Here is a 141,246-nt window from a genome sequence, read left to right as displayed (position 1 = left end):
ACTGGTCTACATTCTGTATCTATGAGTTTGATTACTTTAGATACTTCATATAAGTGGAATCATGCATATTTGTTATTTTATAATAAACTTATTTCACTTAGCATAATGTCACAGTATTTTTAAAACTATATTGTAAAAAGAATTCAAATAAAAAATATACCAAAATATGTTATTGACTTTGGGTGGTGGGTCTAAATGTGGCTTTAAAAATTATTTCTATATTTCCCTTTTCCCAAATTGTTTAGATGTGTGTTACCCTTTTAATAATAAAACTTTTTTCTTTTTTTTAAAGATTTTATTTATTTTTTAGAGAGAAAGGAAGGGTGGGAGAAAGAGAGGGAGAGAAAAATCCATGTGTGAGAGAAACATCTATCAATCAGTTGCCTTTCATATGCCCCCAACTAGGGACCTGGCCCACAACCCAGGTATGTATCCTGACCGGGAATCGAACCAGAGATCTTTCAGTTCACAGGTCAGCACTCAAACCACTAAGCTACACCTGCCAGGGCAGACTTGTTTCTTCTTAAGGGAGAAAGAAAAAATAAGTGGGCTCAAGGGGGCTGGGCATTAGCACATTCTCAAATTTGTCACATCCTATAGAGATGATAACCTGGGACAAACGAGACCCTAGACTCAAGAAAAGACTCCAATATGAGGTCAAAATCATCCCGTCTTCTAATCTGACATCTTGCCTTTCCAGAACACCAGGGACCTCTGGGTAGGGCCTAAGAGCCAGGGATGCAGAGGCTGCCCTGCTCTCTTCTCCAAGAGGCTACCCTTCCTGGGTATTGGTTAGAGACAGGGCCAGTTGGCATTTGTTGGCCAAGACAAACTGTGATTCATTCATCCCTCTTCCAGGGAATGTTAAATAGCTGTCTGCTCTTGGCTCTCTTCAAACCCACCCAGCAAGACAGCCCTTGGGGACTAAAAGAAGCCGAACTCCACCCAGTGCGTGCAGAGTTAAACGGAGGGACTGACACAGATTTAATAAGAACCTTAGTGTGTGTAAGCCAGGAAGTAGGTGGAGGGGACAGAAATATATCCACCCAGTACTGATTCCTGGGTCCACTGCTATATCAGAAGCTCCTTGCGGGCCCAGATCTTTTTTTGTCCAGCACCTCCACCCTCCAGCCCTGATTACAGGGTTGTCTGCCTTGTAGGGACTTCATAAATATTCAGTCCTTGGATGAACCAAGAGCATCCTATCATTTAAGCAAACAGCTTTTTTGAGGTGTGGTGCATTCGTCTTGGGAAATCACCAAGAGACTGGAAATTTACAGGAACAGGTAGAACGCTGGCAGGGAGGAGGCCTTGGGCAGGGGGCTGGAAGGATACAAGGCACATCACAGGGGCTGCCTTTTCCCTTCCCTCCCGCCCTGCTCCACTGCTGCTGCTGCCGCCGAACGCTGGCCTGCTCCCAGCTTGACGTGCACTCTTACCCCTAAGAAGCATGGTGAGAATCCAGGGAAGCTAAAGCACAGCCTCAAACCCTTCTCAGTCCTGTTCAGGTTGGCGGAACCAGGACCAGGAGAACTGAGTGTGAGTCCCAGCTCTGCCTCTTATGAGCTGAGTGACCTTGGGTAAGTCACGTATCCAATGGGCAACAGACAATATCATAATTATGTAAGGCAAATCTAATTTTTAAATACTCTGCGTTTGAGTTATTCCAAATGTGACATATGCCATCTAATTCCCACAACAGCCTATGATGAAGGGACTATTTTTATCCCCATTTTACAGAAAAAGGAGACCCAGACCCAGGGAGGGTTAGTCAATTTCCCCAGGTCATAAGACTAGTAAGTGGTGAAGCTGGGATCTGAACCCAGCCTGATGACTTTACTACTTGGGTTCTGTCACAAGGCCAAGCTGCCTACCATCCACACCTACCTGCAAAGGCTCAAGAATGGGCTCATGTATGTGAAAGTGTGTTGTGAACTCCAACGTATAGTATGATCATTGGGCTGGCTGCGGAGACAGTCACAAGACTAGGAAGGGGAAGGAACTGGAAAATTTCATGACCACCCACCACGCCCGTGTCTGTTCCTATAACCTCCTCAGTCTTAGGAGGGTGTGTGGCCCTCCTCAGGCAGCCCAGCCCTCCCCAGGTGGGCAGGAAGGAATTGTCCCTGCTCTGGCACCAAGATGGTTTCACAACAAGGGCTGTGTCCCGTGGACTCTCTGCATCATCCAGTGGCTCTATCCATCAGCCTACAAGGTGACAGGAGTGCCTACTCTGTGCTCAGCATAGCGCCAAGCCCTCAGCCCCACTGCGGGCCGCGCCAGGCTAGAGGAGGTGGTTTGGCCCCATGAGCACAACCCAACTCCAGGGCCCTAATGAAAGAGAATTTGACTAGGAAAAGGCCCCACTCAGACGCCAGTGGAATTAAGGAAGCATAGGTGACTAATCCCATGCCGCACTGGCTGCTGACTGACTCAGCTGCTCAAGTCATCCCCCATTCATCACGGTTACTGAACAATTTCTCAGCGAGGCTGGAGAGCTGGGCACCACATGGGCTCCAGAGTCAGTCAGACCTGGGTTGGAACCTGGTGCTGCTTCTTCCTTGTTGGGTGACTTAAATCCAATCATTTCACTGCCCTGATTCTCTGTTGTGACATCTGTAAAATGGAGCTAAAGGGACCCACTTACAGAATTTCCATGAGAAGCGGAGCAGTGATGCACACAGTCTCAGCACAGTGTCTGCCACGTACTTGGTGCTCCGTAAGTGTACTGGTGTGTGGCCAGTGCTGCTCGGGTGGGGGTGGGGATAGCTAGGGTGAACGGCAAAAAGTCTTGCCCTTGAGGACTACACAGTCAGTAAAGTACAGGACTATACTGTAACGATGACTGCACTTAATATATAGTCATTTCATTTAATCCTTGTCCAAAATCAGACAACAAAACAGATACAGAAGCAGGATTTGAACCCAGGTCAGGCTTATTAAAAAAAGAGAGTGTGTGCATGTGTGTATGTGTGAGAGAGAGAGAGATGTGTTGTTTCACTTATTTTTTTACATTGATTAGCTGTTTCTTGTATGTGCCCTGACCAGAGGTCAAACTCATGACCTTGGCATATAGATCACTCTATGACACTCCAACCGACTGAGCTACCCAGCCAGGGCCCTTTGCCCATTTTTAAATTGAGTTGTTTCTTTGCTATTTTGAATTGTATGAGTTCCTTATACATTTTTATATCAATCCCTTATCGGACATATGGTTTGCAAATATTTCTCCCAATCCATAGATTGCCTTTTCATTTTGTCATTTCCTTTGCCATGCAGAAACTTTTTAGTTCAATGTAGTCTCACTTATTAATTTTTGCTTTACTGGCCTGTACTGACTTCTAAGACTGTGTTCCACCAGCCTTGAAGGATGAGAAAAACCACAAGTCTGCCAGTGAAGCACCGGCCAATCATTCATTGTTCCTGGCCTCAATCATTCATTTTGAGGAACTGATGGATTTGTTAAGGGTAGTGGTGTCCCCTAAGTGACCCAATCATGACACTAGGCTGCGAAGCAAAGAGACAAGAGAAAATGCTCTCACCAAGCCAGCAATTATGCTAAAGCCTCAGCATACAGATACCATGCCCTTCCTATGCTCCCAGGCTCGCGGGGAGCCAAGGCAAACACCCGTGAAATACTCAGCAACTCAAAAGTTTTACTTTGAACTCTAATAGTTAAGATCTTGGAATCACAGGCCTGAGTTCAAAGCTGGGTTCTGATACTGTCTGTTGTAATTTCTAGCAAGCCCCTTCATCCCTCTGAGCCTAGAAAGGAAGATAAGAGGAATCAACTCAATAATGATGGTTGATACCAATTGTTGTTCGGGTGTGCAAGGCGGGATGGGTTTCAGGACCGTTGAGGGGCAACAGTACAGCCCTGTGGTTAAAAGCAGCAACGGGCGCACACAGACTCCGGACTGAACGCTAACTGTTCCACCCCAGCTGCGCGAGCCTGTGCAAGTTACTCAACTGCTCAGAGCACTCTGCTTAAGAGAACGCCGCGACAGCGAGCTTCCGGCCGCACGTGGGTCTCGGCTTTTCCCACAGGAAAAGACCATGCCAGGGAAGAGGAATAACAAACCTCTAAAAACAAGGCCATCAAAGATTCTGGGGGCGCTGCCAGCCTCGCAACAACCCTGCAGTGGCCTTACACGGGAAGGTGAAGAGAGGGTTAGCGCCCCCTCCTCTAGAGGTCAACACGAAGGCTGCGAAGAGGAACATTGGGACGCAGCGCTGGTGAATTTCCCTTCCCAGGGTGCACCGGCGCAGTTGTACTCCTTACGAGAGACTCTGATTGGTCCACTTGCCACTATCCAACACTGAGCTCTCCTATTGGGCAGAGCTTATGCCATAACACCTCCTCTTGCTGCTCTGACCCAGTCCTGCTTGCCCAGGGGCCAGGTTTCTCCCGGAACGTATGTGAGAAGGAGCTATTTCTTAGGAGGTACTGGACTCCTGGAGTTCACAACTTGATCTGGCTTTCTTCTCTGGGTTAACGTTCTGCCTTCTTAGGGCCTTTCGACCTGCAGGAACTTGAGTCTATTCTTCCCACATTTATGAGGCCCTGCCCACAGTGGTGCCGTCCATGGCCCTGAAACAGAATTTGTGTGCCTGGCAGCGTGGCCCGCTCTAGGACCAAGATGGGAAAATTACTTCCTATTTCGTGAAGTAGAAGCCTAGACAAAACTGTATTGATAGCTACTGTGACTGAAGCACAAAAGGAACGTCAAGACAACGCACATGAGGCCCATGTCTACAAAGAGCAGCTCCTCTTTTTCAAGGAGAAAAAAAGACATTTGCAGAAATAATAATACAACGTAGAAAGGATCTGTGCCTCAAAAGAGACGAAGACAGGGTGCTTTAGTTCTCTGGAAAGGCTACATGGAGTAACACTGGAGCGCGGGAGCAGTAAGAATGGAGCAGATGGCTCCTTAGGATTATGCCACTCCGACATCACTGTGTTGGGGACGAACACCTGGTGCTCACCAGATCTCTCTGCAGAAGCAGGGGAGTGTGATGGTTAGGAGCTCAAGCCTTGGAATCAGTCCACTTGGTTTCAAATTCCAGTTCAGTTTCCTAGCTCTGTGACCTTACCCGTCTACCTCCTCGGATTATGAGGTTTAAAGTGAAAGCAGCGCCGTGCCTGGTCTATAGGTTATTATTGTTAAATGAATAAACATACTTTCAAGTCAACCTACAAACTAGAGCAACCTCAATGACAGGACTGAAACTGTGGACTCTTCCATGGTGATAGGAGGATGAAGCGGGCAGACCGCATACAGGCATTTACTCAACTTCACACCTCCTGGCTGGTGGCCCCAGGTAAGGCAGGGAAGGCACAGGAGACTCCCTGAGGCCAGCCCTCCTCTTCCCTTTTAAATCTGTTGGGTATATGTTGCTTAATGTGCACCTCGCCTTCCTGCAGGCCTTGACTCGGACCGATCTTGCACCTGATGAGATGGACTTCTTCAATGGTTGAGGAAGACAAAGGCTGAGCCCTGCCCTCTGTGGCCTCTTATTTGGAGTCAGTGAGAAGCTTAGAGACATGCAGGGGTCTTCAGCCCTTTAAGGCTTGATTTTCTCAACCCCATCCTCCTAACTCTCCCCCCCGCCACCTCCCCTTGGTCCTCTTAGGAGCAGCGGAGGCCTCTAGTGTGACTTCAGCTCCCTTCACGGTGTCATCACTGATTGGCATTCCCCTTCTGGTTGTTGTTTGTTGCCACGTTATCCATAAGAGACATATTTTAAAGCCCCAGCAGGGAGAGAATTGTTGGGGCTTGCTCTATATTTTGGATTGCCTTCATTTCAATGTTAATCTCAGAGAGTAATTAACTGTTGCCGGGTTGATCAGCCTTCACTCTTGTCCTATGGACTTCTCAAGGACTAGGTCTGTCTGATTCATCTCTGAGTTTCCAGCATTGAGCACAAGACCTGGTGCACAGTAGCTGCCCCGTGAATATTTGAGAAGTGAATGGATAGATGACACAGCTCATTCATTTGGGCCCAGACACTTGAGAGCTCACTTTCCAACAGGAAACAGCCCCAATAATATTTCATCCTCTGACTGGATCTAGGTTATTGCCTAAAATTCCCCCACTTGATAATTCATCTTTTGGGGGCTCATCATTGCTTTCCCTGATGCCCTGGAGTTTGAATTCTCTTTTAAAATCAGTTGGTTGGCAATTTTTAATCTGCAGTCTGGAGGAGTCAAAGGTTCAGAGATCCCTGAAACTGTATGCAAACTTTTCAAAAGTGTGTGAGTACAGTCTTGTGGTGAGAGTTACCGATGGCTTTCACCAGATTTCAAACAGGGCTGTGATGAGGTGAAGAAATACTGTCAAGATTAGAGCTGCACCTGGACACTTTCTGAAGTTCCCAGATCATCAGTATCCCCATAGCATTTATTCCACCAGTCCTGTCATTTACAGAGTAGGGAGAGCAGGACTCACCTCATAAGGTTGTCATAGTTCAGTGTGTTTTTGAGGTCACGGAAATTGGGTCGCATCTCCTACAAATGCCGCTCCACACGCTTAAACTCCTCTGAAGGATTTCCATTGCTCTTAAGACTTCCTCTGGCCCACATGGCTTCCGGGTGTTTTTCAGGGCTCTCTCCTCTCACTTAAGCAAGCCTTGCCTCTTCCCATTATGGGATCTTTGTGCTTCCTGTTTCTTCTTCCTGGAATGCTTTCTCAGGCCTGCCCCCTCACTCTCTTTGCCTAGATAATTCTTACTTGTCCATGAGATCTCTGCTCAATTGTCTGCTCTCCAGAGATGACTTATCTGACCATTCTATTAGATCAAAACCTCTTTCACATACTTTTATAATTTTATGTTGATCCCTGTGATTCCTTAATTGATGTCTGGTGCCACCACTGGATTGTGGACTCCAGCAAGGCAGGAACATCATCTGTTTTCCTCTCCGCTCTATTCCTGCACATGGTGTGCACGTAATAGGTGCTAAACATGTGTGGGACCAAGAAAAAACTGTCTTGTGTTTGCACACTGGAGGGACCCTAGCTGTAATAGTTTCCCTAATGCCTTTTTTGTTGTTTCTGTAGAGTTCACAAGGAGGCCTTGTTCACGTGAATAATGCAGGATGGTCACTCTCGGTGTGGACTCTAGACCCACACTGCTTGAGCTCAGATTCTGACTCTGCTGCTTACTAACTGTATAATGCTGGCCAGGTTATTTAATCACCCTGTGCCTCAGTTGCCCTCATCTATGAAATGGGGGTGAATATAGTACCTTCTTCGTGGGGGTGGTTGTGAGGATTTGTTGAATTCACACACATAAAGCATAGGACACTACCCAGCATGTGGCTGTCCAGAAAGTATCCAGCTCCTTAGTATGAAAAACAGACACATTTATTGAAGAAAATACAAGATAGAAGAAACATAGGACAATGACACCTCCGTCCCCTTCAAAGTAGGCACCATGGGACTTCAAACAGTTCTCCCAGTCGCCATCAGCTGACCCGTTTATTTTCCTGATTCTCATCGATGGCCTAAAATCTCTTTTCCCTCTCAAAGGTGATTTTAGTTTTGGGAAAATCCATAAGTCAAAGGGCACCAAATGTGGCCTGCAGTGGGGCTGAGTCACTTCGGTGATTTGATGTTTCCCCAAAAAACGCTGCATGAGATGTGATGCGTGAGCAGGAATGCTGTCGTGATGAAGCTGCCAATCACCAGTTGCCCATAGCTGTGGCCTTCTGCATCGCCCGAATAATTTCTGAGGAGGATTGTTCAAGCTTAATGCAAAACTTGATGTGGATTCGTTGCTCCACTTGCTCAGTCATTTTGAATGTGACTGCCACACAGTACACAAGCTCACTCAATGGCGTTACCACCCCCACTAACTAGTACAGTGACATCATTGTTCATGCAGGCGCATTCCAGTCCACTCTCCTTCGCTGCCAGGTTTTATCGCTGTCGCACAAGCTGCTCTCGTTATATTAACAATACCTGGACTTTTTCTGGACAGACCTAGTATGTCCATATGTACCTATCTTTATCTGACTACTCTGACAGTTAAAAAATGGCTATTGAATGGGGAGTTGGAGTTGAAGGTGGCCAGCAGACGACGGACTCCTCAGTCTTACTTTAGGTCTCCTGGGCTGGGGTGTCAGGAGAGGGGCAGGGGCTGAGGAAGAGGCAGCCCTGCCCCAATGCCTACCCAGACCCATAGCACTGTTCAGTGGACAACCTTGCAGTGAATGTGATTGACGGTCATGCTCATGAGTGCGGCAGACTGGCCTGATCCAGTGGTGTGCTCAAGCCAGCTTGCCCCAGCTGTCAAGAGCCAGTGTGTGCATTTCTTCCCAGCTCCGCGTTATGTGATGTCAGGTAGCTTGAAACCAGCCATGGAGGGAATCTTTATAACATGCATATATATTTAAATGAACTCAAATTGGATCATAGACCTTAAAGCTTAAAACTATAAAACTCTTGAAGAAAACATAGGGAAAAAAACTTTGTAACCTTGGATTAGTGAAAACTTCCTTAGATACCTGAAATGGAATCCACAGAGGAGAAATTGATCAATTGTACTTCATTAATATTAAAAACTCTTCAAAAGACAACAGTAAGAGAATTAAAAGAAAAGCTACAAAACTAAATAACATGCAAAGAATGAAAATAAATAAAATTTTCAAAAACAAAAGTATGGAATTAATAAAAACAAAAATAAAAATAGTAAGTGTAAAAATATAAAATACAAGCAACAGAATATTTGCAAATCTCATGTCTGATAAGGGACATTCATCCAGAGTTCTTTTATAAAGAACTCTCAAAATTCAATAAGAAAACAATCATCCAAATTTACAAATGGGCAAAGTATTTGAATGAACACTACACCAAATATTATAAACTGCACAGATGAAAAGTAAGCATGAGAAAAGATGTTCAACATAAAATTGTGAACATTAAAAAGACCAGCTATATCAAGTGTTGGTGAAGATGTGGGACAACTGGAATTCTCACTATTGCTGGGTGTGTAAAATAGTGCAACTACTCTGGAAAACAGTTTAGAATTTTCTTAAAAAGCTGAATATATACCAACTATACCAGATCATTCTACTCCTAGGTTTTTACTCAAGAGAAATGAAAACCTATATCCACACAAAGACTTGTACAGAAATGTTCATAGCAGCTTTATTTGCCGTAGCCCCGAACTGGAAACAACCCAAATATCCATTAACAAGTGAAGGAATAAACATATCGTGGTATGTACAGGCAATGGAATACTACTTAGCAACACAAATGAATGTGCTATTGATACACGAAACAACATGGATGAACCTCAAAATAATATTGTTGAGTGAAAGCCAGATGAGAGACTACATACTGTGATTTTATTTTTTTAGAATTTTAGGAAATATAAACTGATCTAATCTACAGTGACAGAAAGCAGATCAGTCGTTGCGTGGGGATTTGGGGTAGAGGGCAGGAAGGAGGTGGAGGGAGGGATCTCAAAGGGGCTTTTGGAGGTGATAGATATGTTCATTTTTTGGTGATGGTTTCATTGTGTGTATTTGTCAAATATTATGAAATTGTGCATTTTAAATAAGTCCAGTTTATTGTATGTCAATTATACCTCAAAAGCTGTTTTTAAAAGATTAAGGGTATCAAAGAGAATTGGTAATGACAGGAAAGACAGTCAAAATATGTTAGGACTGAAACACATTATACTGAAAAACCACCTTAGAAGAGAGCAAACATATAATAATCAATTTTCTAAACAAACGCACAAATCTAACAGAATCTTTCACAACTTAAAACCCAGGCATACCCTTCATTCTAGCAGTCTAGCTTTTAGGGGTCTGTCCTACAGGGGAAAAATAGAGTGTGTAAGCGGAAACCACCACATACAGGTCGTGCAGGTGGACTGCACAAAGGACACTGGGCTGAGAGGCATGCGGGGCCGGGATCCAGCCTACACTCCACTTGCCAAGCCAAGTGCTTCCAGGACCGTGTCTACCTAGGGTGACACCTTTTGCTGATTTACACAAAGGTATTAAGTGGTCTGGGCACTTGCCAGTTAGATACATTAAGATGATTTTGCAACCTTGTCTGTAACATCCACTACAACAATTCAGAAACAACCCTAATGTCTCCCTATAGGGGAAGGGCTGAAGACAGTACCACCCAATAATAGAATGAAAAAGCAGGAAGTTATTTATGAAGAATGAAGTTGACATGAGATAACCTAGACTGATGTCAGAAGGAGCATTAATGAAAGAAGTGAATTGCAGAGAGCTGCGCCCTGAGTAGCCACGAGGTCCCTACCCACCCCGTCCATGGAGGTTGCCCAATAATCACCTTGATCCTCTGCTTATATTTTCTTTTTCCCTTATGTTTCTCAGAACATCTTCCCTGTGATGGTTGAAAGTCATTAAGCCAGCCTTGAATAACAGTATGTATGCCTTCAATGAACAGATAACATAAAACTCAGACACTGAGATTATTCTCTATGTATAAAATAAAGGTCTCTCTTTTTTTTTAAGGCAGAAGGACCATGTTCGTGTAAAGAACATACACATATGCATATGTTTGCAGGGTCTTAGAGGCGGTTGTCATTCATGGGTTGTACAGAGAAATGAAAGCCTGTTAACTTTCTCTTCACACACTTCAGCATTGCTTGACATGTTACAACTAGCCTATAGTATTTTTTTTATAATTAACAAAACAAAACAGCGTGCATAAGAATTCCTTGTACTATTCTGTAAGTTTGAAATTACATCAACATTTTTTAAAATTACTTTTTAAAAACAAAAGAGATTAAGGACAATCATGATTTTTTTTTCCAGCAATGAAATACTAAACCAGTAGAAACCCCCTCCTAAACTGCCAGCTAAACTGACAGACACCGCCCCCCCCCCGCCACACACACACACACACACACACACACACACACACACACACACACGTATTTGGGTGAAAGGCCAGTAAGTGCAGCCGAGATACTGAGTGTGACTTTCCTCTCTGCCTGGGGGAGTCGAAAGCCCTTCACTTGACAAGTCACCAACAACTAGGGGATTTGTGAACTGGGGCCCGGCTCCTGCATGCGGGGGCTTCGGCGAGCCTGTGGCACCCCCGACATTTCAGGATGCCGTTTCCACGCTCCTTTTTGTGCCCATCACTCTTACCAGATCCTCAGAGGGTCTGTGACCTAAAAGAAGTTAAAACCCACAACTGTGTTTTATTTTTAAATTCTGTTTGGTGACATGATTTCAGTAAGCCTACCTGTGAGCTGAAAACCCTAGCAGGCAGGAGCACAGAGGTTTGTATTAATATATTTGCTGTAACATAATTCACTAGAGAAATACAGAAAACCTAGAAAGTCACTCTCCCTGAGATTATCATTTTTGGCTTTCTTCTTTTGTTCATTTCTACTCTCCAAATTTTCTACAGTGACTATGCATTATTTTGGCAATAACAAAATGTTATTATGAATACACTTATTATAAATATAAATATGTATTTAGATAAGTAGACTGGAAGGAATCACACCCAGAAAGCTAACAGTTTTCGCGGGAGGGATGGGACTGTGGGTTTTTTACAGTCGTCTTTGGGCTTATCAGGAGTTCCTAAGTTTTCTTTGTTACTTTTGGAAGAGAGAGATGTTGAAGCACTGAGAAATCACTTCCCTCCTGTTGATGCGTTTTCAGAGCTCTTTATTCCACCCCACACTGGTAGCCCCCTCTCAGCCTCTCTCCCCCAAGTGGCCTCACACTCACCGCCTTGTGTGGGAAAAGGGGGGGAACCGAGACAGGGGGCTTGCCCCAGCATGCCAGGGCTGACTATCTTTTGGGGCCCAGCCTCTGAGTCACTTGGGAAAACCTTAAACACACACTCTGGACACTTCACTCCCTCCCCACGGCTGCGCTCCCTTGGGGGAGAGAAAGGATTGAAAGAGCTCAGACAGACTGAAGGGAGGGTGCTTCCCCGACTCAGGCCTTCTTCTAGTGCAGGAGAAGCAGGGGGAAGATGGAAAGGTTGGGCTCTGCCATCAGGCTTCCTGAGCTCCGAGTCCAGATCCGCTGTTTACCCCAGGCCCGTTCCGTAACTTCTCTCTGGGCCTCAGTTTCCTCATCTGCTAAATGGCATAGTGATAGCACCCAGAAGGGGGTTATGCAATAATAGGCATATTAATAAAACGTCACACAAAATATGAAAGAGTATACATTTCCATTCCCTAAATGAGAAACTTATAGGAACCTACATAATTCACAACAGGCCGAGCAAGCAAATTGTGACACCTTCACGCCATAGCCATATGATTGTACCACTTTGGCTGGTAACCAAAAACACAAGAGGCCTTTGTCAGGATGGGTCTTGGGCCATGTGAGTTTGGAATTATGTAAATTCTTCAGTGAAAGGATTCTCACATGGAACAAATTCATCCAGAATCTCACAGGATTGTAGAATTCCAATGGGATACTTTATGTCCAGTGCCTAGGTTAGTGCCCAGCATAAAAAGAGTGCTCAGTGTGCAAATACCTGTTTCTAAAGGTCCTTGATCTCCTGTCCCGTGGGGCCTGAAGGCCACCCTGAGACCCTATCTGCCACCACTGGCCCCAGCTTCCATGTAGGGGATGGGGCTGCTCATATTCTCCCAGCGGGCATCCCATCTGATTCTTGCTCCAGAAATGGAATGTAAATGGGGATGGGGCTTGCAAGAGAAACCTTGGCACTCCTCTTGGACTACAAGTAGTCGAAAGAGGGAGGAGGGTCACTGGGTGTGTGTCCCTAAGATGCTATTCCTCCAACGGGGGTGCACAACCTCCTTGCTGGGGGCACCCTGACTTGTCTCTAGCTTATATACCACCTCCTCCAGGAAGCCTCCCTTGCCTTCCCTGTCCCCAGTCTGAGTCAGGGGCCTCCTCTGGCTTCCTCCACATCCTGCTCACCCCATCACAGCACCTGCACAATCAATTGTCATTGCCTCTTTGCTTGCTCAACCTACACTCCCCTTGCACCTCCCTGCCAAGTAGACCAAGAGCTGGGAGGAGGACAGGGAACATGTTTTATTGGTCTGTATATTGGGCATCCAGCACAGAGTTCAGAGTAGCCCCTCAGCAGTCTGGTACATTAGTAAATGCCTGACTCTTAGCACAACTTTTAGGGGAGAGGTTACGAGCCCAGACAAACCTAGGTCCAGTCCCAGTGCCAGTCTCCCGGGCTTGGACTGTGGACAAGTTATTTCCTCCTCAGGCTTCGTTGTCGTCATGGATAAAAAGGGGAATAATAACAGTTCCCACAGTGCAGGTTGCTGTGGGGGTTACATGCAACACGCACTGGAAGGAATTAGTTCCGAGCCCGCTGCACACAGCAAGCACTTCACAAATGCCCTCCAGCTCCTGTTTCCTCAGCCCCCGCACAGTGGCAGCTGGAACCCTCCACCCTCTCAGGGGTGTGGGGACTGTGAAGGGCGTGGCCCAGAGGGAGACCCAGGGAGCCAGGCCTCCTGAGTGGCCAGCTTCCTGACCTGGATTCATGACTCTTTCTGAGAAAAGGGGAGATACCCGCCCCAGCCTGGCTCATTCCTCCTGGGCCTCCAAGGCTGAGGCTCCCTCTCTCCCTGCCAAAAATTAGCCTATCACGTCCTGTGAAACTCAGGTGGGTGACTCAGAGACAAGGCGGGCCTCCTCCATTGCTGTTGCTCCCAGGGCCGGGCCCATGGGCAAGGCTGAGGCGTGGGCCCTCCGCACACACCCACACCCCGCTGGGACCCCACAGCAGCCGAGAGCACCCCTTCCTCCCTCCCAGAACTGCCAGGGAAGCCCACCTCCCCCACCCTTTCTCCTCTTTCCTTTTATTCCCACTTGTCTGGCCTGTTGTTTTCTCACCCCAGGTGAAATGGGTGAAACGTGAGATCTGTCATTAGAAATTACCACGATTGTCTCGCAGCTGACAGACACCTGCGGTGAGGAGGAGGGGGCTGGGCGCTTTTCACCAGTTTCTTCCCCCACTGCTCTCCCTCTGGGACAGTGGGGCCAGATGTGCCCACACCCAAAACACAATGATTGTTTCTGGAAATAGTGTCTTCCTACAGCAGTAGTTCCCGAAAGCGGGCCTATGGAATCCTTGGGGTCCCAGAGTCCCTTAAAGAGGGTCCGTCAGGTCAAAGCTATTTTCATAATTGTATGGAGATGTTATCTGTCATTTTCGCTCTCATTCTCTGACAAAACTCATTCTCTGGAGTATTCAAGAAGCTACATGACATGTGATATTGCAAAGATTGAATGAAGTGGTGGATACACAAATCCAGCTTTCTTCTGTGAAACCAGACATCGAAGAGTCTACAAACATTGAAAACAATGCTGCTGTTCTCATTTTTTTAATTTGAAAAATACTGCTATTTTTTATAAAATATATGTCAGCATGTGATGAGGTCATTGTCCTCAGTGTAAAGCAGGGTTTCTCACCTTGGCGCTGTTGGCACGCTGAGCCAGGAGTTCTCTGTGGAGGGACTGTCCTGGGCAGTGAGACATGGGCAGTTTTGCTCACCTCTACCCAGTAGATGCCAATGGCACCTCCCAAACCCCAGCTGTGACAAACAAAAATGTCCCCGACATTGCCAAGATAAAATTCCTAAAATGAACATTAGCAATAGCTATAACCCAGCAAAACCCTTAATAATATTTTAAGAGTGGAAAGTGGTCCCGAGACTAAGAGGTTGAGGACCGCCGCCCTAGCAACACACAAGCCACCCGTGGGCTTGCAGGTCAGGACGAAGGCGTTGCCAGCCCCCGCGTGGTTCTGACCAGTCTGTCCCAGGAGTGATACACAGCCCTTCTCACTGGGTTGCTATGGGAGGCGTGAGTCAGCCTCCAGGGCGAGGGGGCTATTTTTTTCCTTTTAAATATCATTTATTTTTATTTCTCAAAAAGCAGAAATCAGTGCATACACAGAGCAGAAAACCTGTAAAACCACAAGAGGGTGAGGGGAGTCCCCAAGTATCACATCACCCAAGGAATAAGTACACATCATATTTTGGTGTTTTCCTGATATTTAGAGAACTGAGTCCTTTGTTTTTATTGAATTTATTGGGGTCACATTAATTACATAAGTTTTACGTGTACAATTCTATAATACGTCATCTGTATATTGTATTGTGTTCACCACCCCAAGTCTCCTTCCATCACCATTTATCCCCTCATACCTTCTTCTACCTCCCCCTCCTTCCCCAGAGAACTGAGTCTTTATAAAGTTGTGGCTCCAACATTGTAGCAGTGGGCATGGTGGCTCTCTCCCCAAGCTAGGCCAGGAAGCCCCTCCCAAGATTTTCCAAAGTAACTTAAGCGGCTCTCTCATGAACCAGCAGCGGGTGTCTGATCACATGGTGAGACTTGCAGAATACCCACAAAGCCAGCTGCCTCCAAGATTCGTGCCTGTCCTGAAAGCCTTCTGGACCACTGGTTAGTGCCTGAAAGTTCGCCATTTGAGTGGCATTCCTTTACCTTAGAGCTTTGCTCCTAATAGACCTTCTAGAGGTATTTGCAATCTTCCAGCTTAAAACCCTCTTGATTCTACTTTTTCGGCAAGTTGAATTCCCAACACATTTGCTTGAGAAGTAATAGTTTCCAGTTACTGTGTGCTTACTGTGTACCAGGCACTGTGCTAGGTGCTTTACATATCATAACTCAATTAATCTCATGATGTACCATAAGGTGGACATTACTACCTCATTTTATGGCAAAGCATTAAAAGGAAGCAAAGCATAGAAAAGTTAATTAACTTGCCCAAAGCCACAGAGACAATAGTGGCATGTTTGAACCCATTTCCCATGACACCAAAGTCTGTGTTCCTAGATGCTACACTCTACATGCACACAGGTTCCTTACAGATCCCTACCTGCTCCTTCAGCCTCTTCTCCCAGCAGTGTCAACAGCATGGGCTTTGGACACAAATGGATTGCAACCTGAACTTCATCTTAAAATAGCTGTGTGAGCTGGGGGAAGTCACTCAGCCTTTCTGAGCCTCAGCTGCCTCATCTGCAAACTGGGAGTGATAATAACCTCATAAGGTTGTTATGAGGACTCAGTGATATAAAGCGTGCTAAATTCTTAACACTGAGCCTGGACACTGTAAATATTCAATAAAAGAAAAAAAGCTCCCTGACCCTGACTGCACCAAGATCCTCATGGTTTCTCTATGCTCCTTAAGAAAAGTATGTATCTCCCAGATCAGGTGTGACCTCTGCAGGGTTAGAGCCAGTCTGCCTTCACATGCACTGTTCCCTCCATGAGGGATGTCCTCTGCTTCTTCACTTTCAACTCTTATTCATACTTTAAGACCCTGTTCGGGCTCTATCTCTGTTTCAAAGTCTTTCTTCCTTCCTTTCCCCACCCTCTAACGAGCTAAGCATTCCTTCCTCTGACACCTACAGCTACAATCCCAAACCTGGCTGGGTCTTAGAGCCCCAGACCTCCTGTTAAATCTGTGTATGTTCAGGCCCCACCTCCCACCAACTGAGTCAGAACTTCCAGGGTGGGGCCTGGAATCTGTATGGTGATAGGCTTCTCTATTGATGAGGACACAAAAAGCAGCCAGTGTACACCCTCCATGCCTGCAGGACATCATCCTGTGATTATTTGTTTCCAGAACACTCGACATGGTCTCCCACAGAAGGTGCCGAGGGCCTTGAAGAGGCCTTCTTGGTTTTCAGTCTCCAAACTGCTCCTAACATTTGCTGAGTATTTACTCTCTGGCAAGTACTGTTTTAAGTGTCTTACTTGTGATACCTCAATTAATCCTCAAATCCCCCTAGGAAACAGGTATTGTTATCAGGGCGTGTTCTGTGGATTGACTTGCTCAACTTCCATCCCACCCTCTGGGGTAGCTGTGAGAACAAGCCAGGAAGCTTCCTACTACTGGGAGTGTTATTGCCCAAGAGCCCCCAGCAGCCAATCCATCTCCATGGATGTCTCCATCAGTGAATGACTATAATAGGGATACTAACACACACTCCTTCCTTAAAAACAAGGACCCCTTTGTCAAACAGCTTTGGTTCAAGGATTTTCAGATGGCTTTGCTGTAACTTCCTTAGATGTTCTGCCCAACCTTCTCTTCATCTCTCCTTTACTTAGAGCCAACTTGCTTTGCCATCGGACAGCTCTCCCAGCCTTACTCAGTTCCCTATCCATTTCCTCTCACTCAGACATTTCCCTTCCTGTTTAACTCTTGATGTCACTTCTCAGAGGACTCAGTCTATCTCACCTTCGTGAAAAGGTTGGAAAGCTAAAAACTACATTTTTCAGACTCCCTTGCAGCTAGGGTTCTGGCTATGAATTAGATTCTACCAATTAGATACTGTAATGTTTGTAGGTGGAAGAAAGGAAGGGCCCCCTTTTCCTCTCCTTCTAGTTGTTTCTGCTGGCCAGCAAAGTTTAGGGAAATATCAGGTTTTTCTGCTGCAGATTTCAGTGCCCCTTCACATAGGTGCCAAGAGGCAATTGCAATGGTGGCTTTGAAATCAGCCTTCCTGTCCTGTGATTGACAGTAAAGGACATGTCCCTTGAACATTACCACAAAGGTTATAGCTCCCCTGGTGGGTAAGTTCTGGACACAGTTCCCAGAAGCCCAGTCTAGAGCTTTCTCCCTCAGCCTTTCCAATGATTCTATAAGCCCCTAGTTCCATAAGTTAAATCACTCTTGTTTAAATACCTTGAATGGCTTCTGTATCCTGCTTTAACATTGGCATAATTATACATGAGAAAACTGAGCCTCAGGTGAAGAAACCTGCCCATGGTGACAGTGGAAATGGGCAGTAGAACCTGGCAGTCAGGTTCAAAGCAGTGTCCTTGGCTACTCTTGAGCATCTGTACCCTTTTCAGTGTTCCTTGCACTCTGGGAACATCCTCAATAATCAGACTGGAGGAAAACAGATTTGTCAGTTTATAAATATATTCTCCTTTGTATTTTTAATACTTCCTTTTTACCCACTTCATTCCATAAAAGACTTCAGGTAGTTTTTACTTACATGAAAAATCTTTCAAAATACAAATCAAATTTTGTGATGTGTTTAAGAATTGGCTTAAAATATTCGAGGAAAATGTAAAACTCGGAAAAAAATATATACATTTTTAAAACTAAAGTATATTTAGCTTTTTTACTTATTCTAAAACAAATACCTATTCATTGTACCTATAGACAAACATACAAACAACACCAAAAAGTAATGATGTGTTACTCTCCTCCACTTTATTCTTCCCCTTAACACTTATCGCCATGTAACATGTCCTCCATTTGACTTCCTTGCTCATTATTGTCATTGTCTCTCCCCAGATCATCATCTACATGAAGGCAGGGATTCTTGTCTGTTCCGTTCACTGCTGTGCCTAACAGCGCACCCATCCCACATAGTGCTCAACAAATATATATTGAATGAATTAATTCATATCGAGGTGTGTGCTTACCACTGTTTTAAAACTTTCACCATTTAACAGTTTGGAGTAAGACATCTGGCTATTTAAAAGCAGATGTCTTGAAGATCTAGTGTCTGTGGTTACCTTACCCAATGAACAGTTAGAAGTGTCCACCCAGCACTGTGACATGTATATGGAGCCATCCTTGTAGAGGCTGGTGGCATGATTTCAGATTTTCCCCAGATCCCCCCAACTCGAGACCTGAATCAGCTCCTAACCTCGGGGAGGGTGGTGTCTCCTAAGGAATCTGCTGACCGAAACTCATAGCCTCCCAAGGCTAGCAGCAGAGAGAGCGGCTCCACGTCCTTTCTTTGTAGAGTGGCCCTCTCGCTGGTCCCTGCTTTTTTGGGGAGGGAAGTACACTCTCCCTTTGATGATCTGCTTCAAGCTTGGCCTTGGAGTTTTCTCCTTCATTCCCCACCGCATAGCTGAGACCTTTTAAACAAGATGCCACTAAAGCCAGGGGAGATAAGAGGGAAATAAGCACAGACCATGTCACACAGCTGCATTCTCTGTGTCACATGACATCCCCTTCAGCTTTGGGTTCATCATCCTCAGCAAATGTCCAGCTTCCTATCTACCTCCTTGTGCAAGAGACTCCTCTCCCCCTAGCACTAGACTCCAGGTCCAGATCACAGCACGTGAGGCCCAGAGGGAGGCAGAGGCCCAATTCCCTTGTTGAAAGCCTAGCTTCTAAAGTCCTGTCTACCTGGTGCTGGACCTGTCTAGGAGACCAGCTCCCTGTAGGGCACCCCTTTCAGGAAGAACCAGCTCCCTCTAACCCTCGGGCAGGGATGGAGATGGGCTGGCACACTCCTTCCTCCTCATCCCCAGTTTGCTGCTTCTAGTCTGAGGTGGGCTTCAAAACCATCAGATAATCCTTGTTGGATTTGTTTGCAAACCAAGAGTTACTAGGTTAAAAATGAAGACCAGGGGTGCCTCTAGGAGAAAAGCCATAGGTATCGGTGCATGAACTTTATTCTGTTGGTTTCGTGTGTTCAGAGGTCTTTTCTGTTTACTTCCTGGTTCACAGATGAGGCTGCCTGATATGGGGTCTGAAGAGCATAGGTATTGTCATCACCTGAATAAATTCTGTCCGCTTTGTAGGATTTTTTCATTGTGACTAGGAACATCTTCCATAAGTTGGACTCAGAAGAATTATTTTGGCAAATATGTATTAGGTACTTGTCCTTGTGCCAGGCACAGTGGGTACAGAGAGCCAGCCAGCATGGGATCCAGACCTGAGTACACACCTCACTGTGGTAGAGTTATCCAACTTTTCATTCATTCGTTCATCAAGAAATATTTAATAAGCACCAATGTGTGCCAACCATTGTTTTAGGAATTCAGTTACATTAAATCCTTTTAACTTCAAAAGAACCATGCAAGGTAAGTCTAATAATCCCCACTTGACAGATGAAAAAACTGAGTCAGAATGATGAAGTCACTTGTTCAAGATCACACCTCCAGGATGGGGTAGAGCTGGGCCTGAGCTCTAACCTCCCCCTTCCTCCCTCTCTCCCTTCCCTTTTCCTCTCCTCCCTCCCTGCAACCCAGGGCTTCCAACTCCCCCAAGAAAGCTTTGTGTAACTGCTCTCTAAAACCTCGAACAGAGCACTTGACTTTGTCTGGCTCTTGAAGCTGTGAAACGCGTAATTTCATTAAGCTCTTTACAAACGTACATGGTTCCACCCTTGAGAGATACCTAAGCTCCAGCCTCCCATGACAGAAGGGGAAACCCAGCAGTTCTGGGGCCCTGGTGACGCTGGATTAGTGCCAGCTGTCCCCAGCCCCACAGTAAAGCCAGGCCTGGCTGTGAGGACTGAGGGCTGGCAAACAGGAGGTAGGATGAGGAGTGAGCCATCAATCAGAACAGAGGAGAGGTTTGCAAACCTGTGCTGAAAACATTCTTGCCTTGGTTAGTGGGGAAAATGTGCACTTTGGAGCCATAAAACCTACCCTGCTCCCTGTTAGCTGAGTAGCCTTGGGCAAGCTATATAACCTCTCTGTTCCTCAGTCTCCTCATTTATAAAATGGGGATGATCAGCCATACCCGTAAGGACGAAATGAAATCAAGTATTACCATATTCAACATATAATTCTCCAGGAATATGAAAAGTAGACCACAGGTAATCTTCCCAATCTTCCCCCCTGGACCCATGGCAGACATCACTAATAGATCCCAGAACCCTTCCACACCAAGCCCCGTCACAGCTTCAGGCTCCTGCTCAAGGCAGAGTCCGAGGCAGCCGCCTCCAGCAGATTGAATTGACATGTGTCCCAATAACCTCTTACAAAGTTGGTGGTTTGAAACAAGCATTCTATTACATCGCATGAGTTTGTGGGTTAGGAATTCAGGCAGGGGGCCAGCAGGGCAATCATTGGGCCCCACACGGTGTGTTACTGAGGTCGCTCAATTCAGATGACAGTGGGGCCCATCTGAAGGGCCCTTCAGCGTCCCCCACATCCCTGATGGCTCGGTGGAGGCCGCTGAGCGGCTGGGCTCAGCTGGGCTGCTCTCCCTCTCCACGTGGTCTTGGGGCCTCCACGTGTGATTTCACCAGCCAAGGTAGTGAGACCCATCCACGTGGCAGCTCAGGGATCCACATGACAGCAAGTAGAAGCTGCAGTCTCCCCGGGCCTGAGCCAGGACCTGGAAGGTCATCACTTCTGCTGGATTCTATCAGCCAAAGCAGCCACAGGCGCACCTGGGTTCACGGGAAGGGGACGTAGACCTGGCCTCACTTTAGGGGGCATGTCATAGAATCTGTAGCCATCTTTAATCTGCTGCTGCTGCGGAGGTGAAATTTGTCTGCCGAACCCCTGAGACAACCAGCAAACCACAGGGCCTTCCACATCCCTTCCAGGCACCCACCGTCCCCATCGGTATTTACTCAGAACCTTCTTTGTACTGTGCTCTGTCGGGGCATAGAGAAACAAGCGAGCCCTGGTCGCTGGCCACCAAGAGCTCACTTCAGGTCTGGGAAAATGGGCCATGTTTCTTGAGGAACGAAGTCACAGGGCCAAGTGACTCAGCCAAGGAAGAGGTCGAGATACCGTAGAGGCTCAGAGGAGAGACATACAGGGGAAAGGGTGAGGGCAGGTACATCTGAGCTGCATTTTGAAGATGGACAACACTTTGCAACTGGACTCACATGTCCATCGAGCGTGTATTAGACGCCTGCTGCTTTCGGCCCTGAGAATGCAGCAGCGGCCAGAACGGGGCCCCCTCCCAAGTAGCTGACCATTCTGGTTGGGGAAGACTATTAATAGGCAACATTGTGAATAAATAAAGAGCATAGTTTCTGATCATGATAAAGGCTGTGAAGAAAATAAAGTGGGATAAAGGGACCAAGAGAAGCTGGGGTGGGGGAGGATGCTGTAGGCAGGGAGTCAGGCAAGCTCCCCCCACCACAAAGCCGGCGCTGTGGCCAGAGTGGAGGCACCGGCCAGGTGAGCCCCGAGGTCCCATGTGCCAGGCAGGGTGTCTATCAGTGTGAAGCTTGTGAGCTTGGGGTGGTCACAGTTCTGTGTGAGAAATGCAAGAAGTTCGGCGGGAATGGTGCCTGCTGGGCAAGGGGAGGGGCAGGCAGGGCCAGCGCAGTGAGGCGGTCGAAGCCCTAGTAATGGGCTTGGCGACTGGTTCAAGTTCATTGTCAGAAGGCCCCTCTGGCTGCTGTGTGGCTTAAATGGGCAAGTGGAATTGGGGGCCAGTGAGGAGGCTGCCATGGTGTCCACGGGGGAGACGTGGGGTAAGAGAAGTGAGCAGGGAGAAGGGCTGGGCCTTGGGGTGTTTTGGAGGCATCAAAAGTATTCGCTGATGGACAGATGTTGAGGGTCGAAACCATAGAAGTCTCCAGGGTTTGGGGCCTGAGTGAACTGGGAGGAGGGACAGGCGTCATTTCCTGAAATGAGGAAACTGGGAGGAAGAATTTGGTTGGAGTCCTATGATTGCTGTCATTTGAAGTTTAACTTCAAATTTTCAAACACCAGTTATCATTTTAAAATGTCATCTGTGAGACAGGCTTATTGGTGGCCACTTTGAGGCCAAGCAAACTGAGGCTCAAGTAGCTCCTGCCCAGCCTCGCTGTTCCAGGAGCAGAGCCAGGCGTGAACCCCAAGGCCCGGCCAAGTCCTAGTCCTGTGCCATGTATGATACACCCGTGGTTCTCAGCTCCACCCACCCTGGGGGACAGTTTTGGCTGTCACAACCAGGGATGCTGATCACCATCCTGCAACATGCAGGACACTCTCCACAACAGAGGTTTGCTCTGCCTCAAATGTCAGGAGTTGGGGGAGGCTCAGAAATGACGACATAGACCAGTGATTTTCATCCTTTGTCGCCCCATGGCACACATGAACTAGTTACTAAAATGCTGCAGCGCGCCGAAAAATACATTTTTGCCAATCTGAATAAAAAAATAGATATACTTTTGATTCATTCACACTGGGTGGTTATTGTTGTGTTGGCTGTTGTCATATTTTGATTTGGCAATCTAAGGGGTCAGAGGTCAGTGCCCCTGACTCCCTAGTCAGGTATTGCGTGTTTTAAAAATTCTTGCAGCGCACTGGTGGGAAAACGCCGACACGGACCATCTGAAAGAGGCAAAGGACAGTGGGAGTGGGGCAAGGAGAGGGTGTGACTTCGGTGATGGGACTCGAATGAGCAAAGGCACGGGGGCCTGAAAGCACAGCTGTGGATGAGAAGAAGTTCAGGCTGGCCAAGGGGCCGTGCAGGGCAGGGACAGCGAGAGGTCGGCTGGAACCAGATCCTGACGGGGTCGGTGGGCCAGGTCAAGGCACCGCAGGCAACAGGAGACTCTGGGGGTGTAAGGCCAGGGCAGGGGCACGAGGGGAGAGCATGCCTTCCCTTCCTCTGTTCCTCTCAGGGAGACAGCTGATAAACGCCTTCACGCGAAGGGACAGAGACCGAACTGGTGACTCTTTCCTGGGCTACCTGTATTTTAACGACGGCAAAATGTTAAGCCAAAGAAGCGAGGCACTGGCGGGGGAATTTCAGGCATCATTAGGCTGAGTCTGGCAAGGGGTGGTTCTCCGCCTGGGCTGAGGAGGTCGGAGGCCTGCGGACTCCGGGAGCCCAGGTTGAGAAGTGCCCTGCTTTCCCATCCGTCACATCCACAGAGCGCTCAGCACAGTGCTCCGCCCACACGGGCAGGGGCCTCGCCTGCCTCACCCACCGCCACAAGCCCCGCAGCCTTCGAGGGCGGTTCTGCTCTGGGCCAGAGAACGAGGCACCAGGGGTTACGCGTAGGCCTGGAGCTGGTACTGGAACTCGGGCAGCGCCACTCTGGGGCCTGTGTTCTTGGTCTTGACCAAGCCCGGGGGAATCATCATAATTGCCATCGCTTCTTGAGCACTTAGTATTTGCCAGCCACCATTCTAAGCTTCACGGGTGTTATTAACTCGTTCACTCTTCATGACAAACCTGTCTGGTAGTACTATCCCCATCCCCATTTTACAGATTAGGAGACTGGGGCACAGAGAGGAAAGTAACTGCCTAAGTCACGCAGCTGCCGAGCCAGGACTCACAGGCAGGCAGTCGCTCCAGAGCTCACACGCTTTCCCACCGTTACCCAGGAAGTGTGGGAGGGCAGGGGAGGGCCTGGGACAGCTGTGCACCTCCGGGCCATTTCTGAGGTTTCCCACTCTTGCGATGGGAGATTAACGCTCTGGGAATCGCAGACACCAGGGATGGGGTGGGCGGGGGGGAGGGACCAAGGAAAAAAATACTGGACACATTCTTGGCTTCGGGCCAGTTGAGAAAGTTAAAGAAAAGACCAAGAAAAATCTCCTTTGGGGGGCCTGGTGCTGTTTTGCAAGGTGTTGCCTTTCTGCTTGGCTGTATTTGCTTTGCCAAACTGGAACGCTTTTCTGAAATACAGCAGCCTAGAGGCCCGGGGCTGTTTGCCAAGGGAACAAGGGCCAGGGCAGGCGGGGAAAGTGGAGGGCAGGGCTCTGCACCCCCGCAGAGGCCCACCTCATCTACCTGCTGCTGGGAGGACCCGCAAGAGGGCTGAGGGAGCGAGAAAGGGCCTGGCAGGGAGGGGACAGTGGGAAGGGCGCTGGGCTGGGAGTCAGGAGGCAGGTGACCTCCCTCGTTCCTTGTCTATGCTGATGGTTTCCAAAAGTGCATCTCTCCAGTCACCCACCTCAGGCTGGATTCGTATATCCCCCGATTACTCCACTGGGCCACTCAGATGTCTTGCTAAATCTCAAAATTAACATCCCCAAGTCAAACTCCGATTATCATCCCCTACCCCTGCTTATTCCCCAAGCTCCCAGCCCAGTAAAAGGCGCTCAGGTCAAAACCCCAGGAGCTTTCCTAGATTCCCGGTCTTTCCCTCTTGCCCCGCCTCCTCTCCATCAGCACCTCCCAGGGATCTGCTGTCAAAGTATGTTCCACACCTGACCCCCTCTCGCCACCCGCCCCGCCCTCCGCCAGCCTGGCCCAAGTCACCAGCTGCGTTTCATCTGCCACTCTGTCCACCCTTGCCCGTCTGCAGCCCATCTGCACAGGGCCACTAGGGTGGTCTTTAAAGAACGTAAATCAGGTCGTCTGACTCCCTGCTCAGAACTTCCCACTGACTTCCTATCACACTAGGAGCAAAAGCCTCTCTTCTCCCCAGGACCTCAAGATCCTGCCTGATCCGGTCCTTGCCCAACTCTCCTTCCCCCTCAGCCTCTACTGGCGCATTTGCTCACTGTGCCTGCCACATTAACTGTCTCCTCTCCCTGGAATGCCCCCCCCCCCCCCGCACCAACTTCCCGGGGCTCCCTTTTTCCCCATCACGCATGTCTCAGCTCAGGTGTCATTTCCTCAGAGAGGCTCCCTCTCACCACCATCGGCAATCCCTCCCTATGCCTTTTCTCTCTTAAAAAATTTTTCTTTATAAAACGCATTATGTTCTGAAATTATCGGGTTTATTTATTGTCGTTCCCCTGTATAATGTCAGCAATGTGAGATCAAGGGCTGAGCCTGTCTTGTTCCCTGCTGGGTGGTGGGCACTGAGAACAGTGGCCAGCACACAGCAGGTGCTCAATGCGTAGTTGTTCCCTAGGTGATAGACTGTCTTTTGTAGGGGGCGGGGTTTCCTGTGAGGAAGTCGTGGGCACTCTCTGCAAACAGATGTAAAATGAGGCCCCTGAGCCTCACCGGCAAGGCCCTTCCACCTCTGATATTGTCTGAGACTCTCGTATGTTCAGAACCATAAGAGGCCAGATGGAAGATTCAGCGATAGATGCAAGAGAAAAAACTGGTAAAGAGGGAATCTCCTGCAGACAGTCCAAGAAGGAATGGAAGTCCCGGGGGGCATCCAGGTGTGAACTGTTGGTGGGAGAGCTGCAATCCGGAGAGTTGGGTTTAAGCCCTGCTCCCTGGCCTCAGTTTGCTCCTCTGTAAAATGGGCACAACGCTCCAGTCCTGCTTCCTTTACAAGGTCACGGGGAGGTTAGAACAAGACCACATCATATGGATCAGGATTTTATGAACAACTACATGGTAAAAAAACAAAAACAAAAAAAAACTCAACAAATCTTTAGTGAATGTCTGGGAGCCGGACATACATTGCGCTGGGCCTGGGGGTGCCACGAGCGGCCCTTGCCTTCAGGAAGGGAGATAATCCTGTAGAGCGCTCACTCACAGTGAGCACTGTGCTGAAGCAGGGGTGGCTCCCCCTGAGAGCCTAGTGCCGGGGAGGCTCAGGGAGGGCTTCCCTGAGGAAGTGCCATTTGGGCCAAGAGACGAAGGATAAGCAGGAGCTCGCTAGATGAACAGGTGGAATGAGGGCTAGGAAGGGTGTTCCAGGCAGAGGATACAGCTCGTGCAAAGGCCCTGAGGTGGGGAAAACAGAGAATGCAGGGGACTGAAAGAGAACTGGCATGGCTGCATAAATTGAGAGGGAACAAGCGCCGGAAGGAGCTGGCGAGGTGGGCAGGGCCCTGCGGAGCACGGGCAGGACTCTGAGCCCCATGGGCAGTGTGTCTTCACAAGGGCTTCGCAGGGAGAGGGGGTAATGACGTGATCAGAGCTGTATTTTGAAAAGGCAACTCTGGCATAAGGGGCGGGCTATTGGAGGGTAGCCGGGTGAGTGTGGGAAGGCAGTTGGAGCGTTAGCTCACACATCCTAGCAAAAGCTGATGAAGCTGAGAGGGGGGTAGGACGTTGCATGTACTGCGTTCACGGGGTCATAGGCGAGGAGCCAGGTGGTAGTCTGTGGCAAAAAGTAAATGTGTCGACTCCTCAGTCAAGCAGCTCTGTTTCTCCAAATCAATTCTACCGACATGTTGGCACAAAAGTTTGAAGACTAACCAGGTGTACAAACGTTCATTTTATCGCTGCTTAAAATGGTAAGAACTAGAAACAACTCAAATGGACACTAATAGGGGGCTTGTTAAGTAACTTGGACAGAACCACGCAGTGCGATGCTACGCAGCTGCTAAACAGAATGAATTCTCGTCATCGATACTGGTGGAGAAAAATAGGTGCAAGACATTGCTAGGTGAAAAAACAGGTTGCAAAACAGAATATATATTATCGAACCATCTGTTTTTAAAGTTTATATTCTCCTCACGTTTCCATAGTCACCGAAAGGATGGAAGAGCATAATCTCATTAAACCAGAAGCTATCTCTGAAGTAAGAGAACAGGGAGATTTGTTACTTTCTCTGTATTGTTTGAATTATATTTTACAACGAATATGGATTTTTAAGAAAAGCAGGTGTTTCCTTTCAAATACTAGGTGCTATAATGAGAAGGCGTCATCCCTCACCGCCCCGCTACTACCACCATTAGCTCCCCTGCCACTGCCACCAGCACTGCCAGCACCATCGTCACCACCATCGCCATCCCCACCTCCACTCTGGTCACCCCATCACTCCCACCCTTCCCTGACCCCAAAAAACGCAGTTCAGCAGAGTGAGCACAGGCTTTGGAACAGCATTGTCCAGCTGAAATATAATATGAGCCATATATATTACTCAGGAAATAGCCACATCAAGAAATAAAAAGAAAGTGAAATAATTTCAATAATATATTTTATTCAACTCAATGACTCTAAAATATCATATCAGCATGTAATCAATGCAAAAAAATATTTTGCATGGTGGTGTTTTGCTTTCCTTTTTGTTATACCACGTCCTCAAAACCTAGTGTGCAGTATATACTCACAGCACAGTTCAGATCAGACGAGCGATGTTTCCAGGGCAAATGTGGCCGGAGGCTACCCGTGGGACAGCACAGCTCGCAGCCACCCGCCTGGGTTCGTATCCCAGCTCCAGCGCACGCTGGCCTCGTGTCTGGAGGCAGGTTACTCAACCACTCTGGGCCCGCTTTTCCCTTGTGTCAACTGGGAGTCAGAGCAGAGTCGTTGTGAGGAGTAAATAAATGAACGTGCGTACGGGTGTACCCCAGTGACTGTCACACGGACAGGGCTAGGTAGAAACCTGGAAGGAATTCAGAGGTTCTGGCTGTGCACATGGGAACCGTCAGAGAGAGGGAGATGCATAAGGGCAGGTGCAGCCTGAAGGGGCTTCGGACGCCAGGGAGGAGGAATGATCAGCTCCTCTGGCTCAGGGAGTATTTGCACCGGAGAAGACAAGTGGGCAGGGCTTGCTGGGAAGGCAGGGGAGCAGGATCAGGGCTGGTTAAGAGAGAGGGTGTTGGTTGAGGAGCAAAGGGAGGAAGTGGCAAGTGCCAAACAATGGGGGAGGGGCTGAAAGCTGCGGGACCCCCGCAATCACATCCTCCAGCTCCCTCATCTGACCCGTGGGAATGCTGGGGCCAGACAGGCAAGTGACTTGTCCAGGGAGCTTGGCAGGCACAGTGGGGCTCGGCCATACATGCTGCCCCTTGTTCACTGTCCAGGCAGCCAGTCTGCCTGTGCCTCTGCATCTGGAGGAACAGGCCCTTGTTAAATTCTGATTGGCTGAATGCATGTTGTATTGTTATGTCATTGCAATGAACTGTTCCTTCTGAGGCAGCACCTGCTGGTATGCTGCGTTGTTATAAGTCACTGTTAAGCTGGGTCTGTCCTTTTCTAGAACATTGTGCACTCCAGCATCTCCCAAAGGGTGCAGTTACATGCTAGGTTCATGAGATACTCCACTTATATTAAAAAAAAAATCTGAGGTCAAGTACATTTGGGAAAATCCAGATGTCTGGAGACTCACAGTGTGTACTAACCATTAAAGGATCTACGGAGGCCTGCGGTGCAGAAATTGCACTAGGATTGTTTAACTCCTAAATCCCCTGGTCTCAAACCTATCTGACCACAGGCCTCCCTTGTTCTGTTGGGAGAGTCACATGGACAGGTACACACGGATGGGCATCCTTCAGAATTCACTTTGGAAACATCTACTGTTCCTGGCCCCAAACAAGATAGGATGATCAATTAATGATTGTGTGTGTGTGTGTGTGTGTGTGTGTGTGTGTGTGTTTCATCTGAGAGCTGATTCTGAGGGCCTTTTCCAAAGAGGGACCCAACATTTGATTATGGGTTGGAAGAGGAACCGAACCTCCTGCGATGTGTAAGCTCGCCTCTGCAACATCTGAGCTCACGACTGAGTTTACACCATGCCTGATCTTAGTCTCACCTCCTTTGCTCACAGAGAATGAAAAGTGATGCCCGACAGTGTAGGGTGGGTCAACCCAGGAAAGCTTCCTGGAGGAAGGGAGCATTGAGCCAGCTCTTTAGAAGGGGTGGGGCCCAACTGGGCAGGGAAAGGGTGGAGGTGAAAATGCCACACCCCTGGAACATTTGGCACCTTCCAAACCATGCATCGCCCTGTCAAAGCCAGCTGTTGGCTCTCCGCCTTGGCTTGTAGCCCTCCTTCCTGCCCCTCCTCCCATCCCAGTTTCAGAACAGTTCCTGAGTCAGCTCTTTTCTTCCCACTGGGGGCATCAGACCCTCTTCTGTTCAAGGAAGGGACACTAGCTTTAGGGTTCCAGGGCCCCCTCCACCTTTCCTCTGGGGCAAAGACAATGCACAGCCTGAAAGAAATAAACTACAAGGCTCTGTATCTATCTGTTCCTCTCCACCAGGGGAAGCATGGCCTCAGCCCGGGGCTACACCTGAGGCTTGGCCCTTCCACCCCAAGCACCTGCCCCGGGGAAAGGTACAGGAGTCAGGTGGCTGGAGCTGAGGAAGGGAGGCGCAGGAGTGGGAGCCTGATTCAGGCTGGAGGTGGGACCCGAGTTCTCGGGCCCCATCGGAGGCCCCAGCGCCCAGCCACAGTGAGAGGGGAGTGGGGAGAGGGGAGCGGCAAGGGGTGGGAAAGGCCCGCTGAGCACAGGCGCCGGCCAGGCTCCTCCACCCCAGCCCAGGGGAGCGGTCTGGATGCCTCCCTCCCTCCCTCTCAGCTGACAGGGCAGGGCGCTGTGAGCGTGCAGGGACCTGGAACCGAAACTCAGCAGAGAGTACTCAGCAAAGAGTACTCACCCTGGGGACCCTTGCCCTGGCAGAACCCCAGCAAGGCCCGCATTTCCCTGGAGCCATCCCGCCCCAGCCTCGGGCTTCCCCGCAAGGGGGCTAATGAGGAACCACAGGGCAAAGGCAGAGGGAGAGGCTCTGGGTCAGCCCAACAGACATGTTTGCTGAGCACCTGTTATGTTTCTGTTTGGCTCCCCAAGCTTGGTTCTGTGAACACGGTGGGGCCCCAAACCAGACCTGGTTTCTTACAGGCTATGTGGCTTTGGCCGAGTCACCAGTCTCTGAGCCTCAGCTGTCTCAGCTGTAAGATGGGGCTCCTACCTCCCCACTTGCTGGGTTGCTGTGAAGATGAACAGACCTAAACCTTGTGCTGTAAGTGATGGACATCCTGCAAAGAGCAGGTGCTCAATAAAGGCGCTGTGGTGGCTGGAGCTCCCTTCACAGAAGGCCGGCTGTGCAGAAGGCCGGCTGTGCCTGGGCTGCCCCCAGCCTGTCTCTACATCCTAATCGCAGCGCTCTTGGGGTGACCCCAGCAGGACAGTCCCGTCCCTCTGTGGTTTTTAGTTCCCTCCCCTCTGAAACGGGCTCACAGGGCCTGTGCTGGCTGCTTCCTACGATCAAATGAGAAGAGCTTGACCCATTTAATAAAGGTTTCCCTGGGGCAGAGAGGGAAGAGAATGAGAAATGATGTTCAAACTACAGGTCCCAATCTATGTAGAGGCTTGAGAGCAGGATTTCTTTTTTTTTTAATGGACTAGAAGAAGCAATATTAGAGAGTACAGATATGCTTTTAGCTCGTGACAGTTTTATTCCAGTTAATAATTGATATATGTGTGCTTGCTGAGTCAGAGAGTGAAATGTATTTCCTACTGAGGGTGGGGAAGCATCGGAAAGCTGCTGGTAATAGTTAACACAGGCCATGGGACTGGGTGAGTCTGGGCTTGGATCTTGACTCTGTCCCTTACGAATGGACTGACATTGGGCAAGTTACTTTAGCTCTCTGTGCCTCAGTGGGCTAATCTGAAAAGAGGCATGGAAATAACTTACCTTGTTGAGGTTTGGGGGAGGATTGAATGAAGCACTTAGAACAGCCTGGCGTGCGGGACGGTGAGTGCTTAGTGAGCATTGTCGGCCTTGGAGGAGGCGGCGGCCTCTGGAAGCAGGGGAGGGGTCTGCAGCCCCCTTCCCGGTGGAGAAGGTCAGGCTGGCCCAGCCCCCCCATTTCACAGATGAGGGAAGACTGAGTCTCTGAATGAAGGAGAACATGAGATGGAGCCCAGCCCCTCTCTGTCAGGCCAGGGCTCTCTGCCTGTCCCTCGCCACCTCTTAGGGTCAAGAGAACACTCGATCTTGACTTTCTCATCTGTAAAATGGGACAGTAAATCATCAGCCTCATAGGACTGACTACACGAGAACCCACAAGCGAAGTGCTTAGTGCAGTGCTTGGCACAGAGTACGGCTCAGTGAGCATTAGATATTTTTATCCACAATACATTGTTCCATAAAAAAAGGCCGGCTCTGAACCACACACACAGTATGAGTGCTTATTCTGTAAAAGAAAAAAGAAATGTGTGTGGTCTGGTGAACCGTCTTCCCACGGCATTCCCAAGGACTGTCCCTGGGTGGCGGGGTGACAAGCATGCCTTTGCTTTTTGTTTGTTGTATCTAAAATTTCTAGTTCCTCGTTTTTCCCCAGCTAAGGTGTATTGCTTTCTCTGTGGAAAAAAAAATTATTTTTATCAACCTAAATAATAACCACTGCCCACATCACCTGACTCATGTGACATTCCTGAGCCCGTGCGTGGTCTGACCCCATGCCACCGTGCACCGAAAACCACCAGGTATGTCATCGTGGTTTGGGGCACCAGGGCCCTGAGAAGCAGCCTGCTTTTCATTTTCTTTTTCTTGTTTGTCCACGGTGACAGCTGATGACCTCCGGGTGGCATTCTGTTTAACAAACACACGCCAACGATTGCAGATCTCATATACAGGAGGGAGGGATGGTGGGCGGCAAAGGCATGCTGTAGTTTATCAGGCGGTGAGTCCTGGCATCTGCTGAGCACAAGACCGGGGTTGTGACTGGAGAATGATAAAGGTTGGGGACAGGCATTCTCTAGGCTTTGGGTGCCCAGCCAAGAGCGGGGATGAAGGCAAGGCGTCCACGGAAGGGGGTGGGGGGCAGTGGAGCAGGGGGGTGGGAGAGAAAGGAAGTGGTTCAGAGACTGTTTCCCAGCTGAGGCCTCCCCATGAGGTCATCTTATTCTAAGCAGCAGGGGGATGAGGGAGGGGATTGAGTCCGGGGGGGCGGGGGGAGGCAGGGAAGAAGTAATATTTGGCCAAGAAAGGGATATGGAGGCTGAGGAGTCATCCACTTTGGATGTCGGTTGTGGGGAAAGATGGACCGAAGGTGGACCTTTTCTTAAAGGCAAGGGTTTCAGGCATCCCTTGCCTTTAAGAAAGCTGAGAGTTACCACAGGCATCCAGACATAAGCCTCCTGACCAGCGCTCTTGTTACCCGTCCTCCACATTAGCCCTACACCATCAGCACCCATTTGAGCGCTGCCTTGCAAACCCTGCCCCCCGGCCCGGGGTGTGCCCCTTGCAGCCCAGCCCGAGGTCTTCCTCCTTCTCGGTGGAGCCCAGTGCCGGGCCCAGTGCGGGGCCCAGTGCATGGAATATCACAGGTGCTCAACAAACGCCGAATGAAGGCCTGAGTCTGAAGATGGCGGAGGTCTGTGTGGCGGGTGACTTAGCTGTGCCTGAGGCTGGGGAGACCCGGCTTCTAGTTTCACTTAGCGTGCCCGTGCCCTGAGCGTGGGTGCGGGCGCGGGTGCGGGTGCGGGTGCGGAGAGCATGTGCCTTCCTTTGTTCAGTCTGCGCAGTGGGGTTAGTGGAACCCACCTCCGCTCTTTCCTTCTCAGAAGAGGAGGAATTGGGACCAGGGCGTCTACAGAGGGGAGGAGGAAGAGACACGTACTCCCAATGGGCACCGCTTGCAAAGGGAAGGTCGCAGACACGTGCGTGCCCACTTTAGGGGAATTGCCAGTGGCTGGGAGGCTGGACAAGAGGGAGAGATTGGCTGGGAGGTCTGCTCTGCCAGGTTCGGTGGCTTGGCTTGAGTCTATAGCCAGAGGAAGCCGGGAACCATGTCTGAGAAGTAGGACCAGACCCAATGAAGAAAGCTGAGACACTGTGGCTTGGGCGGAGCCACGAGCTCGTTTATTGTACCAGGAAAAAGGGGTCTCGGAGGCTGCCAGCACAGTCATGGGAGGACACTGCTCCAGGGAAAAGCGCTCCCCGCTTCCTGAATCTCTGGGCAATAAAGACGTAGTAATATCAACAGTGCCTCCTGCTGGACCTCCATTCTTGGGCCTCCATCAAGTCAAAGGATGATGGAGAGTTTTTATCTTTGTATCATCTCCACTTGGTTGGTGGTGGCCACCTAGAAGTTTGGAATGAGAAGGACTCTGAGTGCCATGATGAATTAATAGTGTCTCCCAGGGGTGCTGGAAGGTCATTGGCGTGAACGCCTGGCATGTTTTCATCTGTGACCTAGTCCAACCTGCCATCTAGTGTGCGCTCTATGGTGCCCCGAAAAAGAGATTGAGCTCAATCCTCTGACCTCTATCTCCACTCACTCAGTGACCTAAAAGGCACCTCCAGCTTGTCACACCCAAATGTGAACACCCCCCGGGCCATCCCCCTGCCGTCTTCCCCATCTCAGCACAAGGCATCCCTGATCTCAGTTCGCTCAAGCCAAAAGCCAGGGTATCATCCTTGACCCCCTCTTCCTCTCGCATCTCACATGCAATATTTCAGCAAATCTCATTGGTTCTACCTTCAAAATATACCCAGAATCCAGCTACTGCCCATCCGCTCCACAGCTGCCACCACCTAACCAGCCTTGCTTGCGACACACACGCCACCCTCCCAGGGTGTCCAGGCTTTTGGCATCTCTGGGCCACACTGGAAGAAGAGTTGTCTTGGGCCACACATTAGAGACACAAACACTCATGAAAACTGATGAGCAAAAAAAAAAAAAAAGAAAGAAAGAAAGAAAGAAAAGGTTTTAAGTAAGTTTATGGTTTTATGTTCGGCCACATTCACAGCCATCCTGGGCCACACGTACCCTGCCAGCCGCAGGTTGGACTCCCCTGCTTACAGTCTGGTCCCCACACTGCAGGCAGAGCCCATAGATTGGCATGGTTTTCAAAGTACTTTTTTTTTTTTAACTTTATTTTTTTATTGTTCAAGCACAGTTATCTCCATTTTCCTACCACCGCTTTGCCCTGCACCTCCCACCCTTGATCCTTCCCCACTTTGGCTTTGTTCATGGATCCTTTATACATGTTCCTTGATTTGACCTTTCCCCTTCTTTTCCCCATAACTCCTCTCCCTCCTTCCCTCAAAGTACTTTTGCATGTCACACACACACACAGGTAAAGAAGGGCAGGGAATTGTCACCCCCATTTGACAGATACAAAAAACTGAGGCTCAGAACAATGATGTAACCGGCCCAAAAGCACGCCACAGGGAAGCTGCAGTCCAGGGCTCTTACCACCACACTGTGCGCTGCCTTGGGCCTCGCAGACTGCCCCTCCAATTCCCAGAGCTTCCTGGGGGCACATCTGAAGGTTCCTCCACTCCAGCCCCCCACCCCCAGGGGCTGCAAGAGAACAGGTAAGGAAGATGTAAAGGAAGCCAAAAGAGAACATTTTCTCTCTCCCATGGAGTGGCCTGGAAATGTCTTCATCCAATGAAAGGTCTCACAGTCAAGAGCTCCTTTCCTTTGGTGTGTGGTGCCCTCTGGTGTTCACTCTTATGAAATGCAGCTGATAACCTAAAAGATCACCCTTCCGGTGACGGGTGGGTTTTAAGGATGAGCGGGGTCCCTGGGAGCCTTCTGACCACCCTCTTAGAAGGCCTCCCTCTCAGCCTGGGTCTTCCACCCCTTAGAGACCAAAGTGTGTCCAGGTAGGTGAGGGCCATGCTGCTTTCAAAGCATACCTATCCACAACTTGAGGGAAACCAAATTGGTATGGCTTTTCTGAAAGCACTCATTTAAAAGTCAAGATTTCAAAAAAGATTTTAAATGACACATTCATGATATAATGCTAAGTTAAAGATTAGTACAAAAAATGTATATAAAAGTACTGTCTGTACACATCCAGCAAAGACAGATACACAAATAGGCAGCAATGAGTCTCTCGGGGGAACAGATTGTTTTATTTTTGCTTTCTTTATAATTTTCTGCATTTTCCAAATTTCTATACTGAGCACATTTTACTTTTCTAAAGTTTTATAAAAGAAAAAAATATTAAAGTCCTTTTCATCTGGTATCCTGCCCCTCTCTTCCCCCTCCTCCCCCCGCCCCCACCTGCTGTGAGTTGCCAGAATGTCACCTGCGCCCCTGGAAGGCTGTTCAGTGAGCAACGGGTGAGTTGAGTCTGGACACCATGGCTTAGGCCAAGCATTTGAGTCCTGGCAGGGGACGGGGCGAGTGGGAAGAAGGGACTCCTCGGGGACTGAGAAACCTTAGATCTCAGAGACAAGGAAACAGGGGACCCAAAATGACCAAGATTCTCAGGCAGAGAGAAATAGAGGATGCAGAGGGATCATGTATCTAGCGTGCCCAGGACCAGAGAGGTGGCTAGATGTTCCAAGGGTCACACAGCAGCTGGTGACAGAGTGGATTTAGTGTTCAGACCGCCTAACCCCAATTCCTGAGTTCTTCCTCCATACCAGCAACCTAAACTTCCAGAAAACTCCCTGCATATTAGCACAACAGTGAGAAAAATTCTATTGGCAAAAAAATAAAAAATAAATTTAAGTTTGACAAGATCAGAGTTTGCTAAGGATGTTGAGAAAAAGATACTCGCAGGTATAGTACTGGTGGGAATTAGATTGGTTCGGCCACAGTGGGCAGCAATTTGTAATATGTCTTTATTTTTTTATGATAAATGCATTTCATTATTTATTTAGATGTTTAAGTTCTTGCACTACATTTTTTACAAGCTGGTGAACGCTGACAAATTATTTCTTCCACAGAACTATAACTACACATTCCCAGAGAGTATAAATATATGGTTGAACTGACATTAATACACATCATCATTTTATCAATTACATAATAAAACAAATTATCAAGTATCCAAATATGAAATTACACATCTCAAAAGGCATCTAAAATATTAGATGTCTGCTCAATTCATTAGCAGAAACCCAGTTTATCATTTTTTTGCAAGAGAGGGTGGGAAGTAAAAAAATCATACTTCAAACAAAAATAAGTTGGTAACTTTAGAATGTAAGAAAACAAATACAAGAATTTCAGAATTTTATGATTAAGAATTATTTTAGCTGTAACAAAACATCTCTACCTTTACACTTAAAAAAAATTTACTAAAGAGCATATTCTACATGTTCCACACAAGACAAAGGTAATATTTTACTAAAAACAATTTACTTAATAATAGCCCCCTCCCATTTTTTTCTCAGGTGCCCCCTATAATTTGCATGCCACATGCAAACATTAAAATTAACTGTAAGGCTTTTTGTCTGGAGACATTAAAGGCACATGCTTCTATACAAGGTAAATTTTCAAAATGGAGGTTTTTCTAAAACAGCACCAAATGAGATTTATAGAAAGACATTAAACCATCACTAAGACTTGTATAAAAATTAAAAAGTTGAGCAACCCTGATATATACCTGTATGAATGGTGGGGGGGATGTAAACATAAAGTGACCAGGCAAATAACCTCACAGGCCCTACTCTCTATGTCTGAAATGACTGAAGGGATAAACTGCATAAGGTCCAAAGTGTTCCTAGTTCCTGGGATTTTAATTCTGTATGATACTGCAAATATACAAGTATTGCGCTAGACATTCTGGCACCTAATCTTTCTAAAACTGTTATATATTGGTAAGATTCTGGCATGGGAATAAATTTAAAGGTATAACTCAATACTGCATGATTTCAGGAAAAGTCAATTGGTACAAATGATAAGCACATTTTAAAGCTGAGCAGTAGCCCTGGCTGATGTGGCTCAGTGGACTGAGTGTCAGGCTGTGAACAAAGGGGTCACTGGTTTGATTCCCAGTCATGGCAGATGCCTGGGCTGCGGGCCAGGTCCCCAGTGGGCGAGAGCACACGAGATGCAACCACACATTGATGTTTCTCTCTCTCTCTCTTTCTCCCTCCCCACTCTCTAAAAATAAATAAATAAATAAATAAAATTAAAAAGCTGAGCAGTAAGAATCTTTTGCTAAGTGTCCAAATAGGTGGGTCGAAACCCAAGCATAGAGGTTGCAGTTCTGTCAAGCTTGTGGCCAGCTAAAACTGCTTTTTGACACTCCTATGGAAGTTTCATTAGATTTATCCACCAAGCCAATATGTTGGCTAATGTGTATGACAAATTAGGTCCTATCTCAAGTCCCACTTCTGAGGCATTGGCATCAGGCACCGGTGTCATGGAACGCAACATTTGCTTCCATGACCATCGGAGTCTTTGAAGCAGAGCCACATGTTAGGATGCTACTTCTCCAAATACGAAAGTTGCTTGCTGTTAAAAGCTCCATGCCACTTCTATCTTATGAACTGCATGCATCTTCATATTTCATTCCACCTGCAATCAATGCCAGGGCAACAAGCCCCGAGCTCTCCCAAGGCCTGCAATGCAATGAACAGCTACACAACAACCAGGTTCTTCACGAAACTTAATTTTTACAAGACTTACAAGTCATCAACAATCTGATTGGAGGGTGACCACCATCATCAAAAGGCCAGTCGAGAATATGGATGCCTTCTTTCTCCTCAAGAGTAGGGTCATAAGTTGCTTCACATATGACTGTGGTAACTCCGTTCTTCTGACGTGTCTCTGTAAACTTGTTTAAGGCCACATTGGTTGGATTGTGTGCAATAAGAAAAAAATCTCATGTTCTCATATGTGATTTCCACAGGAGCTGGGTGGTTTAGTCGAGCCATGTTAATTTAGTTAAAAGGTACTCAATGGGGTCATGAAATAATTTAAAAATTAAATACAGAAATGGGCAAAGAAACTGAGTCTACTTCAATATACTCCACTTGAAATTCTCGGTGCTTTGAGCATGAGCATGGCGTTGGGAGTAACGGGAAATGAAATGAACCTCGTCACAAGAAGCAGCAATTCTTCAATCCGGTGACACTGAGGCAGCAGAAAGGAAGTGCGCTGAGGTTTACCCATGCAGGTCAGAGCTCTTGTCAAATGCTCTGCAGATTTCAAATCAACACTTCTGTGTCCAGCTTAACCACTCTTACCGGGACTTCTCAATGGAGTAGGAATAAATTCCTACAGTTCACTTGTCTGCATAGAGGTTGTTGTGTGCATGGCAGTAATCTCCACCGCCCTTCAGAAACTCCATAAATGTGTGACCAAGAACGCCACAGAACTGAGAGACATGTTTACTCATTGAAGATTGTGTCTTAAGCATACAGCCGTCCCGGAGGGGGTGGCGCCCCAGGGGTGGCGCCGCAGGGGCGCGGTGGCTGCTGCAGGGCAGGAGCCTGGCCTGTAATGTCTGTTTTTCAATGCACTCACCCTACGACCAGGAGACCCACATCTCTGTGTCGTCTGCCTCAGAAACATCAGGTCCGGTGTACACAGTGTACAAAGGTGACTATTGCGACACTTTGATTATTCTGAAAAATTCAAAACATTCTAAATATCTATCAATGGAGAATGGTTAAATAAAACATGGCACATCTGAACTGTGGACTCCCTCGCGCCATGAGGGGAAAAAAGGGATGAGGAAAGTTTTCCACGAAGTTTTGTTGAGTGGAAAATGCCAGAAGCAAGTTGCAGAGTGATAGCATATGAAACAGCTTATGTAAGAACCACACTCAGAGAGACACAGTATCATGTCTTTCCTATGGGTCTGCCAAAAAAAAAAAAAAAAAAGGAAAAATCACCCCCGAAGGAATGACAATTACAGGGGGAGGGGAGGGAAAAGGAATGGCGGGGGGCGGGGATGACTCTGAGCTATTAGAAAGAATACAAAGAAAGGGGGGGGAGCCCCCCAGGAGGATGTAGCACACAGGCCCGCAGGGGCAAGGGCAGGCAGACAGGAAGGGAGACCCCACTGAGCAGGAGACTCTGGCAGGAACAGCGGCTGGGACGCAGAGGTGCAAGGCTCCCCGTCGCAGATTCGTGCACCGCCCCTTGGCTTTCCCACAAGCAGAGGGCGGGACTTTGGGCCCTGCGCCAGGTGTCTGGGACTTGGCACTCGGCGTTTGTCCCTGCGTGCCCCGCGGCCAGCGCACCTGGGAACCGCAGTCGACTGCCTTCCCAGGCCTCAAAGGAGCAGATAAAGGCACGTCTGGAAAGAGCCTAGCTGTTCTTACTGGGAAGGGAGAGAGGTGGTTCTCAGGGCCTCGTCCCCCCTCCTCTCTGGGCTCCCGCCTCCTTGCTCCCCCACCCCCATCCTAAGAGCAGCGCCACACGTGGAGTCCCCCTCCTCGCCCCCCCGCGGCAGGGCCCAAAGGAGCAGCGGGGGGAAGCTGAGGCCAGAGGGGAAGGACGGGGCTGGGGCAACGTTAGGGTGAAACTAAGGTCGTCACTCTGGGCTCTTGCCAGGCTTCTGTGTCCCTGTGTTCAAGGCCCAGCTCCACCTCTCTCTCTTTGTACCCTTAGGAATTTCCTCCCAACTGCCCATACTTACCATAAAATTTATTATTTTGAAGTGTATGCACAATGTTTAATATATTCACAAAGTCATGCAAATATCATCACTATCTAATTCCAGAATATTTTCATCCCCTGGAAAAGAAAACCCATGCACACTAGGAGTCACATGGAAATTTTTTCCCCTTCCCCCAGCCCCTGGCAACCACAATATACTTAATGTCTATAGATTTGCATATTCTGGACATTTTCTCTAAATGGAATAATACATTATGTGGTCTTTTGTGACTGGCTTCTTTCACTTAACAAAATGTTTTCAAAGTTCATCCATGTTGTAGCATGTATCAGTACTTCATTTCTTTTATTGCTGAATAGTATTCCACCGTGTGCATGTACCGCCTTTGGTTTATCTGTTCGTCAGTTGAAGGAAAGTTGAGCTGCTTCCTCCTTTTTTTAAAATCCTCGCCTCAGGATATGCTTATTATCCTAGGATAGGAAGGAAGAGAGGGACGGAGAGAGGGAGGGGGGAGGGGGCAAGGAGGGGGCAGAAAGAGAGAGGGAGAAAGAGAGAGAGAAACATTGATGTGAGAGAAACATTGATCAGTTGCCTCCCATAGGTGCTTTGACTAGGAATCGAACTCACAACCTATGTATAGGCCCTGACCAGGAAACGAACCTGCAAACTTTTTGGTGTACCGGACAGGCCAACCAAATGAGCCACCCAGCCAAGGCAAACTGCTTCCACTTTTTGACTGTTATAAATACTGCTGTGAGGAACATTCAGGTACAGTTTTGGAGTGGACATGTGTTTAATTCTCTTGGATACATACCTAGAGGGATTGCTGGGTCATATGGTAATGATGTTTAACTTTTTGAGGAGCCACCAAACAGTTTTCTAGAGGAGCTGTACTCCATTTCTTACCCTTCCTGAACCTCAGTTTCCCATTAGCAAAGCATTAGTACTTATACTTCCCTTATAGAATGGCTGTAATGATTAGATAAAGTAGTGAAAGGAGTTAGCACACAGCGGGTGGATTGTTATCATTAGGAAACCTGTAAGACTCAGCCTGTTCCTTTTGGTTCCCTTCAAACCTGACTGAGCCTCTACTGCTCCTCATTATCCCTGTTTGTTTCCCTGCATCTTGAATTTCCCTTGAATTAACTTGACTGTGGAGCAAAACTACACACAACCACACACACCATTTAATAAAGGCCTGAGCCCGAGCTAAATGAAAAGGTAATGTTAGAGCTGGAATCACCTACCACAGTGATTCTCAGTGTGGATCCCAGACCACCAGCACCTGAGAACTTTTAAAAATGCAAATGTATCCTCAGGCCTCACTCTAGAAACACTGAAGCAGGGACTCTGGGAATGAGCCTCAGGAATCTGTGTTTTAACAGGCCTCCAGGTGATTCTAATACAAACTAAAGTTACCAAATTATAGACGGGAAAACTGAGGCCCAGGGGAAGGATATAACTGGTTCAAGGCCTTAGAGCGGTAAGGAAAAAAAGCCTTGGAATTATGTGGTCTTGGATGCAAATTCCAGCTTCCCTGTTTCTAATTGCGTGACCTTGGGCATGTCCCTTTATTTCAGTGTCTATGTTAGTTCAGGCTGCCGTAACGGAATACCATAGACTGGATGATTTAACATTTATGTCTCACAGTTCTGGAGGTTGGGAAGTCCAAGATCAAGGTGTCAGCTGCTTTTGTCCCTACCGAGAACCCACTTCCTGGTCTGCAAATGGCAGATGTCTTCTCCTTGTTCACTACATACCCAAAGGAAAAATGATCTCCCTTGTCTTTTCTTATCAGGGCACTAATCCCATTCATGACAGCTCCATCCTCATGACCTTATTCCCCCCAAAGGGTCCTACCTCAAAATACCATCACTTTGAGAGAGAGGATTTGAACATTTGTATATGGGGGGCATGTACCCTCCGCTGTTGAATGAAAGCAATGTGCACCTGCTCCCAGGGTGGCCATTGTTCCGCAGGAAAAGCAGGGTGAGGGCTGGGACACAGGCCACTTAACTCCCAGCCTGCTGTGTTTATCCTCAAGAAACTGGCTGTTACCCTTAAACCATCTGATAAGAAGTCTCCAGAAACCTTAACATTTGAAAGGTTCACACGGAGAGTAGGGCCTTGTTTTATTCTGTGAGACCCCTAAAGGAAGATCTAAAAGGTTGAGGGAAATTACAAGAAGGTAGGTTCATTTAAGGGAGATGTTTCTAACTAGACTTGCTCAGAAACAGAATTGGGAGCCTCAAAGGGTATTGAGAGCTCATCACTGGAAGATTCCAAGCAGCAGCCGGATGGCCCTCTCTCTAGGATGTTGGAGAGGGGAGACTCTCAGGGTAAGAAGTTGGTGGGGACGATCTCTGAGGGCTCCTCATATGGAACCCTATGTAGTGGATATGTGCTGTTTGTCTCAGAACATCCATTTTTGGGGGAGCCACCCTCTCTCTGCTTCAGAGTTTGGAGGAGTTGTAATCAGGGTGTTCCACTCACCCCTCCCACCCCAGGCAAGGGCATACTACCCAGACTGGCCAATTAGAATATTCCAATCTCCCTAACCACATTGATTGGGTCAAAGAATGGCATGTGACCCAAGGCAGGCCAATCAGAATCTTCATCTGCTGGAACTGACTCATAGCCACACCCACCCTTGAATTCTCCAATCTGGTAAAACTGTAGGGTTCCTTTTTTTATTTTTTTTAAGCCAGTTTGGGGTTTCTGTCCTTGGTAGATATAAAAATGGGCCTTTTTGTTCTTGTGCTGGGACCTGCCTCCCTCCAGCATTGCATTAAAACAACAGGCAAGAAAGACAACAATAGTTCCAAATCACTTAATAATCTTTAGACTCTTGAAAAAAAAGCCAAAGGGGATTCCAGTCCTAATACCAAGCAAAAACGTTTTAAAATCCATTCCTCCCCCCCTTCATATAGCTCATATTCACAGCAGCTGAACTCTAAATTTCCTCTTTTCTTTTTCAAACGCCCAAGCCCCAGTTAGCTCTTAGTTTTTTCCTCCTTTCCTGCCCTTTCCAATGTCCACCCATCTAACTTTCCTGGACCCTTTGCTGACGTAGGCAGGAGAGAAAGAGGCTGTGAATCTTCATACAGTAAGGTGGTTTATACTTGTTATTTTTAGGGTCAATGCAAGCGGCATGACTGTAAAAACCCATTTGTAGAGAGAAGCATGACTGTGAAGTCATACTTTCAGAAGAGATATTGAGGTCTTTTAATCATGAGTCACATGCCAAGTTCAGCTTGGTACACATTTAGTGAGTGGCTGAGTTGTTTTGGGCATCTGGAATTGTGTTCAACTGAGTCCCAGGCATTGAAGGTCTGTTACTCACTCTTCACTGAGTACCTGCTATGTACAAGGCCCTAAGGACATAACCAGGAAAGAGAGATATTAAAGGCACAAAATTGACTTCTATGAAATAGTGATTGAAACAAATCAACGCTGGAGTTAAGGAAGGCTCCCTGAGAAATATTTTACCAGCACCACCATTTCCACCTAACAGTTCTGCCCAGAGAGAAGGCTGGCAGCCCACACACACTTGGCTGCTCATGAGAGTCTCATGCTGTGATCTTTGCAGGACAGGAAGTGAAAGGGGCTGGGGAATTTTATTTTTGCCTGACCTTAACCATCTGGAGGCTGAGTAGCAGAAGTTTTAAAATCACAGATTTTGAGGACAATCACATCGAGACCTGAAACCCAGCCCTGTCACTAATCGGCTGTGACCCCAGGCAAGCAGTGCTCTCTCTCAGTTTCACTTGTCAAAGGGGATATTAAGACCCACTTCATGAGATCGTTAAGAGGATTAAATATTGTAATATAGGTACCCTGTAGGCCTGCTGCAACACAGAGACTCCGTAAGCATTAATGCTGGTGTATGCTGTTTTAGATAAAGAGATCTCACAAGAGATGTGCCCATTTTATCCCAGAATGGACTTATCATCAGTACGTGAGGTACCAGAAGGAGACCGAAGCAGCAGATAAAGAGATCTCACAAGAGATGTGCCCATTTTATCCCAGAATGGACTTATCATCAGTACGTGAGGTACCAGAAGGAGACCGAAGCAGCAGATAAAGAGATCTCACAAGAGATGTGCCCATTTTATCCCAGAATGGACTTATCATCAGTACGTGAGGTACCAGAAGGAGACCGAAGCAGCAGATAAAGAGATCTCACAAGAGATGTGCCCATTTTATCCCAGAATGGACTTATCATCAGTACGTGAGGTACCAGAAGGAGACCGAAGCAGCGCATTGCAAACACATAGCGCCCATGTCCTGATACATCTGTCCCCACTGCGGAACTGCTCCCAGTTCAGAGGGATTCTGGGTCTGAAAGAGCTGCGGTGGGTAAGATGTAGTTGTAATCAAGTGAGAGCTGCAACAGCTTGCTGCACAGACAGCTAGTAAGTCGAGTGACAAGGAGCTGGGGCAAGAAATTGGCTTTATTGGAAAAGCCAACAAGCCAAGAAGATGGCATCCTAAAGAACCATCTTGAGAAAGTACACAATTTAGGCTTCTTTTACATCAGGGGAAGGGGGAATATGGGAGGGGTTTGAGGTTAGGAGGTCAGGCTGCCAACGTCCCAGATACAAGGTTCCTCTAGACTAAATCTTTTAATAAACAATTACCGGTTTTGTTCAGCCTTCCTTTTCTCTTTGGTGAGGCGGTGTCAAGCAGGGAGATTGTCTCAGGAATTCCTAGACTACAGGTGAGATTCCTTACTGATTAGAATACCTGTAGGACAAAGCGGAAGAAGCTACGAACTGACATGCCTGGGAACTAGGCAGGCTCAAACAAGATGGAGTCAGAAAGACTGATTATTTCGTTCTATTACAGTCGCAATGTTGGAGGAAATTCCAAGATACTTAAGTGTGCCTCCCACAGCGCCCACTTCCTTGCCTTTGAGATCCAATGTGGCTGGCCACTGTGAGTTCCCATTAAGAAGCACCAATTGAGCTGAGGGCATGATGCAAATCCCAGAACCTTCCTGAAATTTCTGCATGTTTGCACCCAGGACCCATCTCAGGGCGACTTTGGGATCCACTGAGTGCTATGAAAATGCATTCTGTCTCCCAACAACTTCTGGGATTCAAGTCAGAGCCAGCATCTGCAACAGATATTTCTCTCTGCTGCCTGCATGTCTGGTCTTAGGTCGTAGGCTTGGTCACAACCCAGCAGCAGTCACCTGACCCGTCAGAGGCAGTGTGGCCATGGAATCAGACAGGCTGGGACTACCCCAGGCCATTTGCAGGTGCATTTTACCAAGTCTTTAAGAGAAGAGAATCAGCTTTGGTCAATATACCCAGAGAAGCTACTAGAATGGTGGCTTGTCAGGAAGCAGAGAGGGTCACTTGCAGGAGCTCCAGGGAGGGGACCAGAGGAGTAGCTACCTGGCCTCCCTCTGACCTCCCACCAGGCATCCCAATGGCCAAACCCAACCGGAAGTCAGCCTCCTGTATGCAATCCCTGTCCCTGTATAACAAGTGAGCTTCTGGAACATGGAGCGCAGAGGAGGGTGGAGGGTGAATCCAGGGCAGCCGCAAGACCCCCCGCCCCACATTCTAGCCCTGCTCTTAGCCCAGTGCCTAGCATGTAGTTGGAACTCAACAAACATTTGATGAATGAATGAGGGAGAGACCCTCAATCCAGCCTGGCCTAGTGACATTTTTCTGCCTTCGAATTTTTCCCTCTACTGGCCTCCTCTCCCTAGAATACTCTCTAAGTCACACCCCACACTTCCTGGCACAGCTCAAAGCCAAACCCCTGCTTTATGCTGAATGCAAGGAGACCCACCCAAAAGAAGGTACACTATATGATTCCATTTATAGAAAGTTGTAGAAAACACAGATGTGTCCACAGTGGCCCACAGCAGATCCGTGGTTTCCTAAGGATTGGATGTGTTCACTGTCTTGATTGTAATGATGGTTTCACAGGTGTATACATCCAATCAAAATTGACCAATGGTACACTTTAAATACATGCAGTTTATTTCACATCAATTATATTTAAATAAACCTTGGCCAAAAAAAAAAAAAATCTGTGAAGAGGAGGCAATACCTCCTTTAGGAGTTGTGGAAAGACAGGAAAGAACATATTTAATAAAGGAGCATTATGATTCTTACTAGAATAAAAGTGAATTTTCTTTTTGGAATGGCAATACACATATTTTTGAAAAACTTAGAAAGTAAACATGAGCAGAAAGAAGAAGTTTAAAAAAAAAATCCTCGCCACCCAGCAATAACAACCAGTAACATATTGGGGTCTAGGCTTCCAAATCTGTTACTCAAGCCTACCGACACACATTTTCTTTTAATGGGCCCATATTTTGGTACTGTATCTGCTTTTCTGCTACTGAATGAATGGATTGCACACACCTGAGTCACAACTTTTTTAATGACTGTAGATCTTTCTGAGTTGCGACTGGTTCCATTATTTGGAAGGGGTTACTCGATTATTCTTCAAGGTGAGGGGCCACAAACCACGTGCTTTGGTGTTGGGGGGACAAGCTTTCCCCGGAACAAGGCTATTCTTAATAGGCTCTGGAGGTTGCTGCCAACCCCACCCCCACCCCCACGTGAAGAATACGGAGACTAACAGGACCAGCCTGCGGGGGGTTCTTGGGGGGCGGGGTGGTAATGCGAATAATATGTGAAAGTGCTTGTCTTACTATCTGACACGTAGAACACGTTCAGATCCTGCCAATGGTGTCGGAGGCTTTGATGTTAAACTGACCCTGAACTCTTCTTGGTCCTGTTAAAAGTCCCGTCTTGGAATTCCTAACTGTGGTTATTGATAATAAACAGTTTTCCTCCCCCGTCCTCGCCTGCCGCAAGCACGGATGTACCGTTCCCCCACCCGACCCCTCCCCGGGAGTGGTGAGAACAAAGGAAGTGGAAGCACCGGGGGCCCACGAGCAGGGGCAGCCGGGCGCCCAGCGGGGAAGACCCCGCAGCGCCCTGGCCCACGAGGGGAGGACCCCCGAGGGGGGGGCCCGCGGCACGGCTCCCATTGGCTGCCGGCTGCGTCACCTGCCCGTGGGTGTGTCCTGCAGCTGGACTCCGCCCGCCCGGCAGGCCCGGTAAGGGCTAACTGACATGAGCCCGGCCGGACGCTGGGCTCTCCTGCTCCTCTGCCTACTGGCGTCCGCTGGAGGTAAGGGTGCGGGGAGGGCAGGGGGCTGCGCGGCGCGCTGGCCGGCTGCGTCCGCCCTCGGACCCGGAGCCTCGAAGGGGGAGGGACGCGGGCCGAACTTTTCAGCAGCCACCTGAGCGGAGTGCTCATCGCACTGCCCACTCACCACGAGTTTTCTTCCAAGAATTAAACGAACCCGAGTTTTTGGAAATTTTTTCCGGAAGAAAACTGATCCAGTGTCCTAATGCCAGTTCAGGTTGAGGGGAACAGAAAAAAAGAGATCCTTTGTAAAGTAACCGCATTTATTTATAAAGTGATTGTCCAGGTCTCCTAAAAACACTGTCTTCTGCATTAATAACATGCTTGACTCTCTCACTAATTGGGAAAGTCAGCCAGGAGTGCTCTGCACCGCCCCCCGCCCCGCAGCCCCCTCCCCTTCCCCCAGGTGGGGGTGTCAGAAGTCCTGCCTCCACCTGAGAGAGAGGAGCCCTGGCTTAGCCTGTGCCCCGCTGTTGTTCTGTCAAACCACCTTCCTGCTGAGCCCCCTCTGGCCGGTAAATAAGGTGGCGGAGTACAAAAACCTTGGGGCGGGACCAAACTACCAAGTCCCAAACAATCCAGGGACATGGTCCTCAAATTGTCCCCAGGACATCTTCCTAGTCTTAGACTACAATTTAAGCGCTAGAAGGGCACTTGGACACAATCTAATAATTATATTAAAAGGCAGCTTTTATTGAGCAATTTCTTTGTGCTGGGCACCACATTATCCTCTTTAAGCTTTATAACACAGCCATCCCATTATGTAGATAGTCTTCGCTCCCTTTTCAGGTGTAGAAACCGAGGCTCAGAGCAATTAAGGGAATTAATTGCCCAAGAAGAAAGGCGGAGGGGTGAGACGCAGAGCAGAGAAGACTGGCAGAAGCAAGCATGGCCAGCTCTGGCCGTGGAGGGGGTAGCTGGCACAGGCCGCCTAGGTCAGCTCAGGGATGCCCCAGCCCCTGGTGCCTCCCAGCAGTGGGTGTTTTTGCAGCTGATGAGGGACAGAACTAAGGAGGGGAGAAGGGGTGCTCTGTCTCCTGGGTTCGCTGTTAAACTCAGTACCTTTCTTGTCCAGCCCTCACTGCATTTTCCCTGAGGGAATTTTAATTTGTGCAACGTAAAGTGTGCTGTGATGCTTTAGGGTGAGGTCCAGCTAGATCCAGGTTCAAATCCTGGGTCCCACACAAACTAGTTGTGTAGTCTCAGGCAAGTTATTTGCCATCTGTCTCCGAGGCTAGTGCCCTTCCATGGAAGGGGAATGACACCTACCCCATCAGGTGGTGTGTCCTGATGACTGATTGAGGTTTTGTGTATAAAATGCCAAACCTGTTGAAGGCTCAGGTAGCTACTCTAGCTGCTCTCTCTCTCCGCTGTGGCCAAGCTCAGACTTTGAGCCTGTCCGGCCCACAGATGCCTTGTAAGTGGCTTGCAGACAGACTTTGGCCTGCTACCAGCCGTCAGCTAGGAAATCCAGAAGCTGGGAGCAGTGACAACACCAGCATCCCAGCGATCCATTTCCAACTTGGGGACACAGGATAGGGTGGAGCCAGGCACCCGTATTTGGGTCTGAAAGGCCAGGAGTAGGAAGCCCACCTGAGAGCCATCACCAGAACTGATCCTTCTCTCCCTCAGGCTGTTCTGTGTTGACATAAGAAACATTCAAACCTGTACAGAATTTTTGTGAGTTTATTTGAAGCAAACGACAATTACCGGGAAGGAAAATCTCAACAGGACTGAGAAATGCTCCAGAGAATGGCAGTTTAGCGCCTTATTTCATATAATACAATCAGAGGAGGAGACATCAGAGTGTTACAGGAAATCTACTGGTGATAGATTAGGGGGGTTGGATATGGGATTGGATAAAAGATAAACCCATAAACACAAACTTCTTTTACAGAGGTGAGTAAGAGATAGTTAACAGTCAACAGTTAACATTACAACAACGAAGGGATTTGTGGTCTCAGCTCTGGTGTGGTGACTGTGCCCAAGGGGTTCAGAAAAAAGGGACATTACCTTGACATTACAAAAGTGTTATGAGAGATAAAAAAGAAAATAGACAGGCTCTGTTAAGGTAAAGATTGACCTTTATTAGGGGAAAATACCAGCCCCGGCTGTGACTACCCACCGTGAACTGCTTTTGTTAACAAGTTTTCATTTCAGACCATCCTTTGCAGTTACTGTAGATCTCTGAGTTAGTAGGGCGGACCTCCCCTGAGCTTGTCAGGTTAATCTGTGGCCCTTTTTTGTCCACATCTGTAACCTGGATGGATTTCTCTTGTGGCCCAGGTGACACTTCAGGACACTGAATCCTTCATGGGACCGTGAGCTCCTAAAGAGCAGTAATGGAGTTGTATTCTTCAAACCTCTGGCACATAGTGGTCAATGATGTTATTGACCAGTAATGGTCCATTGATGTTGGAAGCATAGACCTGAACAGACCCCATGAGAACCGAGGAGAACCTGGAAGAGCTCAGACTGTGGGGTTGGCCTGGCTTCGATTTGAATTCTGACTTTACAGCTTGTTAGCTGACAGGGCCTCTGTTTCCTCATCTATAATGTGATGACCATAATTAGTACCTACCCTCCTAGGGGGGTGGGGAGAACTGAAAGAGAAAGTGCAGGCAATATACCTAACGCAGTGCCCGGCACATAGTTAGAACACACTGCCCATTAGCTGCTAGCATCATCATCATCACCCCACCCCCACTTCTTAGAGATGTCAGGGAAGACTCCCTGAAGGAAGCGGCATTTGAATGGAGTCTTCAAAAGATTAGATGGTGAACACCAGGCAGTCAAAGTCACCTGGGTTCAAAGGCACCCAAAAGAATACAGTGGTTTGAGAAGGTCAAGGAAGACTGGCGCAGCCTAAGGAACCTGTGGGGGAGAGGTCAGCCAGGCAACATGGCAAGGCCATGCTAGGCAGGGCCTCATGTACCTTGGTAAAGACTGTGGACTTTGTTCTGAAGGCAAGGGAAGGGCATGAGACTGAGCAGTTGTGTAATCAGATAAATATTTCAAAAGAAGAGGATTAGCAGTGAGGAGGAGGAGGAAGAGGAGGTGGCGAGGAGGAGCCATGGAGGAGAACAGTTAAAGGTGGTCAGCGAAAGTGTCACTGAGACAGTGATAGTTGCTGTTCACTGGCTGTTCCGAAAGCGGGCCTGGCCAGCGTGGCTGGAGAGGAAGGAGTGGGGGAGAGGCGTGGGTCAGCTTGGGTAGGGGCTTGTGGGTGATCATAAAGACTGGGTTTGACCCTGTGTGAACTGGAGGCCATTGGAGGGTTTAAAGCAGAAGAGTGGCATAATCTGACTTTGATTTTATGCTTTGCTGCTGTGTGGAGAACAGACCAAGGAGACAAGGTTGGAAGCAGAGGGACCAGTTAGGAGGCCTTGGAAATGATCCAAGGTATCACAATATTTGTTCATTCACTCAACAGATATTTATTGTGCATCTCCTGTGTGCTAGGGACCATTACAGGCAGGCTCTGGGGACGTGGCTGAGAACCACACAGAGCACCTGCTCATGGAGACCCTCGGGGCTGTTCCCTCCTGCAGTGCAGGAGGCCCAGGAGTCTGTTAGAGGGTTCCTGCTCTGTGGCCCACCGTAACCCTCGGGGGCAGAGTGGGAAGGAGCGTCGTCTCAAGGCACAGGCGCGCTGCTGAGGCCTGGCAGGGGGTGGGGGTGGGGCAGTGTGGGACGGGGCTGCAGTGCAGCCAGTCATGGTGTGGCTCTCACAGGGCTCCTGGCCCCCCGGTTCCCAGCCTCCATCATGTCCCCCATGTTTCAGACTCCCCAGGAGATTCCTGGTTCCTCAAAGTCAGTGAGCGTGTGACTGCCTGCCGTGCCACTCTTCTGCTCCAAATGGCCAATGTCAAGACCAGCCAGCAGCTCCAGGCTTCATGACCCCTTTCTCCCCCGCAGGAAGGCCCCATCTGGCCCCACCCCAGAACGTGTCGCTGCTCTCCCAGAACTTCAGCGTGTACCTGACATGGCTCCCAGGGCCTGGCAACCCCCAGGATGTGACCTATCTTGTGGCTTATCATAGGTAAAGGGGAACCTCCAGGCTGGTGGGCGGGGAGACTGAGGAGATGGGCAGGGGTGGGCGGGGCTTCTCGGGACAGCTGCTGTCAGTGTGGGCAGCATTTGCTGGTACTCTGGGTCGCCAGGGAGATGGTATGTGGCAGGTATTTGGAGAGAGCACTTGATAGAGCTCTAAGGTGGGACTGATGTTGAATGGAGAACAGGGCACAGGTGATAGGCCTGCCAGGGGTGAGGGTGGGTCTTTGGGAAAAGTCGGAGTGGCGCTTGGGTAGAGCTAGGAAGACCCAGCAATGGAATTCATGGCAGCCTGGACTCAAAGCTTGGAGTTGTTCCCACAGGCAAGGGAGGGCAAACGGGTCTCCTGCAGAGCCCATGTCAGGCATCACTAGACGATCACCCTCTTCCCCACGGAACCTGCTCAGAGCCTTGGAGTCCTTCCCAACTTGGCAGGCCAGGCAGCCACTGCTCCTGCTGAGGTATCTGAACATGCAAATAGATTCACCGTCTTTGCACATAGACAGAATCATATGAAATTCCTTAGTAGGAGAGTAAGGTGATAAAAGCAGATTCTCAGGAGGACTGATCTAGGATTGGTGAGGAGGGGGAAGCAGGAAGGGGAGAAAACTGCCGTGAACTCGGGCCCCGCCGTACGCCAGGCTGAGTGCTACGGGCCTGGTATGAATACTGCACTTCTTCCTCCCAGCATCACCAGGCAGGCACTGCATTTCCCCACTTTAGAGGCAAGGACCCTGAGCCTAGGAAGGTGCCGTGATTTGCCCAAGGAAGCTGGCAATGAAGCCAGAAGAAAGTCCCGACTGTCTGACCCCCAGACTTGTGCTCTTCCCGTTCCATCGCTGTCTCTCTACCTGTAGCATCAAGATGTGAGTGACAGGGGCCTGGTTTGGTGGACAGACTGCAAGAGAGCTTGCAAAAGAGAGAACTGTGTAGAACTGTATCAGGAGACAGAAAACACCTAACGTGTGCGTGTGTCTGCTGTTACGTCAGCACCAAGGCAATACATTCAACGTGTTTAATCTCACACAGTCCTTTGAGGAGGGAGGCAGTAGCTCCATTTGCAGTTAAGGAAACTGAAGCACCAAGAATCTATTTTGCTGTGAGTCATACCACTGGGAATAGTGGAGCTGGGATAAATTGATTAAAGAGTTGAAAGGCCATGTTCTGGACCTTTACAATATTTTCCTTACCTTTTACGCTTTTGAAATCTCTGTGAGAATTGCAAAATGGTAATATTATCATTGTATTTTTTCATTTATTAGTTAGAATTATTTTGTAAAGAGGTGCTTCCTCTGTGTAGTATTTGATCTTTGAGGTACTTCCCAAATAGGCAAGACAGGATAAATGCCTGATTGTTGGAGTTTTATTTTGGGGTTTTTTTGTTTGTTTTTTTGTTTTTGCTTTTATTTACCAGTATTTAAGATAATGAACTGGTTCTCTACCATTTCCCAGTGGTGATTGATTCATTTTTTATTATTGTTATAAACTCAAGCATTTAAATATATCTGATGGTTTCAACCTGTTGCAACTTAGCCTACTCAATGAAGCTTGAATCGTCCCATCTTTGGCCAGCCAAAGTCTTGTCAAGTTGGCTCCTGTGTCCTTTTACCTTGACCATAGTAGCCTTTAATAACCTTATTGCTCTCTGTTGTGACAAGATAGTTCAGGTTCATTTGCACAATCCGTAACCTAAAACCTGAAATCAGCCATTTCTCCATTTAGTAGGAAATAGTTTTAAGGGACACAATCCAGATGCTCGTAGTGCGCATCGCTGCCTGGCTCTTACTTTCAGATCTTTCCCTGCCTTCTACCACAATGGCTGATTAAATCTTTGCAGCCAAGATCTCTTTATCAAAAGATTTCTTTCAGCCACACTCTTGGTATTCTCTCCAGAACATGCTTTCTCATTTTTTGCAACATACATAGGCTGAGAATTTTTCAATTCTTCAGTTTTTGCTTAACATTCCTCCTACTTATTGCTCTCTTCTCTTGCTTTACTATAAGCAGGGAGGAGAAACCAGGTTACTTCTTTAACACTTTGCTTAGAAAGAGTCTCAGCTAAACTCACTTTAAACTTCTACTTTCCACAAAACACTAGAACAAGATTTAACTGCATTCTTCACCACTTGATAACAAGGATCGCCTTTCCTTCGGTTTCCAATAACACATTCCTCCTTTCCACCTGAGATCTCCCCAGAGTCTCCTTGAACATCCGTATTCCTACCGACAGTATTCTGAAAGCAGTCCTGACTTTTTCCAACACGCATCTCAAAACTCTTCCAGCCTCTACCCATCACCCAGTTGCAAAACCACTTCCATGTTTTTAGGCATTTGTTACAATAGCACCCCACTATGATACCAGAAGCTAAGTTCTTTTAATGTGGTTTTGGCTAGGGCTGTCATAACAAGATACCATAGACTGGGATGGGAGCAAACAACAGAAATCCTTTCTCACAGTTTTGGAGGCTGGCAGCCCAATATCAAGCTATTGGCATGTTTGTCTTCTCCTGAGGCCTGTCTCCTTAGCTTGCAGATGGTCACCTCCTCACCTGGCCTTTTTTTCTGTGTACGCCAACTTCCTGGTGTCCCCTCCTCTTCTTGTAAGAATGCCAGTCTTACTGGTTTAGGGCCCCACCCGTATGACTGAATTTAAGTTTTTCCTTTGATTCTCACCAGAGGACGTGCCCATTGACTTTAGAGAGAGGACAGGGGAGGGGGAGAAAGACAGAGAGAAATATCAAGAAACAGAAACATCAGTGGAAGGAGAAACATCAGTGGGCTGCCTCCCTGACATGCCCCAACTGGGGACCAAACCCACAGCGTAGGTACGTGCCCCGGCTGGGAATCAAACCCATGATCTTTTGGTTTATGGGAAGACACTCCAACCTACTGAGCCACACTGGCCAGGGCTGAATTTACTATTTTTTAAAAGTTTTTTAAAAATACATTTATTGACTTCAGAGAGAGAGGAAGGGGAGAGAGAGAAACATCAATGTAAGAAAAGCATTTGTTGCTTCTCACACACGCGCCAGTTGGGGACCAAACCTACAACCTAGGTATGTGCCCTCACCAGGAATCAAACCTGCGACCTTACAGTGTGCAGGATTATACGCCCACTTAACCACACAGGTGGGGCTGAATTTAATAGTAATTACATCTTTAAAGGCACGTCTTTGAATGTGGTAGTCTCACTTTGTCCATGGTTTTGCTTTCTGGTAGTTTCAGTTACCTGAGGTCAACTTGTGGTTCAGAAATATTAAATGGAAAATTCCAGGAATAAACAATTCATAAGTTTTAAATTGCATGCCATTCTGAGCTGCGTGAAGAAATCCCGCACCATCCTGCTCCGTTCTGGGACATGAATCATCCCCTTGTCCAGCATATCCTGCTGTATAGGCTACCTACCTGTTAATAACCTAGTAGCCATTATGATTATCAGTTTGTTTATCAGAGACAGAAAGACCACATTCGCATAACTTTTATTACAGCATATTGTTATAGCTGTTCTATGTTATTATTATTGTTACTCTCTTACTGTGCCTAATTTATAAATTAAGCTATATCATTGATGTGTATGTACAGGAAAAAACATATATACAGCTCTGACTGGTGTGGCTCAGTGGGTTGGGTATCATCCCACAAAACGAAAAGTCACTGGTTCGATTCCTGGTCAGGCCACATGCCTGGGTTGCAGTTTTGGTCCCTGGTTGTGGTGCTTACGATCAATGCAACTGGTCAATGTTTCTATCCTTTACGATCAAGGCAGCTGATCACTTTTTCTCTCTCACATCAGTGTTCCCCTCCCTGTTTTTCTCCTTCCCTTCCCATAGGTCAAAAATAAATAAATAAATAAAATCTAAAAAAAATAATCAATGTATAGGGTTCAGTAATTTCCATAGTTTCAGGTATTTACTGGGGACCTTGGGAAACATTCCCTTTGGATGAAGGGGGAACTACTGTGCAGTCGCTTTGGGGGGACGGGCTTCAACACACAAATATGGAAGGGAACACAATGTAGTACCTAAAAAAACTGGATTTTATTACATTTAAAATTCTGCTCTTCAAAAAAGAAAAGGCTGAAGAAAATGAAAAGCCAGCAACTGAGAAAAAGTATTCACAGTGAATATACTGACAAAGGACTTGTTTCCAAAATAAAGAACTGCTAATAATGAGAAATTGCCCAGAAAGATTTGAAAAGTCACTTCACAAAAGAAGGTATATGAATGGCCAAGAAGCACATGAAAAGATATTCAGTATCTTTAGTCATCAGGGAAATGTAAATTAAAGCCACAATGAAACACTACTACACACCTACTAGAAGGGTTAAATTTCAAGGACTGGCAATGCTAAGTGCTGAGAGGCATGTGGAATAACTAGAAATCTCATCCATACATTTTTTGAGAGTGTACAAAGGTACAGTCCATTTGGAAAACAGCTTGACAGTTTCTTGTAGTTATAGATTCATATTACCAAATCTCCCAGATTCTACTCCTAGATCTTTACCCAAGAGCAATAAAAACATCCATACAAAGACTTACGAGTGTTCATAGCAGCTTAATTCACAATAGCCCTGTTAAGGACTGAATTGTGTCCCCTCACCATATTTATTTATTTATTTGTTTGTTTGTTTGTTTATTTATTTATATGTTAAGGCCCTAAACCCCCCCAGGTGACTGTATGTGGAAATAGGGCTTTTAAAGAGGTAATTAAGATTAAATTTGGTCATAAGAGGGGAGCCCTAACCCAATAGGACTAGTGTCTTTATAAGAAGAGAAAGGGACAACAGGGATGCTCACACACGCAGAATATGCCACATAAGGACACAGAATGAGGGTGGGTATCTGGAAGCCCAGGGGAGAGGCCTCAGGATAGGACCGGTTTCAGGGAATGGGGTTGGGTCCGGGGAAGGAAGGGGTGGAGGCGGGGGTGGAGGTGTGGGGAGAGGCGTGGGAAGAAGTTGGCTGTGGAGCTCAGGCGCTAATGCCAGTGAAGCTTTGCTTGCTCCCAGCTGCTCACTTCCTGCTGTGCAGCCCAGTTCCTAATGGGCCACGGACCGGTACTGGTACCGCAGCCAGGGCACTGGGGACCCCCTGGAGGCCACCTAGTCTGATGTTTTTATCATGGCAGCCCAAGCTGACTACTAATTCATCAGGTTTATTTTCTTCAATGGTAAAGACTTTTGGTATCCTTAGAAATGTTTACCTGATTCACGGTCATGAAGATGCTCTTCTATGCTTTTTTCCTAGAAGTTTTATAATTTTAGCATTTACATTTCTGGTTTTTCATTACTTTTAAAACTTTCCTTCTGCCCTGGCCAGGTAGCTCACCTGGCTGGAGCATTAACCCAATGCACCAAGGCCGTGGGTTCGATCCCCAGTCAGGGCACATAGAAGAATCAACCAATGAATGCATCAATAAGTGGAACAACAAATCAATGTTCCTCTCTTTAGCTCCCTTTGTCTCTCTAAAATCAATTTTTAAAAAACTTCCAAAAACAAAAACTTTCCTATTTTTCTTTCTGTTCCTTTTAAGACATTATCTGTTGTAGTAACTTGCTCTCGTATAGTTTTTTCATTTCTGAAATAAGTTTTTTAAAAATCCCATTTTTGTCTGAGCTTCTCTAATTCTGTTTTACATTGTTCTTCATGTGTTGTATCATTTTTTAATGTCCTTTAGACTATTTTTTAAGGATTGGGCTATGGTTTTGATCTGTACATGTATGGGGGGTTTTGCATGTATTTTTTTTTCTTCAGCTGATTGCTTATTAGCTTCTTAATTTCTATCCTTATTTTCTGTTATAGATATTTAAAGCTATATGTTACCCTCTGAGTATTACTTAGCTTATCTCATAAATTCTTATGTATATTCATTTTATAATCATTTAGTTTTAGGTGTTTACTAATTTCCATTATTCTTTCTTTGACCCATGAGTAATTTTAAAACATTAAAAAAATTAACTTTTCTTTAGTTCTCTTTGCATTAGTGATTTGTAACTGGATTATTTTCAGTCAGAAAAACAGTTTATGAGATAACTATTCTTTGAAATTTCTTGGAAGTTGCTTTATTTTTCTTAATGCTTGTTAATATTTTTTTAAGATTTTATATATTTACTTTTAGAGAGAGGGGAAGGGAAGGAGAGGGAGAGAAACATCAATGTGCCAGAGAGGCATCGATCATTTGCCTCTAGCACACCCCCACTTGGGGACCCAGCCTGCAATCCAGGCATGTGCCCTGACCGGGAATCGAACCTGCAACCTTTCAGTATGCAGGGCGATGCCCAACCCACTGAGCCAGTCAAAGCTGTTAATATTTTTAATATGCTATTAATGTTCATGTGTGGCTTAAGCAATTTGTTCAGTGTATTCTATATGTGTTCATTAGACCAACTTTGATCATGACATTGTTCATTTTTTACATATTAAAGTTATTTTTCTTTGTTCAGTTGTTAGTTACTGAGTCAGTTGTGTTAAAAATTTCTCTTTATAATTACAGGTTTTCTGTTTCTTCCTGTAGTTTGTCTATTTTTGCTCCAAAATATATCTTGAATTTAACCTCCTCTTGCCAAGCCTACCGCCGTTCTCCGTCGGGTCGCTGCTGCAGCCTCCTAGCTGGATAATCAGTGATCTTTTAAAAATGTAAATTAGATCAGTCCCCCATTCAGAACCTTCTAGTGGCTTCCTATCACACTTGGAATACAATCCAGACTCCTTACCCAGATGATGAGGCCCGCCTGCTCTGCCCAGCCCCCTCTCTGCGCTCTTCTCCTGTCTGTCCCGCCCTTGTCCTTGGGGCTTCGGCCACGCAGGCCACCTTGCTTTAGTCTGGACATGTCAAGATCCTTCCCATCGCAGGGCTTTTGCTTTTGCTCCCCTGGCCCCCAGCCCTCGCTGGGCCCCCTTCTCGTCACTGCGGCCTCCGCGCAGTGGTATCTTCCTGGCCTTTCCCGAGCCACCGTAGGAAGGCAGTCACCCCCACATTACTCTGCTGTCACTGCACGTGCCAGCTCCCAGATTTATCTTGTGGATGTGCTGATGGTCTCTCATCCCCTCCCACCGGAGCGTAAGTTCCCAAGGACCTTATCTGTCATGTGTTGCTGATTCCCCAAGAAAATGCCCAGGTCCCTTCTGTGGACCTCAGTGTTCTCAGGAGGTTGGTGTTATGGACCTGCCTGCCACCCTCTGACATCCACACAGCACCCAGCATGGTGCCTGTCACACCACCATAAATATTTATGGACCATAAATACCTGAATCAATAAACTCATGGAAAATTGTAACTAGTACTAGCAATAGCAGCCACCACAGCGGCCCTTTGAGGGAGGCATGACGGATGGGGAAACAGGCTCGGGAGCGGTGACCCACGTAGGGTCCCAGAGCTAGTGAGGGGCAAAGACACAGTTCCCGCCCACGTGCGTCTCCAGAGCCTGAGCTCCTAACTGGCCTGTTCTCTTTCCGTCTCAACCAAAGGCTGGATGCTTGGACAGACAGATGGACGGATGGGGGACAGATGGCTGGGTGAATGGATGGATTAGGCAGAATGGAGGGACGCATGACCACATGTTTTCTAAGTTCCCTTGACCCGAGAGGCTGAGTCCATGGCCCAAGCTCTTCTGTTTCCTCCCTCAGCTTCACAACAACCCCCAGACGGTGGCGAAAAGTGGAAAAGTGCGCAGCAACCAAAGAGCTGACATGCTGTCTGATGTGCCTGGAGAAACAGGACCTATTCAACAAGTTCAAGGGACGTGTGCGGGTGGTTTCTCCCCTCACCAGGTCCCCCTGGGTGGAGTCCAATTACCTGGAGTACCTTTTTGAAGGTAGGTTTGCCGGTAAGGGGCTGGATGGGAGGCTCTCTGCCCAAGACCTTGGCTCAGTGGCACTGCTGTGCAACCATCTGTCTCCCATGTCCCCAACACAGAGAGCAGCACTGTGGGGCGGCTGCCCTGGGCCCCAGCCTGTGTCCAAGCAGCCTGACCTCGTGACAGGGAGGTAGGGGAGGGGCACCAGTGCTGGCGATTCAGCTTGTGCCTCCTACTATGACAGTCATTATCTTCTATCAAACACAACCTTGGTCATGGACTGGACAGGCACTTTACAGACTTATTTCTATTTTTTATGTTCAACCTTTCTCTTTAAAAAACAAACTTTCCTCTCTCTTTAAAAAACAACTTTTTAAAATTCTAGTTATAGAAGTGATTTCTGTACACTGTAGAAATCTGGGTGGAAAGAAGATAAAAGTAGAGAGAAAAACAATCCCCCATGCTTCATGCATTCAGAAGTCTCCAGTGCTAACTCTGAGTCAGGAGCCCACTTTTCCCCCAATATAATTTATCGCTAATCCTCATAACAGACCTGTGAGGTTCATATTTATCAACGCAATTTTTAAAAAATAAATAAGGCAAACTCATAGGATACATAGCTAGGAAGCGGTGGAGATGAGATGTGATTCTGGATCTTTCTGATCTTGGACAAGGTTCTGGACCAGATGAGAAGTGAGGTAGGGTGGTAAGAATGAGAGGATAAATACTCAGCTGCCTCCTGGAGCTGAAATAGAGGTTGAAGGGAAGGAACAAGGGATTGAATGAAAGGTGGCAGAGAAGGGAGAAGAGATGGCTTGGCTGGGAGCACGCTGGCTGGGTGGACAGATAAAAGGAGGAAAGGGATGAACCGGTGAGAAGAAGGGAAACGTGGAGAGGCTGGAGGAGGATGCGATGGATGAGTGGAAGGAAGGAGGCAGGGGGAAGGACAAAGGCTTACTAGGAAGGAAGCAAGGATGGATGGAGAGATGGAGGATGGATGGAGAAACGGAGGACAGGAAGGGAAGGCAGGGGGGCCGATCAAGTGGTTAGAGACTTCAGAAGCAAGGCTGGCTGCCTGGAAAGGGCTGGAAGGAAGGGGAGGCAAAGGAGGAATGAACAAGCAAATGACAGAAGGAAGAACAAGAAGGAAAGTTACACGAAAAGGAAAGAGGAATGGATGGGCGATTGGCTGGAAAGGATGGAAAGGAAGGCGGGAATGTTGGTTGGAGAGAAAGGGTGGGAAAGCAGGAGGAAAGGCTGTCTGGCTAGAGAAGAATGATGGATGAACCACTGGGATGGTTGGGAAGATGGGACCAAGAGATGGAAATGGGGAGAAAGATGCAAAAGGAAGGTTACTTTAAAAAAAAAAAATGTTTTCGCCTCCTCCCTGAGGCTTCTCTGGTTCTTTCACAGCACACCCAAGCCTGAAGGGCCCTTTCTGCCTTTTTCTGCCTTTCACTGGGGCCCTGGTCATTTTCTCTCTTGGATTTTGATAGTTTGAATATTTCATTTCCCTCCAACTTCTTTCAGCTCCTTCAGGTCAGGGTCTGTGGAGGCCTCATCTGCCTGTTACTGTCAGTACCCAGACAGTCCCTACCCAGAGCTTACTACATAGTCAGTGCCCCCGGACGCTGACCTGCCGCACTGTGATACGTCTGCGCTGTTTTAAGCCACTAAGTTTGTGGTGATGAGTTGCAGCAGCCATAGAAAACCGACACACAATGGCAGGCTTCTGGCAGCCCAGCAATATGTGAGGGCGCTCCGGTGGAAGGGGCAGCGTGAATAAAGGCAGGTTAACTGTGAGCTTGGCCAGGTCCTTTCACCCCTCTAAGCCTGAATTTTCCCTTCCTTAAAATGGGAATAGTGGTATCTCCTCCCAGGGACCCTGCAGGGCTTAAGTAAAAGCACTGGGCTGCTCCTGATGCACAGCAGGCGTTGGACAGGCACGGGTGCTGGGCGCCCCTTTCCAGGAGAACCCCTGGGGCTGGGTGAGGTGCGGGCTTGCCCGGAGGCAGGGGGATGGGCGCGCTGCCGCCCCCAGAGGGTACTGACAAGTGCTGTTCTGCCTCTGCCAGTGGAGCCGGCCCCGCCCATCCTGGAACACACTGTGACAGGGGAGATCCTGAAGGTCAATGCCACGTACCACCTGCCCCACTGCATGCCCTCACTGAATCTGCAGTATCAGGTGGATTTCTGGAAGGAGCGGACTGGTTACAAGGTGGGAATCGCCTTTCCTGCCCTCTAGCTGTGCCCCCACACCTCACTGCCCCACCAAACCCGAGCGCTCCTCGCCCTGCCAGCCTGCTGCCTGTGCACCTCATCCAGGAAGCCTTCCGCACACACCCCTCACTCTCGGCACGCCCCTGACCCCACACAGTGCGAACGGCCTGTGGCCCCGCCGCTGCTCTTCTCCACCTAAGAGGCCAAGTGCAGGGCATCCTCTCCCTGTACCTCACAGGGGGTGACGGCACAGCAGTTTTCTTCCTCATATTTTTTAAAGTATAAAACCTTTTTTTAGCAATAAAATCTCATTGAAATATGAGCTACAGGGGGCCTGCGTATCAAGCCACCAGATTCATTAAAAAAAAAAAGCTCAGAAAACACACATAAGCTCTAAGAGGAAAACTGAAAGCACCAGAGAGGGCCACAGATAACTCTGGTGTCTATCCAGTTTCCGACTTGCTTTCCGCGGGCGCCTGTGTGTATGTCTGCACGTGCTTATTTACGGCTGGGTTGGCACGCGTTTTCTGTAAAGTACCAGAGAGTAAATATCTGTGGCTTTGCAGGCCCCATGGTCTATTCACAGCCACTCAGCTCTGCACCTGTAACACAAAAAGAACTGCAGACAATAGATAAATGAACAGGCTTAGCAGTTACCCAGTAAAACTGGTTCCAGAGAAGCTGGCCGCCAGATTTGCCCACAGGTTGTGTGGCTGACTGACCCCATCCTTATGCAGCTTCTCCGTGGCTGCACGTCACGCTCCTGACCTCCTGCAGCCTCTGATTCCCAGGGGTCTTCATCGGAGGTGGTCTGTGCCTTCGTGAACCTTACAAATAGCCTAGACCAGCGCTGTCCAATAGAAATATAATGTGAGCCCCGTATGTCGTTTTAAGTGTTCCTCGTTAACGTAAGTAGAAAGAAACAGGTGAATTTAATTTTCATCATATACTTTATTTCATCCAATAGGATGTATCATTTCATCAATATAAAAAGTATTGAGATAACTTACATTTCTTTTCACTTAGTCTTTGAAAGCTGGTATGTATTTTGTACTCGGAGCCCATGCCTGTTTGGCTGGCCCCACTTGAGGTGCTCAGAAGCCACATGTGACCGGTGGCTACTACTTCGGACAGGCATCTACTACTTCGGACAGTGTCTGCGATGGTTGAGTGATGCCCCCTCCCCAAATAGGTTGGGAGGCGCTTAGGGCAGGAAGCCTGAGGAATGGGCCCCTCAAAGTGAAGACCAGCAGGCCCTGGGCAGGTGCAGGGCGTGACGCTGAAGGCAGGGGCATTTTTGATCCCAGACCATCTCTACGTTGCAACCCAGCAGAAGAGAAACCGGATAGCACTGGGAAGGGCTTCCTTCACGCTTGAATTTCAACGCAGGATCACAGCTGTATTCTGCCTGCCAGCCCCGCCCCATCCTGCCTGTAAGAAGCCAGTTCCTGCAGCAGGTCTGCTCACCTCTGCATCTTCCTCCAAATAGACCCGGTTCCCAGCCACTCCCCATGGCCAGGAAGTCCAGATCCCTCTCCAGCTGGCTGCCCGTGGAAGCCACTGTGTCAGTGCCAGAACCATCTACATCTTAGGTGACCCTAAATACAGCGAGTTCTCCAAGCCCACCTGCTTCTCCCTGGAGACCCCAGGTGGGTGCAAAGTGGGACAGAATTGAGGATTTTCCCCCTGAGCGTCAGATCTTCATAATATGGGGGTGAAGAGCATGAACCTAGAGACATACTCACCTGATTAAAATCCTGGCTCCACCACACTCACTGTGTCTTTGGGCAGCTTACATAACCTCTCTGAATCTTGGTTTCCACAATCTGTAGCGTGGGTTTATTCCTATGAGAATTAATCGGGATGATGTATGTACATGAGGCCCTCAGGACATATGTAGTTGGTAGACCGGAGCCACTGTTGTTTGTTTCTGTAATTGTTATTTTTCGTTAGGAGTCCACTGGGCATTCCTGGTGCTGCTGCCACTGCTGTTGGTTATCCCCGTGGGGTGTGTGATCTGGAAGAGCTGTGTGATGTGGAAGAGCTTCACAGGGAACCCCTGGTTTCAGCGCGCAGAGAGGCCGCAGGCTCTGGTACGGCAAACCAGGCATGTGCCTCAGAGGGGGAAGGGTGTTGAAGAGGAAGGAGGTGGGGCTAGACTCAGAGGTAGTTCAGTAGACTATCAAGATGGTCCAAACTGCAAAACATGTCCTTTCTTTGTGTCTCAACTTCACCGTTAGTTAGATAACTTCATCTCTGCTAAGGATTTGTCAGCTGCCCGGAGCAGAGCCCCCAGCCTTGGGACTCAGAAGAGATGCTCCGGAGGGGAGGGGAGAGAGTGATTCCAACAGGGAGAATCTTAGAAGGGTCCCCACACTTCTAAGTGGCCCTGCCCAGGCCGACTCTGGAGTTTCCTCACTCGTCCGCTGGCTCCCTGCCTAAGACCGTGGAGGCCAGCCAGGGCAGGGGAAGTCCAGAGAGGTCAGGGGGCCAGGCTTGTTCAGATGAGGGCGGCTGGGCCATAGGTGAGGCTCAGGGGGCACTCGGGCTGGGTGGGAGCGTTGAGGATGGATTCTGAGTGTCCCTGCCATGGGGGAGGGAATATTTGTAAAGTTCCTTCCACAGCCAGCGCCTGCATCCAGAGGTCTCTGGCCTCTGGTGTCCACTCGGCCCATGCACATGGCAGGCTGCAAGTGCCAGGGAAGTGGCACTGTCTTCACCGCCCCCGCCGCCCCCCACCTGATGGTGCTCCGAGATGCAGCTCCCTGAGGCCCCAGCAGGGGTGGGTCCAGCTGCCTTAGAAGTAACTTGCCTGGTAACACCCATCTTCGTGGCAGCTCCCCCACCCCTGTCTAATGTGGCCTCTCCCTTGTCAGCCTTTCCTGGGATCACTTCCCAAAGAAACCATTTACATTTGCATGCTCATCACAGCGTCTATTTCCAGGGTGCCCGCAGTTAGAACTGTCATGCTTCAGGAAAGCCTGAACTTTCTGTTCTTGTCTCCCCTCCTCAAATCAGGACTTTTCCGGACACAGACGCCCTGTGGCGACCTATCAGCCCTGTGGCCCCGAGTCCCTGGATAACTTGACCCTCTGTCCCCAAAAGGAACTGACCAGAAGGATCCCACTAACCTCTAGGGTCAGGGCCCCAGCCACCATCCAGGCAGGATCAGAGAAGGACAGTGCTAAGGAAGAGGATGACGAGGAGGACACAGACGACAATGTCAGCTTCCAGGCATATATTGCACCCCCCCATTTCCTGGAGCAGGGGCACCACACCCCGGGGCAACCTGAGCAAGGGGTCCAGGTCGAAGGCTGTCCTGCTTGGGATTCTTCAGACAGAAGCTGGGCCAGCACTGTCTGCTCCGCCCCCACGGACGAGGCTGGGTCCTCTGGCTATTTAGCCAAGGAGGGGCCAGGCCGAGAGCTGGATGAGGACGGGTGTCAGGACCCCCTCCTCCTCCCCAAATTCTCCGAGGACTTAAGTTCCCTGGAAGAGCTCCAGAGAGATGACCTCTCCTCCTGGGCCGACTGGGGATCCTCGTCACCAAGGCTGCATCTGGTCCCCGGGGAACCTCTAGTTTCTTTCCAGACACTGACCTTCGCCTGGGACAGCAGTGCCGGGGAAGAGGAGGAGGAGGAGGAGGAGGAGGAGGAAGGGGGCGGGGGGGGATCAGAACTCGAGCACAGCAGCACTGGCAGCTGGGGGACTGACAGCCTCTGGAGGACCAAAGCCAGCGGTCGGACCCTGGGGCACTACATGGCCAGGTGAGCTGTCCCCCAGCTTCCTGAGGAATCCGGTGCTTCTGAGCTTCCCGAGGACCCAAGATGCCACTGAGACTTGAAAGCCTGGGAGCATCGTCCCTGGAGTGGCAGAGTGTTCTGGCAGCATGTCCTGACCCCCCAGCTAGAGGCTGTTTGTTCGTCAGGTTGAGCAGTAGGAAGCCACCCCATCCTAGAAACCACCAGCTATGGGCGGAGCTCCAAAAGGACTAAAGAAGAGAACGGGCAGAGTTCAGATCACTCCACTATCCCTGGGGTGAAAGGTCAGGTGAAAAAATCACCCCTGGACAACAGGCGAGGCCAGGGCACAGTGGACATCAAGGGCTGACACCACAAGGGGCCATCTGGGTTGAGGGGAGGACATTCGGAGGCAGTTTCTCTAGCACCTTTCTCCCCAAGCCTTGGCCTCCTGACTCATGAGTGCCCTAGGGCAGGCCCCAGTGAGGAAGAATGTAGTAGACAGGCGGCGTTGGCGGGGAGGGGAAAGGGTGGCCGTCAGCCACGTCCAAGTCTCCATCGTGGAACTGCGCAGGTTTGCTATCAGGCCAACATGGGTCCAAATCCCAGCTCTGCCATTTCCCGGTCGTGTGACCTTGGGTAAGCACCTTCCTTCTCCGCACCTGGGTTTCCTCTTCTGCGTCCCACCTGCGGTGTGGGGAGGGTTCTGAGAGAGAGAGGTGCGTGACGCAGTGCCTGCACATCACTGGCGCCCTCCTCCTGGTGGCTGGTAGGGCTCTCCATCGGCCTGGTGCTGAGGAGACTGCTGGGCGTCTCCCACCTGTGGCCCTTCAACCCAGAGTACCTGGAAGCATCTGCCTCTCAGCTTGTCTCACCTCTCGTCTCCACCTTCTGGTCAGGAAACCCAGCCAAGGAGGCACTTGGCCCCTCTCCCTTTTCCCAGTACCAAATGGTCAATGGTCCGTCTCCCAGAGGGTTCTGATTCATTGGAGGTGGAGGAGCAACCTGGCAGGGAATTGGACTCATGCCTGTGATCCCTGCTACAGACGGCACTTTAACCCCTTGGTTGGCTACTGTGGTTATAAAAAGTCCCATTTTCCCTTCCAGTTATGAGAAACCAGTGTCTTCTCAAAACAGGCTGTTACCTGGGGGTAGTAATGGGTGTTCACTTTGTTAACCTCCCCCTACTCGTGTATGGACCAGCATAGCTGAGTTTGCATCCATAAGGACCAAGATTTTGTCAGATGCTGAAATGTTGACTTACTGTGTATGTCCTTAAGGGGTGAGTTCTTTCGTCTCTGGCCAGCTGGTCTAACCCCTGTTCCCTTGGCCATGCCAGCAAAGTGCTGAGGTTACAGCAGGGATTTCCAGGGGGCATGAAGCTGGCAGGAGGCCTTCTCTGCTGGGACTCACATGCATACACACACGTGTGCACTTGCACAGGGGTGAAGGCTTGTCCGCATCATTGAACACAGAAGAGGAAGGACAAACTGAAGCCTTGTTGCTGGGCAAGGCTGTGGCTCAGGGCCTCTTCCTAGGCAGATACCCAGACTAAGGCTGAAGTTCTTTCTGGAACCCAGATGAGCTGCTTCATGAAGGTAATTTCAGTTCCTTCGAAGGTAATTACCTTCGGTTTTTCAGTTCACGAAGGTAAACTGAAAGCTGTTATCACCCTGGTGAAGGAATTGCACTATCTTTTTCATTAAACCTTGGGGGGTTTTTTAAGCTTTTTTTCCAACGTTTAATTTCATAGATAAGCTGAGCTTTTTAGTAATTTTTGTAGTGATTAAATCATTAAAAAACTGTGCGAAACATTATGATAATTTGCCCTTTAACATACGCAGACAGCTCCAGGGCCATGCTTGAGGGACATTGGGTCAAGAATACCTGATGCCTTTGGTTAAAAGCAACATTATAATTTTTCAGAGCACAGTTGGCTCTTGAAGGAGTTAGGGGTGCTGACCCCACCCACAGTCGAAAATTCACATATAAATTTTGAATCCCCCAAAGTCTCCAGTCGTACCTCAGTGTCTGCAGGGCATTGGTTCCAGGAGTCCCCCTGCCAGTCCCATGTCCACAGATACCAAAATCCACTCGTGTTCAAGTCCTCTGCATCTGTAAATTCCCAGACAAGAATCAAAAATACTGTTTTCAGTCATGTGTGGTTGAATCCGCAGATGCAAAACCCAGGCATCCAGAGGGCTGGTTGTGTATTTATTGAAAAAAATCTGCATCTAACTGGACCCATGCTGTTCAAACCCATGTTGCTCAAGGGTCAACTGTACTGAGATTATATATTGGATTTTTGTATTTCTAATTTTCTACATTTATATGATATTTAAATAATTTCTTAATGCTCATTGGTATCTACTCTGAACTGTTTTTAAATAAAGAGCTCTATTTTTAGAGAAAAAGGCAGAATTGAATGGAAAAGTGTGCGCTCTTATTTCTCAAAGTCTCCCCATCACTCACCCAGCTGCTTAGACCACTGGGGTCCTGTGGGCTGGGACCCCACAGCTGACCCAGAGACCAGGATTTCTGAGTCCAAAGCGCATCTGTCATTCCAGAAAGCACCGACAGGGAACAGGAAAGCCAGGCAGAGGGGGACAGCCAGTCCAGGGGCACCATCAAAAAGGTCACTGCCCAGGGCGCCCCGGGCCCTGTCGCCCTGAGGGGCACTGGGAGTTCAGTGTTAGACCCTCCAGATTTGTTCTGCCAGAGGCAGGAGCTAGGGAATTTACCTACCAACCCTGCTTGGTCCTGGGTAGAGGGCTGCTCCCCGCTGAAGAGTTGTAGGTGCTGGCAGTTGGAATCCATTAAGGTGAGCTCACAAGAAAGTTGAAAGCCCTGGGGGGTAGGGACAGGACACCCACATCGCCTGCTGCCATGAGGCTGGAGCTGTGCCCACTGCCCTGGCAGCTTGCCCTGTTGTAGCTCAGGTCTGTGAAAGGACACACGGCATCCTCAGTGGCTGGCCTTGCAAACCTGAACTCATTCCAGTAGATCACTACTGAAGGTCTCCCAGCTTCAAGTGATTGTCAGGCCCCCTGGCAACTGCCCAGCACTGTTCTTGCAGGTTGTTGCCTTTTACTTGGGCATTAGACTCAAGCTGAGCTGATCCAAGTCCCTTTCCCTGGAATTCAGAAGTCTTTCTGGCCGGCTGAGCCTGAGACACGTTCCAACCTACTACTGCCCTATTTTTCACTCCGAGAAACGGGAAAACCTGGTGTGCAGAAGAGACAAGAATGAGGCTGCCACACAAGCTACGGAGATGAGAAATGATAAACCCCAGCTCTGGTTCATTCCTGCGGCCCAGCGGCAGCTCTGTCCTCAGCTTCTCTGCATCCTTGTTTTAAGTCATCTCCCCGGACTTTCTATTACTTGTAACTAAACATCCTTGCCAATTCACATTATGTCATGTCGCAGCTTGTGGATAGGTTGGGGCATCTGCCCCTTTGGGTGGATGTGCAGTAGGTGCTTTCCAGAAAACAAGGCAGAACTTCCTCTTCAGGTGATCCGCAGCTGCCTCCCGCCCTGACCTCCAACGCCAAGTCACGTTTTGAGCGTCTCCTGGCCTGTCCGCGGCCAGCTTCTGGGCAGTGGTGGATGGCTGGGCTGCTGGGTTGCACAGGCTCTTACAAGAACAGTGCTCAGGGCTGCTGGGAGAAGGGAGGGCTGGGGTAATAGATATCACATCTGGGAATTCCTCTAGGGAAGGAACTTCTTTTCCTGGCACCAGCACCTGGCACAGGGTGGAGGCTTGGTATTGAATAAGTAAATGAAGGAATGTGTGAATTGATGTACGAATTGGAGTCGGTACGGAGCTGGCCATGGCTGACGTACATTTAACATGACTAGCTGGAATTATAAGACTGCCAGAGATCCTGCATTAGATGATACCATCCCCAGATCCTACATTCCTGTTGCATGTGAATGACCGTCACTAAGCTGCTGCTCAGTGAGAGAAATGGCGAGGGAGGGGACAATGGGGACACAAACAGGGCTTTGATCCCCTGACTGTAACTGTTTCCCACAGGACTCAGCACTTGACGCATGGCTGCTTGCTTACATCTTCCTTGAGTTCATCCCCGTGTGTACAAAGTGGGGGAATGTGATAAAAGTTTAAACACACACACACACACACACACACACACACACACACACACACAGGCCAGAAGTTACATCTTTATCTAAATGAGTGAGTCAGCTCCATGAGTCAATTGCTCAAGAGATAGTGGTTGGCGCCAGGGCCCGTTCCAGCCCAGGGGGGCCCCCCCTCTCAGCATGTGAGGATACAGGATACAGAGGCGACAGCTCTTTATTAATTGCCAAGAGCCTTTTCGCACTTTACCTGCTCTGTACGCAGGTCAGGAGGAGAAGGAAAGGACCCTGAGGTAGGAATGCCTCAGGGTACACTAAACTGGTGGGAAAAAACCATCAGCAGGTGGTGAGAAGGCCACTCCTGGGCTCCATGCCTCCAGGAGAAGTCTCACGGGTTCTTGCATTGCATGTGCCCCCTGCCCCCAGTCTAAGCCTTGGCTTCTCTAGGTACTAAATGGGCCACCTTGAAAGCCAGATTCCAACAGGGACTCAGAATCCCGCCCCCACTCCCATCTCTGAGCTCCAGGCCCCTTCATGGAATACATCCCCCCAAATAACCTTTTTCCCGCCTTGATGCCTAACCTGTGGGATGCAGCGTCCACACTCCCCCCATCCCTGGGATTTGGCCTCAGACACTAATGTCTACTCAAACTTCTAAAGGCAGCATTATCACTGTCCTCATTGCTCCCACCCACCGTCCCCACCCAGTCTGAGTCTGGGATCAAGGGACCTCTCTTGATCCTTGGTTCCTCATATATTAACAGAGGAGACTCGCGGCAGGAGGTCTTCTCCTCAGAATCTGTTAGGAGGCATCAGCTAGTTTAACCCTCCCAGCAACCCCGAGTCTAGAGACTATTTTTTCCCTTTTGTAGGTGAGAAAACAAAGGGTGAGAGATTAAGTGACCTACATGCTGCAGGCAAGTGGCAGAGCTAGGAGTTGAACCTGGGTCTGTCTGCCCAAAGCTTATATTCTGTTCACTTCCTGGCTCTCAGGGGCCCTATGAAACTGCTCCCCCAATCTGGGCCTGAGACACAGGGTCTTAATGTTTTCATGAAGAAGCTTGGTCTTATGAGCATGTAATAAGCTTCAAGAACTCCTTAACCTGAGAGAGAGCTGAAATTATAAGCAGAGTCAATAACTGCTGAGCTGAATTCATGTTTGTGTCACTAACAATAGCCATGAAAGGAATTCTGGGATGTCAGGGAAGGGTTTTCAACCCCAAAGTGACATGAAAGCAGAGGCCATTCAAGTTCCAAGGGCCCTTAGAGGACTTCTAGACCAAGCCTCCCTTATAGCCAGAGAAACTGAGGCCCAAAGAGGGGACAAGACCTACTCAAGTTCACCTGCAGAGTAAGGACAAAACCCAGAATCCCAACCTGGAACATCGAAGTCAATGTCCCTGACTGACACAGCGCAGGCTGGGGGACTCCAGAGTGAGGCTGATTCGCAGGCTTCTCTCTAAGAAGGGGCCCTGGGGCAAAGCTCCTTTCCTTGCTCTTCCCATCCATGATTGATCAGGGAGGTCCCGCAGGCTCTCTCACTGCTGTGTCACCAGCCACACGGGCAGCGGGGCACTCCCCATCCCCCAAAGCGCACCCCACTCTCTTCCCATGTTCTTGTTTCTGTAGAACAGGTTCTGGAGTCCCTGGGTGTCGAAAGAAGGGACAGGTCACATTCCTGAATATTTGGGATTTTAGGATATGCTTTTTCTACAGCTCAGGGATTTTCCACAGCCAGTATTGAAGCTCCAACCAGCTCACCCAAGCTCACTCATTCAGTCAACAAATACTACCAGGTACCTGCTCTGTGCCAGCTCCTGGTGGATGCTGAGATGTCAAGAAGAGCACGTTAGATGCTTCGTCCCCATAACCGGCGACAGGAGGAAAAATAACATGGTGCGATACACACAAGGATGAGGGAGGGGTGGGGGTGACAAGAGCACAGAGCTGGGGCTCCTAACCCACCCAGGTGAGCGGCTCACATGGGCAAGGCTTACTGGAGGATGAGAATTTGGGAAGAGGTCTGAAGAAGGAACAGGAATCAGACAGGGAAAAGGGTGTGGAAAGGGTGTTTGGGGCAGCAGATGCAGCTTGCGCAAAGGCTCAGAGACAAGACAACAGAAGTGCGTTGGAGAAATTTAGCAGAGAGAAGACAAGTGCATTTCTCTGGCAGCCCGAGGGAGCATAGGCAGGTGAATCTGCTGCTCTAAAGGTCAATGTTCTGCAGGTGTTCTCTGTTCAGCCACGTGGAGGGTACAGAGAAATACAAGGTGTGCTCTTTGCACTCAAAAACTTGTCTCCCTCGCTGGGAAGAAAAGAACTATTGAATTTTAGAGACCAGAGAATAAAGGTATCCAGGGACCATCTACCAGCCGTTGCAGCCTCTCAGTGAATACCCCTAGCAACAAAGAGCAGCCCATCCTCAAGTCAGCCACATCAGCGTAACAAGAACCATTTCCTTAAAGCCAAAGAAATTTGCCTTCTTAACCTGCCCCTCCACCATCCCCCTGTTTAGAGGTGGTTACGCAAAGGGGACCAGGCCCTTCTCCAGGCAGCAGCCCCTCTGGTCTTTGGAGACGGCCCTCCTGTCTCCCCTTGCCCCGACCTGAGTCTCTCCTTTCCAGCCTTAAAACAGGAGCACCACTGAAGAATGGCTTTGGAGAATTCCAAACCCGCGGCCAACCAGCGTTCCAGAAGAGTTTTTAGGGAGTGTGGTGGGCTGGAGTTGTCAGGGCTTCTTGCAGCAGGACACACCGTCCCTGGGGGCCTTAAGGGATAGGGAGCTTTTCTAAGGGAGAGGAAGTGACAATCCAGGAGCCAGGTGCAGCCCAGACAAAGGCACTTCCTTTTTTTTATTATTACAGTTTACATTCAATATTATTTTGTCCTAGTTTCAGGTGTGCAGCAGAGTCTTTAATGCCGATTTGTTTTGTCAATTAGCCTTGCTTTTCCTTAAAAAAAAGAAGTTTAGAAAATGCAGATGAGCAAAGGAAAGAAAATAAAAAGCACCTGTAATTCTACCACCACCCAGAGATAACGCCATTAATATTTTCATATTATATCTTTCAAGACTTGAGTATGTGTCTTTCTCTACATGTGTATGTATGTGTTTTAATCAGGCTTATACTATACATAGTTTATGCCACACTGGTCTTTGTTTGATGAAATATGGTGAGTCTTTACTAGGCCATAGACTATTTTTCTCCAGCATTATTTTGAAGGCTGCATTCATCTTGCATGTGATAGACATACCATTATTCATTTTACCAGACCCCTATTGCTGGACATGGAGACTGTTTAATTTTTTATTTTTTTATTTTAACTTAATTTTATTTTATTTTACTATTAGAAATGAGTCTGAGTATTCCCAAGTTCTTTAACAATCCAGATTTCTTCCTCCCCATTAATTACTACATAACCATGGTCCCTCAGAATGATAGGAAGTCTAGTTTTTCCATCAAATTCTTCCCTCCAGGCACTCCGAAGGTCCCAAGGGACAGTTTCATGGTCCCCAGAGCTGTCCTCTCTGCAAGCCAGCCAAGCTGGCTCCAGCTCCTGCTCCTCTCCCCTGGCCCCGCTTGGCATTTTGTAACCCGTTTCCCTGGCCAGGATGTCCTCACTCCACTTTCTGCCTGAAGTCATCAAAGGCCCTGCATCCATCATGGTCCATTCAGCAGCACAGAAACCTCTCAGGTCCTTCAAACCAAGGGACTCTTTCAATACAAGGGAGTTGGTTATCTAGATGATGAAAGCTCTGGTAATCCAAGCAGGAGATTGCTCCACCCTTTGAGCTAAAGGGAAAAATGGGGGGCAGGAGGGAAATGTTTCCAGGAACTGGCCACCTGACAGAAAGATGTTGATGGTCGCCTGGCAGGAGGGAGCTGGAAGTCCAGAGGACACACAGCCATTGCTGGGGATGCCACTCAAAGCGAAGAAATAGAGGAAGGAATACCCTGACTTCTTCAGCTCTCTGGTCTTTCTCCAGTGCATCCCATTGGTCAGACCTATCAGGAAGCAGTTGACAAAGGAATCTGGGAAATGTAGTTTCCTGCTATTACAGGACATGACTGGCTCAAGTGAATTCTCCCAAAGCACAGCTCAAATTTGGCTGTTTTGTCAAACAAACTTGAGGTTTGTTTATATCAGCCCAAACAGAGACTGAGGGCTGATAGAAAACAACCGCAACGCAGGAAAAAATAAAAGAAAAACTTAATTCCGGCTGGTGTGGCTCAGTGGATTGAGCGACAGCCTGCAAACCAAAGGGACGCGGGTTCAATTCCCAGTCCGGGCACATGCTTGGGTTGCGGGCCAGGTCCCCAGTTGTGGGTGATCAAGAGGCAACCACACATTGATGTTTCTCTCCCTTTCTTTCTTCCTCTAAAAATAAATAAATAAAATATTTTTTTAAAAAAACAAAAAACCTTAAGTACAGATCCCTGGATATCACAGCCTACTGCATCTACAAGGCAACCCCCCATCCCCCCACAGGCTCCCTTAGGAGCCAGATATCCTGCTATTGGCCTCGGCCTGCTGTTGTGTCACTGGGGTCGGCCAAACTCTCCCAGGGATGGAGAGTTTTGATCGTGTCCACCCTAACCCAAACCCAGGCCCCTTCAACTTTCCCTGAGGCCCAACAAGAAGGAGAAAGTATTTCCCAAATCATTTAGCAAAGTATTTCCTAAACACCTGTCCCAAAGAACGTCACGTTAATCCCTATGGATACAGCTCTTGGTAGAATGATCGCTTGGGTGAGCCATTTGAATCTTCATTGTCCCAAACTAAAGACCCATTCATGAATTTTGCCCTGATATTTCGCACAATAGAGTCACTGAAGTTTGAGATCCATTTTTGTCCTTTCTAAATTTTAGCAGACCCCAGACTCCAAAGGCTCCAGGTAAGAGTGCCTGGGCTTCTCACCTCGGCAGCCCCGGTAGAAGGGAGGTTATCTGCTTCGATGTCGGGCACTGAAGGGGCAGCAGACATCCTATACCTCCTCCTGCCAGAACAAAGCCACAGAGCTTTAGCACAAGGAACATTCTGGAACATACAGGGTGAGTCAAAAATAGGTTTACCCTCGTGAGTACATGAAACACAGAGTTTTTCTTGTATTATTGTTTATTAATTATTATATTATTTCCATATGAACAACTATAAACCAGCTTTTGCCTTGCCCTGTACTTTCTGCTCCCTCGTTCAGTTATTTTCATCAGGGTAAATCCCTGAGAATGGAATTACTGGGGCAACAGATATGCACGTGTTGTAGGCTTTTGATACACAGTGCCAAATTGCTCTCTGATAAGGCTGTATGTCATGGTTCTTTTTGCCTTTCTGCCTCTCAGATCCCTGATAAATCATTGAAGAGTCTCAAGATGATTCAGCCACTAGACTAGATAAACAAGCTGGCCTGTCACTATTGCTGTTTTTTGCACCTAGGAAAGGAACTCCCTTGGATCCCACCCAGAACCTGGAATTCCGAAGCACCTACGCCAGGCACCTTTGTACCTTCTCCCCACTGCCAGGTCCCACCCTCCCCTGCTTTCCCCGCCCTGAGCCCAGGTGGAGCCAGCTGCCCAGGCGGCAGTTTCTCAGTCCTCCCTCGGTGCTTGGTCCAGAGTGGAGGCCAAAAGAGGGCTCTGCGCCCAGCCCGATGAGGACGCTACTGACCATCCTGGCTGTGGGATCCCTGGTCGGTGAGTGCCCACTGCCCTGAGGCCCCCAGCTACCCCAGGACAGCGACCAGGGTCATCTCCCTGCACCCTGCCATGTCCAGGACAGCCAGTTTCAGTTTCTTCTGTGCTGGGGCTGAGCTGCATGCTGGGACGGGGTGGGTACACCCTTGCTTCCCTTCACTATCTTTGTGGACCTCTTATGGCTAGCTCTGAAAGAGCATATTTTCCCCCTGGTGGCCAGGTGTGGGGTATTAATAGACCCTAAAGCACCTGGGCCCTTTTCGAAACAGAATGAAAGGGCACAGTTTTCAAATCCAATTAGGTGGCTGCACTGGTTCATCATTATGGTGAACTTTCAGGCAGATGCGTGAGATCCTAGATCCTGTCCGCTCTCTGAGAAGTTAATAAAATTCAGGGAACTTTCTCAGAGGGAGATGGCCCATACAAGGCCCTATAGTTCAAGTTCAGGATGAGCCCATGAAGGGCCAGAGCTTCCCTGTCCCCAGCCACAAACATGATGTGCCCGGCCAGTGCTTACTGGACCCACAGTGCTTCCATCTGCTGCCCGGGCCCCTCCAATCTCCCCTCCCCTGGCATCACACTGGCCCATCGTGCTGGGCCTTCGATCAGCTAGAAAGATGTCCATCCCAAGAGACATGTTCCTTTAGACCCTCGCCCATTCTGGTTGGGAGCCATGGAGGCTCCTGGCCCTTTAAGGCAGGGGACCCATGGGGGAGCCATCCCTCGGAGATTGTTGCGAGTCAGTAAGGTCACTCTGGGGCCCTAGGTTTCCTCACCCCACTTTTCTTAGGCTGATTCCAGAGCGTGTTGAATTGTTTTCATTTGTTTTTCCTCAGCTTCCCATCTGGTTGACGTAAAATTGTTTTTCACAGAAGTGTGAAAACTTCCTTTGATAAAGTCTACCAGCCTGCCAGTCTCAACGACTCACGGTTTCCCAGATTTCACAATGTAGACTTTTAACCGGGAAGTGTAGGAAAGACAGGCTCAGGAGCGGACGATGGGTTTGAGGTGGAAAAGAAGCGAGTGGGGTGGGAGGAGAGGGGAGAACTTGTTAGGCCTTGACACCTCCTAAAAGAGGGGACCCAACCATTGTCCACCCACCTCATTTTGGGGAACCGACTTCAGTTCCCTCCCAAACAGTGGTGCCAAACTCCACTCAACAGAGGCCGTTGCCTCCTGAGCATATCCCAGCCTCAGTCACCTGCCCCCTCTCAACCCACATGGCCCGCCTGGATACTGATCCCAACAAGCAGTCTTCCCATTGCAGACCCTAACCCTCCACTAGGGGAGGCTGAGTCCAGCCCCAGGCAGACCCTGGTGCCTTCCCTCAGATCCCAGCCTCTCTCTCCTGCCCACTCCTTGCCAGCCCGCCAGAAGCCGCCCTTCAGTTCTGACCTCAAGTGGAACCTTTGCCTTCCTAAGAAGACATATAGAGGGTGGGCAGGTTTTAGTTTGGCCAGCAGAGGGGAAGTGATTTATGAACTACTTCTGCAGCCTTGGTTATAATTACTGACTTTGGGCAAGTTCTGAGACATCTTAGCTGACTACCCCCGAAATGTGGGCGAGAACACCAACTCCAGATGGTGTTAAGAAGTGAATGAGAGACAATACCAAGTGTTGGCAAGGACGTGGAATAAGCGGACCGCTCGAACACTGCTGGTGAAAATGTAGGATGGTGCAGCCACTTTGGAAAATAGTTTAGCCGTTCTTCAAAAACTTAAATATAAAGTTACCATATGACCCACCTATTCCACTTCTAGCTGCACATTCACCCTGGAAAACTGAAAACACGCACACTTGAAAGTGTGTATACAAATGTTCACAGTAGCGTTATTCACAATAACCAAAAAGTGGAAACACCACAAATGGCCATCAACTGATCACTGGATAAACAAAATATGGTATATTCATACGACCACATATTAGTCAGCCATAAAAAGGAGATTCATGCCACAATACGAATGAACCTCGAAGACATTATGCTAAGTGAAAGAAGCCAGGCACAAAGGTCACATATTGCACAGCTCTAACTACATGAAAAATCCAAATAAGCAAATCCATCGAGACAGAAAGCAGATTAGTGGTAGCCTAAGGCCAGGGCAGGGGAGAAATAGAGCAGACAGCTAATGGACGCAGAGTTTCTTTCCGGGTTGAAGAAAATAGTCTGGCATTAGATAATGGTAATGGTTGCACAACTTTGCGAATATACTAAAAAAAACCACTGAATTGTACACTCTAAATGGTAGCTTTTATGGAATGTGAATCAGAGCTCAATGAAAAGGAAACTAAGAAGTGAAGGAGAGCAGTGGTGGTCCGCGAGCACAGCCGCTGGTGAGTGGGGGATGCTGTTCCTCAGTCCCCCTCCTCGGACAGCTGTGCTGGGGGCAGGGTGCACGGGCCCATCGGCTCACCCCGCTCCCACTTCCCACAGCTCACATTGCTGAGGACGCCTCGGATCTTCTTCAGCACGTGAAATTCCAGTCCAGCAACTTCGAAAACATCCTGACCTGGGACAGCGCGCCGGAGAGCACCCCAGGCACAGTCTACAGTGTCGAGTATAAGACGTAGGCTTCCCTCCCAACATGACCTCTTCTGACTCTGCTCTGAAACCAACCCTTCCAAGAAAGTGCCCCCCTTCTCTGGGCCCTATACCCCCCACCTTGACTGGTCTTACACCCCCTAGTAGCTCTGCTCCTTTGTTTCTTTCGCAGAGGGAGGATGAGATAATGGTTAAAAGTACGGGCTCTGGCTTGAAAGCCAGCTCTCGCCTATATGACCTTGAGCAATTGAGTAACCACACCAAGCCTCAGTTTCTGCATTGATAAAGTCAGGATAGTAATGGTTCATCATAAGATTGTTAGAGGCATTAATCAAGACAGTCTTTGGCACTGGGGCCTGGCAAATAATTGCTTTATTATTAATGGTGAGACTAGGTCAACACAAAGTTGTGCCCACCCCATCTGGGCTAGGCCCCAGATGCCACGCAGGGAAGGAGGGTAGGCATGGGCTCGGAAGTCTGCAAACCTGGGTTTATTCCCGACCCTGCCACTTCATCCTGCAGCAAGTCATTTCTTGTTTCTGAGCCGCATTCCCTCATCTGTAAAATGGGGATAACAGGGTCTGCCTCAAAGAGTTACAGTAACAGTGAGCCCAGAGCGTGGATTCAGACTGGGTGGGTTCAAATCCTGCCTCCTCACAGGCATGCTTCAAACACCTGGGCAGGTTTTACCTCTCAGCCTCAACTTCCTTGTTTGAAAAGGAGAGAGAATATTGTATGAACCTCACAGGATCAATGTGTGGACTAACAAATCATCCTCATAAAAGGCCTGGAACACAAAACATTCTAAGTAAATATTAGATATCATTATATTATTAATAAACAACAGATCTGATGCCAAGCCTGTTCATTAAAGGTGTGCTCCAGCCCCTCCCTTTCCTACAGGTACGGAGAGATAGAGTGGCTGGCAAAGAAGGGCTGCCAGCAGATCACCAGGAAGTCCTGCAACCTGACCATGGAGACAGCCAGCCTCACAGAGCTCTACTACGCCAGGGTCACTGCCACCAGCGCAGGAGGCCGGTCAGCCACCAAGATGACCGACCGGTTCAGCTCACTGCACCATAGTGAGTAGGAGCCCCTGTTGTTACAGGGGAGGAGAGGAGAATGGCCCAGAAGGGCTCTGCCTTCGGGGGGTAGGGGGCCGTTAGGGACGTGGCTTTTAGGAAAGGCATCCCGATGGAGAACATCTCCAGTGTGGTTATCCACCTTCCTCCATCTCCATCCTGGACTCCCTCGTTCAGACCACCTTCGCCTTCTCTCAGCTGCAACCAAGGTCTCTGAACCTGGTCCCCACCTCAACCCCCTTGTCCTTTGACTCTTTTCCAATCCTTAATCTGGTCTCAGCTTCAATATCACTTCCTAAGTGAGTGTCCCCACTTCCAGCCCCCAACCTGATTTCACCAGGTCACCACCTGGTATTCTTTGTGACAATTAGCTGTTCATTGTCCTCACAGCTCATATCCCAATCTACAATTCTTGTGTTTGTTTGTATATATATTATTAGCCTCCCCACTGACAGGTGAGCTCCGTGTGTGGGTGTGGAATCCACTGTATTCCTAGCCCTCAGCATGGTGCCTGGCACATAGGAGATGCTCAATATGTAATCGATTCAGGAAGGAAGGAAGGAAGGAAGGGAGAGAGGGAGGGAGGGAGGGAGGGAGGAAGGAAGGAAGGAAGGAGGAAGGAAGGAAGGAAGGATGAAGGAAGGAAGGAAGGAAGGAAGGAAGGAAGGAAGGAAGGAAGGAAGGAAGGAAGGAAGGAAGGAAGGAAGGAAGGAAGGGAGGAAGGAATATGCATTGCCAAACTCCCCACACAAGTTAAGCAGGTGATATTCACTGACTAAACAGCCACATGATTTTTTAAGAAAATAAAAAATTAAACAAACTATTTTTTTTCTTGTCTTGTTCAATCAATACATGTTTATTGTAAAAAATTTGGAAAATATAGAAATACACAAAGAAAAATAAAAGTAGCCCAAAGTATTCTGGACATTTAAACATAACTGCAGTTACTAGCAACACTATTTTTTTGTAATCTGGCTGTTTATTTTTTATACGGTGGCATCATGATCATTAATTTGTGCATTCCTATTCAATTTTTTTCACTACATAATATTCCACTGCTACAAATAACCCATCCTATAGAGACACTCTAATTTACTTCCCTAATGCACTTTTGAAGACATTTAACTCAATTTTTCAATTTTATAAGCAATACTGAAGTGAATGTTCTTTGGCTCAGAATTTTTTTAAAGAATTTGTTTCTTTATTTTTAGAGTGCAGGGAAGAGAGGAGAAAGAGAGGGAAAGAAACATCAATGTGAGAGAGAAACATTGATCAGCTGCCTCTTGTACGCACCCTGACCAGGGACCGAACCCACAACCTAGGCATGTACCCTGACTACGAATAGAACCAGTGGAATGAAGTCCAACCAACTGAGCCACACTGGTCAGCACTTGGCTTAGATGTTTTTAATCTTGGAGGTCAATGGACCCTTGAGGGTTTTTATAAATAAGCTTCAGGGGGTATAGGGTTCCTGAGTCCCTGAAATTGAGGGTAAGGTTTTTATATATGTAAATTTTGGAGAAGAGGAGAGCCATAGCATTCATCCAATTCCCAAAGAAGTCTGCAAAGCAGTAAAGGTCATTTGGTTATGTAGAATGTTCCATCTGGAGAAGGGCTAAATTTCTTAGGCTTGGAACTGAGGCTGAGTCAGTAATACTGGACACCCCAAACATTATTTAGGATATGTCATTGAACCATCATCACTCCCCAAAGCTGTCACTGCCAGTAAGCTAGGGGAGAGGGTGTGCTCCAGGCAGATTCAAAGTGGGGTGAAAGGCCGGGGTGTGTGGGAGCTGGGCCAAGGGCACAATCAACCACCTAGGAGGCCAGTGTCCTTCTCCCTAAGATCTTCCTACTCATTCTGGGTCAGCCCCTTGCTAGCCTTAAACCCATTCACCAGTTGCTTGCAGAACATCTCTCTTCTCGCCTATGTTTTAGCTGATGCTTTCAGATGCACAGCTGGGCTGGGGAGGGAGGGGCGAGGAAGCAGTCATTTCCCACGGTCCAGGGCAGCCTCACACATCACTGGCTGATTCCAACTTTTCTTTTCTTTTTTCTCTCTCCTTTTTTCCAGCTACCATCAAACCACCTGATGTGACCTGCATCCCCAAGGTGAAATCCATTCAGATGATTGTCCACCCCACGTGCACGCCCCTCCACTCAGCAGATGGCCACCGGCTAACCCTGGAGGATGTCTTCCAGGACCTGTTCTACCGCTTAGACCTCCACATCAACCAAACCTACCAAATGGTAAATAAGTGTCAAATACATGTGCTGCTCTGGCCCTTCCCTGCCTGGGAAATCCATTTCCCTCTCAATGAGATCTACATTGTTCAAGTAGAAAGGAGATGTTTTATATAAATCAGCATTTCCCAAAACATATCCACAGCCTCTCCCTAATGGATTCGCTTACACAGTAGCATGCTAAGTCTCTGACAAGTCCTGCAAAGCCAACCCCAGTCTCAATTTGCTCAACGCAATTTTTCCCAAATTTACTTGACCTTTTATTTTGCATGATATTTAATGTTTTTCTTAATTTTTTCCTAGTGCCTTCTAACATCCTGGGCAACAACCTCTGTTAACATTCTCAGGTGTCCACTTCAGAAAATGCGGGTATCGGTTGCTACCGCTGCAGTTCTTTTTGTATGTTCTCCACTGTCCGTGCAAACTGCATACACGCAGTGTCTGAAGATCAGTAATAATAACAGATGGAAGGCAAGGGCCCGCATTGTCAAACAATACACAAGTTATTTTTTTTCTTCAGAAAATATGTGGTATTTCCCCGCAGCGTGTGCCACTAATCCATAATTCCATTGACTGTTTCTGCACTCAAGGCGTTTATAATCTGGCGGATAGGAATGGAATTAAAACAAGAATTCAAACAGGCATAGGTAGAGGAAAAGAAGGGTATTGTGTGAGGCAGAGCAGCAGCAAGCGAGAGGGGAGATGGCAGTTCAGAGAAATCTGGAAAGACTCTGCATCAGAAAACTTTCTGGTGCCAATATCCATTTCTGAGGTGTGCTAAGCTTACTAAGCTAAGTAATGTATGCTCACTAAGTCACTTAATCTTCACCCAAGCTCTCCGTGATAGGTGCTATTATCTCCTACATTTTCTGAATAGAAAACGGTGGCTCGGAGAGGTTAAGTTACCAGCTCAAGATTGTTCAGCAAATAATAGCATACCCAAGATTCCAACCCAGCTCTGTTCAAAGCCCATGTTTTCCCCCACTAGCTACATTGCCCCCACCATGATCATAGAGAGCAGCAGAAAAACTTTGGACATTGCTGGAAAACACGAAACTGCCTGGTTTGCCTGGAGAAATGGGACAAGTAGAACAGTTTCACAAAGCATGGCCCAAACCAAGGGCATCAGAATCTTCTGCAGCCTTTGTTTAAAATGGTCCCCCTTCCAATCTACTTAATCAAATTCTGTAGTTACACCCCTGGCATCTGAAACTTGGTGAGCATCCCACGTGCCCCCTGCCCACACTGAAGTTGAGAACCGCTGGTGGAGAGGAACCACGGCAGATACACCCCAGGAGGCAGCCTGGGGCTGTTCTATAGAGGCCTGGCGTGGCAGATGGAGGAGTCATTTTTTATGTCAGTGGTCACAGGGAGCAACCTGAGATTATTGAGTAGGGAGAGTCCCTATCACAACTGTATTTTGGTAAATAGTTGAGGTTTTACTGCATATTTTATTGTTACCATAATTTAATTCATTTTGTGCTCAGGAAAATACTCTGTATAATTTCAGTCCTTATAAATTTATGGATACCTGTTTCATGGCTCTGTGTGGCCTATCTTGGTGGATGTTGCACATACACGTGAGAATAACGTGTATCTTGCAGTTGTTTGGTAGAGTGCGCGATGAATATCAGTTGGATCAAGGTGGCTAGGAGTGTTTTCAGATCTTCTATGCTTTTCCTGGTTTGGGAGAAGTCAATTGTTTTTTAATTTTTGACAGCAGTACAGTCTGCAACTATGACTGCGGGATTGTCTATTTTGCCCTTTTATTCTATGCATATTTGAGACTTCATTATCAAGCCATACACATTCACGATTGCCACAGCCTCCCGATAAATGGGTGGTGGAGATGGTGGCCATGGTGGTGGTGGTGGTTGGGGTGATGGTGGTGGCGGTGGTCATGGTAACGGCGGTGGTGGTGGCGGCCGATGCCATGCTGTCGATGGTGGCAGCTGTGATAACAGCAGCCAGTATTTGTGCAGTGCTTACTCTGTTCCAGACGCTGTTCTAAGAGAGGGTGCATGCAGCTTGGTGACTGACAGGGTCTGGGGATAAAGCAGAAGGCGGGGAAAGGGAAGGGAGCACGGCAGGCTGGCCCACTGGTTTCTGGCTCCGCAGCCGGTAGCGCCCTGTCCCTAAATGCAGAGACCCAGGCAGACATGTGAGTAGACTTGCCTGGGCTCCACATGGAGGTGGGGGTGTCAGAGGAGTCACTCTGGGTTCTCTTTCAAATTCAGCACCTTGGAGGAAAGCAGAGAGAATACGAGTTCATTGGCCTGACCCCTGACACGGAGTTCCTTGGGACCATCAAAATTTTTGTTCCAACCTGGTCCAAAGAGAGTGCCCCCTATGTGTGCCGTGTGAAGACACTGCCAGGTAAGTTTGGCTGAAGCCAGAGGGAAGTGGGACTCCCGAATTCAGGTCTTGACGACGTGCTTTCCTCCCTGCAACCAAGGCGAGGCTTGACAGTGCTCTGAAAAACTGCAGAAGGGTTATTAGCATATTATTAAAGTTAATCTTTGTTTACCCATAAGTGCGTTAGCTGATGGGTTATCATAGCACATGTTTAATCTTCACCCTCCAGCCTATGTCCGGATTTCCTCTCTCTGGCAAGCTTAGTGTGTACCCCAGCAGAGCAACTGCACCTTAATATTAACTCAGGTGAGATATACTCGGAGATAATCCACAGGGGGGAGAGCAAAGGCAAAAAGATCACTCAATTTCTTCCCATGTCAAATAATAGCAACGATAACTAGCATTTCCCCAGTGCTAACCGGGGGCCAGGCACTGCTCAGCACAACCCTCAGGAGCAACCTGTGAGGTGGGTACTATCGTCCTCACTTTAGAGATGAGGAGATGGGTTCAGAGTAGTTAAGTCACCTACCCGAGGTCACACAGGCAGTGAGGAACAGAACTGGGCCTAACTCTGGAGACCATGTTCTCACCATTGTGCTACTGTAGGCACAGTTGTGAGTCGCTGACTTGGCAAGATGGTGCCCCATGCTCCCTTCCTCTGGCACATTGGAACTCCACTCTCACTGTAAGCATTGCGATATTTTCCTTAGTGTTTCCTTTCATAGACATGTAGAAATGTTGTAATGCTCAGAGCAGCAAGTTTGGAGGACGAAAGCGAACGATAGCAGTGGGTTGGCTGGATTGGGAAAGCCAGTCTCCACCTTCGTTGTCTTGTTCAGATGAATGATGTCAGCAGGTGACTTCCGCTCTAATGAGCAGAGCTGGGGTGGCTGCAGGGGCAGGCCCTGGGTACCACTGCCGCTTGGAGAACCATCGCCAGGCGGGTTCCAGCCCTCAGTTTTGTTTGGAAACGCAGCTCATCAGTTGTCCTAAGAGCCCACAGGAGACTGATTTCTCCACCACAGTGCATTCATTTCCAGGAAGTGCCTGGTGGACTAGCCAGCATTGGCCACTTGCATGGGACATGCCTTTCCTGGGGACAGGGTCACTGAGGAGACCAGAATAGAACTTGGCGAGAGGAAGACAAGGGGTGGGGGGAAACAATGTTACAGGCACTAAGCTGGGAGCGTATAGATGGCTCATGACCTATTCCCTGGACCAAACTAGACAAACCTCGCCCATTCCTGGCCCGCCCCTGCCCCATGCTGCCTACTGACAACATGCAGACCACTCCACCCTCACCCTTCTGTTGACTTGTTCTTTCATGACCTAGCTCATAATGTGATACCATTTTTCTTTTCTAAGACTGGAGCTGCTTTTATATAAATCACACTTCTTGCTGGTTATTTCCTGCTGGCACGTAGAAAGCGCCTTATCCTCAAAAATAAAGTATATTAATAACAATCCCTACCATTCATTAAGTGCCTACTCTATCGCCAAGCACGGTGTTAAATGCTCTGCCTCTATTATCCCACTTAATCTTTATAACAATCTTGAAGGATGGGTAGCCTCGTCCCTATTTTACAAAGGAGGAACCCTGGCTCAGAGAGGTAAGCAACTTGAAGGTGACCACACGGCTGGTCAGTAAACCTAGTGAGGTTCATCTGATCCAGAGCCTGAGCTCTGACCACCACTTTGCAATTTTGTTTACAGCTAATGACCTCTACTGCACATTTATTCCTCTTAATGCCATTTATGTCTTGCCCTTAACCCCCTATCCTGGGGTCTGTCTTATCCCCAGAGCTCATAGTCGGCACTTTATTGACCTCTCAGGATATCTGGGAGGGCCAGAGAGCAACCTCAGTATCTTGATGCTGGAAAGGACTCTGGGGGTCATCTCACCTCACATCCAGTTTTTACAGATGATGAAACTGTGGCATCTTTGTGTCGTGGCTATGAGGGTGAGCTTTGGAGTTATACATGTCAATCCTGGCTTTCCCTCTGAATAGTTGTGTGACCTTGGTCAAGTCATTTGATCTCTCTGAGACTCAGCTTCATTATCTGTAAAAAGGGGGCGTCCCTGGCTCTCTGTGTTTGGTGGGATGACATAGGTAGAGCATCCACACAGTGCATGGCACATTTTAAGAATTCAATAATCACTGGTTACTGTTACTAATAAGTGGTAGACCAAAGAGAGTTGTGCAGCAGAGAGAAAGATGCTCAGCATATCAGAGGTTGAGCCAGACATCTAATACCCCACACTCTAGTGTTATTTCTATTATTTCTTCCTGCCTCCCCATGGGTGAAGTGGCATATAGGAATGTTCCATGTCCCTGTGCTATCCTGGTACAAGGAGCAATGGTTTTCCATTAGGCATGTCACGTAGAGACATTCAGGTCATGTCTTCTCCCTGGAGCAGTGCTGGGAGTATCATGTGACAGGGGACAAGGTATCACTGAAGTGGGAAGCTGACCCTGAGAGGCCCAAGCCACCAGGCTTGGGGAGGAGTGAGGAATGGGCTAGAAGTAGCAGCTCTGATTCCAGTGTTCACAGCAATTGCGAAGGTCACGGGCAGCTGGGGATCAGCTCTTCAAGCTGATGACATGGGAACAGGAGGGTGATTTGGAGAGTCAAGACCCCTGGATAATACAAACTGTCAATTTTAACAAACAAACAAACAAACAAAAAACCCTTCCAATTATTTCTTCATCACCAAGCCCTTCCCCAGTCCCACTTGAGATGGTGATAGAAAGTTTGTCATGCCAAGAACTGGCCGTGCCCATGCCAGAGATGGGGGACCGCAGTGGGAAGGCTCAGCGCAGAAGCCCTCCGTTGTCTGTCTCCCTCCCATTTAGAAAGGGCAGTGCCTCTCTAGCAGCCTCCTGAGCAAGGGCTTCCCAATACCCAGCCCTCTACTGGGGTTGGGGGTGGGGGTGGGGAAGACAGGCCCCTCCAATTGTCACTTCCCATCCCCTGCCAGGGATGCAGGGCCATCCTCAGAGCCAGGTAAGAGAGGCCACTTTAGAAGGCCCCACTCCAGCCCTGGCTCTAGCCATGGCCCCGCCCACAAGATAAAGGGTCCTTAGGCCTAAGCGGACAAGTTCCCCTGGAGCCTGTGACCTCCCTTTCAGACCCCACTCTGAGAGCCTTGTATCCCGAAGTCCCCTGTAGAAATGCCCCAAGCCTGTGTCTACTCTAGGCAGGTCTCTTCCTCCTGACGGGAGATACCCTATTGGCGTACAGATCCCCAGCCCAAAGGGTGGCCAGTAGGTGGCTATTTGTTGGGGGCATGGATGAGCTTAGCCAGATGGGGGCTGGGGCGTCCCTATCTGCGCGCCAGGCCCTGGCATTGTGAGATGAAGCCGGGCAGGCGAGGAGCCTCAGCCACCTCCCCCAACATGTCAGGACCGTCTCCCAAGGAGTCCAAGAACTCAAAATTCAAACTAGGCCTTCCAGGTTGCCACGAAAAGTACATTTGTCAAGGAGGGAGCATAGAACCTATTTAGTAACAGCTTGACAACATGATTTACAAATTCTGAGTATTTAGACGTGTGGGAGGTGGCCCTCTCTTTGTGCTCTTGCTGGGCCCTGCCAACATTCGGGTGCGAGGGGCTTCCCAGGCCTGGCTTGAGGGGCGGCGAGGGAACACCCTGCGTGTGTTGCGTCTGCCCTTGGGAGGGGCCCAGCCCAGGGCCAGCCTCACCTGCCCTGCTCCAGCCTCTTTGTTTGTGCAGACCGGACGTGGACCTACTCATTTTCCGGTGCCTTCCTGTTCTCCATGGGCTTTGTCGTCGCAGGCCTCTGCTACCTGAGCTACAGATACATCACCAAGCCACCTCAGCCACCCGATTCCCTGGTGAGCAGCCCCGCCTGGGGCAGGAGGGAAAGGTCTGCGGGCCGGGGCGGCGGGCGGGGGGGGCCTGAAATATTACAGGGCATAAGCCCAGGCTCTCCCCAAAATGTGGGGAGCAGCACACAAAGCAGAAAATTAGCCCTAATACCTCCCCTCCACCCTAAAAACGTGGCTTGGCAGGGGGTATTAAAGATGCATGAATGATCCGGAAGAGTGGGCTTGGAATAGAAAACCCATGCAGCTTGAAAACGTCCACACCCAGGCAGGTAACACAGGACCCAGGGGGGCAGGCCCCTGCAGGGAGTGGGGGTTCTGTGGGGCCCCCGAGCTCACGCCCTGTCCGAAGCGCAGCCCCGTTCTACCCCCTGGAGACGCAGGCCCAGGGTGGCCAGATCTCCGCACATGTTCTCAAGAGAAGTCAGATTTTCAGATTATAATGTGAAATCCCTCAATTTGCAAATGTTGGCCACTAATGCCTAAAACACAAAGCCCTGTGTAAACCACACAGGCCACGTCACAGCGCCAGTCTGGCCAGCAGCACTGCGTCTGCTAAAGCAGCAGGGCCGCCGCAGGAGCCGCAGAGGCCGCGGCCGGGCTGCCTGGGCTTCCGGGCAGCTCTCACCCGTCTGAGAGGCTCGAGGGCAGTTCGCTCCATGTCACAGCCCAGACAGACGTTTCCTGTAAAGCTCTCCTGGCCTCCCCTGCTCCCCGTCCTTTCCCACCTTGCCCCCTGCATCAGTCCCTTAGGGACTGTGAGCAAGGAACAGCATGGGCCACCACCTCCAGAGCAGACCCCAAGGCCACCCCAAATCTAAGCCATCTACTCCCTGGATTATCTGTTTCCTCGGAGAAACCACAGCCGAAATCTCTCTCCCGGAGAGAGCCCAGACTTCAGGAGCAGCCCTCAGCTACAGTGCCGGCAGCCCTGTCCCTTCATGCGAGTCCCAGTGCTTAGACGGGTCTCTGGGAGGCAAAGGGGATGTGCAGAACATGCATCTTGAAAAGCCCCCGATGGCCTACCCCATTGCCTCGGCCTCCCCAACGAGGGCCTCACCCGCAGGGCGCCCTCGGGGAGCTGAGAATGGGCCCTAATGTTGGGCCGTTGTTGTCCTTGTGCAGAACGTCCAGCCTGTGCTGACCTTCCGGCCACTGCAGTTCATCCAAGAACACTTCCTGATCCCTGCCTCTGAGCTCAGCAGCCCCAGCAGCCTGGCCCAGCCTGTGCAGTACTCCAGAATCATAGTCTCTGGGCCCCCCCCGGGAGCCCCACCGCTGCACAGCCGGTCTGAGGTCACCTACCGCGGACAGCCAGACGTCTCCGTCCTCCAGCCCCCCAGAGCGCCACCTCACCAGATACTCCCCCCGCCATCCTATGCCCCCCAGGCTGCCCCCGAGGTCAGACCCTCATGCTACACAGCTCAAGGCACCACCGAAGATAAAGCCCCATCCTACGCTCCACAGACTGTCTCTTCCTATGCCCCTCAGGCCACCTCGGACAGCTGGCCTCCCTCCTATGGGGTGTGTATGGAAGACTCTGGCAAAGACTCCCCACCTGTGGCACAGGCCAGTCCCAAACACCTCAGGCCTAAAAGTCAGCTCCAGAAAGAGCCACCAGCTGGGAGCTGCATCACAGATGACCTATCACTGCAGAGGGTGGCCTCCTTGGCTACAGAGGAGCCCCAAGAAGCAAAATCCTTCCGGCCCCCTCTGCATGTTGACGTGGACGGAGCACCTGACACCAGCGTGCTGCACAAAAGAGAGCCAGGGACGCCAGGGTACCTGAAGAGCCAGCTGCCCCTCCTCTCTTCTGTCCAGATAGAGGGCCACCCGGTGTCCCTCCCTTTGCACACCCCATCCCTCCCATGTTCTCCCACAGACCAGGTTTCTAGTCCCTGGGGCCTGCTGGAGTCCCTCGTGTGTTCCAAGGACGAGGATCCAGGGTCCAAGAGCCAGGCCCATAGTGCAGCCCCTCGGGCCTCAGACCTGGAGCAGCCCACAGAGCTGGACTCCCTTTTCAGAGGCCTGGCCCTGACTGTGCAGTGGGAATCCTGAGCAGACGGCAGGGCAGGCCCGGGCCTTCCTCTGCAGCCCCAACCCAGCCTCACCTCCTGGGCCTTCAGCCCCACCCCAATCCCCACCGTGCTGCGCATGTAGCCCAGCCTTGGGGGCCTGGCCTGGAGAGAACGGGAGGAAGGGGACACCAGGTCCCTGGCATGGCTGGAGCAGAGGGGCACAACGAGGATTCCAGACAAGGCGTTACAGGTGGCATCCTGTGTAAATGCCCGTGAGTGCAGGCATGCGGAGCTCTGCAGGGCAGGACGGGACAATTAGAGTGGCAGGTAACGCAGGGAGACTTCCCGGAGATCCAGCGCCTGGCTCCCAATAAGCTGGACACAAAGTCCCCCCCCAGAGCTGACCTCCCTCCCCTCATTGCTGGCCAGGTTTGTATCTAACTCGACAGAGAGTGAGGCCTCTGCCTCCTCTGGGATTCTCCGCGTGAGCAAAGGAGCCTGAAAATGACGCCTCGCAGCAGGCTGGGCAGAACCAGAACAACCTGCACTCCGCCAAGGCCGGAGGCAGTGCGATGGCGAGACTCCAGGCAAGGGTGCGGCCCGGGGCTCGTTCCCAGCCAGGGCTGCCGCCTGAAGTTGCACCATTTCTACTTCATTCCTCTGCTAGGGGCTGCTTGCGCTCCAAGTGGAACGCAGGTCCGCCCGGGAGACCGAGCACACGAGCCTTTTCTGTTGGCAGCGGTTTCAGGCCCTGTCCTGAGAGCCGGGTTTGGAAGGAACAGGGGGCTGGGGGCCCCCAAAGGAAACATAACCAACAAACAGTACTGATTCTTCACAACTTTGGAAACTCAGCCTTGGGTTCAGCCCATCTGGATTCAAATTCCAGCCTCACCATTTACCTGCTGTATGACTCCAACAAATGAATCACTGCTCAAAACCTCAGTTTCCTCATTTGTAAATGGGGATAATAACACCTACCTCACCAGGTAGTAACGAGGGTGACATTTAATAACGTCTGTAAAGTGCTTAATAGTACTTGACATACGGGCAGTGCCCAATAAAATGGTAGCTGTTTCCTGTTGTGATTTTTTTTTTTTTAATCAGACAGCACAGGCAGTGAAAGACACGTCGTCCAGTTCAGGTTGGTTGCAGACCAAGCATTGGCACAGATCATCCTGATTGCTCGGGACTGCTCCAGCCAAGCCAGAGGAGCTAGTCTGTCTGGTGGTGGAAACGAGGGATGGGATGACAGGGCTTTCCGGAAACAGGGTTGAGAGGCAAATGGAACGTTCTCCCCGAGGTTGTAAGTGAAAGCTGTTTGGGGCGGGGAGGAAAGTGCCGGCATTCTCAGAGGCCCCCTTGGCGTGGAGCCCCCAGGCCTGCCCGCACGCCCTCCCGTCCGCGTCTGCTCCCATGTAGGCCAAGGGCCCTTCCTCTGTGCTTTAAGGGTGCCAGCGCATCCTTTGTATCATTTGCATCTCAAATGATCCCTATGATGAGAAAACCAAGGGCCAGCCCTGGCTGGTGTGGCTCAGAGGATTGGGTGTTGGCCCACAACCAAAAGGTCACTGGTTTGATTCCCGGTCAGGGCACATGCCTGGGTTCCTGGCTGGGTTCCCAGTTGGCGTGCAAGAAGCAACCAATCTCTCACATGGATGTTTCTCTCTTTCTCCCTCTCTTCCCCTCTCTCTAAAAATAAATAAATAAAATTTGTAAAAAGGAAAAAGAAAACAGAGGCCCAGAAGGGAGAAGGGGCTCACCCAATGGCCCCCCACTGACCTCATGACACAGTTAGAGCTCGAATCTAGTGCTTTTTGGCCTCATCACGAGAAAGAACTTTCCGTGCTGGTTTGGATTCTTTAGAAGATGAGACTTAGGTGGGGAGGACCCCAATGGGGCCCCGAAGGGACAAGCGCCCCCATCACCTTCCTGTCCCAAAGCCCTATCTGAGCATTTGTGAGGAACAGGACCAGCGTCCAGCTGCCTCAGTGTGACCTTTTTGAAAGTGGGCAGTGTCCTCCTTTCTCTGCACCCAGATATATGTCCCTTCCCCTTCCTCCCCTCCCCGTGACACAGCACCAGATGGTGGTGTTCTTATCTGTTTGGAATTAATATTTAACATTTCAGGGTCGCTGGTTTAGACCCAATATCTCAATATCTCCATAAGAGAGGGGTGGCTGCCCCACCCAACCACCCCCAGCCCATTCTCCTCCTCTTAGCACCCGCTAAACTGAGGTTAATGATGCTCCCCCTCTCCCCACATTGTAAACAAGTCTGCTTCCTGTCATTCGGGGTGACCTTGGCCAAAGGTGACGGTCTTCACAGCTGGACTGCTCTCACCAGGTAAATGGGACCGGGCAACACAGAGGGTTGTTTTGTGTTGTTTTGTTTTGTTTTAATTAAAAGCCATAAACATTTCTTCCAGTTCACAGGGCCACAAAGCTCTCTCAGCTCGCCTGGGTGATGGAGGTCCCAACTCCTCTATGACTCTTGAGGGTGGAGTTTGAGGGTGGAGGAGAGAGGTGAATGGCTCTGAGTCCTGCGAGCTTCTTCAGGCTGGACCCCTCCAGCCGAGGGGCTGACAGCAGGCTGCCCTACCCGTGAGGTGGCCTCCTAGGCAGGCAGCCCAGGCCTGCAGTTACAGCCGGAACTGGCTAGAGGGCAGTGTCCCAGGCCCGGGGAGCTGGGCGGGGGCCTTGCCATTCTTGTGTGGCCCAAGCCCTGACCCGATTACGAGGAATCTCCGAGCTGTCTCCTGCCGCCAAGGTCTGGCAGAGCCAAGCCCAGGAGTAAAGGAACGATAGCAGTCCTCGGGGAGGAGGAGCAGGAACTCAGCCATGCGGCCCCGCAGTTTCAGCAGGTGATCAGTCATCCTCCCGGAAACCTTTCAGATAGATGGCATTAATTGAGATTTGCAAAGTGAGAAATGTTGCTCAGAGAGGTGACTTGCCTGGGCTGGTTTCCTAACCATAAGAATCCCCTGGGGAGCTTGGTAAGAATGCAACTTCCTCAGCCTCCCACCCCCACCAAATCCATGTTTCCTGGTGAATCTGGATTTTTAATAAGCACCTTTAGTGATTCATCTCAAACATATTGAGGGAAGAGTTATTCTTGTCCATGGGTCTCAAATCACCTCATAATACCCCCCGGGTGGGGGTAGGGCCTCTGGGGCGCCTGCAGACCTCCGGCCTCCCAGACCCCAGTCCCCAGCCACGGCAAGGGGTTGCCTGAGTTTCCACCCAGAGAATAGGGGCCGGTGGGACCGGAGCTTCGCCAGAGTCCCACGGGGCCAGGTCCTGCTTGTCCCCCCCCAGGTCTGAGAGTGCCAGGCTGGGGAAGGAGGCTGCGGCCAGATGTCAACACCAGGGCTTGTTCCCTGCAGGTGTCCTCACCCTGCCTTCCAGAAAGTGGGATAGACAAAAACAATAGGCAGAGGCAGGAACAGACAGAGCGATCCAGACAACCCAGCCTTGCCTGCTGGTGCCGAATCTGGCGGGACAGAGCTCTGAGAACCCCCGCCCCCCCCCCCCCCCCCCGCCGCTGCCCAGACCCTGGGCGGGCTGAGCCCCTTTTCCTTCCCACTCTATGGATGAGGGGGACATGAGGAAGACCCGTTTTGACTTGAAAGTGTGAGAAGAACAGTAATTCAAATTCGCGGTAGTGCAGGACTGACAGACGCAGGGAAAGGAGCTGGAGAACAGGATAAAGGGGGTCGTGTGGAGGGAGCACTGGGCTAGACAGTTCTCCACTTGGCCATCAGCTGGAGCCATCAGCCAACGAATGACAGTTTTGTTGCTGTCTGGAAACACGGTGTGGGGATTCAGGGTCGCTGGAGGGTGAAATGGGGTTCAAAGAGCTGTCCTAAGTGTTTATAAGTCCAGAGAAGTCAATAAAAGGAAAAAGAAGAGAAGGAAGGGGGAGAAAAAAAGGAAATATTTTGAGGAGTATTAGCCAAGAGTCAGGTACTATGCCAGAAATTTTATACATTTTAACCTCATAACCATTCTGCAAGGTAAATTTTTTTTTAGCTTTTTAAAAATTATTATTATTGTTACACTTGTCCTTATCTTTCCCCTTTGCCCTCCTCCCCAGCCCACCACCGGCTCCCACAGTCAATTTCCACACCATTTTTCATGTCCATGGTCATTCATACGTGTTCTTTGACTAGTCCCTTCCCCTTCTTTCCACCATTATTCCCCCTCCCCACAGCCACTGCTGGTCTGTTCCATGTTTCCATGCCTGTGGTTCTATTTTGCTTGTTAGTTTATTTTTTCGGTGAAAGACTAATACCATATTACCTCACTTATAAGAGGAATCTAATGAACTAAATAAACCAACATGCAGGATAAGTACTGAGTCATTCATTCATCCATTCATTTTTAAATAAGCAGACAGCGAAGACCCAGCTGTATGCCAGGTACTGTCCTTGGGGTTAGGGATGCAGTGAATAGAGATAGGCAGGCAAGTTCCCTGTTACTTTAGCTCTTATCTCCAATTTGCCAATTAAAAAAACTGAGTCCCAGAGATGAGGCCCAGGTGCTCCCACTAGTGAATACAGGTGCCAGAGACTGGGACTTAAACCAAGAGTTGCCCACCGGCAAGTCTAACCTCCCCTCCGCCTCCTGCCCCGCGAGTTGGCTGTGTTCCCGGTGAGACAGGTCAGGACCTCCCTGTGAGGAGGGAGGGCTCCTCTGCGGTTCGGTCAGCGAAGGGGTCCATGGGAACCCCACGCCCAGAAGGGCGGGTAGGAGAATGCTCTCGGCATTCCTGGGGTCACGCAGTTATCAGTGGGGCTCTCACTTAGCAAACGTTTACTGGGGGCCAGGCACGGTTTCCTAGATGAATCTTCTCAATCAGGCTGCAAGGTAGGATTCATTTATCCCACAGTACAGATAATAAAACCGGAATGGTTAAGTGACCTGCCCAAGGTCATACAGCATGTGAGTGGGGGCACCTCCACCAGGCTGGCTTGCGGGGAAGAGGGGTGCAGGACCAGTCTAAGTTTCTGTCTCCTGCTGGACTGGGAGCCCACACCCCTCTTCGCTGTGGGTACACACCACTCACAGTGAATGCATAAATGTGAGTCTCGGAAAGCCCTTAGCTTGGCTCGATACAAGATGGGAGAGAGCTGTCTTGTGTTCCTCCCAAAAGGCGCCTCAATGCTGCAGCTGGCGAGGGAAGGAGAATGCTTAGGCTTTCAATGCACAGCTTTCAGACGAGGCAGGAGCCTGAGCTTTTGACTGAGAGATCACGTGTGTGTTCTCTCTCCCTCTCCAGTGAGAGGTTCCAAGGCAGTAGGGCCAGTGACAGGCACTGTGTCGCCGACCCCTCGAGCCCCATAAAGGGGCTGGGGGGAAGCTGTGCCCTCTGAACCGGAGCTGGCACAGCCTTCCCCAAACCTAGCCATCCCCTGAGACCCGGCTCGGGCGCACCTTCCCGATCTCCCCCCTCTGCCATGGCCTGTCTCCTCATCTGGATGCCTCCGCATCCTGGGTCTTGTCTTATTCACTTCCACATCCTCGGTGCCCACCGGGCCTGGCAAAGGGCAGGTGTGGCCAATGCGAGGGAGAAAGAGCTGAGATGGGGAAAGGGCGTAGCAAAGGTTGGGAAGAAGGGTCCTACAGTGGCCACGCTGACGTCCTGAGGCATCTGGACAGTGAAGAAGAGATGGCTTCCCCACTCTCCTGCTGCCGGTGCCATGCAATCATACATGCGTGACCGTGGCCACGCAGCGGCTGGGTCAGTAGCTGCTGGGTGGGGGGGGTGGGAACAGAGATGAGAAGCCACATACTCCCCTTCTAGCCAGCGATAATGCCTGAGCGCTAAAGATTCATTTCCGGTCCTTGGCTTCCACCGTCTTCATGAAGTCGAGGTGTCCAGTCTCATCGTCGCCATTTTGCAGGAGGGGAATCGGATTGGAGAAGCTGAGTGTCTTCCCCAAGGCGCTGGTCAGTAGGGGGTAGAATTCAGCTTAGGACTCTCAGCAGCCAGGAAACTACCCTTATCCTCTTTCCATTCAACTAAGCTGGAGTTGTCACCTTCTTTCCACTCTCCCAGGAGGCTGGAGTTGGGCAGAAGGGACCCAGCTGACGGAGGAGGAGCAGTCCAGGGAGGCCGGGTGGGGGTGGGGACAGCTCCACCTGTTGCTGCTGCCTGAGCCGTGCGGGAGGGAGGAACGGCCCCTCCTTCACCGCGCTTATAGTCCTCATCCATTGTCATCACTGTCTCAGCGCTGCTATATTTAAGGCCCGTGCGTCTGGGCTCCAGGATCACATTTTCTTCCTGTGCCGGCTGAGCCCCGGGCAAAAAGAGACCAAGGATCCTCTTGCCCTCTGGAATCTTCTCCCCAAAGACACCTAAGTGGACACACTGCTTCTGTAAGTCACCTCCAGGGATCAGGATGGGGAGGGACACCTCCAGGGAGTGAGACCCTCACTTCCCATTGGGAGGGGAGGTGGGTGGTGTGCGCGCTGGAAAAGGAGCCTGGGAGATTTGAAAAGAGAAGGTAGACGTGAGCTTAGGCAGCACCCAAATGAAAAGGGGAGGGGAGACTAGAATCTCTATCCATCCCACAGTTCTATGTGGTCCTGGGTCTTCTGAGCTGAACCCTCTGTGATGCAAAAGCTGGAGGGGGAAAAAAAGGCATCTGGGGTGCCTGGGAAGCAGGACAGCGTGAGCTGGCAGGTCCAGTAAACCTACGCAGTGCTGGCCGGGCCGTGCTTGGCAGACCCAGCAGGCAAGGAAAGGGAGCAAGCCCACAGGGCACAAATCTCACAGTCAGGAGGGCGCCCGTCCAGCCTGGTGGGAAACTGAGGCCCAGGCAGGGCAGGAGTGGTCTCCCTTCCTCAGTGGCAGGGTCAGAATTCCTGCCCCTTGGAAGCTGGTGCAGCCACAGCAGAAAGACTGGATGGGCCGACCCTGCTCCTGCCCACAGGGCTCCGCGGGCAGCCTCTGGGCACCACTCTTTCCCCCCTGAGAAAGGGGAGAGGCCCTCTTGCCCCTTCTTTCTCCAGGTTGCCTGTCAGAGGGCCTGGGCCAAAGCAGGCGAGGCTTGGGAGGAAAGTGGCCAAGCGGCAGGACCTCTAGCCCAGGGCTTTGCGCCCCTAGGAGAGGGCAAGGGGGACGGTTTTCCCCCCTGGCCCTCACCCTGCTGACCCCTCCCCACCAGGCACACACAGCATCTGGGAGGAGGGCAGGAGAGGCTGCGTTCTTGACTCTTAATCCTGAGCCTCAATCTGTGCTTTAAAAATAACCGATGGTTCATCTGCTAAAGCTGGGGGTCTGGTTTCGAGAAGCCCAGGAGGTCAGGGATGAGCGCCAGGCCCACCCGCTCTACTAATTAGGACAAAGCATCTGGGGAAGGGGGCCAGCCGCTGATGCCAGGGAACATTAAGCCTCAGCTGCTGGGGCCAGGGCCACAGCGTCCCAGGAAAGCTGGGGCCTCCCCCACCTGGGGTGGTACCCGGCAGCTCTCCCCCCGGGGCTGTCAGGAGGAAAGAGCAGAATGAGCACAGCCATTCTCTGGGTGCAGGCCCATCCTCTTGCTCGGGAGCAACCAGACAGGAACTCAAAGGGTGAATGTCGTGTTATGTTCAACTGAAGGCATGGCACAAGGCCCAGGAAGCTTTGGGGGCAGCCCTTGGTCCCGGCTAACACCCCTCCTGTCTCTCTCGGGTATTCTTTGTGGCCACCCTGAATGGTCAAACTTTTAGGAACTGGAAGGAGTCCATAAATGCCCAGCAAGATTGACATTTGCCAGCCTGAGCCCCCTGACTTCCCACAACAGGCCAAGAATCTTTGATGAGCCAGTGGGCCCATCTGCCGTGTCATGAACTTCGAGAAATGGTCACCTGGGTTCCCAGTTTACACACAGGTCAGAACACAAGACAGGCAGACACACACACACGCGCCCTCAGGAGAGTCAGGGGCCCAGGCAGAGCTGGGCCTCATGGGAGCAGAGAGGACAGGGCTGAGTGTCACTGTCTTCTTCCTGTTCAGCGCCTATATCAGGTCCAAGCTTGGCAAGGACCCTCCCAGGTCAGAGCTCTGCGGCCCAGAATCCCCACCTGGGGAGGTGTCAAAGCCATTCCAGGGACTCCTCCAAGCATCCTAGAGTTTCAGCATCAGAGGGGCCCTCAGAAACCCAGCGGTGACACTGAGGCCCACATCGAGGAGAGGACTTAGTCCAAGAACCCTAAGCAGCTAGCTCGGGGGCTTCCCACTCACCTCACCTCCCTCTCCAGGGTTCGCTCCCTGATCCCTGAGCCTCCTCCAGACCAACTGGATCCAACTCCACTGGGCACCACCGGAGGCCCAGGCCTGAGCCTCGGGAACATAAGAGAGGGCCCCTCTGTTGTGACCCTCTCCCAAGAAGAAAGGCCATGTGGTCCACTGTGTCCCCAGCCTCAGCCAAGGCCTGGCCCTGAGTAGATGTGTGACATAGAGGTCAGGAAAGCTCACCGTTGGGGCAGGCCTGGGTGCCGGTCATGGGCCCGGCACCGGCCCACGGCGTGCCCTTGGGCAAGCACTTCCCTCCTCATATGTAAAATGGGGCGATGACAGTGCTGTGTCACTGGGGTTGTAGGAGGGCCCGGGGACAGTGCATTCGCAAACCCCCAATGGGAGGCCTTGCACAGAGTAAGCGCTCGATGTTGTGACTTTTAACTCATTTACAACCTTGTTCAAGGGTCAAGATGCACAGATATGAAATAAGTAAATAGTAAGAGGAGGCATTTTTTTAATCAGAGCTAAATTGTGAAGTCCAGATACAAAGTACAAAAGGGATTAGAGAAGGGAAAGTTCTAGGTGGCCTGCAGTTTTTCAGCAGCGCTTAGAAAAATAATATTGATATTTAGCACTTACATAGTACCTGCTATGCATCTCATTATACGTTTATACTCATTATACGTTTACAGCCACCCTGGGAGGTTGGTAGACCCATTTTATAGGTGGGAAACCAAGTCATTGAGTCTTGTCCAAGGTCATACACTTAACTGGAATGAGAAGCTGGGATCACAGTCAGGGGATCGGACCCAGTCTCCACGGTCAACCTTTGCACTCACTTAAGCGTGCTCAGGGTGGCTTTGAAGCGTGAATAGAGTTAAGCAAGCCAAGAGGAGAAGGGTCTCCAGGTGAGGAAACCAGTGCAGGCAAAGGCTCAGAGGTAGGACTGACTGTGGCATGCGCAGGAAGAGTAGGGACAGCTGCCCATCCTGAGTCATAGAACATCACAGTGATAATTTTCTGGGAAGCTGAGGCCCAGAGAAGGCAAGGCCTTGCCCCAGGTCACACAGCGAGCAAGGACAGGGTGGCAGCTAGAACCCATCCCCAATGTGGGGCTCCGCTCACCCAGCTGGGAAACACGTGGAGCAGTGGATAGGCCAGCCTCAAAGCACAAAGCCCGCCTCTGTCCCTTTGGGCAAGTCCCTCTCCCTCTCAGGCCTCCATTCCCCCTGCTGCTCACTGGAGAGAGAACCCCCACCCCCTCACCCCACAAATCTCCTAGAGATGATGGGACCACATGGGGAAGGGATGGGCCAATGAAGTGACCATGTAACCTTGTCTCAGCAGGTTGTTGTTCCTGCAGCCATGACTCTGCCTCACAGCCCCGGAAATGCGGGGGAGCCCGGGCCACGCCAGGTCGTGGAGGTCCACAGGCGGGAACACCGCCAGGAGGAGGAGCAGAAGGAGCAGCGGCAGCACAGCCTGCACATGGGATCCTCGGTGCGCAGGCGGACCTTCCGCAGCAGGTGGGAGCAGCAGGGACCCTACGCCGGCCACTGCCCTACTCCCAGGGTCCCCAGTCAGAGGGGGAGGCACTACCCTGTCCTCTGGAGACTCCAGTCTGAGGGAGGAGGCACAGCCCTGCTTCCTGAGACCCCAGTTTGAGGGGGAGGCACAGCCCCACCTGCTAGTCCCCGAGAATGAGAGGGGTAGATACAGCCCTAAACTCAGGGAGCCCAGCCAGAAAGCCAGCAAGCCTGCAGGAGCCATAACCTCTCTTTTCCCCGGGCAGTGAGGAGGAGTACCAGTTCAGCGCTGCGGACTACGCCCTTGCAGCCGCCTTGGCTCTGACAGCCTCCTCGGAGACATCTTGGTAAGTCAAGTGACATTTCCAGAGAGCCCTGGGCTGCGAAGGGGCCATTCTGTCCAGTCCCCTGCCTCCCTACTGAGCTTACAAAAGCTGCCCAGAGTGACACATGTAGACTAAGGGGCTAGGCCAAGGTTAAAGCCCAGGGCTATCTGACCACGCAGCCCACCTCAGCATCTTCTGGATGAATCCACAGGCAGTAGTGAGGGACCATCCCCAAGAGAGAGGGGGGAGGGGGAGAGTCCACCCTGCACCAGCTGGCTCCACATGGTGTGGGAGGGGGCTGGAGAGAGGCAGAGCAAGTAAACCAGCCCCAAGTTTCCGACAGGAGTCTGAAAGCCGGAAAGGCCTCTCAGCGTGAGAACATCGGGAGGCCTGGGTCACGGTCCTGGCTGCTCTGAGCAAGTCACTGAGTCCCAGGTGTCTGTCCTATAAAATGGCAAGACTAATGCCTGTCCACTTGGTTGCAGTGAAAGCAAGAAGAACAGCAGTTTGTGAAAGAGCCTTGCAAACCATATTGAGAGTAGTTATTATGCACCTACTGAAAGCAGGACCCATTCAGGGTATTTTGGAGGGGAGAGAGGATTAAGTTACTCTGTCCACAAGACGCTTAAAGTGCAGGTGGCGATGCTGGGATGCCTGCCCCCCAACCCGCCAGACACCAACCCGAGGTTCTCAGCCCCTTACACCCTCTGTTGCCACAGGGAGGCCCAGCTGAGGCGCCGAACCTCCACAGTGGAGCTGGAGGAGCGAGGGCAGAAGCGGGTGGGCTTCGGGAATGACTTGGAGAGGACGGATATCGCCTTCCTGCAGACCCAATGGCTGCTGCGCCAGAGACGCGACCGCAAGGCGCTGAGACGGCGGGTGAGGGGCTGGGCTGGGGAGCCCCAGGGACCTGGGACCTGGGGCCCATCACATGCCACCCACCTTATTCTACCCGCTTCTCAGAGCCGCAGAACCAGGTTTGACTCCCAGTGCTCCCACCCCCAGCTTTGTGACCTTAGACAAGCAACGGATTCTTCCTGAGCCTTGGTTTTCTTATCTGCAAAATAGATGTATGTGATTGTATCAGCTCTCAATATTGAGATTGGGCTTGTACGGTCACTTTCCCAGTGCCTCGGACTCAGAAGACCCTCAGGAAATGCTATTCCTGACAAACATCAGGGATTTCAAGCCAAGCTCCGTACCCACTTCCTGCTCAGGAGAGCAATAGCTTATACTTACATGGGCTTTTTCAGTGCCAGTGTTTTTCATGTATTAACTCACCGAATCCTCATTACAACCTCACGGGAGGGTGAATGCATGTTTTATCTTCCCCATTTTACTAAAGAGGAACCTGAGGAGTTGTCTGCAGTCTCACAGATAGTAAGTGGCAGAGTTTGGCTTTGACCCCAAGCCAGCTGGTTCCAAAGCTCACGTTCTGCCTCCTGGGCTGCACCGCCTCTCAGATGTGGCTGCAGGGGCTCCATCCAGCTCACGGAGGTCTGACTCCAGAACCTCGGTGTCAGGGAGCAAGGTGGCCATGAAGACAGGGGAGAGATGGTGCCCTGGCTCATAGGCGTCACAGACCTTCTCCTGCTTCCAGACAGAGGAGAAGGTTCGGGAGGCCAAAGAGCTGAGGGAGCTGTGTTCCGGCCGGGGGCCCTGGTTCTGGATCCCACTGCGCTCCCACGCCGTCTGGGAACACGCCAAGGTCCTGCTGACCTGTACCATCCAGGGCTCGCCGCCACCCGAGGTCACCTGGTAAGCCCCGGGGGCAGGAGAGAAGGGTCCTCCCCTTGCCTTCCTGGTTACGTGAGCGCGAGCTCCTTGCAGCCCAGTGTCCCCCACGGGCCCAGTCCTCCCCTGAAGGCTCCTGCAGCCCCTAGATCCTGAGCTCTGCCCGCCCCCCAGAACAGAGCAGCAGCTGCCGGGAGGGCTCAGAAGTTATTCTTAGCTGCCTCCCAGCCAGCCTGGAGCTAGAAGCCTGGGCCACCAGGGATCCAGCCCTTGTAAAAATATGATTCTGGTGTCATGAAAAGGCAGCTGCTCCCAGCTGGGTATCTCCGGGCTGGGAGGATGGTGTGGGGAGGCAGGGTAGGGGGGCAGGAGAGGAGGTGGGGAGGGCAGGCGCCCTACATGAGCAGCTCAGGCCTGGCGTAGGAGCCCTGCTCTCCAGAACTCTCTCTCTCTGTCTGTCTACTAACTCACCGTGTGGTCTCAGCTAGATCCCTTAACCGTTCCAGTCCTGCCTCAGTTTCCATTTCTGTAACATGGGTTAAAGACCTCCCATCCAGCCTGCCTGTGGTAAAGATTTGGTGCCACAACAATGTGAAAACTCTCAGAACTTGAAAGATGCTCGAAAAGCGGGGCCATCGCTTTTCGGCTCCCGGGGAGGTGTCTCCTGAACGGGCATTGTGGAGACGGGGGTGGCCATGGCCACACTTGGGGTCCCAGTTCTGCCACCGAGGGAGGCGGGTCATTCACACAGCTGATCCCGCAGCTTCCTGAGTTCCCCTGGGTCTGAGCCTGTTGTCAGTCACACTGGAAGATGAGGAAGGGATTTCACCCAATTATTTATGAAAAGCATAATCTGTCCCAGGCCCTGGGTGTAGAAATGACCCAGACAGTCTTGCCTTGAGGAACTCTCAGCCCAGAAGAGAAACGTCAACATAGAGAGAAGTGTATTCATGGGTGGCATTTGAGGTAAAAGAGTGGAGGTGAAGAGGAGGAAGTGGCTGCTCTCACCTGGAAAATCCAGGAAGGCTTCTCAGGAGAGGTGACACATAAACCAGATCTTGAAGGTAAACAGACCATGGCCTAGTAAGAGAGAGAAGATAAGCACACAAAAGCCAACGTCACAAAGGAAAAAGCAGCAGCTTGTACTTGAACCCACTTTATCTTGACCCAGCACTTTTCTCTCATTTGAGCCTCAGGGCCCCTCCAGGAGGTAAGTACTATTATCCCCATTTCATAGGTGAAGATATCAAGGTTCAGAGAGGCAGTGTGATCTATCAAAGGTCACACAGCCAATGGGAGTCAGGATTCAAACTTGGGTCTTTTGACTGCCAGCCCATATCTCCTTGCACTGGCCTAGAAAGTAGGAAAGTCCTAATCAAGGTTCTTTTTTCCCCTTAAAGCATACATAATGCTTTGGAGGTCAGAGAAATAGAAAGCACTTAGGCCAGGAGCAATCAAGAAAGGCGTCTTGAGGGTATTAACACTGTAACTGGCCATTGCCAGATGACATTCATTCAAAAAAATGTGCCAGGCACCATGCTGGGCACTGGAATTTTGTGGGAGCCAAGGCAGCCCCTGCCCGCAAGCTTCTGGTTCAGCAGCAGGGCTGCTCTCGACAGCTGGGCCAGGCTAGGCGGGGGTCAGCCCCTCAGCTGGCCGGCCGGCCACAGCCGCGCCTTGCCCTGCGCTGGCACTGAAGCGCACGTCTAAGCGTTCCGTGGGAGCCTCTCAGCAGGGGGCTCCCCTGCCAGCTATGTTGTCACAGCAGGGCGAGGTTGCCACAACAGAGCATTCCAGCCTGTGGCTCCTGGCAGGGGGGCTGGTTTTCCACCGTCAATCACCTGTGGCAGGAACACACATTGCCTGGGATCGGCCTCCAGGCCTCTGTCCAGGCTCCAGGAGAGCCCAGCCCCCAGGTCAGGAGGAAGATCCTGGCCCACCAGGCTCATGAGGCGAGACCACCCACTCAGCAGTCATCGGGTACTTCCTGGATGCAGGGGCAACAGCAGGACAAGTTAGGCAAGGCCCTGGTGTAGCCACATTAATGCTGCAGAAGTGGGTCTTAGACATGATTCTGATGTCAGAGTCAATCTCCTAGGCCAAGCAGACCTAAAAACGAAATCTAACACCAAAGTATGGAAGGGAAAAATAAATTTAGATAAATAATAAAAGTCTCATTCTTTTATGTGGACCTCTCTAAGCCAGGCTCTGGGCTGGGCGCCCGGCCTCAGCTCTCTTGTTTGTTACTATTTTGTGATTGGCTGCGACATAGGATCATCAGCACAGGCCGTGCCAACAGGGCCCACTGCACAGGCAGGAGAAGCCCAGAGAGCCGGCAAGATGGGCTTGGAGGTCTCTGGCTGTCCCGGTCATTCCCAGAGCTGCAACCGCTGCCTTTTCTAGGAAAGGCAGAGGCTGGCCAGGCTGAGATGTCTGGAATGTTTCTGATAGGTAGGAGGTGTGGCACCTGACCTTGGCCCCCAAGCCTGGGAGAGATGGAGAGACTGGGCATCCAGATTAGACACCGTCCTCCATACACAAGGCCTAGTTGGGCTTCTTTAAGAAGAGGGTACAGCCTGGGGTTTATGTGGTGGGGTAGGGGCATGGCACTGTTTGGTTGCCATGGAGACAAACAAGGCATGGGGTTGGGGAGCCAGGTCCACAGAAGACAACGCTCTGAGGCCAGCGTGCCCTCTCTTGGCTGAGGTCTCCTCTTCAATCTCAACCACCACTGGGGCAGATTTTCCGTGTGACAGCCTCATGGACTCCGAGGCCCAGAGAAGGGGACTCACTTGCCCAAGGTCGCACAGCAGAATGTGTCAAGGCCTCATAACTTTCACAGACCTTCATTCACCAGCCCTGACTCTGCAGGCTCCAGACCCCCCTCAGCCGGCTATGGACAGAGGCAAGCCCACCACACACTCTGGTGCCCACAGGAAGAGGGGACAGGTCCCCAGTGGTCAGTACCCAGGGGCAGAGGGGTGATCTGCTCGGCCACCCTTCGGAATCACCTGAGAGATTAAAAAATACTGATGCCCAGGTCCCACGCCCAGAAATTGTGATTTTTTAATTCTGGGATGCAGCCTGGGCATGGAGACCTTTTTTAGTGGCTTAAATAAGATGCGTTACTCTTCTTCCATGTAAGTGTCTGTCGTGGACAGGGTGGGGCCACTGCCACAAGCTTGGTTCATGGATTACTCAGGGACTCGGGGACTCTACATGAGATGACAGTCATCATGGCCATATTCTGCCTCAGGATGGAAGGAAATATGACAAAAAAGGGGCAGAGGGAACCACATGAGATTCGTCTTACTTCTTGTTGACCATACTTAGTCACATGGCCACACCTGGCAGATAAAGAAGCTCAGTGGTAAATTCTATTCCTTTAGAATAAGGGAAGAATGCCTGTAGGAGAATAATTAGCAGTTTCTGATGCAAACTCTCAAAGACATATGTTTGAAATCTGGGCATGGAGATGTTTCAAGCTTTGTCTGGTAATTCGCACAAGAGCCAAGGTAAAAAACTGCTGTCCTGAGGGGTCAACAGGGAGGTAGGGATGGGGGTACCTTCCTTGGCAACCCACCTCAGAGGTGGGAATATCTGGGACCTGGTCCCTGGAGGCACCCCGATATAGAGAGGGGCAACAATCCCCAATTACGGTCTCCCTCTTCTCTGCCCCCCAGAAGGGCAATGAACTTGTGAGCATCTGTAATGTTCAGGCCACTGGAGGAAAGCTTTGCACATCTCACTGCATTTAATCAGCACAACAACCCTACACGGCTGGCGCTATTCTTACTCCCATTTTACAGATGAGAACAAATGAATTTCAAGCAGTGAAAGTGCTGCCCAGGGCCACGTAAATGAGTAAACAGCACAAAGCCGAGGTTGGAATCCAGGTCCGAGAGGGGCTCTGAATCCTTCCCACTTGGAACCACACTGTCTGCCACAGGCCACTGTGTCTCCGCAGGTACAAAAATGACATGCGGATTGATCCTCGCCTCTTCCCTGCCGGAAAGTACCGGATCACCAACAACTACGGGCTGCTGACACTGGAGATTAGGAGGTGAGGCTGTGAGCCCGAGAAACCCTCGATCCCCAGGCCCCAATACCCCTGCAGCCAGAGCGGGGTTCCCAACCCTTGCTCCAAGCTGCTGCCCGAGTGGCTGCCTCTTCAGAAGTGTCTGCGGTGTCAATTTGAGGGAAAGACCCTCCTCTCACCCCAAGGGATTCAGATTAAGTGGAGCTGAGGAATCACTATGTGATACACACCCCCATGGGAATGTGTCCACAATGAGAAATGTGGACCCAGAGGCTAGCAGCAAGGACTGAATGCTGAGCAAGGCAGCTTGGGAGAGCTCCTTGTTGGGGGAGAAAAGCAAATCCTCACACACAGACACACAAATGCAAGGGGAAGCAGTTGGAAAGTTAAATAGACCTTTCCAGAGATGGCGAGTCTTAAGCACAGTTTTGCAGGAAGAGGCCGTACACGTAGAGGGAGATGTGAAAACACAGTCCCCAAAGTATGTATTACTCATGAGCTGCCACATGTTGAATTTCTCCCAGTGCCAAGCCCTACGCATTCAATCGACAATGCCCACCACTGTTCTTACAGGGAAGCATTGTTGTAGGTGAGGAAACAGGCTGCGAAAGGTCTAAGGTCTTGCATAGCTTTTACAGGGCAGGGCCTGGGTTTCAGTAAGTTCTCTCCATCTGGGTTCTTCCCAATATACCAAACCCTCCCCTTCAACCAGCCTGAGTTCTAGAAACACAAATATGAACAGGACATTGATCCCACCCTCCAGAAGCAATGTAGGGACCCAGGGACATAAATATCTGACCATAAGGTGCGACAAAGGGAGGTGTCCCATGGGCTGTGTAGTCAAGGAAGGCATGAGGGTCTGGGGATGGGGGAGGAAGTGCCTATAGAGGCAGGTATGACTGGCCCTTAAGACAAGAGGGGTCCCTGTCCTGAGCAGCCAAGGGGTGAGAAGGGCACCAAGGGGCCTCTCTGCTTACTGATGGGTGCCAGTGTGCCACAGCCTGCCAACCCCTCTCTCTGTCACTAAGGTGACTCTGGGATGGAGCTGGCCCAAGCCTCCACTGGGAACATGACAGGCTTGGCCTGGATGGGGGCGGGGGGGACCCGGGCCTGAGACCGCGAACACCTGGGCATCTGGCCCAGCTCTGGCAGAGACTGGCAGCGTGTCTCGGGCAAGCCCGTCGCTGCGCCTGCTGCAGGCTTCTGATCTGGAGGTGTTGATAGGGCCAGAGGCCATGCCTAGTGGAGGGCTTGTCACCTTAAAGCTGGGTTGCGTTCCAGTTGCTGTGTGATTCTGGGCAAGGCACTTAACCTCTCTAATCCTAGAGTCAGTAGGAACAATCCTGTTTTCAAAGTATGCTCACCTGAGGTGGGTTAGGCTCATGGTATGTCCCTAGTTTTCCAGAGGTGGACGCTGAGGCGTGGCACGTCTCCCTCTCTCCTTTCCAGATGCACCAGGGAGGACACAGCCACCTACACGGTGAAGGTGAAGAATGCTTTCGGCCAGGCCTCCTCCTATGCCAAAGTCCTTGTCCGCAGTAAGTCCTCCCGTCCCCAGAAGGCCAGGCCGGCCCGCAGCACACGCAGGATGAGCAGAAGGGAATGGGAGTCTGTGGTCAGACCCTTAAGCCCCCAGAAGTTTCCGTTAGGCTGTCCTGTCCCCTGACCCCACCAGAAATCCCAGTCTGACCAGGCTCTACCTCTGCAAAGACTATGTGATCCTGGCAGTGAGTTTGGCAGAGGAAGGAACCATCATTTACTGAGCACCAACTATGTCAGGCTCTGGCTGAGGGCTTTGCTCAGGTGAACTCAATTGTTCAGAGCCCCACCAGCATCGGGTAGGAATCATGGTCCCGATTTAACTGAGGTAGAAACAGGCACAGAAGAGTGAAGGAACTTCCCCGAGGCCAAAAGGGAAGCCACTAATAGAGCAGGACTCAAACCCACACCCAAGGCCATGCTGTTACAGTCTAGCAGGAACGTGGGTCTGAACCTTCTCAAGCTCCATGTGCTCTGGTTTTCAGCTTACCTGGGGAAGGGTGCTGGCTTCGATTCGGAGATCTTTAAAAGTAAGGAGGCTGCAGGGAGGGACGGGCCTTTGGGAGGAGGGTGTCTGGGACTTCTCCTCAGCACATCCCCACAGGACCCCCTTTAGAATATAGCCGTCCATTGCCCATCCCTAAGGAATGTCCATGTGAGGTTTGCCTAGGAGCTATTAACATTTGCAGACAGGTTCGTGGGGGTCCCAAGGCAGCTGCTAAGTTGTCCAGTGGCCAAAACTGTGTGACAAAGGCAAAGCCAAAAAGAAAAATGGAAATGACCTTTGGGTAGTTACTCTTTCGGCTCATCGGGTCCCACATAGATAAATCTCTTCCCCACCCCCACCCGCCAGGACCAGACCCCTCTCCTTGGTAAGACCACCTCAGGAACTGTGACTCCTGACCCAGAAGGGCCCTCGCTCCCACCTAAGCCCCAGGCTAGACTGCCGGCCTCAGAAGCCTTCTGTCCTAAATTCCTCTTCCCATCCAGGACTAATGCTTGTCCACAACGTGGAATTCACATCGGTGCTGAAACCAGTCTTTGCCCGTGAGAAGGAACCCTTCTCCCTGACCTGCTTATTTTCGGAAGATGTATTAGACGCCGAGCAGAACATTCAGTGGTTCCGAGATGGTAAGGACCCCCAGTTCTGGTCTCCAGCCTTCGGAGGCAGAGGCAGAGGCAGAAGAGAGGGACTAGAGCCCTGGCTCTATCCCCAACCCTGGGACCCCCAGGAGAGAGGGAAATTCCACTATCCTCCGCCCGCTGTCAGTACACCCTGGGTTATGGGTGCTGAAGAGGCAGAGGGAAGCGGAGGGCAGCCACGTGGGTGCCAGGGCAGGAGGGACAGGTGCGCATGAGCTCAAGGGGCTCTTGGCCTGGGAGGAGGAAGGAAGCCACAGCACAATTGTAGCCACTGCCCGTTGAGAGCCTGCCATGGGCAGGCCCTGTCTTGGCCTTTTACATCGATAGGTGCCTCATCAGCATCCTCAGAGCAAGTGATGGCATCCAAAACCACGGGAACAGAGGCCAAGGCCAGGAGGCAGGATGGCACAAGGAGTGTCAGGGCAGGTTGTGACAGTTGCATAGGGCTTTTCTGGGTCCAGGTGTGGGTGCCGGGAAATAATTACCACCCGTGAGCGGGAAGACCCCAGGGCATGTCACAGGCAAGACTGGAGAAGGCTGGTCAGATACGGCAGGAAGAGGCGGCCGCACCAGGGAGGAGAAGGATGGCTGGACCTCTTGCTGCATCCGTGACTAGGCCTGCAGCCAAAGGACAAGGAGTACAGCCCCGCCCCCAGCACCCCGCAGCTCTGAGCCTAGGGAGGCTGCGCCTGCCAGCGCAGGGGCGGAGGCGCAGAGAAGCCATGAGGAGCTCTGAGGAACAGCTGCAGTGACGAGTCTGGATGTTTTCCCGACCTGTAGATCTTCCAGAATAGAGGTGCTGAGAGGAGGGAGGGACCTTCGTGTGGGACAAAGAGCAGGACAGCCTAACAGTGTGGTCTCGGGGGAAAGACCACTCCCCGAGCCCCAGAGCCCCTTCGCGAAGTCCCCATTCCTCACACTAAGGTCCCACCCACTGAGTCCCCACTCTCCTCGCTGACCCCTACCCCCCAGTGAGCCCTCTCCCCTCCTCACTGGCATCCCAACTCTCTCATTGAGCCCCACCCTTCTCTCAGCCCCCCTCACCAAGCCCTCACTCTCTCCATTCCGTCCACTATCCCCTCTCACGGAGCTCCCACACCCCTCCCAGAGCCCCAGCCCTTCAGTGAGTCCCCGGCCCCATCACAGAGCCCCTGACCCTCACACAGGGCCCCATCTCTTGTTTTCACTTTCCCACAGAACCCCCAGCTGCTCACGGAGCCACCGACCCAACCATTTCCCTAAATCCTCATTCCCCTGGTTGAGCTCCCAGCCCCTTCCCTGGGCCCTGCCTCCCTGCAGCCCCCCCCCACCCCCCACCCTGCCGCCAAGCCTTCTGGAGAGTTCAGCGGCCACCACTCCATCCTTGACTCCCCAGCTGAGCTGCAGGCTGTGGCCACGCCAGCCCCAGCTCTGCCTGGACCCCCAGAGCGTCTGTGGGTCCTGGGTGAGGCCAGGATGGCCCATGAGCTCACACTGGACCCCTCTCCTCCTCAGGGAGGCTATTGAGGTCATCAGAACGCCAGCAAGTCCTCTATGCAGACCGCCAGGCGTCCCTGAAGGTGTCCTGTGCCTACAAGGAGGACGAGGGGCTCTACACAATCCAGGTGGCTTCGCCCTTTGGACCCCAGGAGCAGAGCACCTATGTGTTTGTGAGAGGTGAGGGGGTGGACTGAGGGGGGCTGTAGCCCAGAACCAGGGCTCTGCCCTTGACTCGCTTTCTGTGGGACCTTGGGCAAGTCTCCTGCTCCTTGGGACCTCAGTTTCCCTGCTATAAATGGGGTATCGAATTAGAGTCTCTCTAAGAATTTCTACAGCCTTCTATGACCCTCCAAAGAACACACTGGACAGTCTCAGAGTTGGTGGAGGCTGGGGAGAGAGGGCTGAGCACCGGCTGGGGTGATTCTAGTCCCTAGTCCATTCCCGCCTCCAGGCTGTGCCACTTCACTGGTAGGATGACCTTAGGCAAGTCACTTTCCCTCTGTGAGACTCGGTTTACCCATCTTCAAAATGGAGAGTTGCCCTGTAGCTCCTGGATTAATTATGCCAATTGTTCAGGCACATGGTATAGAAGGGGGCCCTAATAAATGGTACTCCCACCACCCCAGATGCTGTTGTTTAAAAAGAGGAAGCCATTGTTCAGGTCCTGGTCTTCAAGATCAAAACCGAGCGCCCTGGATGGTCCAGGGGACATGGACCGGGGGAAACTCCCTGTCCACCTCCCACCCCCACCCTGGGTTTCAGATGCTGCAGCAGAGAAGCCGGGGGCTCCAGGCTCCCCCCTGAATGTCCTATGCCAGGATGTGAACAGAGACTGCCTCATCCTGACCTGGACCCCGCCCAGCGACACTCGGGGCAGCCCCATCACTGGCTACTCCATTGAGCTGTGAGTCGGCCCTGTGAGTGGCGAGATCGCCAGGGAGGCAGCCCTCTGCCTGGTTGTGAGGGCAAAAATGGGGGTGCAGCAACGAGGCTGCCCCGTGCCAAGCCTCAGAACAGGGCAGGAGGTCGACTGTGTCGTCTAGTTTAGGGGCAATAAAAGGGTGTTCACAGATGGCTGGCATTCCACGGCGGCCGGAGCCAGGCATTGCCCTCTGGACTGTTTATAGCGGGGGTGGACCCTGGGAAGGGCAAACGCTCAGCGCCTGAAACCTGAGCCCATGTGCGTTTGCTGGCTGCTCTCCTCCCTGAATGACAGACAGGCACCAGTAACTTTGACCCCAGAGAGAAGGGGCACACCAGGAAGAGGAGGGCGCAGACACCCGCCTGCCTCCGTGCTGCGAGCGCAGAGGCCCAAGCTTGAGGCAGCGCATAATCCTGTTCCCGACAGGCTGGAAGACTATGAACACGGAGCGTCACGCCTTATCTCATAAGTCCTTCCAACAGCCCTGCCTAAGGCCTACGGGGTAGTGCCTCATTCCACAGATGAGACAAGGGTACATGGGATGATGACTCACACGGCTCATTAGTGGTGGAGGCAGGATGTAAACCCAGATGTGACCACTGCCCCATCCCGCCAGTAATGCGTGTCGTGACAGGACCTGAGGACAATGGTACCCAGAGCACTCAGGGAGCCCGGATTCTAAAAGTCAATCCAGAATGCCCGCCAGCTTAGGAGGGGACAGCCCTCAGGCGAAACCCAAACCCCACCACTGAGGCACCGTGAGACCTTGGGCGAGCCGTCTAGCTCTTGGAGCTGTGCGTGCCCGTTTGTAGAGCGAGGGCAGTCACACCTAACTCCAGGGACTGCTGGGGTTAAATGAGACGGCGGATGAGAAGGGCCCCGCACAGCCCCAGGCACACAGGAAACCTCCGTGAAAGATGTGGAAAGTTCCACCAGGGGAGGTGGAGGATGGCGCCCAACCTCCTGGGGGCCTGAGGTGGGAGCCAGGCTCTTAAATGGAGCGCAGGACTTTAATTAGCCAAGACGAGCCGGGCAGGCAGCCCAGGACAGGAAGTGGCTCTCGTAGAGGCTCGGCCTGGGAAGGGATGAGTCATGGGCAGGGGCTAAACCTGGGCTGTCTCTCCCACAGGTGCCAGGGCGAGTCTGGGCAATGGGTGCCCTGTCATGAGGCCCCCGGCGAGACCTGTCGGTGCCCAATCCAAGGCCTCGTCCAAGGCCAGAGCTATCGGTTCCGGGTGAGAGCCATCAACAAGGCAGGCAGCAGCCTCCCTTCCAAGGCCTCAGAGCCGGTGGTCACGGGTGACCATGATGAAGCCCGGAGGAAGACAGGTGTGTACAACGGCCCTGAAGGGACATTCGAGGGCATCAGTCAGGGCATGCTCAGGACTGACTCACACAGGAGACAGGTGGCACAGCCCCCGCTTCAAGCCCCGCTCCAAGGGGGGAGGCACAGCCCAGCCCTCAGGACCCCCTAATCTGATGGAGGAGACACAGTGCTGCCCTTAGGAACCCCTGGCCTGAGGGGGAAGGTACAGCTAGTCTGATGGAAACCACACAAATCTGCAGAGGAGGTGCTAAACTGAAGGAGGACCACGGCATCTTCTACAGATGCTCTTAAACTGAAGGAGGAAAACAACCCCCTCTCCAGAGCCCCCAGCTCGGTGGGGAGGCGGGGAAGTGAGGAACATAGCCCTTAGCACTGAGGAGTTAACCTTAAGTTTGCCTCCCAGCTCCACTGTGCCCTAGGAACCTGACCCCAGGCACATCCCTGCTCTCTGCCCTCATTTGTCCCAAGAGGACAGAGCATCACTCAAGGTCTGGAGCAGCAGTGCCCCAACTTTGGACCCCTGAGAATACTGCGGCCTGCCTGAGGTCCCGCCATGAGGTCACACCGTGAGGGGCTGAAAGGCCAAGGCCAAGGCCAAGGCCGAGAATGGGGGAAGAGTCAGAACCCAGAGCTGGGCAGACTGTGCTCTGACTGTCCTGACCCGGCCCCCACATACCCTGCACTCCTGCTTCTTCCCCAATTTGCTCCATTCTCCATCCTAGAGATACCCTTTGATCTGGGAAACAAGATCGTGATCAGCACAGATGATTTGGAAGGTATGTGTGGACCTCCTGACACTGCCTCCAGATCCTAGCCCCTCTGTGGTTCTGGAAACTCTGGTACACAAACATTGGGCAAAGAGACAGAAGTTGTCCACGTACAGGGTGTGGGGAGGCAAGGTAGGGGAGGGGTCCAGTTGGAAGAGCCAGAGTTCTCAGGCAATGGTGGCCAGTCGAGCTAGGCCCCTCATGGAGGGTGTGGCACGTCAGGAGCAGGACACGGGGAAGCCTGTGCTCTGGCCTCGGCTCTGCCTGGCCTTGCTCCGTGACCTGGAGCAAGTTCCTGGCCCTGTCTCGGCCCCCATTACCTCCTCTATAAAATGAGGGGCTGAGATTAGGGACCTCAAAGGGCCCACTTATCTCTGCTCCTGGATGACTCTGATTCTAGACTTCGTGACTATCCCCTCACCACCAACCAATGTCCACGCCATCGAGATCCGTGAGGCCTATGCGGTTCTGGGCTGGGAAGAGCCGAGGCCCCGGGGCAGAGCTCCGCTGACATACTCCCTGGAGAAGGTATGGAGACCCCAAGGCCCCCAGCCCCAGGCTAGCCCGAGAAGGAGACATGCTGCGGGATCCAGGTTGTGGGACAGTTCAGGGAGCGCGGAGAGACCCCGAGCAAGGCAATGCCCCCCGGGGAGGCCTCCAGAGCATGGAAGAGAGGCCTCTGCGCAGGCCCGACACAGCGGCAGGGAGATGGGTTCAGTGACCTTTCGAGGTTACCGCCCGCCCCAAGAGGCCAGTTTCTGATGGCAGTTCTTGAGGCTATTCGTGAAAATACACAAAATTAAAAGACACAGACAACACTTACAAAACTAAGATTCACACTATTCCCTGGCTCTCTCCCAGCCCCCAAGTCTGGCTGGCATTGGACCCCCTCTTCTTGGCCAGAGCCATGGTGGGAGGGAAGCTAGGCTGGTCCCCTCCAGGCACAGTCATGACAGGTGGCATTCACAGGCAAGGGGCGGGGGGTGTCCTGCGGGTGGTTCTCACTGGAAACAGCGTTGGGGCAGGGGCCTGGGGGTGGGGCAGCCATGCAGCATGGATTTCACAGTGAACAAGGGGCGGCACAGCAGTGAAAGACAGCGCGGCGCGGAGACCATTCCAATCTGCGCTTCTGCCCTGAGAGCTGGCTTCCGAACTCCTCTGAACCTCAGTTTCCTCCAGCATAGGCTGGACAACCTCCCCCGTGAGGGTGAAATGAGATGCAGCACGCAGCCAGGGCCAGCAGCCCTGGGCCCGTGAACACTTCCCAAGGAGATGCTCTTGACCCTGGCCCATAGTAGGTGGATGGTGCAGGGTTAGTGAATCAATGGGTATGAAAGTTCTGGCTCCGGTTGTCCAAATGAGCTTCCCTTTGCACACTTGCGGTGATCCTGTTTCTCCAACGTGGGAAAACTAGAGCCGCTGAGCATTTGTTTTGTGAGTATAATGGTTACGGCCTTGGAGTCAGGCTGCCTGGGTTCAAATCTTATCTCTGCTATGTACTAGCTATGTGACCTTGGGCAAGTTATTTCATCTCCCTGTGCCTCCATTTCTTCTTCTGTACAACAGAGATAATAATTGTACACACCTCATAGGGTCAAAGCGAGGGACAAAGTAATTAAAGCACATAGGACTTAGAGCAGAATCCAGCACACAACAGGTGCTCCGTAATGCTCCCCAGGTTTTATAGCGATTTCTGGGCCAAGCTGGGTTCCAGGCCACTGGCCACCAGCTGGGCCTTCAGGGATGGGGGAAGCATAGGCAGGGCAGGCTCAGAGGGTCCCCTGGTGCTTCTGGGCCTTAAGTCTCACACCCAGACTCAGCAGAAGTGGCCTCCGGGCACCTCACTGGCCTGAATCCCCTTGGGCTCCTCACCTTCTATCTGCCCAGAGTCGCAGAATTTATGGGTGCCGCTGGGGCCCCTGACACTGTGGAGAGTGAGCAGGTTTGGGACACCCACACCTGAGCTTAAATACGAACTACACAAGCTGTTAGAGGCATGGCTTTCTGCCAAGTTTCCAAAACTCCCTGAACCTGAGTTTCCCCACGGATGGGGAAACTAACACCTGCCTGGCAGGGTTATTGTGAGAACTCATCTATTTACTCATTTAGTTGTCCCACAAACAGAGATTGAGCACCTCGCATGGGCTGGTGCTGTTCCTGGCCCTGGGTCCAGGCAGAAACCCCTGCCTCTGGAGCTGACAGTGGAGTAGGGGTCGGATACCAATGACAAATGAGATAAATGAGTGACATACTTGGCACATTTGTTAATGGTAGCACTTAGGAGAAAGACATAACACATGGAGGGGATTTAAAGTGTTGAGGGGAGGGACTGCTGTCATTTTAAATGGAAGGGCTGGGGAGGCCTCCTCAAGAAGGTGAGTGTTGAATAAAGGCCTAAAAGAAAGGAGGAGCCAAACTTCCACTCTAAGGGAGGGTTCAGACCAGACCAGGACATGACCTGACTTGTGTTGTAAAACGATCCCTCAGACTATCATTTGGGGGGTGAGGGGAAGACTGAAGGGAATTAAACAGGCAGAAACAGGCAGACCAGCTAGGAGGCTATTAAAATAACTCAAATGAGAGACAGCGGTGGCTTGGATCAATGTTGTGGCAGGGGACATGAGGGTGGCAAGCCACGGTTGGATTCTGGATACATTTTGAAGGTAGAGGCAACTGGATTGTGGGTGAAGCATATTTGGGGTGTGCAGGAAAGAGGAAAAGAGTCCGGATCACTCCAAAGGTTTGGGCCTGAGCAAGCGGAAGGATGACTCCACGTGGGCCGCTTTGGTGTGGGGTCCAGCTCCAGGGTCGGGTCCCGCTCCAGGGCCGGGTCCTGGCCATGCTGGGTGTGAGAGGCTCAGCAGGCACCCAGGTGGAGATGGCGGGGAGGCAGGCGGCTCCCGAGCTCAGTTCAGGGGCGGCCGTGGCCGGGATAAAAGTCGACGAGAACGTGTGTGGGAAGTGGCCAGCACAGGGCCAGGCTCAGGTGACGGCTGAACCAATGCGAGTTTCTCTCCTCTGTCACAGTCAGTCATAGGTAGTGGCACCTGGGAGGCCATCAGCACAGAAACTCCTGTGGAATCCCCAAGATTCGCCCTTTTGGATCTGGAGAAAGGGAAGTCGTATGTCTTCAGAGTGCGAGCAATGAACCAATATGGCATGAGCGACCCCTCAGAGCCCAGCGAGCCCATCACCTTGAGGGGGAAGCCAGGTACACGTGAAATGCAGGGGGAGGGGGCAGGGCAGGCCAGCTGTGGCGCCGGTCAGCATCCAGGGCTCAGGACCCCAGGGCTACAGGGACAGAGCCCGGCCCATGTCCCTGCCCCTGACCGCTTCTACCTACCATGAAGCTGAAAAGCAACATGATTTCAGGCCTGTAAAGTATTAGGAAATCAGAACTCACATTTCTCTGGGCAGGAGGCTCATGGAAGTACAGACTTTTTTTTTTTTTTTTTTTTTTTTTCCCAATTTCTGGAACAACAATTCACAGCTTGCAGAATCCAGCTGGGTCCGGCATAGGTGTTGAGTGTGGCCAACTGGCCCCTCGATTCTAAAGGTCTCCAAGCAGCACCCACTCCTGCCTCCTGAGCAGGTCTCCTGCCCCCTCCCTAGTGGGGACTAAGCTGTCCCATCCCAAGCTCTAGCTCACCTGGTAGGACACCTCTCATCTTCAGCACAGCATGGGCCTGGGCAAGCCATTTTAGAGCACCAAACACCTGCAAAATGAGTATATATATTCATAACAAGGGTGAATGTGTTGGTAGTCAAGTGATGTTTTTCTTTAATTCTGGTCCAGTTAACATTTAGGATTGATTTGGGGCCTGGCCAGTGAGTGGCTTGTGATTGGATGTGGGCTGTTTCTGGACCACGAGCCAGACTTAGGGCAAGGGTCTAGTGCCATTCAAAAAAAGGAAGTGAGAGAGGGGTATGGAAGAAGAGGGGAAGAAAGAGAAAAGGCATTTACTTGTAAGTCAAATTATGTTAAAATGGGAAAATACCCCTCCAAAAAATGCAAAAGAGTGAGAGAAGAAGGAAGAAAGAAAGGAAGGGAGGAATGAATTGAGAAACTGAAAGAGAGAGAAGCATCCCTCCCCCACCAGCCCCCAGCATCTGGGTGCCTGGGTTTCTGGTCTTTTGACCACACACATATGTAGAGCTTTGCATCCCACTTTTTTAAATTAACATTACATCACAAAGATTCCCTGAGGTCATGAAATTCTCCTTGAAGTCATGATTTTAATGTCTGAGGACTACTCCCTGCCATGGATACCCTCAGCTCAAGTTCTTGTCCTTGGGAAGAATCAGGCCTCAGGAATGTGGGTCCCTGAGTAGCCTCCTTCTAGCTTCTCCCTTCCACTCAACTTTATCCACAGCCACATTGTCTTCACCTGAGAGGCTGAAGTTGCTGGCAGGATCTTTCTGTGCCCAGGACCTCAAGTCTATTTCTCAGTGCATCCCCTGTGCCAAGTGCAGAGCCTGGCTCAGAGTAGGCACTTGATAAATACTGGATTTATGTTGCATGGATGCTGAGTTCAATCTTTCCCTACTGACTGTGAGGCATCAGCAGAACACAAGGAAGAGTGCCTGGGGAAAATGGAAGATGAGCTCTAGAACTCAGGAGGGAGGGCAGGGCTGGAGTTAAAGACTAGGGAGTCATTTGCAGAGAGGTGAGCATTGAAGACAAGGGAATAGGTGGACCCTTAAGATGAGACAAGAGGAGAAAAATACAGCAAGTCAAGGAGTAGAAGTTGGGAGAAGATGGGGAGCCACCAGAAGATATATAAGGAGTTTGAGAAGTAGAAAGAGAAGGAAGCTCCTGCACCTGCCATACATTCATCCATCCATCCATCCATACCCTACCCACCTATCCATGTATCCATTCATCCACACATCCATCCACTCATCCATCCATGTATCCATCCATCCATCCATCCATTCATTTTTCTATTCACCTATCCATCCATTCATCCATATATACATCCATCAATCCATCCATCTGTCCATTTAACAAATCACCGCAGTCCCTACCTCAAGGAGCTTAGTCTTAGGAAACATAAAAGTCAACAGAGATATTTCAAGGAAAGAAAATCAAATTTTCTAGAGATTGAAAATTGGCACTGAGGAAAACCACAGATTTGGTGACTGCTAAGTGAAAGAGGGATTGTAAGGATTAATGAACGGGAGCTTTAGTGAGGAAGTGGAGATATTTGGAGGTCATAGGGAGGGACTTTTACAATGCAAGAGTCTGGGACACACCTCCAGGGCGAAGAAAGAGCTGTCCAAAGTGCTGGGGCATGTCTGGAGTCCCTGTTCCAGCCTTGATTGCTCTGGGGGGCTCCTCCCTGCCTCTCCGCACACCCCACTCTTCCCCCGTCGTGTCAGTGCTGTGTAACTGAGCATCCTCACTCAGCCCACATTTCTGTTTTTTAGCTACTCTCCCTCCTCCAGCTCAAGTTCAAGCTTTCCGGGACACTCAGACCTCTGTCTCCCTGACCTGGGATTCTGCGAGTGAAGGCCCAGAGCTCCTGGGTTATTACATCTACTCCCGGAAAGCAGGGTCATCAGAGTGGCAAACAGTTAACAACAAACCCATCCAAGGCAACAAGTGAGTTCACCCCACCCCTTCCTGCACCAGGGCACCCTCCGAGGAGGGGCCATGGTGATAATGAAGCCCACCATGTCACATATGGCACTGGGCACTGGACACTGTTCTAAGCTCTTTTCATATATTAGGTCATTTAGTTGTAACTGCAACCCTGTGATCTTAGAGCTAATAATTTTATTATTGTACAAGTGAAGAAACTGAGGCGCTGAGTGCTTAAGTAACCTGCCAAAACTCTCTTAGCTAGTAAGTGGAGGAACTGGGACTTGACCCAGATGGCCCTTTTTCAGCGAACACTTGCGATGGGGATCCTGTTTGCAGAGAGAGGTGACTGACTAGGTCTCACCCTTCCAGGAGCTTAGAGAGACAGAGAGACAGAGGGCGCAGGGCAGACAATGGCATCAGGACCAGGGAGGCCTGGGTTCAGACTCCACGCCCGCACCCTCACTTGCCTGATGCCCTGGCACAGACTCACCCCCTCTGAGCCTCAGCTCAGACTCCAGGCCTCTTGCCTTTCCAACTCCTGCTCGCCTCCCAGGCTCCCTCCTCACTCGGAGGCCCCAGTCCTTGCTGAACGGTGAGCCCTGTGGCTTCTGGGCTCGTGAGTTCTCTCAGTCCGGGGGGCTCTGTGGGGGAGGGGACTCAGGTGGTGACGACCCTCCCCTCCCTTCCCATCGGAGGACTGGTCAGGCCCTGAGCACACCTGGCTGGGCTCCCCTTACCCTGGGCCACAAGCCCCGAGACCATCTTATCCAGAAAAAGTGACAGGAACTTGTGTCCCTCTGGTCTTCTGCACCTCACAGTCAGCTGCGAGGGGTCACGCACGATTTGTTACTGCTAAAGTTCCCAAATTGGAGAAAAATCGGGTTTTTGACAAAGTAGCTCAGGGTCCATGTCATCCCTAGAATAACATCTCTCCCCCCACTTGTACTGAGTCGCTCCCCTGAGGAGGGGCAGCGGTTGAAGGAGAGTCACGTGAAGGGTATGATTGGCCTGGAGAATGTGTTACGTGGGGGGCGGCACGCGCCTCTGGTATGTCCAGAGAGCCCGTCACACATGTGCATGTTGTCCGTTACATGTGTCATGGCGGGAAGGAGACTAAATGCTGCTGCCCAGGAGACCTGCCAGGGGTGGTGGCATGAAGGCAGCTCAGTCAGGCTGTGGAGGCCGTTTCAGCGCCATATCGCTGGGCCGCACAGAACCTGGCTCACAGGAGATGCTCAAAAAATGTCTGAATGAGTGGACGGATGGATATGACGGTGCCGTGCTGGGACTCGGGAGACCTGGGCGCGGTCCATCTGGGTTCCCAACTGGCAGTGTGCTCTTGGCTTGGCTCTTTCCCTCGGGGCGGGGGGCCTTTTCTGGCCTGTAAAATGAAGGAACAACAGTCTGACTCATAAAGGCCCCTCCAACATTGAATGTCATCCTTATTTGCAAAACAGAGGTGAGTACCAGTACCTTCCTTGGAGAGTGTTGGGACATGTCACTCGAGTTTACATAGATTCTGTGAAAACTGAGTGTTAGAAAAATGTGCATTATTGCCATTGTTATCATTTTTCGTCAACAAAGGCTGGTCCGGTGCTCACCCCCAGCCTCCCCCATGCAGGTGCTGCCTGGGCCTCACCCTTCAGTGCTTCATCCCTCCCACAAAGGCACAGTGCCCGTTAGATACACACGTCCCTGCGCAGGGAACTCACTGTGTCGGCCGTCAATGCTTGGTTTAAGTCCCTGAAGCTCCTCGAGGTTAAACTCTCTGAAGAACAAGATTTGCTATGGGAGAATGTTGATAAATGGAAAGGGAGAAAGAGGTCCGCAATTTGGGTTCTATCAAGAAGGGACAGTATGAGAAGGACATTTTTCTCCAAACCAGGGTGTCCCTGTATGACTCTGGATGACAATTCTCTTTGGTGAGTCTTTAAAAGGACTCCATGTTTTAGAATCACAGCATTTGAGCAGATGATAAAAGCCACTCGTGTTTCAGGGACAAGGCCCAAAGTCTTGGAGATGCATTAAGTGGCACAATTCAGGGGTCGGCTACCCTGCCTCCAATTGGTATCTTTCCCAGAATATTTGCATGTCAATTGTGGGCATTAGAATGTTCTCATCCTTTCCAATCATTTTTTTTCTGGTTTTATTGAAAAGTAATTGACATGTATCACTGTATAATGTGTATAACATGAAGGTTTGACTTGCATACACTGTGAAATGATTACCACAGTAAGTTTTGTTCACCTCCATTATCTCATACAGATACAATAAGAAGAAGAAAAGAAAAAAATTTTCTCCTTGTGATGAGCACTCTCAAGATCTACACCCTTAACGACTTTCCCGTGTATAAACCAGTAGAGTTAACTATAGTTATCGCGCTGTACCTTACATCTGTAGTACTCACTTATCTTATAACTGGAAGTTTGCACCTTTTAACCACCTTCCCCCAGCCTTTAAAATCTTAAGGCCTTTACCCTCCAGCTGTAGGCATTACTTGGGGGCAAGGGTAACGACTGGCCCAGAACCCTCAGATGCTACCACGCTGGTTACCACTTATCCCACAAGGTTGTTCTAGGAAGTCAGGGATGTCTGCAAGCTGTGTGGCCGTCCCTAAGTGCTGCACGTGTTTCTCCCAGGTTTACGGTTCCCGGGCTGAGGACAGGGAAGGAGTACGAGTTTTGCGTCCGGTCTGTCAGTGAGGCCGGGGTAGGGGAAAGCTCAGCACCCACTGAACCCATCAGGGTCAAGCAGGCTCTGGGTAAGTGCAAGGGGCCTGCAGGAGTCTGGGGGCAGCTCTGGGCTGAGCAGAGGGCAGGGGCTTATAGACCACAACTCAAAGGAACCAATCCCAGAGGCCAATGGGAACAAGCCCCAGTGGGAACAAGCTGACCCTGCCTGACCACCCTTTCCTCTGGGAGGGAAGTAACAATGACCTGCGGCTATGCAGTGAGGCCTGACCGGATGCCCTCCCAGGGGCAAAGTCCAGGTCACCAGCAGGCACCTGTGGCCAAGTTAGTACCCCCGGAGCAGGGTGGGCGCCCACTGCGGGGAGGCTTGCTGGCTCCCTCAGGCTCCACTGCCCCTGGCCTCACCCCCTTGCCTCCCTGTAGCTACACCATCTGCCCCATACGATTTCATCCTCCTGAACTGTGGGAAAAATGATATGGTCATCGGGTGGAAACCCCCCAAGCGCCGTGGAGGTGGCAAGATCCTGGGCTACTTTCTGGACCAGCACGACTCAGAGGAGCTGGACTGGCACCCGGTCAACCAGCAGCCTGTCCCCACCCAGGTCTGCAAGGTAAGGCTAGAATGTGGCCGCCCATCTGCTGTCCTGTCTTGTGCGGGTGAGTCACTGCAGGAGGCTCCGAGGCTGGGAGAGGCCTCAGCTGCCTGGCCTGCAGAACCCAGCTAGCTTGGAAGTGCAGACCCACCTGGCCAATCTTGTTTAAAGCCCCCACGGACTTCCTGCTCTGAACCTCTCCCCCCACAGCTGTACCTCTGCTCCTTCCTCCCCATCCTCGGGTTTTCAGTCTGTCTTTCTGCTCTTCAAGGTCAGCAACCTTCGTGAAGGCCACTTCTATGAGTTCCGTGCCCGGGCGGCAAACTGGGCAGGTGTGGGCGAGCTGTCGGCACCCAGCAGCCTGTTTGAGTGCAAAGAGTGGACGATGCCCCAGCCAGGTGAGAGGCCAGGAGGCGCGGGACATCTGCACCCTCTCCCTCCCCAAATCTAACCAATGACGCTGCCAAGCTCCCTGTGCCTTCATGCGCGCTCTGTTCGTTCTAGACACCAGACCCCTGGTCCCTTCCCCCAGTGGATCCTGCAGTCTCTGACACCGACAGTCCTAACCCTGCCTTAGAAGGTCCCTGACCTTGACCATCAACTGGCCCTGTACCCCAGCACAAACTATCCTCTAGCTCAGCACATCAGCTGCCCTCTGATTCTGGCCATAGACTCATCTCACACCCCAAAGGCACACTGCTAGGGTGACCAACTCATCCCACTTTGCCCAGTTTGGTTTTACCGCTGAAAGTCCTAGACAAACAAGGAGGACTGGTCACCCTGCACATTGCTCCCACAGCCCTGTTAGCTTCCTTATACGTAAGCCCCTCACATCCCCCAGGAGGAAAGGGTCCTAACCCTCTACCATTCTGTCAGCTCAGTTCTGTTATCTACATAAAATCTTTATCTAAATGGCAGATAATTAGTACATGTCAACATGATGCTTTCATCAACAACAATTATAAACAACTAATATTTCCTGGGTGTTTGCTGTACTTACACTTTCCATAAATTATGTTGTGAATGCTCACAAAGGTACTATATTATAAAAACTGTTGTTATCCCCATCTTACAGATGAGAAAACAGGAACCTAGAGGCTAAGTGACTGGCCCAGCGTCTCCACAGCCTGCAAGGGTAGAGCTGGGACATGAGCCCCAGTGATCTGACTCTGGAAGCCACACCCTCAGCCCCTCCACTAAACACTGACATAGCGAAGACATCAGAAGGATTCATGCTGTCTGGCTGGGGATGGGAGGATCCAACCCCATTTCAGGCCCAGACAAAGCTTTGTCACAATGCCAAGGCCAGCCAGGTCCCTACTATGTCCAGAACAAGTGCTTCCAGGCTTGGCTGTAACTGACAGGCTGACAGGCTTGCTGACTGACCACGCAGCTCATTACCCGACTGTCTGGCTGGCCCCCTGGCTGTCTGGCTGGTTGCCTGGATGCCCAGCTCCCTCTCTACCCCTCTTCCCACAGGTCCCCCGTATGACGTGCAGGCACTGGAGGTGCGGGCCACCTCTCTGATGCTGAAGTGGGAGCCCCCACTCTACACAGGGGCCGGGCCAGTCACAGGCTACCTCATCAGCTTCCAGGAGGAAGGCTCTGAGCAGTGGAAGCCAGTCACTCCAGACCCCGTCTCTGGCACCCACTTGAGGGTAAGTCCCTGCCCCTTCATCTTCCGACCCACCCCGAGCCTTCCCTGCCAGTGGACATGGCAGGACAACAGCCCGTCAGAGCCAGAAGGGCCCTCATGGATCACTGCCCTCACCTCGTGGCAGCAGAGAGCCAGAGAGGGGGAGTGGCTTTGGCTGGCTCTCTGCTGCCGCGCAGAGAATTGGTAGTGGGTTTCGCTGGCTGGTAGACTTAACCTACTCTGCTCTGAGCAGACTCCTGCCTAAAAATTCACTTCTAATCAGCAAGGTATAGCAGCGTTTGGATATGCTCATCCCTGGAACCAGGAATTCTGCTTCGAGGATTGAACTGTAGAGAAATAAACAAGTGTGCAAAGATCTAAGTGCAGCGGTGCTCATTGTTGCATAGTTTATAAATGCAAAAACTGGAAACAATTTAAATGTCCATCAAGAGATTAGCTTAAATAAATCATAGTATATCCTTAAAGTGGAATCCTGTGCCAGGTAGCATAAAGATTAGGTGGTTTAAGGAGCAGCAATAGGATAAAGAGCAATGCATACTGTTTCTTAATTTAAATGAGAAACAAAAACTCTTTGGATAAATAAGAAATCTGGCAGAATCATTGGCTGTATTCAGCTGTGGTAGTTGTTAGAACTTCCACACCTGTAGGAGACATGTAAGCACAATCAATCCTCCCCAGCAAAACAAAGACAGCTCACAGACACTCTACAGGCCAGAAAGCAAAGACATCGACTGAAACATTCTTAGCAGACACAAAAGACTTAGACAATCCACCAGAATCATAGACTCCAGGTCACCAGGGTCCCTTTCACAGGCCGGGGACTTCGTCTCTGAAGCCAGGGTATCTCCCAGGTCTCCTTTGTTTGAGGCGCATTTGTAAGGATGGTTCCATGGTGTGGACAAGGTTTTATTTTCTGCAGTCTGGGGAGAGAGGGAATATTTTATCAAACTCACTTTCCTGAAGGTGTCTGTCACCAGCAGGCAGAAGGGGGTGCGGTTTTCAAAACCACACATAAGCATGCCGTTCATTGGCACCAAACGAAAAGAAAACAGGCTGAAGACAACCACAACAATGTGGAAAGAATATGACACTAAAAAAACAGAATACGGTGCATGCCGTGTTTTTACATGGATTATGTGCATTTAAAGTCTGCATGGATTTTAATGGAATTGTTTATTCTGGTCATTTCTGGGGGTGGGACTGCTAGGAGAACATCAACCTGTATTTTATATTCTCCTCAATTGCTTTAATATTTTCCCCAATAAGGATATATTTCTTTTATAATCATAAAAAAATTAAAATCTTTCATTTGAAAAAATAACATTAAGGCCACCTAAGAGGGATGAGGGAGGACATGCCTCGGCCCGTGGAATGCTCTGAGATTGTGCCGTCACCGCCCCCACAGGGCCGGGCTCCCTGCATAGTCGGCCAGGGCTGGACAGATGGCCCAAGAGAGCCGCTCAAAAGGGATGGTCTCTCTGCCCCCCCACATAGGTTTGCCCAGGTCAGGGCAGGGCGGGCCTCAGGGACTTGGCACCATTTCTGCATGAGGATGGTTGGCTGGCATTCACTTGCTCAGTCATTCACTAAATACTTCTTGACACCTACTTAGTGCCAGGTCTGGAACCATGTCCTAGATGTAACCATGCTTGGGTAACAGGCAATTACAATAGCATGAATTGTACAATGGAAGGGCGCCAGAGGGATTCTGGGAGCACCAAAGAGGAGGATCAGAGACCTTCCTGGAATCCTTGCATCTACCCAAGCTGAGAGGTCAAGTATGAGTTGCGGGGGGGCGGGGGGAGGCGCGTTCCAGGCAGAGGGCTCAGCAGAGGCAAAGGCAGGGAGGCATGAAAGAACGTGATAAATGTTTGGACCCTGAGGGAGTCATGGAGTGAAGGGGGCACAAGGAGGAGGAAGAGGATAGAGACTAAAGTCACATTAGGAGGAGGTGAGGTATTAAACCTTGAAATCTGAACTATACCCTGAAAGCAAATGAAAGATTAAAGCACAATCAGACTGCCATCTTGGAAAGACTGGCAGAGGGCAGGAAAGACCAGGAAGAAGGACGTAGAGGCAGAGATGCCACGGGGAAGCTGCTGGACTGATCCAGGTGAGGGAAATAAAGCTTCGATGGAGGCCGTGGCTGGGACACGGATGGGAGCAGCCACGTTCAAGAAACATCAGGGAGATAAAATGGGAACTTGATGACTGCATGTGCAGGGCTCAAGAAAAAGATGTTGAAGATGATCCCCAGGCTTCATCCTGAGGTGATAGGCGGAGGAGAAACCGTGCCTGGAGATAATCCCAGCGGGGAGACTAAAAACTGGAAGTCAGGGGAGCGATGCGCTCCTGGCCCGTCCCCTCCCCCAGGGCAGCCTGTGCCTGCCTGGGCTTCCACAAATGCGTGGTTGCCGGCACCCCACGGCCAGGGTCTCGGGGAGGGCAGTCTTTGCTGTCCTCGGTGCTCACTCTCGCCTCCTCCCCCCGCTCCCACCCCCAGATTTCTGACTTGCAGCCAGGGAAGAGTTACGTGTTCCAGGTACAGGCTCTGAATTCAGCCGGTCCAGGGCAGCCGTCCATGCCCACCGACCCAATACTCCTGGAGGACAAGCCAGGTAAGGGCAGGCGGAGGTGCCAGCACCACCGCTGGGACATGCCATAGAGACAGGGCTCAGAGGAGCGTAGGGAGGATCTCCCGAAGGACAGGACCTGTGGGCCCGCCCCCCGCCACTGCCACTCCACTCTTCTTCCAGCGTTTCTTTCCTGCCTGTTCCTCTCCCCATTCCCTACTACATTTATTTCTGTAGAATCCTAAGACATGAACACATCTTCTTCTGTTCGAAGGGGTCTGCCCTTCTTTCACCTGCCACATTCATAAACTCATCCAACTCTTCATGAATATTTAGAATAGTACTCAACTCCAAGTCCCAAGCACTATTTCAGGTCCCACACGAGACTTTGCCTGGCCCACAGTCACAGCTCCTGAAGTCCCCTCCTACCACACACGCCAGATGCTGTGCTGGGTTCTTACACTGCCCTGACCCTCCCAACGAGCCACTGAAGGAGCCATCACTGTCCCCACTTTAGGACAGATATTATCGTGGCTGAGACAGGTTAAATGATCAGGTCACACAGCTGTACGTGACGGAATCACTAGGCTCTCTTACCTATAAAGCATGGCCACTCATTCAGCAAATATTTGGTGATGCCCACATTGCCCTGGGGATACAGCAACAACCAGAGCAGGGTCTCTGCTCTCGTGCAGGGAGCAGAAGCGCAAGGAGACAGTTAACAAGTTACCAGTCATTTGAAGGAGAAAGTGATAAATGCTATAGGGGATGTGAAACAGGGTGATGGAGAGGAGTGAGGATTACTTTAACCCTGGTAGTCAGGGAGGGCCTCTCTGAGGAGGTGACATTTGAGCTGAGAAGAAGCCAGACCCTGCAAGGCCTCAGAGGCCACAACAAGGGGCCCAGGGCTGTTATTTTATTCAAGTGCAATAGGGAGACATTGGGAGGTCAAAACAGGCGAGGGGCATGGCCTGATTTACGGTTTACAAACACCTGGTGCCCTCTGTTGGATCCTGCCCTCAGATGCCCCGGAGATCAAGGTGGGTGTGGATGAAGAAGGCTTAATCTACTTGGCTTTCGAAGCCCCCGAAGCCCCCGACTCCTCAGAGTTTCAGTGGTCCAAGGACTACAAGGGCCCGCCAGACCCGCAGCGGGTCAGGATCGAGGAGGAAGTTAACAAGTGAGTGACGGGAGGGGTGCCACAGCTCGTCCGCAGGTCCCAAGTGTCGTCGTCAGACGAGTCGGCCCAAGCTCATGGGTGGGACCACCCGGCAGGACCACAGAGAACGCATGAATGGGGCGGAGAGGGGCTGCTTGTCTCTCACTAAGGATACCAACTGCCACTCTGGGGAGAAATGAAGGATCAGTGCAGTTGGGGGCCGCTGTGACAACATTCACGTGGAGTCTTTTCTGTAAGAACTACCTCTGAGGGGAGGCTCAGGACTTGCATCCCAGCCTGGGAGCCAGTGACTTGTTCTCAGAACATCCTGGGCTCAGTGTCGTCTCATTTGTAAAAAGAGGGGCTGGGGACAAATCACCACAAGGGTCTCTGTCACATGCCCCCACGTCTCACTCTCCACCCCCCACAGCTCGTGGCCTCAGCCCTGTCAGGCAGGAGATAAAGCTGATGGCTTGAGCCCAGAAGGGAGAGACAGGGCAGTGCAGCCAGTAAGAAGGCCCCATGCCAGACAGCACGCTAACGGGGGCCACTGAAGGCGCCAGGCCTGGGCAGGGGACCCGGAGGAGGGGTGAGGAGGCAGCCGCCCCTGTTTTCCCGCATGGCTGGGGCCTGGAATCAGGCTGCAGGGCTCCAAAGCTGACCGAGACTCCGGCTCCCAAGCCCCTGGTGCATGAGGCCCCTCTCAGAGCGTCTGCTCTCCTCTCTCTGCCAGGTCCAAGGTCATCCTGAAAGATCCTGGCCTCAAGGATTTGGGCACCTACTCAGTGGTGGTCACCAACGCTGATGAAGACATCTCAGCGAGCCACACGCTGACTGAGGAAGGTAATGCCCCTGCTCCACCGCCACCTCCCCAGAGAGAGGCCCAGCTCGAGAGCCCTCACCCCCTGCCCTCGTCCAATCAGCCAGTCAATTAACAAATATCTAGTGAGCACCTACCACATACCAGGTACTGTCCTAGGATTACATCCGTGAACTCAACGGGCAAAAATCCCTGCCTGGTGGAGTTCACATTCTTCATATCTCTCTCTTTTTTCTACTTTTGATAAACGCACACGTACCAGAATTACCTTATTTCCTTCTATAACCTAAAACAAACAAAAACCAAAAGCATTTTGTAAGAGGAATGAGAATGGCAATAGGGATCAGTGAGAACTACAACAAACCAGAGAGTAGATGCCATGTCTAAAGGGTCATCCATGTTTGATGATTGAAACAGAACTGAAATTAGCACTAGTGACTGAAAAGATTCACGCTCTGCTGTCTCCATAGCAACTGAGGGACAGCCACTGTCTTCCCTGCTGACTGTGCAGGAGATCCTTTGATTTTGTGAAGAAGCAGAAGCCAGACAGACCCAGTTGCAATGCCACCATTTTCTGGGTGTTTGATCTTGGGCAAGGCATGTCACCTCTCTGGACCTCAAACAAAACAATGTTATACAGATACATTTAGATGATTCTATGCAAACTAAAACCATCCACTAAAGGGAAGCGTTGTTTTGTTTTGTTTTGGCTGGATTCTTGCCTAGAGTCATCATGTTAAAGACTCTAGGGCTTACAAGGGAAGATAAGCATGAGCTCTGCCCCTGCCAATTCATCTCTGCAACACATATTTATTGAGTACCTACTATGTGCCAGACACTTCTGTAGAACCCGAGCTCAGCTTAGCGAGAGAGACGAACCTAACACAAAGAGTTAGCAAATAAGATCGCACTGTGCAGAACTACCCTAGAGACTTCTAGACTGAAGTGCTCAGTGTTGGGGCCAGACCTCAGAGACATATTACAGTGGGTTAAGAATAGGGCCCAGAAACCAGCGGGCCTGGAGCAGTCAGAGGGGGACAATAATGCTCACCCCACAGCACTGCGTGTGTACTAGTAAGATAATGCCATGCCTGGCACATAGTAGGCGCTTCTCTGAGGAGGTGGCACTTGATCTCAAGGTGGCCTGCAGCAGCCCTCCACATCCCCCTCGGTGCCCCAGGGCTAAGGTCCACAGCACGCATAGCCAATCCTGAGTTGCAAGTGACCCCAGGTGGAGGGCAGTGTCTCAGCATGGACCTACGATGGCTCCCACAGACCCCACGGGCTCCGGTATTTCATTCTCTTTGTTTTCATCCTTGCTCCTCCCTGTCTTAGAGCTGGACAAGCTGAAGAAGTTGAGCCATGAAATTAGAAACCCAGGTAAGTAATCCTCAGGCACCTTCTGGGTGTTTGGAGCAGAGCTGAGCTGCTAAGAGCCAAAAACTGGCTGGGAAGCCGCGGGAAGGAGGGGGACGGGGGGCGGGGCGGGGGGGGTGGTGTCGGGCGCATCGTGGGGCTTGAGGGCCAGAGACCCAGGGTGCCAGCAGTCCCTGCAATGGAACAAGGAAGCCGCTGGCTAGCGGCGTGCAGGGGTCATAAGCTTGGGTGCACATTGGAATCACCCCAGGAGCTTTTGAAAACTCCGATGCCCAGGCCAAGGCCCAGATAAATCAGAATCTCGGGGCCTGAGCCAGGACATTCGTGCATTTGAAACTCCTCAGGGATCGGGTGTCCAGCCAGAGTGAGAAACTCGGCCTTCGGCCTTCGAGCCCTGAGAAGAGAAACCGCTCCCTAAAATGAATTCGCTGTAGAGTGAGCATGCGCAAACCCTCCGCAGACCTCTCCCCCACCAGCTATGTCTCCCTCAGACATTCAGTCTCTGCGCAGACCGCCAACAGTGTGCTCAGGATCGGGCTGGTGGCGAGTACGGAGGGGAGGAGGCTCCACCCCACCTCTTCCGGTCCTCTGTCCTCTGCCTCCCAGTGATCAAGCTGATCTCCGGCTGGAACATTGACATCCTCGAGCGAGGAGAGGTTCGGCTTTGGCTGGAAGTAGAAAAGTTATCTCCGGCCGCTGAGCTGCATCTAATCTTCAACCAGAAGGAGATCTTCAGCTCACCGGTAACTGGGACTTGGATTCCTAAGTGAGGTTCCAGGCCCAGCACGTGGCTTCCCCACAGGTCGGGAGCGCCCCCTAGCAGACATTTCAGAAACAGCCACATGCTTTGGCTGGCTGTCACGATGACGGTGGGATGGAGATGGGGGGACATCTGGTTTTCAGAACCTGGGGGACAGGTGGCAGGGATCGTAGATGCCCGCCAATGCGAGGGACAATCTCACAAAGAATTCCTTATGCCCCTTACAACTTTTGAATGTCCCACCAGACATTCTTCACATGAAAAACCTACATTCATGCTTGTAACTGTCCAAGCCTAGACCTTAACCCTGAGATACACAGAAAATTTCTACACAGTTTCAATATGCACTGAATAGTTTTTATTCAAGTAGACCTGTGTGTCTGTATCATTCATTCATTTCCCTGATCCTGTATAGAATCTTTTTACATTTCTTCACTTAAATTCATACCAATTCATTATAAATCAGTGCAGAGTGAATGAGAGTGTATCTGAGCACCTACATATTGAAAATCATATTACTTTTATTTTTTTCCTATTACAGTTGCGGTACACCGTTGCTTGTTATTAGTTAACCTACATGAGTTGCCCGTATACAGACATAACAATTTCAATCTCATGAGAGATTCAATCATGAAATCAAATTACTGGGGAATTTTATCGCCCTCAGAAACCGTGTGTTCTAGAGAGGGTGCTGGTTCTGCCAGAGGAGAGCGAGCGCGGCGCTGGGTGTCACAGGACGCCTGTGGCGCCCCCATGGGTTGTGTGCCCTTGGGCAGGACCCTTCACCTCTGAGTGCCCCCGACCCTGCGTCTGTGCAACGGGGCTGGCTGGCCCAGAATCAGGAGGAGCAAATGAGAATATCGATTTGAATGTTCTGCTTAACAGTGAGGCATGACCTCGGCACATGCAGAGCAAGTGTGACAAAGTGTAGGCTCTCAGCACCAAGCGCCGGGACTGCCGGTGGCCCTGATAGAAATATAAATAAAACTTGATGGCTCCCTAATCCACACATCCAGACAATGAGGCCAGAGGGAATAAATAAGGTTCTAAATCTGGAAGACGTTTTAAAAACTGTGAAAATGTGGCAAAGTGTAAATGAGTGTTAATTCTGGATACCAAGTGCACAGGCTTTTTAAATATTATTCTTTATACTTACATGAAAACTTGTAAAAGAAGTAGAAAATAACAAAAAAAAATTGGCACCTTAGGGGTGTCTTTTGGACGCTGGTGTGTTCTTGGGGGCTGAGTGTGGGGAGATCCCCACTCTCTAAGCAGCAGAGGGTCATCCAGGCTTCCCTCCCCATCTCTGAAGGCTTCTAACTCTGCACATATCATCCCCCAAGTCCAACTGCACCCCGACTTGTGCCCCACAGTACAAATTCCCTGGGATTGGAAAAGGGCAAAAAGGACTCTCGGGGTTTGTTCTCCCCAGAACCGCCAAATCAACTTTGACCGGGAGAAGGGCCTGGTGGAAGTGATCATCCAAGAGTTGTCTGAGGATGACAAAGGGTCGTACACAGCTCAGCTCCAAGACGGAAAAGCCAAAAACCAGATCACTCTGGCACTGGTGGACGACGGTGAGCTGCGCCCTGCCCTCCCCGCCCCACGCACCCGGCCTCAGCTCTCGGCTCGGGGGTCTTCGGTCCACCCTGATGCCCCCTCTGGACCTGTGTTCCTCTCAGCTCATGCCAGTCCCTCCCTATGTGTTCACAGATTTTGACAAACTTCTGAGGAAAGCAGATGCTAAGAGAAGGGACTGGAAGAGAAAACAGGGTAAGTGTCTCTGGGGTGAAGTTCAAAGGCCTCGGCCACCGGGCCAGCGGTCAGCGCTGGGGAGCTCTGGACTCGTGGGTACACAGAGCCCTCAGCCTGCCGGGCCCCCGAGGGAGGGCCACTGCAATTCAGTCCAGCTCTGTCCCTGTGCCAGAACCAAGCAGCACTTGCCCAACCAGGAGGTTCAACACCTCCTTAACTTTTGCACCCTGGGCACCTCCCTTGCCTCACCCCAGCCTCCACACTGGTGGGGACAGAATCTGAGGACCCCAGTGGTCACGAGCTGCCCCCACCCCAGCTGGCTCAGCCTGGAGCTCTGAACCGTGGGTGTGTTTGTTTTGCCCTTGCAGGTCCCTATTTCGAGGAGTTCTTACAGTGGAAGGTCACAGAGGACTGCCAAGTGTTGCTGACATGCAAGGCAAATCCCTGTCCCTGCCTCCAGCCCTGCCCCCAGCCCTGCGCCCAGGCCCACTGGGACATCTTTGGCTTGTCCCCGAGCTTGGTGGCTGTACTTGCCCCAGTCCTCCAAAGCCAATGCCCTGTGCCTGGCTGACCCCACACCTGAAAAGCAGCCCCAGGGAGACTGCATTTAACCAGAAAGCAAAGCCACCCTTCACAGAGCCCAGCGAGCAGAATTAGGTTGAGTTGGATCAGCCTTGAACTAGGTCTCCAAGCTGCACCCGGAAGGGGTGTTTTGGGATCAGGGGCCTGAGAGCAAGTGAAGGATCTGTACGTTGAGAGGTTCCCTGGTGTCTGTTGGCAGCCTTGTCAGAGGCTCTGCTCAGTGCTTCATTCAGAGCAACTTATTTCATCTGCCTGATGAGCACCTGTGACTTGGGCATTATTACCCCTACTTTATGGATGAGAAAACACATGGGGAAATAGCTCAAGATCAAGAGACGGAGCCTAGTGTCTACCTGACTCCAAAGTGGTGCTCCTTCTCAGCACCCCGCAGCCTCTCTAGGGAACTGGAGGAGGGCAGAGTAGGGGTGGGTACTCTCCCACAAGCAAATCTGTTCAACAAACTCAAAGCACCTACTGTGCACCATACACTCTGCAAGGCACTGGGCCTCTAGGATCCCATGGGTCCAAATCAGGATTCTTAGAAAACAGCATGCCTCCTGCTGTGATCAAAACACGTGCAGGAAATTGGTTAATCATGATGCAGGGCATGCCGGGGTGCTGCAAGGAAGGCTTCCTGCAGGAGATGACATCTAACTTGAGACTAAGATGCATAGGCGTTTACAAGGAAGAATAGAGTAGGGAGGGATCAAGAGGCAGAGGGAACTCCATTAGCAAAAGCGCAAATGTCAGAAGCCAGCAGAGACAGAGGTGTGAGGGAGAAGATGGCTGAGCCACATGGTCAGGGTGTGTCTGTGCAAGGAGCCGAGGGTAGGGGGCAGTCACACATGTAAAAAAAAAAAAAAAAAAAAAAAAAAAAATTTGGATGAGCTGAGAGTTTGCTTAAAAAGAGGAAGCCCGGTGGAACCTCAGTTTCCACTTTCCTCAGGTGACCAACACCAAGAAGGAAACCCGCTTCCAGTGGTTCTTCCAGAAGAAAGAGACGCCAGATGGTCAGTACGACCCACAGACGGGTGCCGGGCTTCTCCGCATTGAGGAGGTAAGTGCAGCTCCAACCTCAGGGCCTCTGGGCAGTGCCCGGAGCACCAGGCAGGAGCCGGGAGCAGGCCAGGACTCGGGCGCCGCAAGTGAGGCGCTCACCGCAGGTACAAAATTTAAGGGGGCACCACAAACTCCGTAATCAAGATTAATGCAAAATCAAAATTGATGCAAAGAAAAGACCATGCGGGAAACAGTAACCCCCCATCTTAAATAAAGACAGGATCGGTAATACTCATTTTTCCTTTTGTTTGGACCCCAGTCCTGGCCCTGCCACCGTGTGGCCTTGGGCTATAGTCACTGGTCCTCTCTGGCCTGTTTTCATCTGGAACCTGAGAGGGTTGAGGGGGGGATGTTCCCTCAACGATTCCTTCCTGCCCCAAGAGTCTAGGATTTTAGGACAGGAAGCCTGGGCACCAGGCCTAGAACTCAGCTCACCCACCCATGCCCCCCGTGACCTCTGGGGGTGTGACCGGGTTAAGACGGAAACGCAAGTCTTGTTCTCACCCAGTTGATGGCTTCTGCCCGGCTGCTGCCTTCTGCGGCCTCCCTGGGTGCCAGAAGGGCTGGAGCAGAGGCAGGTTTCCTGGCTTGGACGGGAATGACAGATTCAGGGTCTTCTCCCAAATCCTGGCCAGGATGGTGCCAGGTTGGCCTTTGTCATCATGGCACAAGCTCCTCACACAGGACTTGGCATCATGTAGGTGCATCATAGCGACTGAGTCTTATAGTTACCCGGCCCCTTGGTGCAGAACTTTCTGGCTTCCAAAGAGTCACATCCCTTGGCCCTCGCAGCAACAATAGCACTGAGCAAAGGTCACGCCACCATTGAGATGAGTAGACTGAGGCTCAGAGGGTTTAAGGACAAAGGCACAAGGCTAGAGAGTGGGGTCAGAGGCCCCTCCAGTCACCGTCCCCGAGGTGTGGCGGGGACTTTGGAGCCTGCCCTGGGGGAGGAGGGAGAGGACCTAGGAGAGGATTGTCGGGGTTCAGCCCTTTGATTCCCAGGTTGAGAGCTGCCTCTGCCTTGGGTGCTGCCTCACAGCACCCTCTGTAGAAATGGTCAGGGTGGGAGGCCCTTTGAGGGGACAGGGGGGCCCATATCATTCCCCAGGCCCTGCAGAGACGCTGTGTAATGAGGTCACTTCTGACCTCTGGACCTCGCTTTAAAAATACCACCCAAGCTACTGGTTTACTGAGTGCTCATTCGGGCTTCATTTTGGGGATAACAAGCATGTGCCAGAGAGGACCCTCCTGCATCTAAGATGCATACACACTTCCTTCTGGAGAACTAGAGAGGGGTCCTTCCTTCCAGGGGGCCCCAGGAAGCAGGGCAGCCCAGGTGGAGGGTGAGCCATGCTCAGACAAGCGCCACAAGGAGGGCTCTGCTCGGGGAAGCCGCTCTCAGGTTCCGCCCCGCCACTTCCTCAGACGCGGACAAGCCCCGAGTCGGACCGCGGCCCTGGGGCTGGGAGGAGCCTTAGAGCTCACCCGTTCCAGATGGGTAAAGGGAGGCCCAGCAGGGAGAAGGGCCTTGCCTGAGATCACAGAGGACCAGGACCGCCTTGCTGTCTGTGACTTGTTCCAGAGCCCAGGCCAACACTGCCTCCACTCATCTTTCTTCCCAGCTGTCCAAAGAGGACATGGGGATGTACAGAGCAGTGGTTTCTGATGACCGAGGGGAGGACAACACCGTACTGGACCTCACAGGTGAAGGTAGGAGCTGGCGATGGAGACGGGCCGGCAAGGCCGCAGGGAGATCACAAGGAACGACTATGACCTGTGATCACATATGACCTGTGGGGTAAAATGAATGCGATCCCCACATCACTTGGAGCCAGAGAGGTTAAGTGACTGACCCAAGGCTGCACAGCTAGTCAGTGGCAGGGGCCTGGTCTCTATGACACTGGTGCCCATGTTCACTGATACACACCACAGCGAGCCCAGGCTTTAGGACTCAAAGGCCAAGTTCACTCCTCTGCCCACAGTGGGCCCAGGGCTCCTCATCCAGCTTGGTGGCCCAGCTGGCAAGAAACTTGTCAGCCAGCCCCTGTGTTCTCCAGCCGTGGTGCCCCTGCCCCATCTGTCTCCACCCCGATACTGAGTGCCCCAGGCCCTGCCTATCCCTGAGCCATGGGACTCACTCTGCAGAGCTCCCTGTGCCCCAAGAGCTGCTTGTGAGCTCCGCCGGCCCTTCTTAGGATGTCTTCATCCTGGTGCGTCCACAGAGGAGCCCAGCATCAACTGACCGCTCTCTCTGTCTCCCTCCAGCCCTGGATGCTGTCTTCACTGAGCTGGGCAGGATTGGTGGTAAGCAAGCCCCTCTTTTTGCCCAACCCTGCCCTGATGTCAGATCGTCTCCAGGGGACCTACAATCAGCCTTGGCGCCTGGGGGTGGGTTTAGTTTCCAAACCCAAAGACAGGGGTTGGAGGGAGAGGAGAAGCTCCCACCTCCTCACAACACTGCATCCCCCCACCACACCCCAAGAGCAGGGACAAGCTGGCGGGCCCCTTAAATGTGCTGCCCAAAAGAGCTTGGGGGAGTCTCACGCTTCTGCTCTGCCCCCCCAGTCCTCTCTGCAACCCCACTGAGAGTCCAAGGGACTGAGGAGGGCATCCGGATCTTCAGCAAGGTCAAGTACTACAACGTGGAGTACATGAAAACCACCTGGTTCCACAAGTAGGTCGGCTTTGCCCTAGAGCCCTAGCCAGGCTACAGGGGGGCCCAGCACCTGCCCCGGCCCAGTCCCAAAGGGTCAGCAGACAGGGTCTCTGACTGGTCCTGTTGCCCACAGAGAGAGTCAGGAATGGGGAGCAGAAGAGAGATCCCCCAGAGGAGAGGGGTAGCCTGGTGGCAGGACCATTTTTCAAGAATATCCATAACCACAGAGGGATCATAGTATTCGAGCAGCATCTGGAACTGGGGGAGGGAAGGGTGCAGGAATATCCGCTGAGTCACGGTGCCCTTGACGGTCTTTGCAGCCTTAGCAAACTCAGGCTCAGGCAGAGGCCTGTGGGGCTGGCAACTAACAGAGGGCTGAGGCTTGAAGGCAGGATAGATAAGGTATCCATGAGGACTTGGCTGTGAACCCCAGATCATTTGAAAGCTGAGTTTTCCCAGTGCTTCTTGTCCTTTGCATGCCTCAGCCCTGTGGAGCAGACACTGCTGCCCCCATTCTGTGGAGACGGTTAGACTGGCCTGGCCAAGTTGGCCAAATGAGTGAGAGCCAAGGCCAAGTTGAATTCCAAGACAATGGAGCCCCTTCTCTAGAGTCTCTGGGCCTTGTGACTAAGGTATCACTTCTGTAACACAACACTGGGGACGCACTCCAGGTATCTCCAGGAATGAACTTGAAGTAAAAATAAAGTTTATATGTTTTCTAAGGGCTAGAGGAGAGTGATTGTGGAAGAAACTCTGGAAAGATTTAGATGAGAATGGAAAGGTGAGGAAGTAACTCATAGTCACTGACCCTGGAGAACCATTTCCTCCCACTCCCTGCCTACAGAACATGTCCCAAATACAGACTCAGCATTGGCACCCAGTTGATGTTCCACAGGATTCAGTCACCAGATGGATGGATGGATGGATGGATGGAGGAATGATGAACGGATGAGTAGATGAACAGTTAAGGAATGTCTCATGGATGGTCACCACCTTCGGCCCACAAATCTGGAAACAAAACCCCCAGAGCGGAGTTTGGGGCAAGAGGTGCCTGCAGGCCTACAGGCGGACAGGCTGTCCGGAGCAGCACAGATGGCCTACGCCGTGTTAACCATTTATTTGCCCTCACATCCAGAGAGAAACGCCTGGAGAGTGGTGACCGGCAGAGGGCTGGCACCACCCTGGATGAGATCTGGCTCCACATCCTGGATCCCAAAGACTCAGACAAGGGCAAGTACACCCTGGAGATAGCGGCCGGGAAGGAAGCCCGGCAGCTCTCGACCGATCTCTCAGGGCAAGGTGAGCTGTCCGCCTGTCTGTCCTCGTGAAAACCCTGTGGGCTTTTGGGGGAGACTCCCATCCCCCGACCCACCCTGGCATTGCCCCAAGGGAACACTGGACTGGGAGGGAAGAATGTGTGAAGAACTGGTCTGCCTGGAGCCCTGTACTTGGGGCTCACAGGGGCAGACGCCCTGACACTCCCACTTCCCTTCCCCCCTTTCCTTCTCACAGCCTTTGAGGACGCCATGGCTGAGCACCAGAGACTGAAGTAAGTTGCCTCCGTTTTCTCAGTGTAAATCATAGGCCCCTTGAGTATGGCATGAACAGTGCACAGGAGCCCTTTCTGGGGCCCAGGGCCAGCTCTTCCTCTCCCTCATCGTCCCCTCACCCCTACCCGGGCAGGACTGTCCTTTAACAAATGGAACCTTGAGCCTTTTTTCCATTTCTCTTTTTCAGAGCCTTGGCCATCATCGAGAAGAGTAAGTCCACCCACAGTTCTGTTGTTTTCACGACTGGGGTGGGGGCGGCTTCCAGGAAGCTTATGCCTCCTCACAGGCTGCGGAGGTCCCCTGGGGTCTGTGCAGCTCTGAGCTGTCACGGAGCTGCCCGGGAAACCTGGGCAGTGGCAGCGTGAAGACAGAAGGATAAGGGGTTGGAAGGTACCTGAGGCCATGGGTGTGGAAGCGCCCAGCTCGGGCCCAGTGCCAAGCAGGCCCACAGGCAACGTCCGGTGCAATGGCAGGTAGAACCCGACAGGAGAGGGGTAGACAAGGAGGAGGCTGGCCTGGCCTCTCCAAGGGACGTGTGGGGCCGGGGTGGCTTTAAAGCTGAAGCTGGTTCTGGCTGTTGGGACACTGGGACCTCATCTAATTGGGGGCCCCGCCCCAAACCCAGATGGATGTGGCACGGCCTCTAAGCTGACCAAGGCGCCACCACCAGGTCCATGCACTTGAACTTCCCAGGTCTGCCCTGGCCGGTTCTAAACCACCCAGTTCTAAGAGACTGGCTGTCTGGTCCCATGGACCCAGCAGATCAGAAAGTAGGAATTTCAATGAGGAAAAGACTTCTGGTAGCAGAGCAAAGCAGCCCCTGACAACGTGACAAGGAAGGAAACTGAAGGACTTTGAGAAACAGAAGCAAGAACGAAAACTCTGCTAACTTGGGGTCACTTGTGGGAGGGGGGAATTCGCCCTGCATGGAGACATTGTCCCTGAGTGTCCCCACTTGGCAGTAAGCGGGGGCCTCCACGTTCATAAATATAACCTGGAAGGGGCCATGGTGAGGGCAGGGTCTAAGTGTTCGTGCAGTGGGGAGTCCTTGCAGGGGGCAGCGTCCTTGAGGGGAAGGGTGCAGCCCGGAGACGCCCTCACGCTGCGCCTTGCCAGGGGGAGCGCTGATGCGGTCAGGGAAGATCCCAAGCCCATCACACTGCCGATCTAATCACTTACCCAGCAAGAATATCTCCTCCCACCCCGGAATATGTGTCCCTGGACAGGACACCTGTCCAGGACTCTAAAAGAGGGAAGCTGAATCCACCATGTGTGGTTGCCTGGGCTTTTGGAATCAAGAGCCAAGGGAAGGGGACCATTTCACCCAGCTGGGAAGCACTCGGTGAACATCCAACAGCATCCATCTCTGGGGCCTCCTCCCCCCGCCCCGATTCAGTGTCCTGCTCCCCTTCTGTCTGGCTGACTGACAGAAACCAGCCACCCAGGCTCTCCGCGCCCCTGATCCATGCTCTAGGGTCCAAGCTGCCTGCCCCTTCTGGTCCCACAGCCTCAAATGCAGCCTAAAGAACATATTGACTTTCCGCTTAGTGATGTACAACCAGTCTTCTTGCCCACCCACAATGGCCACCAGGTCCCCTCCTTGACCAGAGTAACTGTCCCAAAAGCTTCTGTCCCACTTTTCCTGGCCCCTCTCTTGGGTCTCTGGCTCCCTAACCCCTACTGCGCGCATTTTGCCAGTTTAAGGCTGCAAGCAATCTTGATCACCTTCTCTCCCAGTCCTAGAGGGAGGGGCACCTCATTGTCACCTCCAGGTATCACCAATCATAATGATGACTTCAAGTCAGTGACAGAAACACATTATGTCCCCTATCTTCTGTTTATGAAGGCAAGGAGATACGTAATACCAATGTAAAGTTTTATACCTCAAAGTGCCAAAAATAGAAAAAAAGGAGCATTGCTTAAAAACAAGCCTCAACTCGGTGGGAACTTGCTTCTGGGAAGCAGTCTGCAGGGAAACATTCATTACTGGGGTCTTATTTTTCCATTCCAGATCGTGCCAAAGTGGTGAGGGGCCTGCCGGATGTGGCCACAATCATGGAGGATAAGGTACTGACTGTCCCCAGCCCACAGCCAGCAGTCCCATGCTATGTTCCTTCACGTATGCATCAAAAATCAGGGAGCAGCGTAGCACTGTGGATTCCAGAGCCTGGCCGAGTGACTGCACCTCACTGGTCACATGTGGCATAAAGGAAAGCCCCTGAGCTGGGTGTCAGGCCCGCGGGCTGCTCACCCCAGCTCTGCCAGATCTCTACTGGACCCAGGTGTCAGGGGCTAACGTCTGTGAACCTCAGTTTCCATTAGGAGTTAGATGATCCCTCAAAGTCCTTCCAGGACTGAAATTATGCAAGTCTAATATTCTAGAAAACAATAGCTAGCATTATTATGGTGCTTACTTTGTGCCAGGCACTGTTGCATATGTGTTACCTATTTTAGGTTGATTAACCATCAAGGCGACCCCATGAAATGGGGTGTTATTAATAGGCACATTTTATAGCTAAGGAAACTGAGGCCCAGAGAGGTTAAAGGACTTGTCTACAGTCACACAGTTTGCAGGGGCAGAGCTGAGGCAACCCAGCTCCAGACTGAGTATTTGACCATGACAATATAGGGTTCTGAGTTAGAGCTTCTTCAAGAATTTTCAAACTCAGTTTATAAACCTTTGTTTTAAAGCAACATAGCCTTATTTACATGGTAAAATCCTAATGACAAATATACAACAAAAAGCAATAAAGCAAAGTGGAGGCCATTCTGGGGCAGATTCATTGTCAGAATATTAATGATCTAAAATCCTAACTAGTGAGCAGTCTTGTAGAGAAGTTGGGGATGGAGGACATGGGGTTAAAGCGAAATGTCTCTCCCTTTAATGTTATCTCTTTATGTGATACAATAAAACACGCAGAAAGAATTTATCACAAGAAGCAACTTGCCCTGGGAGCTCTCCGGGAGAGTGGAGGTGAATGCCGGGGTTATTACAAGGGGACTAAGCATTCCCTGCCTGTCCTTCCAGACCCTGTGCCTGACCTGCGTCATCTCAGGAGACCCCACCCCTGAAATTTCTTGGCTGAAGAATGACCAGCCTGTCACCTTCCTTGACCGCTACCGCATGGAGGTGAGGGGGTCAGAGGTCACCATCACCATCGAGAAGGTCAACAGTGAGGACAGCGGGCGCTACGGCGTCTTTGTCAAGAACAAGTATGGCTCGGAGACGGGCCAGGTCACCATCAGCGTGTTCAAGCATGGGGAGGAGCTCAAGGTGCTGAAGAATATGTGATAAGGCACAGCCTGAGGTCTAGTCTACATGGGTCAGTAAGGTCAACGAGTAGGTCACAGCCTGGCACAGGCCCCAGGGGCAGGGCAGAGGGGAAAGGGACAAGGTGGAAACCGGGACACAGGGTTGGGATGGAGTGGACATACCACAGTGGAACAGCAAAGAGGCCTCCAGGATGGTGGGATCAGCCCTGGACTTGGGATGAGACACTTACATGAAAGACTCAGTTTCAACTCTGTGCTCTCCATGAGCCTTGCCTTTCTCATCTACCAAATAGGAATTCCTTCTCCTGTTTATGAAAACACTTTATAAACTATATACTAGTGGTTCTCAACCTGGGGGACAAAAGGCAATGTCCAAATTTTTGGTTGTCACAGTGGGGGGTGTCTATGGACAGACGTGTCTATCGGTAGAGGCCAGGGATGCTGCTAACCACCACAGCTCCCCACCTCATGGACTTATCCAACGCCAAGGGTCAACAGTGCCAGGGTCGGTTAGCCCTGCCATAAAGTCGTATGTCACAATAGCCCTCTTTTAGGACACGATATTTTCCATTCACATAAGTTCCACTGACATCCAGCACATGCCAGGCTGAGGATGGCATTGGGAGCACAAAGATAAATGACATCCAGGCCCCACGCTCAAGGAGGCTTCAGCCCCTGGGAGGGTCAAACCTGGGTGCAAATGACTCCAGGACAAGGCAGAGGCTAAAGGTTACACAACAGGTGCAAATAAAGTGCCACTCGTGGTCAAAGGAGGGAGACAGATGTTCGTCCCCATGGGTCAAGGGTTTTAAAACACCTTCATGGAACTAGGAGAATTGGGAAGGACCCTGAAAAGTGAGTCCAGTTTGGTGGTGGTGGCAGGAAGAGGACATTTCAAGAGTGGGGCACGATGACAAACAAGGCGAGGAGGTGAGGGGACACTGCCCTGGTGGCGCTGGGTGCCAGGCTGGTGAGTTGCATGGCCCGCGGGACGCCTTCCAGCTCGGGGCCTGTGCCGGCTGTGACGGACACGACTTGGCCTTGCTTGATGGACCTCAGTTCAGAGCTGGGCATTTCAACACCCTCCAATTTCCTTCTTTTTTAAAGATTTGGATTGGGGGAGGTTTATAAAGTTATAGAGGTTTGTTGTAAAATTTTGGAAAACCATGAAAGTCATAAAGAAAAAAATAAAAATCACCTATAGTTCCAATACTGGAAGATAACTCACCTCTGGTTTCTGAAATGACTTCTAAACTCAAGGATAAAATGAGCCCCTCCTCCATCCACCACCTGCACACGCATCAGGCATGGTGGGCAACCTTCATCCCCCAGCTCCTGTTCTGCGCTCATGGTGCAGCCAGGCCAGGCGTTCAAGGGGGAGGGGGAGAGGCAGGGGGCGAGCATGGGGAAGCAAACATACCTTGGGCAATTCTTTTCTTTTCTCTGGGCCTTGATTTCCCACCTAGAAAAGAGGAAGTCTGAACCCTGGCTACTGTGGCTCAGTGGACTAAGCACTAGCCTGAGAACCAAAGGGTCATCTTTTTGATTCCCAGTCAGGGCACGTGCCTCGGTTGTTGGCCAAGAGTCAACCCATCAATGTTTCTTTCACACATTGGGGTTTCTCTACCTCTCATTCTTTCTCCTTTCCACTCTCTCTAAAGATAAATAAAAAAACTTTAAAAAAATAAAAAGAAGGCTGAACCATGGTGAGGTA

The 141,246-nt window shown here is 50.8% G+C and overlaps 3 protein-coding genes and 1 pseudogene across 4 annotated transcripts; 3 read left to right on the top strand and 1 right to left on the bottom strand.

Annotated features, from left to right (window-relative positions):
• Positions 1-37,327: 37,327 nt before the first annotated feature.
• LOC129069443 (protein tyrosine phosphatase type IVA 1-like) lies at positions 37,328-37,856 on the bottom strand (annotated as a pseudogene).
• Positions 37,857-46,626: 8,770 nt separating this feature from the next.
• Positions 46,627-66,245, top strand: IFNLR1 (interferon lambda receptor 1). The gene is made up of 7 exons (XM_054571470.1): positions 46,627-46,711; positions 50,648-50,771; positions 58,408-58,595; positions 60,653-60,795; positions 62,287-62,446; positions 62,751-62,890; positions 63,816-66,245. Exons 1-7 carry the CDS (start codon positions 46,654-46,656, stop codon positions 64,566-64,568), a joined length of 1,566 nt encoding a protein of 521 aa, XP_054427445.1. The 5' UTR covers positions 46,627-46,653; the 3' UTR covers positions 64,569-66,245.
• Positions 66,246-74,285: 8,040 nt separating this feature from the next.
• Positions 74,286-88,453, top strand: IL22RA1 (interleukin 22 receptor subunit alpha 1). Its single transcript, XM_054571469.1, has 7 exons — positions 74,286-74,328; positions 76,760-76,892; positions 77,771-77,949; positions 80,024-80,199; positions 82,431-82,569; positions 86,283-86,404; positions 87,521-88,453. Exons 1-7 carry the CDS (start codon positions 74,286-74,288, stop codon positions 88,451-88,453), a joined length of 1,725 nt encoding a protein of 574 aa, XP_054427444.1.
• A 6,159-nt stretch (positions 88,454-94,612) lies between these two features.
• On the top strand, positions 94,613-140,734 carry MYOM3 (myomesin 3). Of its 2 annotated transcripts, none has more exons than XM_054571727.1 (37): positions 94,613-94,790; positions 97,984-98,162; positions 98,429-98,509; positions 99,208-99,367; positions 100,089-100,246; positions 104,190-104,285; positions 105,711-105,799; positions 106,286-106,330; positions 106,791-106,931; positions 108,438-108,599; positions 109,185-109,326; positions 110,474-110,673; positions 111,394-111,447; positions 111,839-111,966; positions 114,466-114,649; positions 116,869-117,043; positions 119,665-119,786; positions 120,139-120,326; positions 120,580-120,706; positions 121,788-121,966; positions 124,469-124,583; positions 125,562-125,718; positions 126,431-126,540; positions 127,853-127,897; positions 128,501-128,637; positions 130,087-130,231; positions 130,368-130,427; positions 130,778-130,845; positions 131,938-132,048; positions 133,676-133,763; positions 134,319-134,357; positions 134,619-134,727; positions 135,845-136,008; positions 136,222-136,258; positions 136,447-136,469; positions 138,271-138,326; positions 139,288-140,734. In XM_054571727.1, exons 2-37 carry the CDS (start codon positions 98,002-98,004, stop codon positions 139,549-139,551), a joined length of 4,320 nt encoding a protein of 1,439 aa, XP_054427702.1. In that variant the 5' UTR covers positions 94,613-94,790; positions 97,984-98,001; the 3' UTR covers positions 139,552-140,734. The 2 variants fall into 2 exon arrangements, with proteins under 2 accessions (XP_054427702.1, XP_054427703.1); XM_054571728.1 differs by having other exon boundaries at positions 97,981-98,162.
• The last annotated feature ends 512 nt before the right edge of the window (positions 140,735-141,246 follow it).

This window comes from Pteronotus mesoamericanus, unplaced genomic scaffold, assembly GCF_021234165.1.
Source record: "Pteronotus mesoamericanus isolate MK-2021 breed Mesoamerican mustached bat unplaced genomic scaffold, CSHL_Meso_final contig_221, whole genome shotgun sequence".
In the NCBI taxonomy this organism is placed as follows: domain Eukaryota; kingdom Metazoa; phylum Chordata; class Mammalia; order Chiroptera; family Mormoopidae; genus Pteronotus; species Pteronotus mesoamericanus.
This window is presented reverse-complemented; position numbering and strand designations above follow the sequence as displayed.

What these genes read in the sequence shown, in the direction of transcription:
- MYOM3 (XM_054571727.1), top strand. Translation starts at nt 98,002, where the DNA reads ATGACTCTGCCTCACAGCCCCGGAAATGCGGGGGAGCCCGGGCCACGC. An exon ending in CAGCACAGATGATTTGGAAG is followed by an intron (nt 111,448 to 111,838) that starts GTATGTGTGGAC and finishes CTCTGATTCTAG; the next exon opens with ACTTCGTGACTATCCCCTCA. An exon ending in ACTCCTGGAGGACAAGCCAG is followed by an intron (nt 124,584 to 125,561) that starts GTAAGGGCAGGC and finishes TCCTGCCCTCAG; the next exon opens with ATGCCCCGGAGATCAAGGTG.
- IL22RA1 (XM_054571469.1), top strand. Translation starts at nt 74,286, where the DNA reads ATGAGGACGCTACTGACCATCCTGGCTGTGGGATCCCTGGTCG. An exon ending in GTTCAGCTCACTGCACCATA is followed by an intron (nt 77,950 to 80,023) that starts GTGAGTAGGAGC and finishes CCTTTTTTCCAG; the next exon opens with CTACCATCAAACCACCTGAT. An exon ending in TCAACCAAACCTACCAAATG is followed by an intron (nt 80,200 to 82,430) that starts GTAAATAAGTGT and finishes TTTCAAATTCAG; the next exon opens with CACCTTGGAGGAAAGCAGAG.
- IFNLR1 (XM_054571470.1), top strand. Translation starts at nt 46,654, where the DNA reads ATGAGCCCGGCCGGACGCTGGGCTCTCCTGCTCCTCTGCCTACTGGCG. An exon ending in CTTCTCCCTGGAGACCCCAG is followed by an intron (nt 62,447 to 62,750) that starts GTGGGTGCAAAG and finishes ATTTTTCGTTAG; the next exon opens with GAGTCCACTGGGCATTCCTG. An exon ending in CAGAGAGGCCGCAGGCTCTG is followed by an intron (nt 62,891 to 63,815) that starts GTACGGCAAACC and finishes TCCTCAAATCAG; the next exon opens with GACTTTTCCGGACACAGACG.